Source organism: Amblyraja radiata, chromosome 2 (assembly GCF_010909765.2).
Source record: "Amblyraja radiata isolate CabotCenter1 chromosome 2, sAmbRad1.1.pri, whole genome shotgun sequence".
NCBI classification, from domain to species: domain Eukaryota; kingdom Metazoa; phylum Chordata; class Chondrichthyes; order Rajiformes; family Rajidae; genus Amblyraja; species Amblyraja radiata.
The window spans coordinates 125,201,254-125,340,954 of record NC_045957.1 but is presented as its reverse complement, the minus strand read 5'-3'; the positions used below and the strand labels follow the sequence as shown (position 1 = coordinate 125,340,954).

At 48.9% G+C, this 139,701-nt stretch overlaps 3 protein-coding genes and 1 long non-coding RNA gene across 6 annotated transcripts; 1 reads left to right on the top strand and 3 right to left on the bottom strand.

Moving 5' to 3' along the window:
• Window positions 1-34,819: 34,819 nt before the first annotated feature.
• On the bottom strand, window positions 34,820-46,732 carry LOC116968399 (zinc finger protein 239-like). 3 transcript variants are annotated; one of them, XR_004410466.1, is made up of 4 exons: window positions 46,648-46,732; window positions 41,475-42,611; window positions 35,616-35,807; window positions 34,822-35,126 (listed from the first exon to the last, which is right to left on the bottom strand). XR_004410466.1 is itself a non-coding variant. In XM_033015182.1 (3 exons), the coding sequence occupies exon 2, from the start codon at window positions 42,480-42,482 to the stop codon at window positions 41,514-41,516; it is 969 nt and encodes a 322-aa protein (XP_032871073.1). In that variant the 5' UTR covers window positions 42,483-42,611; window positions 46,648-46,732; the 3' UTR covers window positions 34,824-35,126; window positions 41,475-41,513. The 3 variants fall into 3 exon arrangements, 1 of the variants encoding a protein (XP_032871073.1); XM_033015182.1 differs by lacking the exon at window positions 35,616-35,807 and having other exon boundaries at window positions 34,824-35,126; XR_004410467.1 differs by lacking the exons at window positions 35,616-35,807; window positions 41,475-42,611 and having other exon boundaries at window positions 34,820-35,126; window positions 46,648-46,712.
• Window positions 46,733-48,116: 1,384 nt separating this feature from the next.
• LOC116968417 lies at window positions 48,117-53,740 on the top strand. The gene is made up of 2 exons (XR_004410468.1): window positions 48,117-48,178; window positions 53,445-53,740. It is a non-coding gene; the product is annotated as an uncharacterized LOC116968417 (long non-coding RNA).
• Window positions 53,741-61,447: 7,707 nt separating this feature from the next.
• Window positions 61,448-64,859, bottom strand: LOC116985363 (zinc finger protein 2). The gene is made up of 4 exons (XM_033040126.1): window positions 64,586-64,859; window positions 64,166-64,218; window positions 63,696-63,971; window positions 61,448-61,465 (listed from the first exon to the last, which is right to left on the bottom strand). The coding sequence occupies exons 1-4, from the start codon at window positions 64,857-64,859 to the stop codon at window positions 61,448-61,450; spliced, it is 621 nt and encodes a 206-aa protein (XP_032896017.1).
• Window positions 64,860-73,509: 8,650 nt separating this feature from the next.
• On the bottom strand, window positions 73,510-128,869 carry fbxl7 (F-box and leucine rich repeat protein 7). The gene is made up of 4 exons (XM_033015174.1): window positions 128,769-128,869; window positions 97,763-97,852; window positions 82,353-82,958; window positions 73,510-74,536 (listed from the first exon to the last, which is right to left on the bottom strand). Exons 1-4 carry the CDS (start codon window positions 128,803-128,805, stop codon window positions 73,800-73,802), a joined length of 1,470 nt encoding a protein of 489 aa, XP_032871065.1. The 5' UTR covers window positions 128,806-128,869; the 3' UTR covers window positions 73,510-73,799.
• Between the last annotated feature and the right edge of the window lie 10,832 nt (window positions 128,870-139,701).

The window sequence follows — 139,701 nt, the reverse complement described above, 5'->3', positions numbered from 1 at the left end:
AGAGAGCTAGATAGTGCTCTTAAAAATAGCGGAGTCAGGGGATATGGGGAGAAGGCAGGAATGGGGTACTGATTGGGGATGATCAGCCATGATCACATTGAATGGCGGTGCTGGCTCGAAGGGCCGAATGGCCTCCTCCTGTACCTATTGTCTAAAACCAACTGTTTAATGACAACATACACTGGGAACAAAGTGTCACACTGTCACTGTCAGGTAGTCATGGTCATCTTATTAACACTTCCCAGGCAATAACATTTTTTAAGGTCATGTTTTTGTTTGTTGTTTTTTTGTTTTTGTTTTTATTTTATTTTATTAATATAACAGTAAACTTACAATCTTATTTTCCTAAAAATTCCTGCTTATTCTACAAAATGTTTACAAAGCTCGGTTAAGTTTTTCACAGTGGTAATTTTAACATTTATGCTTTTTTTTCCCCAATCACTACGGTATTTAACAATAACATTTTATGTCCTTTAGAGAAGGAATTGAGAATTGCGGAATTTTAAACACCCGACATCATCCTTGGCTTTACTCAAATTATTTAAAATGCTCTTCCATCTTCCTCCAATCGTGCGGGTTGGGGATTGGGAAGGGCCTCACCAGTGGAATAGCCTAGAGCCTCTCTTCATCTAAATCCGGCACTGCCCACATCCCCTGACTCCGCTATCTTCTAGAGCTCTATCTAGCTCTCCCTTGAAAGTATCCAGAGAACCGGCCTCCACTGCCCTCTGAGGCAGAGAATTCCACAGACTCACAACTCTGTGTGAAAAAGTGGTTCCTCAGCTCCATTCTAAATGGCTCACCTCTTATTCTTAAACACTTGTGGACAACACTCCCACCATGTGGTGATCCACCACACTGCAGGCCCGTCTGATATGTGAACAAAGTACTGGTTTGACTTGTACTTCAATCCACAGCAGACAAATAGTCCGAAATAACTGAGTTCACACTAAAAATGCCCCTCAGGCCCCTTCAGCCCAATATTCTACATTACATCCGCATCTGTTTCACCTCCTTGTTCCACATAGTGCTTCAATCATTAATAATTATCACTGATCGACATTGTACCATAGATAGACACAGAGTGCTGGAGTAACTCAGCGGGTCAGGCAGCATCTGTGGAGAACATGGATAGGTGACGTTTCACAGAGTGCTGGAGTAACTCAGCGGGTCAGGCAGCATCTGTGGAGAATATAGATAGGTGACGTTTCACAGAGTGCTGGAGTAACTCAGCGGGTCAGGCAGCATCTGTGGAGAACATGGATAGGTGACGTTTCACAGAGTTCTGGAGTAACTCAGCGGGTCAGGCAGCATCTGTGGAGAATATAGATAGGTGACGTTTCACAGAGTGCTGGAGTAACTCAGCGGGACGGGCAGCATCTCTGGAGAGAAGGAATGGGCGACGTTTCAGGTCGAGACCCTCCTTCAGACTGAGAGTCAGAGGGGAGAGGGAAACTAGAGATGCAGATGGTGATGTCGAGTTTAGTTAGGGTTAGCAGGGAGAGATAGATCAGCCATGATTGAATGGCGGAGTAGACTTGATGGGCCGAATGACCTAATTCTGCTCCTGTCACTTAAGACCTTTAGTTTAGTTTAGAGACACAGGGTGGAAACAGGCCCTTCGGCCCACCGAGTCTGTGCCGACCAGCAATCCCTGCACACTAACACTATCCCACACACACTAGGGACAATTTACAACGTTAACAGAAGCCAATTAACCTACAAACCCGCACATTTTTGGAATGTGGGAGGAAACCAGAGCACCCGGAGAAAAACCCACGCAGGTCACGGGGAGAGCGTGGAAACTCCGTACAGGCAGCACCCATGGTCAGGATGGAACCCGGGTCTTCGGCGCTGTGAGGCAGCAACTCTACCGCTGCACCACCGTGCTGCCCTTCATGCATCATTGTCCATGCAGCGTTCTGCAGCGATGCATTACTCCCTGTAAGAATGCAAGACTCCCTCTGTTATCACACAATCTCTTTATTCAGCAATGACTCGTCACAGTTATATCGCTCCACAGATTAAAACATCTTTACCAGCTGGGAACTATTCATAAAAGCATAAGTATCAGTATGAACGCATCGTTCCACACCAACCTCATCTCCAATATCATGTTCAGTTCTAGACAGCATATGACATGAAGAATGAGGGCAGGGGGAGAGAAGGAGAACACAATACTACAAGTGTGGTCTCATCAACGTCTTATACAACTGCAACATGACCTCCCAAACCAGTATTGAGTATAGAAGGTACACATAGAAGTTGGGTGGTCACCTTGCAGTTGTACAAGACGTCGGTGAGACCGATTTCAGAGTATTGTGTTCAGTTCTGGGCACCGTGTTACAGGAAGGATGTTGTCGAGCTGGAAATAGCGCAGAGAATATTTACGACTATTTTTTACCAGGGCTGGAGGGTGTGAGCTATAGGGAGAGTTGGGGCAGGCTGGGACTCTATTCCTTGGAGCGCAGGAGGATGAGGGGAGATCTTGTAGATATTGTATAAAATCACGAGAGGAATAGATCGGGTAGACGCACAGTCTCTTGCCCGGAGCAGGCGAATCGAGAACCAGAGGACATAGGTTTGAAGTGAGGGGGGGATGATTGAATAGGAACCTGAGGGGCAACTTTTCCACACAGAGGGTGATGGGTGTAAGGAACGAGCTGCTGGAGGAGGTAGTTGAGGCAGGGACTATCACACTTTGAAAGGTACATGGATAGGACAGGTTTGGTGAGATATGGGCCAAACGCGGGCAGGTGGGACTAGTGTAGATGGGGCATGTTGGTCGGTGTGAGCAATATGGGCCGAAGGGCCTGTTTCCACACTGTGTGACTATCAATGCACCAATTAGTTTAGTTCAGAGATACAGCACGGAAACAGGCCCTTCGGCCCACTGTGTCCATGCCGACCGGCCGTCCCCGCACACTAACACTATCCTGCACACACTACAGACCATTTACAATTTATACCAAAGCCAATTAACCTACAAACTTGCACGTCTTTGGAGTGTGGGAGGAAACGGAGCATCCGGAGAAAACCCACGCAGGTCACGGGGAGAACGTACAAACTGTACAGACAGCACCCGTGGTCAGGAGGTGGCTGTGCCACCGCTAATCTGCCTGTTTCTGCAGCAGCATGTTTGTGTAGGTGCCAGTCAATGCGTGATTGCTGCACGCATTTCCTGCTTGGTTTCCCACTGTCCTTCAACCATTGATGGCCTCCTGCAGATCGCAGGCAGTCGTGCATGCATCCAGTTGCCTCTCGTCGCATTATTCCACCATTGCTGTGACTTTACTGCTGTGTCCATGCGAGTAAAACTGCGACATCTGTCCCATGCATTCTCCACAATAAACTCCAGCTGCACGCAAACTATAAACTTGCAACTGTGCAGCGTAGAAACAGGCCTTTGTACAAGCTCACCAATGCCTCTACTTCCCGAGACCATGGAAGTTAAACATGTCCCCTACAACTCCCACCAACTTCTACCGATGGAAATCAGTTTATCGGGATGCATCACAGCACGGTTTGGGAACAGCTCCGTCCAAGACCCACAAGAAATCACAGAGTTGTGGACACAGCCCAGACCGTCGCGCACACAAACCAACCTCCCTTCCATTGACTCCATCTACACCTCACGCTGCCTCGGCAAGGCCAGCAGCATCATCAACGACCAGTCTCACCCCCAGTCACTCCCTCTTCTCCCCACTCCTATCAGGCAAGAGGTACAGAAATGTGAAAACGCCCACCTCCACATTCAGGGACAGTTTCTTCCCGGCTGTTATCAGAGACGGGGAGAGGGGAGTAGGGGAGTAGGGGAGGGGGTCACAGGGCTGTAAGGTCGTCCCCTCCCATGTCGCTCCATCGGACCGTCCCAGAGAGGGGGAGGAGGTCACCTCTCACGTAACTGACACTCGAGGGTGAGGGGGAGACTCCATCCTCTCCCATCACCAGCCCCTCCCTCGCCCTCAGGTCCAGCCCCCCCCAGACTCGAGTAATCGCTGAGCGAGTCTCCCCCTCCCTCTTCTCCCTCATCTCCCTCCCTCCTCTCCCTCCCCTTCATCTCCCTCCTCTTCCTCCCACTCTCCCTCTCCTTCATCTCCCTCTCCCTCCTCCCCTTCATCTCCCTCCTCTTCCTCTCCCTCATCTCCATCTCCCTCCTCTTCCTCCTCCCCCTCCTCTTCCTCCCACTCTCCGTCCATCAGCCTGGTCCCTACGTCCCCCCTCCCCCTCAGGAACCCCCTCGCTCCGCGCCACCACCCCTCCACTCCCCCTCCGAGGGTCTTTAGTTGAGTCCAAGCTCCGATCAAGATGGCCACCAAGGTCAGGAAGACCAAGAGGAGCAGCAGTGGGGTCATGGTGCTGTCGGCGACCCCTGACCTTGCGATGGCCTGGGGTCGTCCTCCATCTTTGTCCGGGGTCGCTACCCCCCCGTGGCCGGGGTCAGAGGGCGGGGCCTGGATCAGGCCGAAGCCTGAGGTCAGAACGAGGAAGATGAGCGGCCACGAGACTCGGACAAACGACATCGTCCGCAACCTGTGGGGAGAGCAGGGTCAACACGGGGTCACAAAGGTCATCAGGGGTCTACAAGGGTCACTAGGGGTGAACAAGGGTCAATGGTGGTCAACAGCGGTCATTGAGGATCAATGGCGATGAATGGTGACTGCAGGGAGGCGATGGAGGGAAGAGGGGGAAGGGAGAGAGAGAAGAGAAAGGGAGATGGAGGGAGGGAGGGAGAGCGAGAGGAGAGGGAGGGGGAGAGAGAGATGGAGAGAGAGAGAGAGGGAGGGAGGGAGGGAGAGAGAGGGAGATAGAAAGAGAGGGAGGGAGGTAGGAAGGGAGGGAGAGACGGAGGGGGGATAGAGGAGGGAGGGGGGGAGCGATATATGAAGGAGGGAGGGAGGGAGGGAGGGAGGGAGAGAGAGAGGAGGGAGGGAGGGAGGGAGGGAGGGAGGGAGGGAGGGAGGGAGGGAGGGAGGGAGGGAGGGAGGGAGGAGGGAGGGAGGGAGGGAGGGAGGGAGGGAGGGAGTGGGGGAGAGAGATATGAAGGAGGGAGAAAGGGAGCAAGGGAGGGGGGAGAGAAGAGGGAGTGAGGGAGGTTGAAAAGGAGGGGGGGAGAGAGGAGGGAGGGAGTTATTCCCACACTCACCCTCGTTCTCTCCGTCTCTCTCTCTGTCTCGTAGCCGGGTGCAGACGGAGATGTAATGAGACGTCCGGGAACAGAGAGTAACCCCACCCCTCACATTTCCTGTCCCTCCCCCTCCCTCTCTCTATGGACCACAAACCACTCAAGACGTGCAAAAGTGAACAACAATGCAGGGGGGAGACAGTGTGTGGTGTGTGTGTGGGGTGCGTGTGTGTGGGGTGGTGTGTGTGTGGTGTGTGTGTCTGTGGTGTGTGTGTGTGTGTGTGTGTGTGTGTGTGTGGGGGGGGGACATGCGCCCCACACTCCACACACACACCCACCCCACACACACCCACCCCACACAAACCCCACACACGCATCAAACACGCACACACACACGCACCCAACACTACACATGCACCCCACACACGCACCGCACCACACTACACACACACCCCACACACACGCACCCCACACAAGCACACACATGCACCCCACACATGCACGCCACACTACACACAAACACCCCCCACACACACGCACCCCACTACACACACGCACATGCACCCCACACACACCCACGCACCCATGTAACATAGAACATAGAAAATAGGTGCAGAGAGACCCATTCGGCCCTTCAAGCCAGCACCGTCATTCATTGCGATCATGGCTGATCGTCCCCAATCAATAACCCGTGCCTGCCTTCTACCCATATCCCTTGATTCCACTAGCCCCTTGAGCTCTATCTAACTCTCTCTTAAATCCATCCAGTGATTTGGCCTCCACTGCCCTCTGTGGCAGGAAATTCCACCAATTCACAACTCTCTGGGTGAAAAAAATTCTCACCTCATTCTTAAATGACCTCCCCTTTATTCTAAGACTGTGGCCCCTGGTTCTAGACTCGCCCAACATTGGGAACATTTTTCCTGCATCTAGCTTGTCCAGTCCTTTTATAATTTTATATGTTTCTATAAGATCCCCCTCAACCTTCTAAACTCCAGTGATTACAAGCCTAGTTTTTTCAATCCTTCCTCATATGACAGTCCCGCCATCCCAGGGATCAATCTAGTGAACCTACGCTGCACTGCCTCAATCACAAGGATGTCCTTCCTCAAATTAGGAGACCAAAACTGTATGCAATACTCCAGATGTGGTCTTACCAGAGCCCTATACAACTGCAGAAGAACCTCTTTACTCCTATACTGAAATCCTCTTGTTATGAAGGCCAACATTCCATTAGCTTTCTTCACTGCCTGCTGTACCTGCACGCCAACTTTCAGTGACCGGTTTACAAGGACACCCAGGTCTCGCTGCGCCTCCCCCTTACCTAACCTAACCCCATTGAGATAGTAATCTGCCCCCTTGTTTTTGCCACCAAAGTGGATAACCTCACATTTATCTATATTACACAGCATCTGCACGCATCTGCCCACTCACTCAACCTGTCCAGGTCACCCTGCAACCTCCTAACATCCTCCTCACAGTTCACACTGCCATCCAGCTTTGTGTCATCCTCAAACTTGCTAATGTTGCTCCTAATTCCCTCTTCCAAATCATTAATATATATGGTAAACAGTTGCGGCCCCAACACCGAGCCTTGCGGCACTCCACTCGCCACTGCCTGCCATTCTGAAAAGGACCCGTTCACTCCTACTCTTTGCTTCCTGTCTGCCAACCAATTTTCTATCCATGTCAACACCCTACCCCCAATACCATGTGCTCTAATTTTAGTCACCAGTCTCCCGTGTGGGACCTTTTCAAAGGCTTTCTGAAAGTCTAGATACACTACATCCACTGGCTCCCCTTCATCCATTTTACTTGTCACATCCTCAAAAAATTCCAGAAGATTAGTCAAGCATGATTTTCCTTTCATAAAACCATGCTGACGGACTAATCCTTTTACTGCTATCCAAATGCCCCATTATTACCTCTTTAATAATTGACTCCAGCATCTTTCCCACCACCGAAGTCAGGCTAACTGGTCTGTAATTCCCCGTTTTCTCTCTCGCTCCTTTCTCTAGGAGCAGGGAGGTTCTACTGCAGTTGTACAGGGTCTTGGTGAGACCACACCTGGAGTATTGCATACAGTTTTGGTCTCCAAATCTTCTTGCCATAGAGGGAGTACAGAGAAGGTTCACCAGTGATTCCTGGGATGTCAGGACTTTCATATGAAGACTGGATAGACTCGGCTTGTACTCGCTAGAATCTAGAAGATTGAGGGGGGATCTTATAGAAACTTACAAAATTCTTAAGGGGTTGGACAGGCTAGATGCAGGAAGATTGTTCCCGATGTTGGGGAAGTCACAAGAGGTCACAGTTTAAGGATAAGGGGGAAATCTTTTAGGACCGAGATGAGAAAAACATTTTTCACACAGAGAGTGGTGAATCTCTGGAATTCTCTGCCACAGAAAGTAGTTGAGGCCAGTTCATTGTCTATATTTAAGAGGGAGTTAGATGAGGCCCTTGTGGCTAAAGGTATCAGGGGGTATGGAGAGAAGGCGGTACAGGATACTGAGTTGGATGATCAGCCATGATCATATTGAATGGCGGTGCAGGCTCGAAGGGCCGAATGGCCTACTCCTGCACCTATTTTCTATGTTTCTGTTTCTTGAAAAGTGGTTAGTTATCCTCCAATCCACAGGAACTGATCCTGAATCTATTGAAGATTGGAAAATGATCACCAATGCGTCCACTATTTCTAGAGCCACCTCCCTGAGGATCCTAGGATGCAGACCATCAGGCCCAGGGGATTTATCGTCCCTCAGTCCCATTAGCCAACCCAATACTATTTCACGCCTAATGAAAATTTCTTTCAGTTCCTCAACCCCCTTAGATCCTTTGTCCTCCAGTACATCTGGGAGATTGTTTGTATCTTCCTTAGTGAAGACAGATCCGAAGTACCTGTTCAACTCTTCTACCATTTCCTTGTTCCCCATAATAATTTCACCCATGTCTGCCTTCAAGGGACCCACATTTGACTTTGCTATTCTTTTTCCTTTAACATATCTAAAGAAGCTTTTACTGTCCTTCTTTATATTCCTGGCCAGCTTCCCTTCGTACTTCATCTTTTCAGCCCGCAATGCCTGTTTTGTTTCCTTCTGTTGACCCATGAAATTTCCCAATCCTCTGGCTTCCGGCTACTCTTTGCTGTGTTATACATCTTTTCTTTTAGTTTTATTCTATCCCTAACTTCTCGTCAGCCACGGTTGCTTCCTACTCACCTTAGAATCTTTCTTCCTTTTTGGAATGAAATGATCCTGCATATTCCGGATTATGCCCAGAAATTCCTGCCATTGCTGTTCCACCGTCATTCCTGCTAGGATCCCTTTCCAGTCTACCTTGGCCAGCTCCTCTCTCATGCCTTCATAGTCCCCTTTGTTCAGCTGCATCACTGCCACTGCCGATTTAACCTTCTCCTTCTCAAATTGCAGATTAAAACTAATCACATTATGATCACTACCTCCAAGCGGTTCCTTTACCTCAAATTCTCTTATCAAATTTGGTTCATTGGACAACACTAAATCCAGAATTGCCTTTTCTCTGGTCGGCTACAATACAAGCTGCTCTAAGAATCCATCTCGGAGGCACTCTACAAATTCTCTTTCTTGGGGTCCTGAACCAACCTGATTTTCCCAATCTACCTGCATATTGAAATCCCCCATCACCACAGTGGAATTACCTTTGTTACATGCCAGTTTTAACTCCTGCTGCAACTTACACCCTACATCCAGGCTACTATTTGGGGGTCTGTAGATAACACCAATTAGTGTCTTCTTCCCTTTGCAATTCCTCATCTCAATCCACAGTGACTCTGCCTCGTCAGTCCCTATGTCCTCGCAAGGGACTGAATTCCATCCCTCACCAGAAGAGCTACCCCCACTCCTCTGCCCACCTGCCTGTCCTTTCTATAGGATGTATAACCCTGAATATTAAGTTCCCGGACCCGATCCTCCTGCAGCCACGTCTCAGTAATCCCCACAATGTCATATCTACAAGCCTCTATCTGAGTCTTAAGCTCATCTACTTTGCTTCTTATACTCGCGCATTCAAGTACAGTACTTTTAATTCCTTACGCATCTCACCATTCACATCGATCCCTATTACACTTGGTCATACTCTCCTATCCCTTTGTGAGCTTTCTTTCCCATTAATTCTGCGGTCATTAACTATCCCTTTACTCTCTTTCCTTTTAACTCCGTCCTTGGCTATCCCATTTGACACCCTCCCCCCTTATTTAGTTTAAAGCCATCTGTCTCACAGTGGCAAACCTGCCTGCCAGAATGCTGGTCCCCCACCTGTTAAGGTGCAATCCGTCCCTTTTGTACAGTTCCCCCTTACTCCAAAACAGATCCCAGTGGTCTAAGAATCTAAATCCCTGCCCTCTGCACCAGTTCCCCAGCCACACATTCAGGTCCTGTATCTCCCTGCTCCTGCTCTCACCAGCACGAGGAACTGGAAGTAGACCGGAGATAACCACCCTGGAGGTCCTGCTTTTCAGCACTTTTCCGAGCTCTCTAAAGTCGCGCTTCAGAATATTCATCCCCTTTCCGACATCGTTTGTGCCAACATGCACTACAACGGCTGTTCACCTTCGCCCTCTGCACTCTGTCCGTGACATCCTGGATCCTGGTACCCGGGAGGCAGCACACCATCCTCGAATCCCGTCTGTTGCCGCAGAAACCCCTGTCCGTACCTCTCACAATGGCGTCTCCAACCACCACTGGTTGCCTGACGTCTTCTGTTTCCCGACAGCTTCTAAGTGGGTGAACCGGTTCACAAGAGCTACAACACCCGGGGACCTGTGCATTCCATGTTTACTTCCATTTCTCACCGTCATCCACCTTCTCTCTTCCAGTACCCTAGGTGTAACAATCTTGCTGTTGGACTCGTCGAGGAACGACTCAGTTTCTCGGACGAACCTGAGGTCATCCACTTGCTTCTCCAGTTCCCCAACACGGTCCTTCAGGAGCTGTACCTGGATGCACTTCTCACTTGTAGCAGCCAGAGGCACCAGCAGTGTCCTTGACCTCCCACATACTGCAAGCATCGCACTGAATCAGCTTACATCTTCTTTCGTCTCTCCCTCTCCAACGTTTTGCGTAGTCTCCTCGCCAAAGACTCTCAAGCCAAAGACTCACAAGGCCGCTCCCTCACTGCCGCTCCCTAAGAGCCGCCTTACTTATATTGACTGATAAATTGCCTAATTTACCAATTTACAAACCAAATTCCTTAGTTTTAAACAGTTTTCCCCCTCTGACTCACTTCTAACTCTCGTCCCACTCGGGCTAGAGCCAATCAGTGCTTTTTCCTGCTTCTCTTTGCTGCTGTTCTTCAAAATCCACGGGGGCTCTGAGAAGCTCTCAAAATCCACAGAGACCCCACACACACACGCACCCCACACACACCCCACATACACACTCCATATACACACCCCACACATGCAAGCACCCCACACACACGCACTGACACCCCACACTCACGCACTGACACCCCACACTCACGCACACACACCCCACACACACGCACCCCACACATACACACACGCACCCCACACACAGACATACACACCCACCCCACACACACACACATACTCACGCACACCTCACACACGCAGACACACACATTTCCTGCTGTTATTAGGCAACTGAACCGTCCTCTCACCATCTAGAGAGCGGTCCTGACCTCCCATCTACCCCATTGGAGACCCTCACACTATCTTTAATCGGACTTTAGCTTGTACGAAACGTTATTCCATTTATACTGTATCTGTATTCTGTGGACGGCTCGATTGTAATCATGTACAGTCTTTCCGCCGACTGGATAGCACGCAATAAAAAAGCTTTTCACTGTACCTCGGTACACGGGACAATAAACTAAACTAAACTCTCCCTCTCTCTCAAAGCAAGCTCAATGCTAGCATTTATATCAAGACGGCTTGTATACAAACGCAGGGATGTAATACTGAGGCTCTATAAGGCGCTGGTCAGGCCGCATTTGGAAAATTGTGAGCAGTTTTGGGCCCCGTATCTGAGGAAGGATGTGCTGGCTCTGGAGAGGGTCCAGAGGATGTTTACAAGAATGATCCCTGGAATGAGTGGGTTAACATATGATGAGCGTTTGTTGGTGCTGGGCCTGTACTCACTGGAGTTTAGAAGGATGAGGGGGATCTCATTGAAACTTCCCAAATAATGAAAGGCCTGGATAGAGTGGATGTGGAGAGGATGTTTCCATCAGCGGGAGAGTCTAGGACCAGAGGGCACAGCCTCAGAATTAAAGGACATTCCTTTAGGAAGGAGATGAGGAGGAATTTCTATAGCCAGAGGGTGGTGAATCTGTGGGATTCATTGCCAGACGACGGTGGAGGCCAAGCCAGTGGATATATTTAAGGCAGAGATAGATTGATGATTAGTGCGGGTGTCAGGGGTTATGGGGAGAAGGCAGGAGAATGGGGTTAGGAGGGAGAGACAGATCAGCCATGATTGAATGGTGGTGTAGACTCGATGGGCCGAATAGCCTAATTCTGCTCCTATCACTGATGACCTTCTGGAGAGTCAGAAAGTCACCATGCAGCTTTATAGGATTTTGGTCAGGCAACATTTGGGTATTGGGGTCAGATCTGGTCACCCCCATTACAGGATGTGGAGGCTTTGGAGGCGGTGCAGAGTAGCCTCGATGGACCGAATGGCCTAGTTCTGCTCCTGTGTTTAGTGAAGCTCTACATTCTACAACAAGGTGTTAAACTGCCACAGAGACAGAGAGCGCTGTGCGGTCAGAGTGAGAAATAACTTGTTCTGTATGAGTGTGTATGAGAGAGGGGGAGAGGGACGGGGAGGGGGGAGAGAGGGGGGAGGGGGAGGGGGAGAGGAAGAGGGAGAGGGAGGGTAGAGGGAGACAGCGAGAAAGGGAGAGAGGGGAGAGAGGGAACAGAGAGAGAGAGATAGAGAGGGAGAGAGAGAGAGAGAGAGAGAGAGAGAGAGAGAGAGAGAGAGAGAGAGAGAGAGAGAGAGAGAGAGGGGGAGAGAGGGAGCGAGAGAGAGAGAGAGGGAGGGAGAGGGGGAGAGAGGGGGGGGAGAGAGGGAGGGAGAGAGAGGCAGAGGGAGGGAGAGAGAGGCAGAGGGAGGGAGAGAGGTTGAGTGAGATACACAGAGAAACTCGATGATAAATAACTTGTGGTCAGGATGTGGTCAGTACAGGTTAGAGGGAGAGAGATTTTGTGTGAAGCTTTGCAACTACAGTGATGAGAGAGGGAGAAAGAGAGAGAGAAAGAGAGGGAGAGAGGGAGAGGGAGAGGGAGAGGGAGAGGGAGAGGGAGAGGGAGAGGGAGGGGGTAGGGGAGAGGGAGGGGGGAGAGGGAGAGGGAGGGGAAGGGGGAGGGGGAGGTGGAGGGGGAGAGGGAGAGGGAGAGGGAGAGGGAGAGAAAGAGAGATATGCAGAAGTGCAGTGTGGAGTTTCTTTCCGACTGTTATCAGGCAACTGAACCGTCCTCTCACCAACTAGAGCGGTTCTGACCTCCCATTTACGAAACTGAACGGAACTGAATGAGTCACAGTCACCCAGCACGGAAACAGGCCCTTCAGCCCAACTTGCCCACTCCGCCCAACATGCCCCATCTACACGTCACAGAAACAGGCCCTTCAGCCCAACTTGCCCACTCCGCCCAACATGCCCCATCTACACGTCACAGAAACAGGCCCTTCAGCCCAACTTGCCCACTCCGCCCAACATGCCCCATTTACACAAGTCACAGAAACAGGCCCTTCAGCCCAACCTGCCTACACCGGCCAACATGTCCCATCTACACTAGTCACCCAGCATAGAAACAGCCCCATCAGCCCAACTTGATATCTCTGGAGAGAAGGAATGGGTGCCGAGACTGAAGAGGGTCTCGAGCCGAAACGTTACCCATTCCATCCAACATTTTGTGTCTACCTAAACAGCGCCTGTCTATCCATGTCGCAATGAGCGCAGGCTGGAGGAGCAGGCAAAGGCCTTGCCACAGGACGGGCAGGTGAAGGGGTGCTGGCCGGTGTGGACTCGCCGGTGCTCCAGCAGGTGGTCAAGGTGGGTGAAGCCCTTATCACAGGACGGGCAGGGGAAGGGACTCTCACCGCTGTGGGTACGCCAGTGCTGCCACAGTCTTGCCACATTCAGCACACACTAAGGGTCTCTCTCCGATGTGTAGCCGCTGGTTCCCCCGCAGCCTCCGTGCGCATTTGAATCGCTTGCCGCAGTGGGAGCAGCCGCTCGCCAGCGTGGGTCCGCCAGTGCTGCCGCAACTCCCGCGAGCTGTCGAACGCCTCCCCGCAGTACAGGCAGTCGTAGGGCTGGCCACTGCTGTGCATGCGCTAGTGAGACAGGGTGTGGGAGGCCGTGGCAAAGCGCTCTCCACACACCGGGCTGGGGACGGGACGGTCGCCGGTGTGCATATGCTGGTGGGACAGCAGCCCGGAGGAGTTGATGAAGCCCTGGTTGCAGATGAAGGGGCGCTCGACGGTGTGGGTGCGCTGGTGCCTCAGTAGGTGGCTGGAGCGGGTGAAGCCCTTGCCACACTGGGTGCAGGTGTAGGGCCGCTCCCCGGTGTGGGTGTGCTGGTGCCTCAGCAGGTGACAGGACTGGGTGAAGCCGTTGCCGCATTGGGCGCAGATGAAGGGGCGCTCGTCGGTGTGGCTGCGCTGGTGCCTCAGCAAGTGGCTGGAGCAGGTGAAGCCCTTGCCACAGTCGCCGCAGGTGTAGGGCCGCTCCCCAGTGTGCAGGCGCTTGTGCACCTTCAGGTTAGTGGGCCACTTGAAGACTTTGCCGCAGTCAGAGCAGGTGAAGGGTCGCTCACAGCTGTGCACCCGCCGGTGCTCCCACAGGCCCGCCGGCTGGGCAAAGCTCTTGCCACAGATGGAGCAGCCATAGGGCTTCTCGCCCGTGTGCAAACGCTGGTGCTCCTTCAGGTCATTCGCCGTCTTGAAGCGCTTGCTGCAGTCAGAGCAGTCGAAGGGGCGTTCTCCCGTGTGCACCCGCCGGTGGGTCTCCAGCTGGCTCGGCTTCTGCCAGGCCTTGCCACACACGTCGCACTCATAACCCTTCTCCTTGTTGTGCCCCGTCATGTGGTCCTCCATCGAAGCTCAGCCCCTCGAAGCTCAGCCCGCACAGAGCAGATGGGGGGGGGGGGTGGGTCACAGGTACCCTGGCAGCCCTCAATGGCCGCTCACGTCCCCGTCTCTCCATCCACAGCAACGGCTCCTAAACCCTGCAGGAGGGGAACACAGAGGGTCAACAAGCTGGCAAACAGGACATTACTAACGCGTGAACATTACTAGTGTTTGGGAATCATACAGACGCCTCCTGGTGGCGATCCCTGGAAGCGACGAAACGATGCACTCTGTGACGCATCGGGCGACAATTCTGTCTACATGTTGGACGATGACCGAAGCCAAAAGCGAGCTCCATCGTCTGACACATGATCGAATTAGTGCTTGAGGGGGGGTGGGAGGGGAGTGGGTGAGGGGTTCAGGGGGATGGGGGTAGGAGGGGCTGGAGTGGGGGGGTTAGGGGGGTGGGGGGGAAATCGCCCGTTCACACGCAGCCGCCACAGCAAACAGTGTACATACGGTGATGACAAACGCAACAAATGCAATATCCAGTGCAGAGCTGTGGAAGATTGTGTTGCAGAAAGCCCGAGGTAGCACGGACGAGAAGGGCCAAATGGCCTGTCTCCGGGAAGAACGATCACCGACGCTGACCATGTGGAGTTTGCATGCTCCCCCACCCCCCCCCTCCCATGGTGTAGAGCCGACCGCGCCGTGACAATGTGCGGCTCCGATTGACGTAAGCGCTGTCTGCCCGAGGGGAGGGGCTACGGATCAACCAATAGGATGTAGCCACCTGCGGCGGGAGCGGCTCCGATTGGTCAGACATAAGGAAGGGGCGGTACCTGGTCTGTGACATCAACCCAGGAGAGGCAGGACCTGCTCCCATTGGCCGCTGGCGCTGCCCGTCAGTGGAGGTGAGGGAGGGGGCGGGACCCGCTCCCAATGCCCTTATTCTTAAACTGTGGCCCCTGGTTCTGGACTCCCCCAACATCGGTAACATGTTTCCTGCATCTAGCCTGTCAAATCCCTTAATAATTGTACATGTTTCTATAAGATTCCCTGTGATCCTTCTAAATTCTAGTGAATACAAGCCCAGAAACCCATTCTTTCATCATATGACAGTCCCGCCATAGCGGGAATTAACCTGGTGAACCTAAGCTGCACTCCCTCAATAGCAAGAATGTCCTTCCTCAAATTAGGAGACCAAAACTGCACACAATACTCCAGATTTGGTCTAACTAGGGCCCTGTACAACAGCAGTAGGACCTCCTTGCTCCTAAACTCAACACCTCTCGCTTTGAAGGCCAACATATCATTATTTTTCTTCACTTCCTGCTGTACCCGCATGCTTACTTTCAGTGACTGATGTACAAGGACCCCCAGTTCTCGTTGTACTTCCCTGACACCATTCAGATAATAGATTGCTGGAGTGCTCTAATTTTTCCCACTAATCTCCTATGTGGGACCTTATCAAAGGCTTTCTGAAAGTCCAGGTACACTTCATCCACTGGCTCTCCCATGTCCATTTTCCTAGTTACATCCTCAAAATTTCCAGAAGATTAATCAAGCATGATTTCACCATCGTAAATCCATCCTGTTGCTGTTATCCAAATGTGCCACTATTTCATCTTTTATAATGGACTCCAGCATCTTCCCCACCACTGATGTCAGGCTAACTGGTCTATATTTCCCTGTTTTCTCACTCCCTCCTTTCTTAAAAAGTGGGATAACATTAGCTACCCTACAATCCACAGGAACAGATTAGACAGATATAATCTATAGAACATTGGAAAATGATCACCAATGCATCCACAATTTCTATAGCCACTTCCTTAAGTACCCTGGGATGCAGACCATCAGGCCCTGGGGATTTACCAGCCTTCAGTCCCATCAGTCTACCCAACACCATTTCCTGCCTAATATGAATTTCCTTCAGTTCCTCCGTCACCCCAGATCCTCTGGCCACTAGTACATATGGGAGATTGTTTGTTTTCCTTAGTGAAGACGGATCCAAAGTACCTGTTCAACTCATCTGTCATTTCCTTGTTCCCAATAATAAATTCACGTATTTCTGTCTTCAAGGGATGCACATTTGTCTTAATTCATTTTTTCCTCTTCACATACCTAAAGAAGCTTTTACTATCCTCCTTTATATTCTTGGCTAGCTTACCTTCGTACCTCATCTTTTCTCCCCGTATTGCCTTTTTAGTTATTTTCTGTTGCTCTCTAAATGTTTCCCAATCCTCTGGATTCCCGCTCATCTTTGTTATGTGATAGTTCTTCTCTTTTACTGACCCCACTGTCAGCCATGGTCGCCCCTTACTCCCCTTGGAATCTTTGTTCCTCTTTGGAATGAACTAATCCTGCACCTTCTGTATATTTGCAGAAATACTTGGCCTTGTTGTTCCACTGTCATCCCTGCCAGAGTATCTTTCCAATCAACTTTGGCCAGCTCCTCTCTCATGGCCCCATCGTCCCCTTGCTGAACTGTAACACTGACACCTCCGATTTCCCCTTCTCCCTCTCCAATTGTAGATTAAAACTTATCAGCCATGTCTCTGTAATTCCCACAACATCATACTTGCCAGTTTCTAACTGAGCCTCAAGCTTGTCCACTTTATTTCTTATAATTCGTGCATTCATTACTCCTCTCCCCTTCCACATGATTCCTATTTCACTTGGCCATACTTGGTGTTTTTTATTAACTTTTCCTGAACCCTCTTTCCCTTTAACACCATCCTTGTATCCTTGCACCGCGGCCTCCCGGCGCCAGGGGGCGCTGCAGACAGAGTACCAGAGGCGATGCAACGAGCCCTTCAATTGACAGGGGGCGCTGCAGACAGAGAAACAAAGGCGGGGCGCAATAGCCGTGGAAACCGCTGCAGGATCTTTGGTGGAAACATAGACGCTGCACCGCGGCCTCCCGCCGCCAGGGGGCGCAATAGCCGGGGAGACAGAGACGCTGCACCGCGGCCTCCCGCCGCCAGGGGGCGCAATAGCCGGGGAAACAGAGACGCTGCACCGCGGCCTCCCGCCGCCAGGGGGCGCTGCAGCCAGAGGACCAGAGGGCGCCCAGACTTCCTTCCCTGCCTCACTCAAATACATCTCTCTCACTCTCTCTCTCCCCGTCCGCACGTCTCGGTCTCGGGCTCCTCGGGCCGCCGCCGCCGCCGCAGGATCGCCCTGGTGAAGGGAGCAGGGAGCGGGGAAAGGACGCGGGGCCGAGCGGCGGCGGCGACTGTTCCCACCTGAGCTCCCCCTGCTCCTCCCGTCCACAGATCTATGATCTTTGCCCATAACCAACTGTATCTTGCTCCCGGCGGCTGCGTACCGGCCCGCCTCACGTGATCAGATCCGCGTCACCGCCCGGCCCCACGTGAGCAGGTACTCGTCACCGGCCCGCCCCACGTGATCAGATCCGCGTCAACGGCCCGTCCCACGTGATCAGAACCGCGTCACCGGCCCGCCTCACGTGATCAGATACGCGTCACCGCGCCGCCCCACGTGATCACGATCGCGTCACCGCCCCGCCCCCACGTGATCAGATCCGCGTCACCGGCTCGCCCCACATTTTTGGTTTAGTTCTTGTAAATAAACTCCAAATACGGCCCAATACGTCTTTTATATTTGTGTTTTTTATATACGTATTTAGAAGTTCGCTGGATTTTGATTTTGTGTTATATCTCTTTTGTTGTGAGGATTTATCCAAATATTGATCCAAAACACAGTTGAAAACTCCCCCGATTATCAGGTTTTGCTGGGTGGAATCTGAGATTATATTAAAAATGTTGTTAAAAAATTGTGGATTATCAAAGTTGGGAGCGTTGATGTTCATCATAGTAAGTGGGGTAGAATATATCTCCCCAGATACTATGACGTACCTACCATATTTGTCTGCCATGGTGGTTTTATGTTTAAATGGTATACCCTTACGAATTATAATTGCAGTACCTCTGGTTTTGGAGAGAAAAGAGGAGTGATATATTTGACCAATCCAGTTAGCCTTCAGCCTGATATGAGCTCGATCTTTGAGATGCGTCTCCTGTAAAGGGCTAGTCTCCTTTGACCGGTCCATTCACAAGTTACTAATATCTGAGGACCCGATAAAAGGATACCCTGATCTATTCGATGGGAAGCTGGGCAAGCTGCCAGTTACTTATAAGATCGCCATTGACCTCAACGTCGACCTAGCCGTCCTTGCCCCCCACCATGTGTCACATGCCATGAAAGACAGAATTGTGGCTGATCTAAAAAACATGGTCTCCATGGGCGTACTAGCCGAAATCAGCGAACCCACTGCCTGGGTCTCCACCGTGGTTGTCACCTTTAAGAAAGACGAAGACGAGCTCCGCGTGTGCATTAATCCAAAAGATTTGAATGCTGCCATCAAGCGCCCGCACTATCCGATGAGAACTGTCGAGGACGTCGCTGCACAGATCGGGTAAGCAACAGTATTTTCCATCCTTGACGCTAAAAGCTCGTTTTGGCAGATGCCACTAGATGATGAATCATCATACCTGACCACGTTTGCCACACCGTTTGGCAGATTTAAATTTCTCAGGATGCCATTCGGCATCAACTCGGCCAGCGAACTCTTTCAAACAACCATGGAACAGCTGCTCCAAGGACTCACGTGTGCCATCATCGTGGATGACATCCTGGTATATGGCAAAGACACAGTGGAGCATGACAACAACCTAAAGCGTATTATGGACCGGGCACGTGAGATCAACCTGAAATTCAGCCCTAATAAATGTAAGTTCAGGGTTCCAGAGGTCACATATGTTGGACACGTTTTCACTCCTGACGGTCTTAAACCCAACCCGAAGAAAACCGCTTCCATCACAGAGATGCCAGCCCCCACCTACAACGATTCCTGGGTAGGGTGAACTATCTGGGAAAGTCCATACTGAACCTCAGCGAACTAAGTTCGCCTCTGAGACAACTCACTCGGAAGGACACTGCCTGGACCTGGTTCCAGCAACATCAACAATTTGATTCTTTAAAGTCCAAGCTGACCAGCGCTCCCACCTTGACATTCTTCGACCTAAAGCATCCTGTCATGGTAACCTGCGATGCCTCACGATACAGGCTGGGCGCAGCCTGCCTACAAACGCCTGCCGATGGGACTGTACTACCTGTATCTTATGCCTCCCGCACCATGACGGACACCGAACAGCACTATGCGCAGATCGAGAATGAGCTGCTAGCCGTGGTCTTCGCTTGTTCAAAATTCAAGGACTTCATCTTTTGGAAATACTTTCACAGTCGAAACAGACCACCAACCACCTGCAGCGTATGATTATGCAGCTCCAGCAGTTCAACTTCAAAATCATTTACAAGAATGGTAACGACATGCTCGTAGCTGACACTCTCTCGCGCACCACGTGCATCCAGTGAACGACACCCCTATGAACGGGACCAGTTTACGGTTCTCAGCAATGACTTCGTTCCCACGGAACAATTGCACCGTCTAGCCGAACACACAGCCGCCGACGGCACTCTCCAGCTACTCTCATCCATAATCAAGAGAGGCTGGCCAGACAGGCAATCCAGCCGGTGGTGCAGCCGTTCTTCCTAGTCCGCGATGAGCTGGTAATACAGGACGGTGTCATAGTTAAGGGCCACAAAGTCGTGATCCCTTCATCATTACAAGACGAATACTACAAAGAGGCACACAGCGGTCACCCAGGTACCGATGCCACGTTGGCCCATGCACAGAACATGTTCTACTGGCCTGGCATGGCCAAGTACATACGGGACAGGACAGCCTCCAGCCCCATCTGCAACAGTTTGGCACCACACCTACAGGAGCAGCCTCTGCTACAACAACCCCCACCGGCACTGCCTTGGGCGTCGCTGGCGGCAGACATTTTCGAATGGCACGGTAAACGTTATCTAGTCCTGGTCAACTCCTACTCTAACTGCTTCGAACTTGATTTACTGCCATCTATCACATCAGAAATGGTCATTCAAAAGCTACAGAGCCACTTTTCCACATTCGGCGCACCTGTCCGTCTGCAAACTGACAATGGAAGACAATTTACCAGCCGCACATTCAAACGCTTTGCCAACCGATGGAACTTCCACCATGTCACAAGCAACCCTCAATACCCTCAAAGTAACGGGCTCGCTGAACGGGCTATTAGGAGCGCAAAACAGCTAATGGAACGCGCCCACCTGCCCAAGTCGGATGTGTATCTCGACCTCTTAAACCTCCGAAACATCGCCAGAGATGGGGTCCTGGGCTCACCAGCCCAACGCCTGATGTCTAGAACGACGCAACCTCCGACACCAATTGCCCAGCAGAAGCTGGTGCCACAGGTGCTGAAGCCATCTGCGGTCCAAAAGCGCATCCAGGAGAAACACAACATCCAGAAACGATCATATGACAAGTCCAGCAAACCGCTGAAACCGCTGCTGTGGGGCCAAGTCGTCCGCTTGCAAACTACTTTGGGACATTCCCGTCTAGGTTGCGTTGTTGGCCCGTCCAAAGAACCCCGATCCTACCTGTCAACATCGATGGTGCCCTGTACCGATGGAGCCGCCAACACTTGCTTTCTGTAAAGGAACCACGTCCACCACTAGCCGATCCCTTTGCTCCACCTTTATTGTTCCAGCCGTCTGCTGCTGCTGCTATCACTAGTCCCAGCGTGTCCCGTTCTCCGCCGCGACCGACGGCTCTGTCTAACAACAACACCACCTCTCCCGCATGCTCTCCTTATCGGTCGCCTCAAGTGTCCCCAGTTGCTTTCTCACTTCCTGGTTCACTGCCTCCCTCCCCCACTAACTTTTCTGGCGCGGAGGGAGAGGAATTGGTCCGTACGTGTTCGGGTCGCATTAGTAGACTCGCCTGACAGATACGGCGAGTATGTTTAAATTCGAGAGTCGTATATGTGTTTAACTATATTCGCTCTTTACGGGGAAGGATGTAGATTGGTTATTGCATGCGAACCAATCATAATAGAAACGGAATCACTAACCCCACCTTACTGTATGCTTTATATTAACACCCACTTCCTACACTAGGCAGTCTTGGAAGCGGTGATGATGAACTAGCAACTAACAACCTGCTGTACCGCTATATTAAGTGTATCAATTAAAGATGACTTTAAACTGCAGACTGTGTAATATACTTACAGGTAGGATAAACATTTTAATAGCATTGATTTTGCCAATTAAAGATAAGAACATTGATGACCATTTAGTAGACTGTTGTCTGAAGTGGTCAATTAGGGGCGTAAAATTGGCTTTAAATAGATCCTTGTGTTTCTTGGTAATCTTAATGCCTAAATAAGTAAAACAGTCGGTAGTCAATCTAAATGGAAACTGGCCATAATTCGAAATTTGATTGTTTAATGGAAAAAGCTCACTCTCACTAAGATTTAGTTTATAACCAGAAAAACTACTAAATCAATTAAGTAATGCTACTATTGCAGGAATAGATTTCTCTGGGGTAGAGATAAATAATAACAGATCATCTGCATAAAGAGATAGCTTATGTGTCTTATTCTCGCGAACAATACCAAAAATATTAGGGGATTCCCTAATAGCAGTGGCCAAAGGTTCCAAAGCGATATCAAACAATAAAGGACTTAAAGGACAGCCCTGTCAAGTACCTCGAAAGAGCCTGAAAAGAGGGGATCTCTGATTATTGGTAAGTACAGAAGCTTGAGATATATGATATATCAGCTTGATCCAGGAGATAAATTTTGGGCCAATCTTAAATTTTTCAAGCGTATTGAATAAGTATTCCTAATCTATTCTATCAAATGCCTTCTCAGCATCAAGTGAAATGACACATTCTGGAGTTTTATTTGACGCTGTATATACAATGTTCATTAATCTCCTAACGTTATAGTATGAGTAGCGATTTTTAATAAAACCTGTCTGATCTTCAGAAATAATTTGCAGTAAAGTATTTTCCAATCTCACAGCTAATATTTTTGAAAGAATTTTGGAATCTACATTTAACAGTGATATAGGTCTATATGATGTCACTTCAGTAGGGTCTTTATCCTTTTTAAGAATTAAAGAAATAGATGCTTCATTAAAGGTAATTTATTCATTAAAAAGGCGTCTTTAAAAACCTTGCATAGCCAGGGGGACAGTAAACTTGAAAAAAATTCCATTGTAAACCCATCTAAACCGGGAGCTTTACCAGAATTCATTGAAAGGATTGCTTTCTGTATTTCTTCCTCCGTGATGGGTTCATCTAACAACAGAGACTCATTATGTGGTAAATTTGGCAAGTTCAGTTTCTTTAAGAAATCATGCATTATATTGGAATCAGTAGGAAATTCTGTTTGGTATAGGGAGGTATAAAATTCCTGGAAGGCTTTATTAATTTCATCATGATCTACTGCCAATGTACCATCCCGTTTACTCACTTTAATAATCTGACATTTGGCTGACACTGCTTTCAACTGATTGGCGAGTAATTTGCCAGATTTATCGCCATGTATATAAAATTGACTTTTGGTTTTAAGTAGCTGGTTCTCAATCAGTGATACTAATAACAAATCATGTCTCATTTGAAGTTCAACTCTATTCTTATAGAGCTCTAAACTAGGAGCTGTTGAATATTTTTTATCAATTTCTTTAATCTCATCAGCTAATATACGTATGTGTTCAAAAAGGAACTGCAGATGCTGGAATATCGAAGGTACACAAAATTGCTGGGGAAACTCAGCGGGTGCAGCAGCATCTATGGAGCGAAGGAAGAAGGGTAGTCTGAAGAAGGGTTTCGGCCCGAAACGTCGCCTATTTCCTTCGCTCCATAGATGCTGCTGCACCCGCTGAGTTTCCCCAGCAATTTTGTGTACCAGCTAATATACGTATTTCTTTTTGAGTTAGTTTTTTTAATCCCGCTTATAATAGCCGAGAATCTATTATAAAGTAGTCAATCCTAGAGTAACTATGATATACATGAGAGAAAAAAGAAAATTCTTTGTCATTTGGGTGTAGAATTGATAAAAAAGAATTGATAAAACTAGTGGATTTATTTAGAAGCACATGATCAGATGCAGATCTGTCCATCGAGGGGTTCAAACAGCAGTTAAAATCTCCACCCATTATCAAAAGATGTTTATTTAAATTAGGAAAGGATGTGATTAACTGTTTAAAAAACTCAGGGTGATCAATATTAGCTGCATAAACATTCACCATAACAACTTTTTGGTTATGAAGAGCACCAGTGATCATCAAAAATCTACCATATGGATCAGAAATTGTTTCATAATGAACAAACGAAATTGAGGAGTCAATAAAAATAAAGACTCATTTCACTTTCACCTGTGAATTTGAATGAAACTGCTGTCCTCTCCAAAACTTAAAGAATCGTTGATTGTCATCTTTCCTTACATGAGTTTCCTGAACAAAGATAATCTGAGCATTTAGTCTACGAAGAACTTTAAAAAAAAATGTTCCTCTTAATGGAATGGTTCAGACCATTAACATTCCATGAAGTTAATAACTTTATCCATATCGTTTGTAAAAATAATGTGGAATGTAAAGGGTTACTTTCGTAGACCATAGCAGTTCATGACACTGGAAGGAGAAAAATCTAAGGCCGGAGCCGGAAGTGACGACATTCCAGACATTTTTGTAGTTCAAATTTTGCCCAGATAGAAAAAAACTAAATCAAAAGCAAATCCCCCCCCCTCCCCTCACCCATGCAAAGCCGGAAACTGACTAGTAGACAGTCAATACGCTACCTAACCCCTCCCCTACCCTGTCTCTTCTAATGACAGCTCCAAACATTAAAAAAAGGTATTTTACCACTCAATAGCCAAAACAAATTAATATTATGGTTAAAAAGTACGTGCAAACTGTGAAAAACAAGAACTGCTTCACTTTGTTTGTCTAAAGACAGGGGGGGGGGGGGGGGAATAATTCGGAGGACATTTTAAAAGTGGAAGAGCTAACAAAGAAGATCTTAAAAGTTAATGTATAATACCATTATATTAAATTAACAGTATCTTAGAGAACGTAAAACTTATGGTTTGATACCATCAAACTGAAGTTCTAAAAAGTAATTAGAAAATAACTCATCCGATTAAATTCTTAATCATTTACAGCGATATATTGTCAAAATAGGATCAATAAATCTCCAATTGTAACTCAGTCGGCTATCAATAACTCCCCGTCACGACTTCACCCACATAAGCCTCCAGAAAGCTGGAAACATCTTGCAGATTGTTAAAAAATCGTCTGTTACCATTTGGGATTCGTATACGCAGTCTAGAGCAAGGCAGGACGTAGCTGTTTCTTAAACAACTCAGACATTACATTATGGAAAGGCATTCTCAGTCCCATAAGCTCATGACTGTAATCAGGAACAAACCAAAACTTGCATCCTTTAAATTCAACCATGCCCAACTTTTTTGCTGCTCAGAGGATATTCTCCTTCATCTGCAGAAAGTGAAACCGAACGATCAGATGTCTCGGTTTACAGTTTTCTTCCCGACGCTGGGTGGTTTATCCAAAATTGGAAGATTTTCATACTGCTCGATGTTGAAAGTCTCCTTTATCATTTTAGAGACATATTTTATAACATTATCCCCTTCCTGACCTTCAGGCAAACCAACAATTCGCAGATTCAGTCGACGGCTTCTGTTTTCCAGAGCCATGTTTTTGGTCTTGTATTGCTCGAGTGCCCGAGTATTTTCAGTCATTTTCCATTCCAGTATTTCAATCTTCAAATCTCTTTCCTGACCCAAGATCCGGTAGGCGGCGCGACTCTCGTCTGCAGCGGCCTCTGCAGTCCGTCTGCGTTTTTATTATTTTATGTCTATGTTTTTATGTAGTTTTTGTTATTTTTTGTTGGGGTATGTGTGTGGGGGTGGTGTGGGGGGGTTGGGGGTAACTTTTAAATCTCTCCCTGCACGGGAGACCCGACCTTTTCTTTGTCGGGTCTCCGTTGTCGTTGGGGCTGCAACGAGGAGCGGCCTCCAACAGGAAAACCGGGGGCTCTGGTGCTGACTCTGGTGCCGCGGGTCCCTGGAGGGAGACCGCTTTTCGGGGCTTCCGCAGCGGCGACTTCTCCCGCCCGAGTTGCGCAAGTTATCAATTTGTTCCTTCTGTTCACGAGATTCATCTTGTAACATAATCAGCTTGTCTTGAATTTGAATTTGAATTTTGAATTTGAATTTGATTCCTTTATTGTCATTCAGACCTTTCGGTCTGAACGAAATTACGTTGCCTGCAGTCATACACAGTAACAATAAATAACAAAACATACAATAAACACAAATTAACATCCACCACAGTGAGTTCACCAAGCACCTCCTCACTGTGATGGAGGCAAAAGTCTTAGTCTCTGTCTCTTCCTTCCTTGTTCTCCCTCTGCGCTGAGGCGATCGATCCAGGCCGAAGATGCCGCCCTCCAGTCCAGCGGACCTCCGTGGTGATGTCGCCGCTGCCGAAAGCCGGAACGCCGTCTCCGCTCCGCTCCGAGTCGGCCCGCCACAGCCTCAGCTCCGAGTCCCGCTGCATCAGCTCCAAGTCCCGCAGCCTCAGCTCTGAGTCCCGCAGCCCCAGCCCCGGGCTGCTGCATCAGCTCCGAGTCCCGCAGCCTCAGCTCCGAGTCCCGCAGTCTCAGCTCCGGGCCGCTGCATCAGCTCCGAGTCCTGCAGTCTCAGCTCCGGGCCTCTGCCGAAAGCTGGAACGCCGCATCAGCGAGTCGGGCCACCGCTGCCTCGGCCCCGAAGACGGCCAGCCTCGCGTTGGTAAATCCTGGCTGGCTCTGCCTCCAGAGCCTCGAGGTCAGTCGCAGTTGGAGACCGCCGGCTCCGCCATTAGGCCTCAGCGCAGACGGAGGCAGAGAAGGGTGATACGACTAGAAAAAGTCACATTCCCCCGAAGGAAGAGACAGAGAACATGTTTCACCCCCCTCCATAACACAACCCAACAAACTAAAACTTAGCCAAAACAAGACAAACAAAACAACAACAAAAAGTAAAGACAGACGGACTGCAGGCGGGCCGCAGCTGTTAACAGCGCCTTCAACAACTTCCTTCAATTTGCTCGAAATTCCTTTAATCATTTCTTCCAAACCGCAGAATCTTGTGTTCATTTCTCTGTTCATTTTCGATATTGCTTCTAAGTTACCGGAGTCAGAAGCTGCACCTTCACCACGCTCCTTCCTTGGAGAAGTTTTTTTTGCTCATCTCCATCCTTTACACGGTTGAAACGTATAAAAGTGTTATCAACACTTTAAAAAAGGTTAAACCGTGTCTTGAAATCAAGTAATAACAAGTAACATTGAAAGAGTGGCAAGCAAAGAGTTAAAAGTTAAGGGAGCAAACGATGTACAACCTCACAGCATGCTGCCATTAGAGAGAGACCCGCAATGTTTCGGGTCGAGACTCTTCTTCAGATTGATGTTGGGGAGGGGGTAAAAGAAAGGAAGAGGCGGAGACAGTGGGCTGTGGGAGAGCTGGGAAGGGGAGGGGATGGAGGGAGAAAGCAAGGACTACCTGAAATTGGAGAAGTCAATGTTCATACAGCTGGGGTGTAAACTGCCCAAGCGAAATATGAGGTGCTGCTCCTCCAATTTGCGGTGGGCCACACTCTGGCCATGGAGGAGGCCCAGGACAGAAAGGTCGGATTGGGAATGGGAGGGGGAGTTGAAGTGTTGAGTCACCGGGAGATCAGGTTGGTTATTGCGAACCGAGCGGAGGTGTTGGGCGAAGCAATCGCCAAGCCTGCACTTGGTCTCACTGATGTAGAGGTTGACACCTGGAAGAGCATACACAGCAGATGGGGTTGGAGAAGGTGCAGGTGAGCCTCTGCCGCACCTGGAAAGACTGCTTGGGTTCTTGGGGTGGAGTCGAGGGGGAAGGTAAAGCGACAAGTGTGGCATTTCCTGCAGTTGCAGGGGAAAGTGCCCGGGGGTGGTTTAGGTGGGAAGGGACAAATTGACTAGAGAGTTATCGAGGGAACAGTCTCTGCGGAAAGCAAAAAGAGATGGGAGGATGTGGCCAGTGGTGGGATCCCATTGGAGGTGGCAAAAATGTTGAAGGATTATCTGTGTATGTGACGGCTGGTGGGGTGGAAGGTGAGGACAAGGGGGACTCTGCCGTTGTTACGAGTGGGGGGATGGGGAATGAGAGCGGAGCTACGGGATATAGAAGAGACCTTGGTGAGAGCCTCATTTATAGGCGAAGAGGGGAACCCCCATTCCCTAAAGAATGAGGACATCTCCAATGCCCTGGTGTGGAGCACCTCATCCTGGGTGCAGATGTGGCGTAGACGGAGGAATTGGAGGTGGGGACAGAGTCCTTACAGGAAGCAGGGTGGGAAGAAGTGTAGTCCAGATAGCCATGGGAGTCAGTGGGTTTGTAGTAGATGTTGGTCAGTAGTCTGTTACCTGCAATAGACAATAGATGCAGGAGCAGGCCATTCTGTCCTTCGAGCCAGCACCGCCATTCATGGCTGATCATCCACAATCGGTACTCCGTTCCTGCCTTCTCCCCATATCCCCTGACTCCGCTATCTTTAAGAGCTCTATTTAGCGCTCTCTTGAAAGTACCCAGTGAACCGGCCTCCACCGCCCTCTGAGGCAGAGAATTCCACAGACTCACAACTTTCTGTGAGAAAAAATTGTTTCCTCATCTCAGGTCTAAATGGCTTACCCCTTATTCTTAAACACTTGTGGACAACACTCCCACCGTGTGGTGATCCACCACACTGCAGGCCCGTCTGATATGTGAACAAAGTACTGGTTTGACTTGTACTCCAATCCACAGCAGACAAATTGTCTGAAATAACTGGGTTCACACTAAAAATGCCCCTCAGGCCCCTTCAGCCCAATATTCTACATTGTCCCTAGATCTGTTCCACCTCCTTATGACTGTGCTTCAATCATTCATAATTATCACTGATCAACATTGTACCACAGATAGACACAGAGTGCTGGAGTAACTCAGCGGGTCAGGCAGCATCTGTGGGGAACATGGATAGGTGACGTTTCACAGAGTGCTGGAGTAACTCAGCAGATCAGGCAGCATCTGTGGGTCCACTGTTGTTTGTCATGTACATCAATGATCTGGACGATGGTGTGGTAAATTGGATTAGTAAGTATGCAGATGATACTAAGATAGGTGGGGTTGCGGGTAATGAAGTAGAGTTTCAAAGTCTACAGAGAGATTTATGCCAGTTGGAAGAGTGGGCTGAAAGATGGCAGATGGAGTTTAATGCTGATAAGTGTGAGGTGCTACATCTTGGCAGGACAAATCAAAATAGGACGTACATGGTAAATGGTAAGGAATTGAAGAATGTAGGTGAACAGAGGGATCTGGGAATAACTGTGCACAGTTCCCTGAAAGTGGAATCTCATGTAGATAGGGTGGTAAAGAAAGCTTTTGGTGTGCTGGCCTTTATAAATCAGAGCATTGAGTATAGAAGTTGGGATGTAATGTTAAAATTGTACAAGGCATTGGTGAGGCCAATTCTGGAGTATGGTGTACAATTTTGGTCGCCTAATTATAGGAAGGATGTCAACAAAATAGAGAGAGTACAGAGGAGATTTACTAGAATGTTGCCTGGGTTTCAGCAACTAAGTTACAGAGAAAGGTTGAACAAGTTAGGGCTTTATTCTTTGGAGCGCAGAAGGTTAAGGGGGGACTTGATAGAGGTTTTTTAAATGATGAGAGGGATAGACAGAGTTGACGTGGAAAAGCTTTTCCCACTGAGAGTAGGGAAGATTCAAACAAGGGGACATGACTTGAGAATTAAGGGACTGAAGTTTAGGGGTAACATGAGGGGGAACTTCTTTACTCAGAGAGTGGTTGCTGTGTGGAATGAGCTTTCAGTGAAGGTGGTGGAGGCAGGTTCGTTTTTATCATTTAAAAATAAATTGGATAGTTATATGGATGGGAAAGGAATGGAGGGTTATGGTCTGAGCGCAGGTATATGGGACTAGGGGAGATTATGTGTTCGGCACGGACTAGAAGGGTCGAGATGGCCTGTTTCCGTGCTGTAATTGTTATATGGTTATATGGTGGAGGAAAATATCTGATATTTTGGGTAAGAACCCTTCTGTTCCATCCCAAAATCTCTTGTTTGTCCTGAGATGCTGCCTGGCCTAGAGTCACTCCAGCAATGTGTCTATCTTTGGTAAAAAAACAACATCTGCAGTTCCTTGTTCCTACATTTTACATCAGCCAGATTCAATTTCAGTTGTGTTAAGGTTAGAGCATCACCGTTTTAATAAAGATACCGACACTGTGCCCTCTGGTCCAAGACTCTCCTTTTTAGTTCTGAGATACAGCACAATTCCAGTTGCACCAGAAAAAATAATCATTAAAAACCCTGGACACTTCAAATGACAACAATTGAAGGGAAAAGTCAGCACAAATAATCAAAGAAGCAAACACAATTCAGGAGAAAGCTGTAGTGTTCTCACCGACCTCCTGCCCTGGAGATGTAGCTCCACATCGGACACAAGGGCAGACTCCCTGTCTCGACCCTGAGCCCTGTGTAGTTTGGACCGGGACTCGTCCAATCTTACTACGTTCGGCACCCACTTCAGCCGTTACAAATTCCTGAGAATGCAAACCCTCCCACTACCACTGGCTGCTCCATTATCAGAGACTGTGTCCCCCGCAGCCTCCCCGCGATGTTCAGTGCCTAGCTCGCCTATTTCACCACCTCCACCCGGCGTGTCCCCGGTCACATCCCCGGTGAAAGGAGGAGATGCGGACTCGTACCGTACACGTGCCGGATGGTCAGCAGGACACCCATTAGATACGATGATTTTGTGTAACTATCTATACTGGCCCATATGCGTTATTAACATTCCGGCTACTGTATTGTTTAGGCCACCATGTTCACACGTATCTATGCTTCATTTTGTTTCTACAAGGAAAGATGTGGATTGGTTATTTCCTACTAACCAATTGTAGTGCATGTTAGTAGTTGCTCCACCTAATATGCGATTTATATCAAAGATCCGCAATAGGATCCTTGATTTATATTACCAAGCGCTTCCCTACCTAATTCAGTCTGAGTAGCTGCTGGTTACTGTAATGTCCTGCAGACCAATGCTGTAAGTGGACTTTAATAAACATGTGTTGTATCTTGATATGTGTTTGACTCGACTCATTACACCCTGATTACAAGGGTAGACTCCCTGACTCTACCCTGAACACTGGGGGGAGAAAGAAAGAGGGGGGGGGGTGGAGATAGAGGGGGGAGAGAGAGTGAGGGAGAGAAAGAGAGAAGGGGAGGTGACAGAGACCGTTCCTCAGCCTCCATCACTCCCTGCTGTCCCATGTGTGGGTGGGGTAGTCTCTCTGTGTGTGGGTGGGGGTGATCTCTCTGTGTGTGGGTGGGGGTGAGGGGTGAAGTGTCTCTGTAGGTGGGGGTGAGGGGTGGACTCTCTCTCTGTTTATAACGTGCGATGCCACCTGTTGCCTGACTTCCCGTTTCTGAAGTTAACGGTCTAGTTTGTGGTGACGTTGAGGTTGGGGCAGAGATTGTTGTTTTGGCTCCAGGTGTCTCATCTCCGTCTCCGCCACAAACCGTACTGTCTCTGTCTCCCCCACACTGCCCAATGTCTACCCCACCGTCCCATCTCTCTCTCCCCCATAAACTGTCCAATCTCTAACCCACACACTGCCCAATCCCCTCCCGTAACTTGGCAAAGTTAGGGATGAACGGAAGATAGACACAGAGTCTCAGCGGGTCAGGCAGCATCTGTGGAGAACGTGGATAGGTAACGTTTCACAGAGTGCTGGAGTAACTCAGCGGGACGGGCAGCATCTGTGGAGAACATGGATAGGTGACGTTTCACAGAGTGCTGGAGTAATTCAGCAGGTCAGGCAGCATCTGTGGAGAACGTGGATAGGTAACGATTCACAGAGTGCTGGAGTAACTCAGCGGGACGGGCAGCATCTCTGGAGAGAAGGAATTGGCGACGTTTCAAGTCGAGACCCTCCTTCAGACTGAGAGTCAGAGGGGAGAGGGAAACTAGAGATACAGACGGTGATGCCGAGTTTAGTTAGGGTTAGCAGGGAGAGATAGATCAGCCATGATTGAATGGCGGAGTAGATTTGATGGGTCAAATGACCTAATTCTGTTCCTGTCACTTAAGACCTTTAGTTTAGTTTAGAGACACAGGGTAGAAACAGGCCCTTTGGTTCACCGAGTCTGTGCCGACCAGCAATCCCTGCACACTAACACTATCCCACACACACTAGGGACAATTTACTATTTTACCTTTAGCCAATTAACCTACAAACCCGCACGTCTTTGGAATGTGGGAGGAAACCAGAGCACCCGGAGAAAAACCCACGCAGGTCAGGGGGAAAGCGTGGAAACTCCGTACAGACAGCACCCGTGGTCAGGATGGAACCCGGGTCTTCGGCGTTGTGAGGCAGCAACTCTACCGCTGCACCACGGTGCTGCCCTTCATGCATCATTGTCCATGCAGCGTTCTGCAGCGATGCATTACTCCCTGTAAGAATGCAAGACTCCCTCTGTTATCACACAATCTCTTTATTCAGCAATGACTCGTCACAGTTATATCGCTCCACAGATTAAAACATCTTTACCAGCTGGGAACTATTCATAAAAGCATAAGTATCAGTATGAACGCATCGTTCCACACCAACCTCATCTCCAATATCATGTTCCGTTCTAGTCAGCATATGACATGAAGGATGAGGGCAGGGGGAGAGAAGGAGAACACAATACTACAAGTGTGGTCTCGTCAACGTCTTATACAACTGCAACATGACCTCCCAAACCAGTATTGAGTATAGAAGTTGGGTGGTCACCTTGCAGTTGTACAAGATGTCGGTGAGACCGCATTCAGAGTATTGTGTTCAGTTCTGGTAACCGTGTTACAGAAAGGATGTTGTCGAGCTGGAAATAGTGCAGAGAAGATTTACGACTATTTCTTACCAGGGCTAGAGGGTATGAGCTATAGGGAGAGTTGGGGCAGGCTGGGACTCTATTCCTTGGAGCACAGGAGGATGAGGGGTGATCTTATAGAGGTGTACAAATTCACGAGAGGAATAGGTCAGGTAGACGCACAGTCTCTTGCCCAGAGTAGGGGAATCGGGAACCAGAGGACATAGGTTTAAAGTGAAGGGGGAATGATTGAATAGGAACCTGAGGGGCAACTTTTCCACACAGAGGGTGATGGGTGTATGGAACGAGCTGCTGGAGGAGGTAGTTGAGGCAGGGACTGTCATACCTTGACAGGTACATGGATAGTGTTCAAAAGGGAACTGCAGATGCTGGAATATCGAAGGTACACAAAATTGCTGGGGAAACTCAGCGGGTGCAGCAGCATCTATGGAGCGAAGGAAATAGGCGACGTTTCGGGCCGAACCCCTTCTTCAGACTGATGGGGGGTGGGGGGGGGAAGAAAGAAGGAAAAGGGGAGGAGGAGGAGGAGCCCGAGGGCGGGCGGATGGGAGGGTGGGAGGAGACAGCTAGAGGGTTAAGGAAGGGGAGGAGACAGCAAGGGCTAGCCAAATTGGGAGAATTCAATGTTAATGCCATAAGGACGCAAGGTCCCCAGACGGAATATGAGGTGCTGTTCCTCCAATTTCCGCTGTTGCTCACTCTGGCAATGGAGGAGACCCAGGACAGAGAGGTCGGATTGGGAATGGGAGGGGGAGTTGAAGTGCTGAGCCACCGGGAGGTCAGGTAGGTTATTGCGGACTGAGCGGAGGTGTTCGGCGAAACGATCGCCCAACCTACGCTTGGTCTCACCGATGTAAATCAGCTGACATCTAGAGCAGCAGATGCAGTAGTTGAGGTTGGAGGAGATACAGGTGAACCTTTGTCGCACCTGGAACGACTGCTTGGGACCTTGAATGGAGTCGAGGGGGGAGGTGAAGGGACAGGTGTTGCATTTCTTGCGGTTGCAACGGAAAGTGCCCGGGGAGGGGGTGGTGGCGGAGGGAAGGGAAGAGTTGACGAGGGAGTTGCGGAGGGAGCGGTCTTTGCGGAAGGCAGACATGGGGGGAGATGGGAAGATGTGGCGAGTGGTGGGGTCACGTTGGAGGTGGCGGAAATGGCGGAGGATTATGTGTTGTATTTGCCGGCTGGTGGGGTGAAAGGTGAGGACCAGAGGGACTCTGCCCTTGTTGCGGGGATGGGGAGAGAGAGCAGTGTGGATAGGACAGGTTTGGAGAGATATGGGCCAAACGCGGGTAGGTGGGACTAGTGTAGATGGGGCATGTTGGTCGGTGTGAGCAATATGGGCCGAAGGGCCTGTTTCCACACTGTGTGACAATTCACCAATTAGTTTAGTTTAGAGATACAACACGGAAACAGGCCCTTCGGCCCACTGTGTCCATGCCGACCGGCGAACCCCGCACACTAACACTATCCTGCACACACTACAGACCATTTACAATTTATATCGAAGCCAATTAACCTACAAACTCACACGTCTTTGGAGTGTGGAAGGAAACCGGAGCGGCCGGAGAAAACCCACGCAGGTCATGGGGAGAACGTGCAAACTCTGTACAGACAGCACCCGTAGTCAGGATGAGGAAGCAACGCTACCGCTGAGCCACCGTGGCCGCCCCTAAGCTCCTGCCTGTTTCTGCAGCTGCAAGTTTGTGTAGGTGCCAGTCAATGCGTGATTGCTGCACGCATTTCCTGCATGGTTTCCCGCTGTCCTTCAACCATTGCAACGCTGCGATGCGTCGCTGCAGATGGCTGCCTGCAGATCACAGGCAGTCGTGCATGCATCCAGTTGCCTCTCGTCGCATTATTCCACCATTGCTGCGACTTTACTGCTGTGTCCATGCGAGTAAAACTGCGACATCTGTCCCATGCATTCTCCACGATAAACTCCAGCTGCACGCAAACTATAAACTTGCAACTGTGCAGCATAGAAACAGGCCTTTGTACAAGCTCACCAATGCCTCTACTTCCCGAGACCATGGAAGTTAAACATGTCCACTACAACTCCCACCAACTTCTACAGATGCGCCGTGGAAATCAGTTTATCGGGATGCATCCCAGCACGGTTTGGGAACAGCTCCGTCCAAGACCCGCAAGAAATCGCAGAGTTGTGGACACAGCCCAGACCGTCACGCACACAAACCAACCTCCCTTCCATTGACTCCATCTACACCTCACGCTGCCTCGGCAAGGCCAGCAGCATCATCAAGGACCAGTCTCACCCCCAGTCATTCCCTCTTCTCCCCACTCCTATCAGGCAAGAGGTACAGAAATGTGAAAACGCACACCTCCACATTCAGGGACAGTTTATTCCCGGCTGTTATCAGACGGGGAGTAGGGGAGGGAGGGGAGGGGGTCACAGGGCTGTAAGGTCGTCCCCTTCCATGTCGCTCCATCGGACCGTCCCAGAGAGGGGGAGGAGGCCACCTCTCACGTAACTGACACTCGAGGGTGAGGGGGAGACTCCATCCTCTCCCATCACCAGCCCCTCCCTCGCCCTCAGGTCCAGCCCCCCCAGACTCGAGTAATCGCTGCCTCCCTCCTCATCTCCCTCTCCCTCCTCTTCATCTCCCTCATCTCCATCTCCCTCCTCTTCCTCCTCCCCCTCCTCTTCCTCCCACTCTCCATCCCTCAGCCTGGTCCCTCCGTCCCCCCTCCCCCTCAGGAACACCCTCGCTCCACAGCACCACCCCACCACTCCCCCTCCTCCCCCTCCCCCTCCGAGGGTCTTGAATTGAGTCCAAGCTCCGGCCAAGATAGCCGCCAAGGTCAGGAAGACCAAGAGGAGCATGAGTGGGATCACGGTGCGGTCGCCGACCCCTGACCTCGCGGCGGCCATCTTCTCCTGGGGCCCTACTCCATCTTTGTCCGGGGACGCGGCCCCCCGGTTGCCGGGGTCAGAGGGCGGGGCCTGGATCAGGCCGAAGCCTGAGGTCAGAACGAGGAAGATGAGCGGCCACGAGATTCGGACAAACGACATCGTCCGCAACCTGTGGGGAGAGCAGGGTCAGTGGAGGGTCAACACGGGGTCAATAAGGGTAATCAGGGGTCTACAGTCGTCACTAGGGGTGAACAAGGGTCAATGGTGGTCAACAGCGGTCATTGAGGATCAATGGCGATGAACGGTGACTGCAGGGAGGCGATGGAGGGAAGAGGGGGAGGGAGAGAGAGAAGAGAAAGGGAGATGGAGGGAGGGAGGGAGAACGAGAGGAGAGGGAGGGGGGAGAGAGAGATGAAGGAGAGAGAGAGGGAGGGAGGGAGATAGAAAGAGAGGGAGGGAGGTAGGAAGGGAGGGAGAGAGAGACGGAGGGGGGATAGAGGAGGGAGGGGGGGAGCGATATATGAAGGAGGGAGGGAGGGGGGGGAGAGAGATATGAAGCAGGGAGAAAGGGAGCAAGGGAGGGGGGAGAGAGGAGGGAGTGAGGGAGGGTGAAAAGGAGGGGGGGAGAGAGGAGGGAGGGAGTTATTCCCACACTCACCCTCGTTCTCTCCGTCTCTCTCTCTGTCTCGTAGCCGGGTGCAGATGGAGATGTAATGAGACGTCAGAGAACAGAGAGTAACCCCACCCCTCACATTTCCTGTCCCTCCCCCTCCCTCTCTCTCTCCCCCTCTCTCCATGGACCACAAACCACTCAAGACGTGCAAAAGTGAACGACAATGCAGGGGGGAGACTGTGTGTGTGTGTGTGTGTGTGTGTGCTTGTGTGGTGTGCACACTACCCACACACACTCACCCCACAGACACATACGCACCACATGCACACACACGCACCCCACACACACACGCACTCCACACCCCGCAACACACATGCAAACACCCCACAACACACACCCCACAACACACACGCAGACGCCCCACACACACATCCCACCCACACATCGCCACACCCACACATCACACACACCCCCCACTCACACACCCCCCACACCCCACACATACACCCCACACACACACACACATGCACACACACACCCCACACCCACCACACGCACACATACCCCCCACACACACACCCCACGCACATACACCCCTCATACATACACCAGATAAACCCCACACGCACACAACACACACGTAGACACCTACACACACTCACAGACATGTACACACACAAGTACACGCACATACATGTACACACACGTACACACACGCACCACATCCCCCGCACGTAGACACGTACACACAAACGTACAGACATACAAACACACACGTACACACACACATACGTGCATACACACGTACATACATACACGTAAACACACATACACACACGTACACTCGCACACACACGTACAGACAGGCGCACACACACACCCCACATACACACCTCACAGGCACGCAGAAACACACACCACAGGCACACACACCTCACACACACCCCACACACACGCACACAGCCCACACACACCCCCCCCACATACACACCCCAAACATGCACACACCCACATACAGCCCACACTCCCCACACATCACACGTACATACACACACACATCCCCCCCACACATACAGCCCACACAACCCACACCACACACACACACCACACACCCCTAACCACCCCACGCACAAATACAGCCCACACACACCCCACAGCCACACGCGCACCACACAGCCACACGCGCACCACACAGACACACTCACACCCCACACCCCCCCCCCCCCCCACACACAAATACAGCCCACACACACAGAGGGACACTGTACAAAGAGGTGGTGAGATGGACTGCTCCAGGAAAATGGACGGGTGATGAGTGGAACAATGTTTCACTTCAGATTAAAACCCTGTGACTAGTGTGTACGGACCCAGTAGTCCATTTCTCCATCTCACCAGCTTCTACACAAGCTCACCAACGTCTCTACTTACGTAGAAGGTTTAGGAAGTTCAACATGTCCCCAATGACTCTCTGCACCTTCTACAGATGCGCCGTGGAAATCATTTTATCGGGATGCATCCCAGCAGTTTGGGAAAAGCTCCGTCCAAGACCTACGAGAAATCGCAGAGTTGTGGACGCAGCCCAGACCATCACGCACACAAACCAACCTCCCTTCCATTGACTCCATCTACACCTCACGCTGCCTCGGCAAGGCCAGCAGCATCATCAAGGACCAGTCTCACCCAGTCACTCCCTCTTCTCCCCTCTCCCATCGGGCAAGAGGTACAGAAGTGTGAAAACGCACAACTCCACATTCAGGGACAATTTATTTCTGGCTGTTATCAGGCAAGTGAACTGTCCTCTCACCATCTAGAGAGCGGTCCTGACCTCCCATCTACCTCATTGGAGACCCTCGCACTATCTTTAATCGGACTTTACCTTGTACGAAACGTTATTCCATTTATACTGTATCTGTATTCTGTGGACGGCTCGATTGTAATCATGTAGTCTTTCCGCCGACTGGATAGCACGCAATAAAAAAGCTTTTCACTGTACCTCGGTACACGGGACAATAAACTAAACTAAACTCTCCCTCTCTCTCAAAGCAAGCTCAATGCTAGCATTTACAGTGGCTTGCAAAAATTTTCATACCCCTTGAACCTTTCCACATTTTGCCCATTCTTCTTTGCAAAATAGCTCAAGGTCAGTCAGATTGGATGGAGAGCATCTGTGAACAGCAATTTTCAAGTCTTGCCAGATTCTCAATTGGATTTAGGTCTGGACTTTGGCTGGGCCATTCTAACACATGAATATGCTTTGATCTAAACCATTCCATTGTAGCTCTGGCTGTATGTTTAGGGTCGTTGTCCTGCTGGAAGGTGAACCTCCGCCCCAGTCTCAAGTCTTTTGCAGACTCTAACAGGTTTTCTTCCAAGATTGCCCTGTATTTGGCTCCATCCATCTTCCCATCAACTCTGACCAGCTTCCCTGTCCCTGCTGAAGAAAAGCATCCCCACAGCATGATGCTGCCACCACCGTGTTTCACAGTGGGGATGGTGTGTTCAGGGTGATGTGCAGTGTTAGTTTTCCGCCACACATAGCATTTTGCATTTAGGCCAAAAACTTCCATTTTGGTCTCATCTGACCAGAGCACCTTCCTCCACATGTTTGCTGTGTCCCCCACATGGCTTGTGGCAAACTGCAAACGGGACTTCTTATGGCTTTTTTTCAACAATGGCTTTCATCAGAATCAGAATGCTTTATTGTCATTGCATGTGTCACATACGAGATTACTGTGTCTCTCCATTTAAAAGAACTTCAAACATTCACATACTCATACTTTTTTCACTCCCTCCCTCCCCAAACCCACCCATGGATTCACATTTACATAAATTAACACTGTCTCCCACCCACCCCCCCTCCTTCCCCATAACCCGCTCCCGAGACAGAGTTCAGTTCCAAGATTGCTGATGAGTAAAAGCTGTTGAGTCTGGCAGTGCGTGACTTTAGCGACCTGTACCTTTTTCCTGAGGGCAGCAGTGTGAAAAGGTGGTGACAAGGATGTGTAATGTCTTTCACGATATTACAGGTCCTGTTGCGGCATCTGGAGTGGTAAATGTCCTCCAGAGGGGGCAGGGGGAGTCCAATGATACCCTGGGCAGTTTTTATCACCCTCTGGAGAGCTGCTCTGTCAGGTGCTGGACAGTTCCCAAACCAGGCAGTTATGCAGTAAGTCAGTATGCTTTCTACCGAACAGCGGTAGAAAGACTCCAGCAGTTTAGCAAACGGATGGGCCTTCCTCAGTTCTGAGGAAGTAAAGTCTCTGTTGCGCCTTTTTTACAACTATAGCAGAGTTCACAGACCATTTAAGATCGTCACTGATGTTGATCCCCAGAAATTTGAAACTAGGCACCCTCTCCACCTCCTCGCCCCCTATCTCCAGTGGCCTGAGTTCCGCTCTATGTCGCCTGAAATCAGTGATGATCTCCTTTGTCTTTTTAGTGTTCAGAGAGAGATTGCTGTGAGCACACCACTCAGAAAGTCTGTGCACCTCCTCTCTATAGGCGACCTCGTTCCCATTTGAGATGAGCCCCACCACGGTTGTATCGTCCGCAGATTTTATGATCCTATTTGCGGGGTGATGGGGCAAGCAGTCATGTGTGTATAGGGCGTAGAGGAGCGGGCTGAGCACACAGCCCTGCGGTGCTCCTGTGCTGAGGGTCAGGGATGTCGAGGTGAAGGGTCCAAGTCTCACCGTCTGTGGGCGTTCACTGAGAAAGTCCAATATCCACCGACACAGTTGACTGCTGAGGCCAAGGTCTAGTATTTTTGTGATCAGCTTGCTGGGTATGATTGTATTAAAAGCTGAGCTGTAATCAACAAAAAGCATCCTGACATATGACCCCTTCTCCTCTAGGTGTTGTAGTGCAGCATGGAGGACAGTGTTTATGGCATCCTCTGTAGATCTATTAGCCCTATATGCATACTGGTGTGGGTCGAGTGAGGGGGGGAGAGGTAATTTAAGGTGACCTAGGACCAGCCTTTCAAAGCACTTGGAGACTACAGATGTAAGAGCAACGGGCCTGTAGTCATTGAGGGAGTTGATGATTGTCTGCTTGGGCACCGGGATGATAGTGGTGGTTCTTCTTGCCACTCTTCCATAAAGGCCCGATTTGAGGAGTGCACGACTAATAGTTGTCCTGTGGGCAGATTCTCTCACCTGAGCTGTGGATCTCTGCAGCTCCTCCAGTGTTACCTTGGCTGCTTCTCTGATCAATGCTCTCCTTGCCCGGCCTGTCAGTTTAGGTGGGCGGCCATGTCTTGGTAGGTTTGCAGTTGTGCCATACTCTTTCCATTTTCGGATGATGGATTGAACAGTGCTCCGTGAGATGTTCAAAGCTTGGGATATATTTTTATAACCTAACCCTGCTTTAAACTTCTCCACAACTTTATCCCTGCCCTGTCTGGTGTGTTCCTTGGGCTTCATGATGCTGTTTGTTCACTAATGTTCTCTAACAAACCTCTGAGGCCTTCACAGAACAGCTGTATTTATACTGAGATTAGATTACACACAAGTGGACTCTATTTACTAATTAGGTGACTTCTGAAGGCAATTGGTTGCACTGGATTTTATTTAGGGGTATCAGAGTAAAGGGGGCTGAATACTTTTGCAAGCCACACTTTTCAGTTTTTTATTTGTAAAAAAATGTGAAAACCATGTATCATTTTCCTTCCACTTCACAATTATGCGCCACTTTGTGTTGGTCTATCACATAAAATCCCAAATAAAATACATTTACGTTTGTGGTTGTAACGTGACAAAATGTGGAAAAGTTCAAGGGGTATGAATACTTTTGCAAGCCACTGTATATCAAGAGGGCTTGTATACAAACACAGGGATGTAATACTGAGGCTCTATAAGGCGCTGGTCAGGCCGCATTTGGATATTGTGAGCAGTTGAGGGGGAGGGAGAGAGGGGATAGAGGGGAGAGAGAGGGAAGAGAGAGGGAGAAAGAGGGAGAAAGAGGGAGGAGAGAGAGGGAGGGATAGGGCAGAGAAAGATGGAGGGAGTGGGGAGAGAGGGAGGGAGAGAGAGGCAGGGGGAGGGAGAGAGGTTGAGAGAGATATACAGACAGAGAAACAACTCGATGTGAGCAGGGACAGGATGTGGTCAGTACAGGTTAGAGGGTGAGAGAGATTTTGTGTGAAGCTTTGCAACTGCAGAGAGAGAGAGAGAGAGAGGGAGAGGAGAGAGAGGGGGAGAGAGAGAGAGGGGGAAAGAGAGGGAGGAGAGAGGGGGAGCGAGACAGAGACAGAGAGGGGGGAGAGACAGAGACAGAGAGAGAGGGGGAGAGAGGGGTAAGAGAGAGGGGGAGAGAGGGAGAGACAGAGAGAGGGAGAGGGAGAGAGACAGATATGCAGAAGTGCAGTGTGGAGTTTCTTCCCAGCTGTTATCAGGCAACTGAACCATCCTCTCACCAACTAGAGCGGTTCTGACCTCCCATTTATGAAACTGACCTCCCATTTATGAACCCAGCACGGAAACAGGCCCTTCAGCCCAACTTGCCCACTCCGCCCAACATGCCCCATCTATACAAGTCACAGAAACAGGCCCTTCAGCCCACCTTGCCCACACCGGCCAACATGCCCCATCTACACTAGTCACCCAGCATAGAAACAGCCCCATCAGCCCAACTTGCAACTCTGGTGAGAAGGAATGGGTGCCGAGACTGAAGAGGGTCTCGAGCCGAAACGTTACCCATTCCATCCAACATTTTGTGTCTACCTAAAGAGCGCCTTTCTAGCCATGTCGCAATGTGCCAGCAGGCTGGAGGAGCAGGCAAAGGCCTTGCCACAGGACGGGCAGGTGAAGGGGTGCTGGCCGGTGTGGACTCGCCGGTGCTCCAGCAGGTGGTCAAGGTGGGTGAAGCCCTTATCACAGGACGGGCAGGGGAAGGGACTCTCACCGCTGTGGGTACGTCGGTGCTGCCATAGCCTTGCCACACTCAGCACACACTAAGGGTCTCTCTCCGGTGTGTATCCGCTGGTTCCCCCGCAGCCTCCGTGCACTCTTGAAACGCTTGCCGCAATGGGAGCAGTCGCTCGCCGTCGTGATCCTGCCGGTGCTGCTGCAACTCATGCGAGCTGTCGAATGCCTCCCCGCAGTACGGGCAGTTGTAGGGCTGGCCACTGGTGTGCATGCGCTGGTGAGACAGGGCGTGGGAGGTCGTGGCAAAGCGCTCTTCACACACAGGGCTGGGGACCGGACGGTCGCCGGCGTGCACCTGCTGGTGGGACCGCAGATAGGTGGAGCGAGTGAAGCCCTTGCCGCACTGGGCGCAGATGAAGGGGCGCTTGCCAGTGTGGATGTACTGGTGCCTCAGCAGGTTGCTGTAGAAGGTGAAGCCCTTGCCGCACTGGGCACAGATGAAGAGGAGCTTGCCGGTGTGGATGCTCTGGTGCCTCAGCAGGTTGCTGGAGAGGGTGAAGCCCTTGCCGCACTGGGCGCAGATGTAGGGCCGCTCCCCGGTGTGGGTGCGCTGATGCAACAGCAGGTGGCAGGAGCGAGTAAAGCATTTGCCGCACTGGGCGCAGTTGAAGGGGCGCTCGCCGGTGTGGGTGCGCTGGTGCCTCAGGAGGTGGTTGGAGCAAGTGAAGCCCTTGCCGCACTGGGCGCAGGTGAAGGGGCGCTCGTCAGTGTGGGTGCGCTGGTGCCTCAGCATGTTGCTGGAGAGGGTGAAGCCCTTGCCACAGTGGCTGCAGGTGTAGGGCCGCTCCCCGGTGTGCAGGCGCATGTGCACCTTCAGTTCCGTGGACCACTTGAAGCCTTTGCCGCAGTCGGAGCAGGTGAAGGGGCGTTCTCCCGTGTGAACCCGCCAGTGGTTCTCCAGCTGGCTCGGGTGCTGCCAGGCCTTGCCACACACGTCACACTCATAACGCTTCTCCTTGTTGTGCCCTTTCATGTGGTGGTCCATCGATTCTCAGCCCCTCGAAGCTCAGCCCGCACACAGAGCAGATTGGGGGGGTGGCTCACCGGCACCCTGGCCGCCCTCAATGGCTGCTCACGTCCCCGTCTCTCCGTCCACAGCAACGGCTCCTAAACCCTGCAGGAGGAGAACACAGAAGGTCAACAAGCTGGCAAACAGGACATTACTAACGCGTGAACATTACTAGTGTTTGGGGATCATGACAGAAGCCTCCTGGTGGCGATCCCTGGAAGCGACGACACGATGCACTCTGTGACGCATCGGGCGACAATTCTGTCTACATGTTGGACGACGACAGAAGCCAACAGCGAGCTCCATCATCTGACACACGAACGAATTAGTGCTTGGGGGGGGGGGGGGGGGGGGGGGGGGAAGTGGGTGAGGGGTTCAGGGGGTGGGGGGGAGGGGGTAGGAGGGGCTGGAGTGAGGGGATCAGGGGGGTTGGGGGGGAAATCGCCCGTTCACACGCAGCCACCACAGCAAATAGTGTACATACGGTGATGACAAACGCAGCAAATGCAATATCCAGTGCAGAGCAGTGCAAGATTGTGTTGTAGAAAGCCCGGGGTAGCACGGACGAGAAGGGCCAAACGGCCTGTCTCCGGAAAGAACGACCACTGACGCTGACTGTGTGGAGCTTGCACGCTCCCCCCCATGGTGTAGAGCCGACCACGCAGTGGCAATATGCGGCTCCGATTGGCGGAGGGCGCTGTCTGCCTGAGGGGAGGGGCTACGGATCAACCAATAAGACATGGTCACCGGCGGCGGGAGCGGCTCTGATTGGTCGGACACAAGGAGGGGGCGGTACCTGGCCCGTGACATCAACCCAGGAGAGGCAGGACCTGCTCCCATTGGCCGCTGGCGCTGCCCGTCAGTCGGGGGTAGGGAGGGGACGGGACCTGGTCGTCGGTCACGTAAGGGAGTCCGACGGGACGAGGCCCCCTCTCAGCGCCGGGAGCTCAGGTGGGAACAGCCACTGCCGCTCGGCCCTGCGTCCTTTCCCCACTCCCTCCTCCCTTCCCGAAGGCGATCCTTTGGCCGGCGACCCGAGGCGTGGGGTGAATGTCAGGTCTGGGCACCCTCTAATCCTACCAGTGCAGCGCCCCCTGGTGGCGGGAGGCCGCGGTGCAGCGTCTCTGGTCCTCCGAGTGCAGTGCCACTGTGCAGCACCCCCCCTTTCATGCACTAGTAATGTCTTGTGTGCCACCTTGTTGACCCTCTGTGTTCCCCTCCTGCAGGGTTTAGGTGCCGTTGCTGTGGATGGCGAGAGGGGAGCGTGAGTGGCCATTGAGGGCGGCCAGGGTGCCGTGACCCCCCTCCCCCCATTTGCTCGAATGTGTGCGGGCTGAGTGTGCGGGCTGAGCTTCGAGGGGCTGAGTTTCGATGGAGGACCACATGGCGGGGCACTACAAGGAGAAGCGTTATGAGTGCGACGTGTGTGACAAAGCCTGGCAGCACCTGAGCCTGCTGGGGACCCACGGCGGATGCACACAGGCGAGAAGCCCTATGGCTGCTCCACCTGCAGCAAGAGCTTTGCCTGGTTGTCGGGGCAGCTGTATCACCGGCGGGTGCACAGCGGTGAGCGGCCCTTCACCTGCTCCGACTGCGGCAAGTGCTTCAGGTCGTCCACGCACCAGAAAGTGCACAGGCGCCTGCACACCGGGGAGTGGCCCTTCACCTGCAGCAACTGTGGCAAGTGCTTCCCCCTCTCCACCAGCTTACAGGAGCACCAGTGCACTCATATACCATATAACCATATAACAATTACAGCACGGAAACAGGCCATCTCGACCCTTCTAGTCCGTGCCGAACACGTTTTCTCTCCTAGTCCCATATACCTGCGCTCAGACCATAACCCTCCATTCCTTTCCCGTCCATATAACTATCCAATTTATTTTTAAATGATAAAAACGAACCTGCCTCCACCACCTTTACTGGAAGCTCATTCCACACAGCCACCACTCTCTGAGTAAAGAAGTTCCCCCTCATGTCACTCACACCGGCGAGCGAACCTACACCTGCGCCCAGTGCGGCAAGGCCTCACTCGCTCCACCTATCTGCTGTTCCACCAGCGGGTTCACACCGGCAACTGTCCCTTCCCCAGCCTGGTTTTTGGAGAGCGCTTTGCCATGGCGGATACACATTGGAGAGAGACCCTTTGTGTACGCTGAGTGTGGCAAGGATTTCACCCACGTGTCCAGCCTGTGGCAGCACCGGCGTACCCACAGCAGTGAGCGTCCCTTCCCCTGCCCGTCCTGTGGTAAGGGCTTCACCCGCCTTGACCACCTGCTGGAGCTCCGGCGAGTCTACACTGGCCAGCGCCCCTTCACCTGCTCGCTCTGTGGCAAGGCCTTTGCATTGGTGATAATTTTCCAATGTTCTATAGACTCAGGATCAGTTCCTGTGGATTGGAGGGTAGCTAATGTTTTATCCCACTTTTTAAGAAAGGCGGGAGAGAAAACAGGGAATTATAGACCAGTTAGCCTGACATCGGTGGTGGGGAAGATGCTGGAGTCAATTATAAGAGATGAGATAGCCGAACATTTGGATAGCAGTAACAGGATCAGTCCGAGTTAGCATGGATTTACGATGGGGAAATCATGCTTCTGGAATTTTTTGAAGATGTAACTAGGAAAATGGACAAGGGAGAGCCAGTGGATGTAGTGTACCTGGACTTTCAGAAAGCTTTTGATAACGTCCTACATAGGAGATTAGTGGGCAAAATTAGGGCACATGGTATTGGGGGTAGAGTGCTGACATGGATAGAGAAGTGGTTGGCAGACAGGAAACAAAGAGTAGGGATTAACGGGTCCCTTTCAGAATGGTAGGCAATGACTAGTGGGGTACCGCAAGGCTCGGTGCTGGGACCGCAGCTATTTACAATATACATCGATGAAGGGATTCAAAGCAACATTAGCAAATTTGCAGATGGCACAAAGCTGGGTGGCAGTGTGAACTGTGAGGAGGATCCCATGAGCATGCAGGGTGACTTGGACAGGTTGGGGGAGTGGGGAGATGCATGGCAGATGAAGTTTAATGCGGATAAATGTGAGGTTATCCACTTTGGTAGCAAAAACAGGAAGGCAGATTACTATCTAAATGGCATCAAGTTGGGAAAAGGGGAAGTACAACGGGATCTGGGCGTCCTTGTACATCAGTCTATGAAAGTAAGAAGGCAGTGAAGAAAGCGAATGGCATGTTTGCCATTAAAACTAGAGGAATCGAATATAGGAGCAAAGAGGTCCTTCTCTTGTTGTAGTTGTACAGAGCCCTAGTGAGACCACACCTGGAGTATTGTGTGCAGTTTTGGTCCCCTAATTTGAGGAAGGACATTCTTGCTATTGAGGTAGTGCAGCATAGGTTTACAAGATTAATTCCCGGGATGGCGGGACTGTCAAACCCTGAGAGAATGGAGCAGCTGGGCTTGTGCACTCTGGAGTTTAGAAGGATGAAACCTGTAAGATTGTTAAGGGTTTGGACACGTTAGAGGCAGGAAACATGTTCCCGATGTTGGGGGAGTCCAGAACCAGGGGCCACAGTTTAAGAATAAGGAGTAAGCCATTTAGAACGGAGACGAGGAAACACTTTTTCTCACAGAGAGTTGTGAGTCTGTGCAATTCTCTGCCTCAGAGGGCGGTGGAGGCAGGTTCTCTGGAAACTTTCATGAGGGCTAGATAGAGCTCTAGAAGATAGCGGAGTCAGGGGATATGGGGAGAAGGCAGGAACTGGGTACTGATTGGAGATGATCTGCCATGATCAAATTAAACGGCGGTGCTGGCTCGAAGGGCCGAAGGGCCGAATGGCCTACTCCTGCACCTATTGTTAATTCTGGTGTTTTTATTAACTTTTCCTTCCTTTTAACTCCATCCTTGTATCCTTGCACCGCGGCCTCCCGGCGCCAGGGGACGCTGCAGACAGAGGACCAGAGAAGCTGCACCCCGCCCTCTAGCACAAGGGGGCGCTATACTCGGAGGACCAGAGGGCGCCCAGACCTCCTTCCCTGCCTCACTCACAGACATCTCTCTCTCTCTCCCCGCCCGCACGTCTCGGTCTCCTCGGGCCGCCGCCGCCGCGGGATCGCCCTGGGGAAGGGAGGAGGGAGCGGGGAAAGGACGCGGGGCCGAGCGGCGGCGGCGGCAGCGACTGATCGCACCTGAGCTCCCGCTGCTCCTCCCGTCGGCCGCGGCGGCCCCGCCTCACGTCATCAGATGCACGTCACGGGCCCGCCTCACGTGGTCAGAGCCACGTCCCCGCCCACCGCCGCTGATCACCGCGTCCTATAGGTCGAGCCTTAGCCCCGCCCCTCGGACAGACAGCACCGTCCGCCAATCGGAGCCGCCCATCGCCACGGCCCCGCCCCCGCGGCTCCTACACCACGTGGTGGGGGGGAGGGGAAACTAATAATAATAATAATGGATGGGATTTATATAGCGCCTTTCTAATACACAATGACTGCAGATGCTGCAAACCTGAGATAAAACCTCAAGGGGGCAAGACTACAAAATGCTGCAGTAACTCAGCGGGACGGGCAGCATCTTTGGAGAGAAGGAATGGGCGACGTGTCGAGGTTGAGACCCTCAGACTGAGAGTCGCAGGAGAGATGTAGACGGTGATGTGGAATGAAAAGCTTCTGCATAGACAATAGGTGCAGGAGTAGGCCATTCGGCCCTTCGAGCCAGCACCGCCATTCAATATGATCATGGCTGATCATCCCCAATCAGAATAGAATAGAATAGAATAGTTTCTTTATTGTCATTGTAACATGAACCATGTACAACGAAATTGTAAAATGTCAGCCAGTCAGTGCACCATTCAAACATTTCTAAAAGCTAACGATACATACAAGGTAAAATATTTAAAAAAAGATAAACAACTAAAATAAATATCATGAAAATAGCACGCATAAACACCCAGCCCTACATCCTTCTGTCGATTTCACAGTCTCTTAGTATGTATCGCCCCTGCGTTCCTTGGCGGCTACATTTAGTGCCTTTATAGCAGTGGGGTAAAAACTGTTTTTAAGTCTGTTTGTCCTTGTCCTTGTAGATCTGTACCGTCTGCCTGACGGTAACAGTTCAAACAGGGAGTGTCCGGGGTGGGAAATGTCCTTTATAATACTCTGGGATTTTTTGATGCCCCCCATCAGTACCCCATTCCTGTCTGAAGAAGGGTTTCGGCCCGAAACGTCGCCTATTTCCTTCGCTCCATAGATGGTGCTGCACCCGCTGAGTTTCCCCAGCAATTTTGTGTACCCCCATTCCTGCCTTCTCCCCATATCCCTTGATTCCGTTAACCGTGGTGAATCTCTGGAATTCTCTGCCACAGAAGTTAGTTGAGGCCAGTTCATTGGCTATATTTAAGAGGGAGTTAGATGTGGCCCTTGTGGCTAAAGGGATCAGGGGGTATGGAGAGAAGGCAGGTACAGGATACTGAGTTGGATGATCAGCCATGATCATATTGAATGGCGGTGCAGGCTCGAAGGGCCGAATGGCCTACTCCTGCACCTATTTTCTCTGTAACCCTGTAGTGGCCATTTGGCTTATTTTATGTGTCATTAATTATGGTATGTGCCTTTAAATTTTAGACTGCCCGTTATAGGGAGGTTGCACGGCAGTCGGGTCACGACCCCTGAACCGGTACTGTTGCCACGCTACGCCAACTGGAGCACACGTGATGAACTGCAGGTAAGCACTGACAATTGTTTCCAGCATTGTTAAAACCTGCCAAAGTGGTCCATTTTTGCGCTGTAAATAATTATGGAAATCGGGATAAGTGTGAGAGACATTTATCCTACTTCAGAATTCCAAAAGTGAGGAGAAATTACGGGAAATAGAAGTGAGAGCTGAAGGGACAACGACAGCCAAAGTGCTTGGTGAACATTGGCCGTTTGTTAACTGCATTTCATCAACATTAAGGCATTATTTGTGTTTTTTCTTGATTCCTTTGGCATCTAAAAAGTTTCAGAAGTGATAAATCTGGCTGTAACATTTTAAAATCGCCCATGATTCTCGTGGGTTTTTACATACAAAAAGAAAACGCCTCTGAAGCAAAATTTATCATTAAAAAAATCACAAACCATACGTAGGTTTTGAATTACATTTTACTCAGCAAGCCAAGGAATGGCACAATTGTTAGCTGTTAATTGGGCATAATCAACCTCAGCAAATTGACAATATCCTATTGAAAGGGAGTGGGTGTTTAAGCTGTCAGGACATTTTATTATTTGCCAAAATATACATCTCAATAGCATAATGATAGAAAACTTACTTTTCCACACACCAATCGTAAGTCTGGAGATATTTTTTAATGATAAATTTAGCTTCAGAAGCGTTTTCTTTTTGCATGTAAAAACCTACTTCAGAACCATGGGCGATTTTAAAATTTTACAGCCAGATTTATCACTTCGGAAACTTTTTAGATATCAAAGGAATCAAGAAAAAACACAAATAATGCCTTACTGTTGATGAAATGCAGAGAGCCAACGCGATAATTCCCAATATTTTCAATTTCGATATCTGCATGGCCAATGTTCGCCAAGCACTTTAGCTGTTGTGGTCCCTTCAGCTCTCGCTTCTCTTTACCTTTATTTCACTTCACCTTTGTAATTCTGAAGTAGGATAGATGTCTCTCACGGTTACCCCGACTTCCACAATTTTTTACAGCGCAAAAATTCACCATTTTGGCGTTTATTAACAGGTAGGAAAGTACGCGTTTCGTGTATTAACAACATAATACCGGAAGCTGCGATGTCCTCCAGATGGATTGAGCGGTTCCGTGTGTCAAGCCCTATGACCCGGTGACCTTACTTGCAACCCCCCTATTATGTGGGTGGGATTTATGACATATTCTAGCAGGTGTTTGGAGCTAAGTTTCTTGCGCAGAAGCTTTGTTTTTAGTTTAGTTTTGGATTTACATGAGGAAGGCATACCCTTCGACCATGTGAAGTGTAACGGAGAAGCGAGGAGTTTCCTAACATTTAAAGCGATATGCTGAAGTTTGACGAAGATTGTGGTGTGTGAGTCGGAAGAAGGTTGATGTATACCTTATTGTTTTTCTTCAATAAAGAATCTATGAATCAAAAGACTGTGTTATGAAGATTTATCTGTGAAGAAGCTCTGAAGGTCTCAGGGAGAGCTCACATGCGTATTACGACAATCTCCTTAATCATGTCGTCTACTTTAGTGGCTAGAGGGAGTAATCTCTTGAACGATATAAAAATCTGCCGCTATAAGCCCTAAGAGCTAAATCTAACTCTCCCTTGAAAACATCCAGTGAATTGGCCTCCACTGCCTTCTGAGGCAGAGAATTCCATAGATTCACAACTCTCCGGGTGAAAAAGTGTTTCCTCATCATAGTTCTAAATGGCCGACCCCTTATTCTTGAACTGTGGCCCCTGGTTCTGGACTCCCCCAACATCGGGAACATGTATCTAACCTGTCCAATCCCTTAATAATTTTATTTGTTTCAATAAGATCCCCTCTTATCCTTCCAAATTCCAGTGGCCTGACATCAGGAACAAGCTGCCTTGCTCGAGACTAAAGATCATAGAGTGGAGCAAGATACTCCACTTGGCGATAAAAGCGTAGTGCGTCATGGGTGATTTTTCGCGCCATTTCGATGTGCTGCCTCGACTACAATCATGACAATAGACAATAGGTGCAGGAGTAGGCCATTCGGCCCTTCGAGCCTGCACCGCCATTCAATGTGATCATGGCTGATCATCCCCAATGAGTACCCTGTTCCTGCCTTCTCCCCATATCCCCTGACTCCTCTATTTTTAAGTGCCCTATCTAGCTTTCTCTTGAAAGCATCCAGAGAACCGGCCTCCACCGCCCTCTGAGGCACAGAATTCCACAGACTCACCACTCTCTGTGAGAAAAAGTGTTTCCTCGTCTCCGTTCTAAATGGCTTACTCCTTATTCTTAAACTGTGGCCCCTGGTTCTGGACTCCCCCAACATCGGGAACATGTTTCAGGCCCGTACGACGCTTTTCAAAAAGGAGGGGTGGCATGACAGGATTACAAATCTTTAATGTGAAGTAATGTGCCCACAGCGCACATCACGAGCGTGAAGCCCCTCGCGACCGGGGTTTTAGATGATCTCTGTTGCACTCTTAACCTTATTTTGGAGTATTTATGCACCAAATTTATGACCAATATTTCAGAAATAATTTTGGTGGAGTCAAGATTAATAATTGCAGAGCTGCCAAGTTTCACCGAGCATTTCCGTATTTTGATGGCTGAAAATCAATATTTTGTTGGGGAAATCGGTATTTCTCACTTAAATGCAATGGAACGTACTACACAGAAACTGGATTTTTGAAAATCAGTGTTTTACATGCAACCTCGTGTATTCTCAAATGTCATTATGGAATACTGAAAATCAGTACTACTGAATAGTGAAACCATTTTTGAAATGTGAATTTATAATTCTTGATTTTGATTCCATAACATAAAAATATATAATAATATACATAAATTTTGCAATTCATCATATAGTTTACCGAACAATCAAACATGCTGGCATGATGCTGCATCATCATTCAGGTGCTCCTGGATGTATATTGCCATTTACCCCTACTACTAATGCAAAGGCATCCGTTGGCCTTAGCTTATATGCCATTCCTGGTTCCATGAATATAGCACCTCAGAGCAGTTTATCTAGCATGGCAGTCCTCAGTTTGTTAATGCTGTCAAAGCATATGTCGTTCCGCAGTACACTGATGTAGGTGGGCCTACTTCTACCTTCATGTTTGGTCTCCCGAAATGTGACTCTATCTTTAATGGCAGTGTTCAGTTCGTTAACGCTGTCCAAGGCCTGTGTCAGGATGGATAGATGGCAGGTGGGGGGGGGGGTTGAGAAGGCAATCGGTGCGGAATGGATGGACTGAAGCAGGAGAATTAGTGCGTGTCAGATGGAGTAGATAAAATTGTGAGGGGAGACCGCGGGGGATTTCAGTGGCGATCGGTACGGGATGGATGGGGGGATCAGTGCAGGATGAATGGGTGGACCAGAACAGGATGGAAGGGGAGGGATCAGAACAGGATGAATGAGGGGGGGGATCAGAACAGGATGGATGGGGGGACAGTACAGGATGATTGGGGGGGACAGTACAGGATGGATGGGGGGAGCAGTACAGGATGAATGGGGGGACAGTACAGGATGAATGGGGGACAGTACAGGATGAATGGGGGTGTCAGTACAGGATGGATGGGGAGATCAGTGCAGGATGAATGGGGAGATCATTACAAGGATGGGAGGATCAGTGCAGGATAAATGGAGGGGTCAATTTAGGATTGTGAGATGCAAATGTGAGTGCTCACAATCACGATGCCAGAGACAAAGTCGTGGAAACAAGGAACTCCTTTATTTACGAGTCTGCAGCCCCCGGGTGTCTCTCCAACCGAGACACACCGAGACCAGGAAACCATCCTCTACTTATACAGCACCATTTGGCTGAATCAGCCTCCCCTTCTGGCTCCTTCCAATCAGAGCACTGAGGTTCACATTCTCACCAGAACGTCATGTAACGCCCTTCAACGTCCAGGTTACCTCCCACATCATACATCGCATGTGCATTTAAATGAGACATTTTGTCATGATGGGTGTTGTCGTAATATTCATGTATCTTATTAAGCATGTGCTGTACAGAGTAGTTCCTGCCCTTTCCCCCAGTTCTCGTAATGTTTCTGCTGGACTGCTTATCTTCTAATTCTCAACCTTGAAATGTCACTACCTGTTCTTCTGCTGTTACTATCCAGCCAAGCGCGGTCGGGTGTTCGTGCTGAAGCTCACTATTATCCTACCTCAGCCATTTCTCAGGATTTCTAGTCTAAATCAACTATCCCTATTAACCCTTTCCTCACAGGATGAATGGGGGAAGCAGTGCAGGATGGATGGGAAAGGGGGTCAGTGCAGGATGAACTGGGGGACCAGTGTAGGATGAATGGGGGATGGCAGGAGAATCAATGTGAGGTGGATAGGGATATCAGTGCAGGATGAATAGATCGGGGGAGGGGGGGGTAGATGGGGAGGGGAGCACAGGGGATGTCTGTGAGGATTGAATAGAGGCGGGAATGGGGATCAGCGGGTCAGGCAGCATCTCTGGAGAAAAGGAATAAGTGACCAGGATAAGGGGGGTGGGCGTACAAGAGAGAGAGAGGGGGGGGGAGGGGCAGAGGTGGTGGGGAGGAAGGAAGGTCAGCGCTCCTCGGACAACACTGGCATCATCGCCCCGCTGCCTTGGCCGTCCCCGTCCACCACTAAGTGCCGCCGCAAAGGGGGAGGCAGTTGGGATCTTTTCGCCACCGCCTCCCCTCCGGAGTGGCACACAGCGACCGCTATGAGGGCGGGCGAGGCCGCCGTCGCCGCTGCTGCTGCTGTGTGAGGCCCGACATTCACACCAACCCTCAGTCACCCCGCACTACAGCCTCCGCCGCCGCCGACCAAAGCAACGGCCCGCGGTGGTGAGGGGGACCGGTGGGGGGGGGGAGGGGTGGCATGGACCCGGCCGAAGCGGCGCCTGGTGTCGGGTCACAGCCGCTGCCAGCACTGTTCTCTGCCAGAGGTCTCTGCCCTCTCTCTCTCTCTGCCCTCTCTCTCTGCCCTCTCTCTCTCCCTGTCGCTGCCCTCTCTCTGTCTCTGCCCTCTCTGCCTCTCTCTCTCTCTCTGCGTCCCACTCTCTCTCTGCTTGAGAGTTGGCAGCCCTGTTAGTATCAGGGTCAAAAGAGGATAGAAAGATAATACTTAAAGGGTCCATGTAAGAAGATTTTAATAAGCTCTTCTATATTGAAGGTAAATTGACATATTAGAAGCAAAATGCATCTTCAATATACAAGTCTCTCACCACACCTGAAAACAATTGCACTTAAGTGATATATCATCCATTCTGCAGGTATGTAGATATAATCAAATTTTTCTTATGTTATTCCTATATGATATTTTCTGTAGTTTCAGATGTCGACAGTGGGTCCAGAATACTCGTCAACAAGATCTCCTTCACCGAACTCCGGTGTACTTGTCAAACAACTGCTGTCTTTGTTCTGAACACTTTGAACTTGACCAGTTTTCCAACAAGCAGACCAAGAACAGGCTATCACTGTTTGAAATATGTTGCATTTTACATCACTTTCATTGGTTAGCTGATATGCGAAACACTGCAACCCTGTATATCTCGCACATAAAATGATGTAAATTATGTAAATATTACCATGAATAACAGAAATAAAAAGTGTTATCCTTGTTTATGAAGTTCAATTTAGAATTATTTAAAATTGCGGATGTTGGTGCAATATACTGCTGACCCACAAATGTGTTGTTATGAGACATTCACATTTTAAAACTCCATGTCTCAAATTAAAGCAACTTATTGGCTGAATTTAAATATGTAGGTATGTATGCATGACATTGTATTACACTAATATAGAACGAAAGAATGGAAAAATATCTTGACATGTGTTCATGGATATTTCATTCAAAATATTAGGATTTCATATTTATAAATATATATACGTGTGTGTATATCTATCTATATATTGACTATCTATCTATATCTATCTATACTCTCATCGTGTCCTCTTCCGGTTTGCATTGTATTTACATTTGCGCAAAAACGCTACCCGATAGCGCTACAATGTTTTGCCACCTTACCTACCATTCTCATGTGATGCAAGCGCACCACGTTTTGTTCCGATCGGTGGAATATTACAAAAGTTATGAAGGTTTAAAAATCGTAAGATCAGCAGATTGGTCTTCTCTCCTGTCGGTCGCCAGGATGGCGACGCCCTATCCGGCACCCACTGTCAATCATCGGGTCGAGAAGAATAAAGCCCCGGAGGCCGGGCTGAGTCCGTGAGCCGCGCTGAGTCCAGAAGCCGGTGAGTCCCGAAACAGGTGAGCCCCGGAGCCGGCCCGAAGCGTCCCGGAGCCTGGCCGACTGCTGCCACCTCGAGATCCTGGGTAATTGAAGAGTGTGTGTGGGGGGATCGAGGGAGCCGGGCGCGGGCCGGGCACTGGCACTCTATACTCATGACTGTGTAGCTGGTCATAGTGCGAACTTCATCATCAAGTTTGCTGACAACACCACTGTTGTGGGACGTATCACTGATGGGGACGAGTCAGAGTACAGAAGTGAGATTGACCGACTGACCAAATGGTGCCAGCACAATAACCTGGCCCTCAACACCAGGAAAACCAAGGAACTGATTGTGGACTTTGGAAGGAGTACGATGGGGACACACAGTCCAGTTTATATCAACGGGTCGATGGTGGAAAGGGTCAAGAGCTTCAAATTCCTGGGCGTGCATATCTCTGCAGATCTCTCCTGGTCCGAGAACACTGATGCAATTATAAAGAAAGCACATCAGCACCTCTACTTCCTGAGAAGATTATGGAGAGTTGGTATGTCAAGGAGGACTCTCTCGAACTTCTACAGGGGCACAGTAGAGAGCATGCTGACCGGTTGCATCATAGCTTGGTTCGGCAACTCGAGCGCCCAGGAGCCGAAAAGACTGCATAAAGTTGTGAACACTGCCAGTCCATTATCGGCTCTGACCTCCTTACCATCAAGGGGATATATCGCAGTCGCTGCCACAAAAAGGCTGGCAGCATCATCAAGGACCCACACCATCCTGGCCACACACTCATCTCTCCGCTGCCTTCGGGTAGAAAGTGCAGGAGCCTGAAGACTGCAACATCCAGGTTCAGGAACAACTACTTCCCCACAGCCATCAGACTATTAAACTGAACTCAAACAAAAATCAAAACTTTAATAGCCAATTGCACTTTATCTGGTTATTTATGTGTGTATATATATATTCAATGGTATATGGACACACTGATCTGTTCTGTATTTATGCCTACAATATCCTGTTGTGCTGAAGCAAAGCAAGAATTTCATTGTCCTATCTGGGACATGACAATAAACTCTCTTGAATCTTGAATGCCCAAAGATTAGGATGGAGAGCTTTGAAGCGGTGGATAGAGCTCTTCAAGATGTATGCACCAACACTAAGCCTTTCGGCGGCATTCTTACCATTTGTTGTGGCTATTTTAGACAACTCCTTCCTGTAGTGAAAAGGGGAAATGCTGCTGATGTTGAAAATTCCTGCATCAAGAAAACCGACTTTCACCAAGTTTCAATTGCATACAAATATGCGATTGAGAGGGGGAGAAGGCGACTATTCCACACCGACCAACATGCCCCATCTACACTAGTCACAGAGTCACAGACACAGGCCCTTCAGCCCAACTTGCCCACATCGGCCAACATGCCCCATCTACACTAGTCACAGAGTCACAGACACAGGCCCTTCAGCCCAACTTGCCCACATCGGCCAACATGCCCCATCTACACTAGTCACCCAGCACGGAGACAGGCCCTACAGCCCAACTTGCCCACACCGGCCAACATGCCCCATCTACACTAGTCACAGAGTCACAGACACAGGCCCTTCAGCCCAACTTGCCTACACCGGCCAACATGCCCTGTAATTACCGGACTCATATACGTATAAAGATACAACATATCTTTAATAAACACTTACAGCATTGGATATGCAGTACATTACATGTCCGAGCTGCTACATCTACTGCCTGAAGTAGGCGAGTTCTTAATGTTATAAAGCATGTACTAGGCAGGGCTACTACTAACAAGCACTATGATTAGCTAGCATGCTATAGTCAATCTACATCTCTTGTAGAGAATAAAATAAACTACGGAGCCTTAAGCAATATACCGAAGGGATGCTAAGAATATGACAATAGACAATAGGTGCAGGAGTAGGCCATTTGGCCCCTCGAGCCAGCACCGCCATTCAATGTGATCATGGCTGATCATCCCCAATCAGTACCCCGTTCCTGCCTTCTCCCCATATCCCCTGACTCCGCTACTTTTAAGAGCCCTATCTAGCTCTCTCTTGAAAGCATCCAGAGAACCGGCCTCCACTGAGGCAGAGAATTCCACAGAATATGCTAGCAGGATTATACAAAATTCCCTTATCTAACAGGTGGCCTGCAAGCCCGTCCAGCCCTCGTGCGGTAGGAGACCGCCTCAACTTCTTTCGCGGGAGAAAAAATGGGGTATGGGAGTGGGGGCACGACCGGCGGCCTGGCGGAAATAGCCCCGTCCACTTCCACCAGGTACGAACGTGGCTCTTTGGACGGGCCGTAAATGTGCCTTTGTCGGTTTGCAGGCGAACCACTTGTCCACGTGCCAGTGGTTTAAGCGGCTTGCTGGACTTGTCGTAGAAAGGCTTTTGTGTGTCACGTTTAAATTGCAGTTGCTTCTACTGATAAAGGTGCCCTTGCTGCAGCATATACTTATTCGAAAAGGAAGTGTTACATTTGCGGGGGTAATATTCATAAGAGAGAGAGATGCCCTGCTCGAGGGGCAACATAATAATTGTGGCAAGAAGGGACATTATTCTAGAGTATGCAAGTCCAAAGCAACTACTAAAAGTGTGACTGCTGCCATGTACACGCCTTCTTTATGTGCAATTACAGCTGCATTTCCTCAGAGCTAGTCTCATGCAGCTACAACGGTATCCATCAATGGCCATACAGTTAATGTACTACTTGATTTTGGCAGTTCAGAAAGTTTTATAAGTGAACAAGTTGTGTCCCGACTAAATCTAACTATAATTCCTTCAAATAGAGAAATCTCGATGGCTCTGACAACTCTCAATACTCAAATGATTGGATCTTGTATTGTAGACTTTATTCTGAACAAAACTAGTTATAAATCTGTATGTTTTGGTATTTTGAAAAATTTGTGTAGCGACATAATTCTAGGTCACGATTGTCAGAAACTGCACAGATCACTTCAAATAATGTATGAAGGAACTATGCCTGATCTTGTATTGTCAAAGCCACCAGTATTGTGTGGTTTTTCTGCTGCATCTGTTGAATGTTCTTCATTGTTCACTAATTTATCCTCTAAGTGCAAGCCAAATGCTACAAAATCAAGACATTTTAGTAAAGATGATAGGAGCTTTATCAACACAGAACTAACTAATCTTTTACGAGAAGGTATCCTAGAACCCAGCTCTTCCCCTTGGAGGGCACACGTAGTCGTGGTTAAGGACCCCTTGGAGAGACATAGAAAGAGACTCTGCATTGATTACTCTCAAACTATAAACCAGTTCACGGAGCTTGATGCATATCCATTACCTCGTATAGAAGAGATTATCAATACATTAGCTAAGTATAAGATATTCTCTACTTTTGACCTAAAAAATGCTTACTACCAAATTCCTTTGAAGGAATCGGAGAAGAAATACACTGCGTTTGAAGCAAATGGGAAATTATATCACCACTGCAGTTCCTTTTGGTGTAACTAACGGCGTGGCTGTTTTTCAGAGAGAGATGGACAAACTTGTTGAACAAGAAAACCTTAAAGATACTTTCCCTTATCTTGATAATATAACTATTGCAGGAAAAGACCAAGCTGAACATGACGAAGATGTACAACGGTTTTTAGATGTTGTACATTCTAAAAATCTAACACTAAATGAGGCTAAGTCAATCACATCAGTGTCGTCAATTAATATTCTTGGTTATTGGGTTGGAAATGATATAATCAAGCCTGATCCAGTAAGACTCCGCCCACTCCAAGAGATACCTGTTCCAGCTGCATTAAACTCTCTACGAAGGGTTCTTGGGATGTTTGCATTTTATGCTAAATGGGTACCAAATTTTTCTGACAAAATTCAACCTTTGATTAGAGTAAAATCTTTCCCTCTTGACTCCACAGCAATTGGTGCCTTTACTTCTTTAAAGAAACAATTGGAATCTGCGACATTACACGCCATCGATGAGGATCTCCCCTTTGTTGTTGAACGTGATGCCTCTGATTTAGCAGTATCAGCAACATTAAATCAAGGAGGACGACCAGTGGCTTTCATGTCTCGTACTCTCCAAGGTAGTGAATTGCACCACCCACCCGTCGTAAAGGAAGCTACAGCAATTATTGAAGCAGTGAGGAAATTGAGTCATTTCCTTGCTCGCCTGCATTTCACTTTGATAACAGATCAGCGTTCAGTAGCTTTTATGCTGGATAATCGGAAACGAACGATGATTATAAACAGTAAAATTCATGAATGGAGGATTGAATTATCTGCATATAGTTATTCAATTGAGTACCGCCCTGGTAAGGATAATGTTGCTCCGGATACATTAAGAAGAGCATTTTGTGCCTCTGTTCATTCTTCTGCACTCACTGATCTTCACAATGGGCTGTGTCATCCTGGAGTCACTCGTTTGTTACACTATGTTCGTTCCAAAAACTTACCTTTCTCTACAGAAGATGTGAAGATGACATGTGCTTCATGTAGAATCTGTGCTGAATTAAAACCAAGGTTCTTCCGTCCTGAAGAAGGAAGATTGATCAAAGCTACTCAACCTATGGAACGTTTGAGTATTGACTTCAAAGGGCCTTTACCATCCTCCTCTCGAAATGTTTATATACTTACCTTAGTTGATGAATATTCGAGGTTTCCATTTGCCTTTCCTTGTCCAAATATGTCAGCTGCTATGGTTATCAAATGTTTAGATCAACTGTTTTCATTCTGTGGATTTCCAAGTTACATACATTCTGATAGGGGCATCTCATTCATGTCAAAAGATTTAAAAGACTATCTTTCTAATAGAGGAATTGCAACAAGTAAAACAACACCATATCATCCTATTGGAAATGGTCAGGTTGAGAGGTATAACGGAATCATTTGGAAAGCAGTGAAACTGGCTTTAAAGTCAAATGACATGCCAGATCAGCATTGGGAATGTGTTCGACCAGATTCATTACACTCCATCAGATCTCTACTGTCAACTGCTACCAATACTACTCCACACGAGCGGTTCTTTAACTTCAAACGCCGTTCTTCTACTGGTACTTCTCTGCCATCATGGTTGACTAGCCCTGTGCCTGTGTTGCTTCGTCGGTATGTCCGAATAAATAAGAATGAGCCTTTTGTTGATGAAGTTGAACTGACTGATGTCAACCGTTCTTATGCAACTATCAAGCATCAGGATGGACGTCAGTCAACTGTCTCACTTTGTGACCTTGCACCGTGTCCGTCTTCTCCATCAGCTCCGTCACTCCTTGATAACACTGATCGAGAACTTCCTCCAACACTCCCATCATCCCCTATGGAAACTTCTATAAGTAATTCTAATATTGTAAATCTAAATAACAATATGAGTGAAGTTGATGACCAAGCAATGTATGTACCACCAGCTATTGAAACACCATTATCTCCTGAAGCTCCAGTGCTGCAACAGTCATCAAGACGTACTAAACCTCCTGACCATCTCAACTAATAAATAGGAGGGGAGAATGAAGTGGGCGCATGTGCGATACTTTTCCAGAGTGTGCGTATGTTCGGGGTATTTTCGGGCGGGAAAGGCCTGCGGAATCAGCCACGTTTGCCAGACCCTTCTGAGTTTATGTATTAAAGAAATAAGTTGCTTAAAGCTTAAATAAAGTTAAGTAAATTACGAGTGGTGTAAAGTTTCATTTGCCTCACGACACCGGCCAACATGCCCCATCTACACTAGTCCCAGGGTCACGGAAACAGGCCCTTCAGCCCAATTCACCTACACTGGCCAACATGCCGCATTTATCTGTCCATCCATCCATCCATCTATCTATCCTGCCTTCTCATCCTTCTAAACTCCAGAGTGTACAAGCCCAGCTGCTCCATTCTCTCATCATATGACAGTCCCGCCATCCCGGGAATTAACATTGTAAACCTACGCTGCATTCCCTCAATAGCAAGAATGTCCTTCCTCAAATTAGGGGACCAAAACTGCACACAATACTCCAGTTGTGGTCTCACTAGGGCTCTGTACAACTGCAGAAGGACCTCTTTGCTGCTATACTCAACTCCTCTTGTTATGAAGGCCAACATGCCATTCGCTTTCTTCACTGTCTGCTGCACCTGCATGCTTAATTTCATAGACTGATGAACAAGGACCCCCATATCCCGTTGTACTTCCCCTTTTCCCAACTTGACGCCATTTAGTGATCTGCCTTCCTGTTTTTGCTACCAAAGTGGATTACCTCACATTTATCCGCATTAAACTTCATCTGCCATGCATCTGCCCACTCCCCCAACCTGTCCAAGTCACCCTGCATTCTCATAGCATCCTCCTCACAGTTCATACTGCCACCCAGCTTTGTGTCATCTGCAAATTTGCTAATGTTACTTTGAATCCCTTCATCCAAATCATTGATGTATATTGTAAATAGCTGCGGTCCCAGCACCGAGCCTTGCGGCACCCCACTAGTCACTGCCTGCCATTCTGAAAAGGACCAGTTAATCCCTACTCTTTGTTTCCTGTCTGCCAACCATTTCTCTATCCATGTCCGCACTCTACCCCCAATACCATGTGCCCTAATGTTGCCCACTAATCTCCTATGTGGGACCTTATCAAATGCTTTCTGAAAGTCCAGGTACACTACATCCACTGGCTTTCCCTTGTCCATTTTCCTAGTTACATCGTCAAAAAGTTCCAGAAGATTAGTCAAGCATGATTTCCCCTTCGTAAATCCATGCTGACTCAGACCGATCCTGTTATTGCTATCAAAATGTTCTGTTATTTCATCTTTTATAATCGACTCCAGCAGCTTCCCCACCACCCATATCAGAGGGAGAGAGAGAGGGGGAGGGAGGGGGAGGGAGGGAGAGGGAGAGACTCAGAGAGAGACAGAGAGGGAGAGACAGAGATGCAGAAGTGCAGAGTGTGGAGTTTCTTTAAAAAAACGTTAACTTATAATTAAACAAACAGGTTCACTTCTTAATAAACAGACAACTCACAAAGCGGTTTGTTATCCAATTCAAAACTTTACTAATTTTCGGCCGATGGAAGTGGCAAGGATAACCCCAGCCAAGTGAGCAACACAGACACTTGGCTGTCCGCTCTCCACTTCCCTGAACACAGAATTACATGGTATTTTACTGTTCTTTTGTCACCTAAGCACATTAAAAAGACATTCGTAATGGTCAGAGGTACAGTGAATACACATTACAACAGGATGCGTCTGAGTTTGTCTCTTGTCAATCATCAGTCGCATCAAAGGCATCTTGTCATGTGGTACAAGGCAGTTGCATATCAAAGGCATCGGACATTGGTACAAGGCACTTACATGTCAAAGGCATCGGACATTGTCTCAATACCCCTTACTGGGATTAATCTGGGTTTCCTCTCTCATCAATTGGTAGTCGCATTTCAGAGTCATCGGTCATTGTCTCAATACACAGCAACCTGAGGCAAGTCTGGACTTGCCTTTCTGTATCAATCTACTGGAGTAGCAAAGCAAGAATTTCATTGTCCTATCTGGGACACATGCCAATAAACTATCTTGAATCTTGAGTAAAGCCTGCTTTGAGTAAATATAAGTTGTAAGCTGGCCCAGGAATCCATTTAATATATTCTTATATTTTTAACATTATTCAGCCTTATCATTCCCTCCTTTTTATCAATTTTGATAACAATTACAGTCCTTGCCGAGTACATAAGAAAGACCATAAGCATTACAACAGACAAATTAATAGTACAATTAGTAATACAATCAATGCATAGTGGACAATAATTCCTCAAGTTCTTCCAAACATATTACATGGCCACCAACCTCCCCTGGAGCTATAATCATGGAATTCAGCTCCTACCTTCCTTATTTTAGCCACTTCCATTCTGATATGGGCAGCCAAGTTGGTAATGTTGGAGGAAGCATCGGGAATAAGAGTACAACATACCCGACCGATTATTGCGCGTCCCTCCTTTTTCTGCTAGGATAAAATCTAAGGCCATTCTGTTTTGTAATACTACAGTTCTCATAGCTACCATCTCAGCTGTTACCCCTTATACCTCCTCCTGTGTTGCACTCAAGGAGACAGCAGTGGCATTAGCAAATGTCTCTATAGTGGAGGTCATTTTAATTAGTTCGCGTGACATTATTATACTACCATAGGACGGGAAGAGGATCATAAAAATTGCTCAGCCTTCGCTTGGAACTCCCCGTGCGCTGGTGTAACTGGTTCATGCTTCTCATGTGTGTCACCACATATGCAGCACACCAACACCCTGTCACACACGTACTGTTTCCCAAAAATACACCAGTGCCTTGGTTGTGGCAAAAACAGGTAGTATTAACTGGCCTGTGCGGATCTCTTACTATCTGTAGTCGGGGTATATCTGCTGTGCTTGTCATGTTTGATTCCAATCTTGTTTAAAGGGAGGTGTGTACAATCCTATATTTAAGAGGGAGTTAGATGTGGCCCTTGTGGCTAAAGGGATCAGGGGGTATGGAGAGAAGGCAGGTACAGGATACCGAGTTGGATGATCTGCCATGATCATATCGAATGGCGGTGCAGGCCAGTAGGTAGCTTCCCCCCACACTTCAGGGGGTAGGTGGGTGCAGCAGCTTGTCCTGTACAGCAGGCAGTGAACAAAGCGAATGGCATGTTGGCCTTTATAATAAGAGTAGTCGAGTATAGGAGCAAAGAGGTCCTTCTGCAGTTGTACAGAGCCCTAGTGAGACCACACCTGGAGTATTGTGTGCAGTTTTGGTTCCCTAATTTGAGGAAGGACATTCTTGCTATTTAGGGAGTGCAGCGTGGGTTTACAAGGTTAAATCCCGGGGTGGCAGGACTGTCATATGCTGAGAGAATGGAGCGGCTGGGATTGTACACTCTGGGAGTTTAGAAGGATGAGAGGGCATCTCATTGAAACATAAGATTGTTAAGGGTTTGGACACGCTAGAAGCAGGAAACATGTTCCCGATGTTGAGGGAGTCATAGAACCAGGGGTCACAGTTTAAGAATAAGGAGTAAGCCATTTAGAACAGAGACGAGGAAACACTTTTTCCTCATAGAGAATGTTGAGTCTGTGGAATTCTCTGCCTCAGAGGGCGGTGGAGGCTGGTTCTCTGGATGCTTTCAAGAGAGCGCTGGATAGGGCTCTTAAAGATAGTGGAGTCAGGGGATATGGGGAGAAGGCAGGCACGGGGTACTGATTGGGGATGATCAGCCATGATCACATTGAATGGCGGTGCTGGCTCAAAGGGCCAAATGGCCTACTCCTGCACCTATAGTCTTGTCCATTGACTCTTGCCGCTGTGGGTACACCGGTGCTGCCACAGCCTTGCCACACTCAGCACACACTAAGGGTCTCTCTCCGGTGTGTATCCGCTGGTTCCCCCACAGTCTCCGTGCGCTCTTGAAACGCTTCCCGCAGTGGGAGCAGCCGATCGCCAGCATGGGTCCGCCTGTGCTGCCGCAACTCCCGCGAGCTGTCGAACGCCTCCCCGCAGTACGGGCAGTCGTAGGGCCGGCCACTGGTGTGCACGCGTTGGTGAGACAGGGCTTGGGAGGCCGTGGCAAAGTGCTCTTCACACACCGGACTGGGGACGGGACGGTCGCCGGCATGCATCTGCTGGTGGGACCGCAGCTTGGCGGATTGGGTGAAGCCCTTGCCGCACTGGGCGCAGATGAAGGGCCGCTCCCCGGTGTGGGTGAGCTGGTGAGACAGCAGGCTGGTGGGGCGGGTGAAGCTCTTGCCGCACTGGGCGCAAGTGTAGGGCCTTTCCCCGGTGTGCAGGCGTCTGTGTATTTCCAGGTCCTTGGAAGTCTTGAAGCCTTTGCTGCAGTCGCTGCAGGTGAAGGGCCGCTCACTGTTGTGCACCTGCCGGTGATCCAGTAGCTCCGACAAATAGGCAAAGCCCTTGCTGCAGTCAGAGCAGCAAAACGGCCTCTTGTCGGTGTGGGTGCGCTGATGGGACCGCAGGTGATGGGACTGGGTGAAGCTTTTGCCGCACTGGGCGCAGGTGTAGGGGCGCTCGCCGGTGTGGGTGCGCTGGTGCTCCAGCAGGTCGTTGGAGCGGGTGAAGCCCTTGCCGCAGTCGCTGCAGGGGAAGGGCCGCTCCCCGGTGTGCACGAACCTGTGCACCTTCAGGCCCATGGACGACTTGAAGCATTTTCCGCACTCGGAGCAGGTGAAGGGCCGCTCTTCGCTGTGCACCCGCCCGTGCTGCAGCAGCCCCGGCAACTGGGCAAAGCTCTTGCTGCAGGTGGAGCAGCCATAGGGCTTCTCACCCGTGTGCAAACGCCGGTGGGCCTTCAGGACATGCGCCGTTTTGAAGCTCTTCCCGCACTCCAAGCAGTCGAAGGGCCGTTCTCCCGTGTGCAACAGTCGGTGGTCCATCAGTTCCTTCGTCGACTTGAAGCGCTTGCTGCAGTCAAAGCATTCGAAGGGGCGTTCTCCCGTGTGAACCCGCCGGTGGACTTCCAGCTGGCTCGGGCTAGGACAGGCCTTGCCACACAAGTCACAATCATAACGCTTCTTGAGGCCCGTCATGTGGTCCTCCATCGAAGCTCTGCCCCTCGAAGCTCAGCCCGCACACCGAGCAGATGGGGGGGGGGGGCTCACCGGCACCCTGGCCGCCCACAATGGCCACTCACGTCCCCGTCTCTCCGTCCACAGCAACGGCTCCTAAACACTGCAGGAGGGGAACACAATGTCAGGTCTGGGCGCCCTCTGGTACTCCGACTGTAGCGCCCTCCACTACGACCCTGTATAACTGCAGTAGGACCTCCTTGCTCCTAAACTCAACTCCTCTCGCTTTGAGGCCAACATTCCATTCGTTTTCTTCACTGCCTGCTTACTTGCAGTGCTGGATTGCTCTAATTGTGCCCACTAATCTCCTATGTGGGACCTTATCAAAGGCTTTCTGAAAGTCCAGGTACACTTCATCCACTGGCTCTCCCTTGTCCATTTTTCTAGTTAGATCCTTGAAAAATTCCAGAAGATTAATCAAGCATGATTTCCCCTTCGTAAATCCATCCTGTTGCTGCTATCCAAATGTGCTGCTATTTCATCTTTTATAATTGAATTCAGCATCTTCCCCATCACCGATGTCAGGCTAACTGGTCTATAATTCCCTGTTTTCTATTTCCCTCCTTTCTTAAAAAGTGGGATAACATTAGCTACCCTCCAATCCACAAGAACTGATCATGAATCTTGGGAAAGCTCTTGGGAAATGATCACCAATGCATCCACGTTTTCTAGAGCCACTTCCTTAAGTACCCTGGGATGTAGATCATCCGGCCCTGGGGATTTATCAGCCTTCAGTCCCATCAGTCTACCCAACACCATTTCCTGCCTAATATCAAGTATCAAGTATCCTTTATTGTCATTCAGACTTTTCAGTCTGAACGAAATGTCATGCCTTGCAGTCATAACATAGAATAAAATAACAAAACACATCTTGTCCAATTCACGTCTCATATCCTCAAAGTTACCTTTCTTTAAGTTCAGAACCCTTGTTTCTGAATTAATTATGTCACTCTCCATCCTAATGAAGAACTCAACCATATTATGGTCACTCCTGCCCAAGGGGCCACGCACAACAAGACTGTTAACTAACCCTTCCTCATTACTCAATACCCAGTCTAGAATAGCCTGCTCTCTCGTTGGTTCCTCTACATGTTGGTTTAGTAAACTATCCCGCATACATTCCAAGAAATCCTCTTCCTCAGCACCCCTGCCAATTTGATTCACCCAATCTATATGTAGATTGAAGTCACCCATTATAACTGTTTTACCTTTGTTGCACGCATTTCTAATTTCCTGTTTGATGCCATCCCCAACTCCACTACTACTGTTAGGTGGCCTGTACACAACTCCCGCTAGCGTTTTCTGCCCCTTACTGTTTCGCAGCTCTACCCATATCGATTCCACATCCTCCAAGCTGATGTCCTTCCTGTCTATTGCGTTAATCACCTCTATCACCACTATTAATCACCATTATTGTGGGGCGTATCACTGATGGGGATGAGTCAGAATACAGAAGAGAGATCGAGCAACTGTCCATATGGTGCCAGCGCAATAACCTGGCCCTCAACACCAGCAAAACCAAGGAACTGATTGTGGACTTTGGAAGGAGTAGGAGGGGGACCCACAGCCCCATTTATATCAACGGGTCGATGGTTTAAAGGGTCAAGAACTTCAAATTCCTGGGCGTGCACATCTCTGAAGATCTTTCCTGGTCTGAGAACACTAACGCAATTATCAAAAAAAGCTCATAAGTGCCTCTACTTCCTGAGAAGATTACGGAGAGTTGGTTTGTCAAGGAAGACTCTCTCTAACTTCTACAGGTGCACAGTCGAGAGCATACTGACCGGTTGCATCGTGGCTTGGTTCGGCAATTTGAGCGCCCTGGAGAGGAAAAGACTACAAAAAGTAGTAAACACTGCCCAGTCCATCATCGGCTCTGACCTTCCTTCCATCGAGGGGATTTATCGCAGTCGCTGCCTCAAAAAGGCTGGCAGTATCATCAAAGACCCACACCATCCTGGCCGCACACTCATCTCCCTGCTACCTTCAGGTAGAAGGTACAGGAGCCTGAAGACTGCAACAACCAGGTTCAGGAATAGCTACTTCCCCACAGCCATCAGGCTATTAAACCTGGCTCGGACAAAACTCTGATTATTAGTAACCACTTTCTGTTATTTGCACTTTACCAGTTTATTTATTCATGTGTGTATATATTTATATCATGGTATATGGACACATTTATCTGTTTTGTAGTAAATGCCTACTATTTTCTGTGTGCTTAAGCAAAGCAAGAATTTCAATGTCCTATACAGGGACACATGACAATAAACTCACTTGAACTCTAACCAGCAATGTTACCCCACCTCCTTTTCCTTTCTGTCTATCCCTCCTGAATATTGAATATCCCTGGATGTTCAGCTCTCAGCCTTGGTCACCCTGGAGCCATGTCTCCGTGATCCCAACTATATCATATTCATTAATAACTATCTGCACATTCAACTCATCCACCTTATTACGAATGCTCCTTGCATTGAGACATAAAGCCTTCAGGCTTGTTTTTACAACACTCTTACCCCTTATTGTCTGTTTATTATATTTTTCTTCTTTCTCCTTTGCATGATGGGTCTGAGTGCTTCCCTTCTCTGCCTCCTGCCTCACACACTGTCTACTAGCTTTCTCTATTTGAGTCCCTCCCCCCAACCGTTCTAGTTTAAAGTCTCTGAGTTGGATGATCAGCCATGATCATATTGAATGGCGGTGCAGGCTCGAAGGGCCGAATGGCCTACTCCTGCACCTAATTTCTATGTTTCTTCCCAGTAGCCTTTGCAAATCTCCCCGCCAGGATATTGGTCCCCCTCGGGTTCAAGTGCAACCCGTCCTTTTTGTACAGGCCACACATTCCCCAAAAGAGGTCCCTTGAATCCCTGCCCTCTGCACCAGTCCTTCAGCCACGCATTTATCCTCCACCTCGCTCCATTCCTACTCTCACTGTCGCGTGGCACAGGTAGTAATCCTGATTGTTACCTTCGCGGTCCTTAACTCTCCTCCTAACTCCCTAAATTACTCCTCTCACCTTTCACATTGATTCCTATTTCACTTGGCCTTACTCTCCTATCCCTTCCTCAGCTTCCTGCCCCGTTAATTCTGGTGTTTTATATTAACTTTCCCTGTACTCTCTTTCCCTTTAACTCCATCCTTGTATCCTTGCACCGCGGCCTCCCGCCGCCAGGGGGCGCTGCAGCCAGGGGGACCAGATAAGCTGCACCGCGGCCTCCCACCGCCAGGGGGCGCTGCAGCGAGGACCAGATCAGCTGCACCGCGGCCTCCCGCCGCCAGGAGGCGCTACACTCGGAGGACCAGAGGGCGCCCAGACCTCCTTCCCAAAGATCTTACAGCGGAGCTACAAGATCTTTGCTCCTTCCCTGCCTCACTCACTCTCTCTCTCTCTCTCTCTCTCCCCGCCCGCACGTCTCGGGCCGCCGCCGCCGCGGGATCGCCCTGGGGAAGGGAGGAGGGAGCGGGGAGAGGACGCGGGGCCGACTGTTCGCACCTGAGCTCCCGCTGCTCCTCCCGGCCACAGATCTCCGCTATAACATCTTTGATCTTTGCTCCCGTCGGCCGCGGCGGCCCCGCCTCACGTAATCACGGGCCCGCCTCACGTGGTCAGGGCCACGTCCCCGCCCACCGCCGCTGATCACCGCGTCCTATAGGTCGAGCCATAGGAACGCCCCTTGGACAGACAGCACCGTCCGCCAATCGGAGCCGCCCGTCCCGCTCATCGCCACGGCTCCTACACCACGTGCGGGGGGGGGGGGGCAAACATCACAGCAACTGCAGATACTGCAAACCTGAGATAAAACCTCAAGGGGGGGCCAGACCAAAGATACTGGACCTGGACAGGTTGAGTGAGTGGGCAGATGCGTGGCAGATGCAGTCTAATATAGATAAATGTGAGGTTATCCACTTTGGTGGCAAAAACAAGGGGGCAGATTATTAAAGGTACACAAAATTGCTGGGGAAACTCAGCGGGTGCAGCAGCATCTATGGAGCGAAGGAAATAGGCGACGTTTCGGGCCGAAACCCTTCTTCAGACTGATGGGGGGTGGGAGAAAGAAGGAAAAGGGGAGGAGGGGGAGGAGCCCGAGGGCGGGCGGGTGGGAGGAGACAGCTAGAGGGTTAAGGAAGGGGAGGAGACAGCAAGGGCTAGCAAAATTGGGAGAATTCAATTATTATCTCAATGGGGTTAGGTTAGGCAAGGGGGAGGTGCAGCGAGACCTGGGTGTTCTTGTACACCGGTCACTGAAAGTCAGAGTGCAAGTACAGCAGGCAGTGAAGAAAGCTAATGGAATGTTGGCCATCATAACAAGATGATTTCAGTATAGGAGTAGAGAGGTTCTTCTGCAGTTGTATAGGGCTCTGGTGAGACCACATCTGGAGTATTGCGTAGTTTTGGTCTCCTAATTTGAGGAAGGACATCCTTGTGATTGAGGCAGTGCAGCGTAGGTTCACAAGATTGATCTCTGGGATGGCGGGACTGTCTTATGAGGAAAGATTGAAAAGACTAGGCTTGTATTCACTGGAGTTTAGAAAGATGAGAGGGGATCTTATAGAAACATATAAAATTATAAAAGGACTGGACAAGCTAGATGCAGGAAAAATGTTCAAAATGTTGGGCGATTTCAGAACCAGGGGCCACAGTCTTAGAATAAAGGGGAGGCCATTTAAGATTGAGGTGAGAAAAAACTTCTTCACCCAGAGAGTTGTGAATTTGTGGAATTCCCTGCCACAGAGGGCAGTGGAGGCCAAAAAACTGGATGGATTTAAGAGAGGGTTAGATAGAGCTCTAGGGGCTAGTGGAGTCAAGAGATATGGGGAGAAGGCAGGCACGGGTTATTGATTGGGGTCGATCAGCCATGATCACAATGAATGGCGGTCCTGTTCGAAGGGCCGAATGGCCTCCTGCACCTATTTTCTATGTTTCTAAGAAGACGACTTCCGGATGGCATCATGGTGAAAGGACACAGGGCATCTCTGCAAAACAAGTATTACGATGCCAGGCCCCGGGGTCATCCCGGAATCACCCGCAGGGGTCATCCCGGGGTCATCCACAGGGGTCATCCTGGATTCATCCACAGGGGTCATCCCAGGGCCATCCTCAGGGGTCATCCACAGAGATCATCCCCGGGTCATCCTCAGCGATAATCCACAGGGGTCATCCCGGGGTCATCCTCAGGGGTCATCCTGGTGTGGAGGCAACCGTTCTGAGGGCAAAGAGCATGTTCTTTTGGCCTGGAATGTCCGACTTTGTGCGTGGGAAAGTTGAGTCCTGTGCGGTGTGCAACAGCCTAGCACCGCACCAACCCAAACAGCCCCTTCTCTCACACCCCACACCTGACTTGCCGTGGTCTACAATTGCAACTGACATTTTCGAGTGGCATGGCAATCAGTACCTGGTCCTGGTCGACTCGTACTCCGGATGGTTCGAGATCGACCTACTCCGCAGTCCCACCTCAGCCATGGTTGTTGAAAACCTGGCACGACACTTTTCTGTCCACGGGTCTCCTGTTCATCTTCTCTCCGACAATGGCAGCCAATTCACCAGTCAGCATTTCAAGAATTTCGCTAAATGTTGGGATTTTCGCCACATCACCAACAGCCCCGAGTACCCGCAGTCCAATGGTTTGGCTGAACGTGCGGTGAGAAGTGGCAAACAAGTGATGGAACGGTCCCATCGTGCCGGTTCCGATGTCTATCTCGACTTGCCTAATTTACGGAACATTTCTCGTGATCCGATTCTGGGTTCTGCTGCCCAACGCCTTATGTCAAGGCAGACTCGCACTACGCTACCTATAGTGAAACAGATATTGCAACCATAAATTCGTGCCCCGTCTGTGATCCAGGCAAAACTCCAACAGCGAGGCGATACCCAGAAAGAATACTACAAGTCAAGCACACCGCTGCCGCCATTGACCAAGGGACAGTTTGTCCGCTTGCAAACGCCAAAAGGCTACGACCGGCTGGGCATCATTCGAGGCACTGTTCCTGCGCCACGCTCTTACCTGGTCAGTGTTGATGCCACCTGCAGACGTACTCGACGAAGCCTTCGCCCGGTCAAAGAGCCAGTGCCGCCTCGACATTATCCTGACCACACAGCTGTGTGGATGTAACTAGTAGCGTGGATAGGGGAGAACCAGTGGATGTGGTGTATCTGGACTTCCAGAAGGCTTTCGACAAGGTCCCACATAAGAGATTAGTATACAAACTTAAAGCACACGGCATTGGGGGTTCAGTATTGACTGGCAAACAGGAAGCAAAGAGTAGGAGTAAACGGGTCCTTTTCACAATGGCAGGCAGTGACTAGTGGGGTACCGCAAGGCTCAGTGCTGGGACCCCAGCTAATTTACAATATATATTAATGATCTGGATGAGGGAATTGAAGGCAATATCTCCAAGTTTGCGGATGACACTAAGCTGGGGGGCAGTGTTAGCTGTGAGGAGGATGCTAGGAGACTGCAAGGTGACTTGGATAGGCTGGGTGAGTGGGCAAATGTTTGGCAGATGCAGTATAATGTGGATAAATGTGAGGTTATCCATTTTGGTGGCAAAAACAGGAAAGCAGACTATTATCTAAATGGTGGCCGACTAGGAAAAGGGGAGATGCAGCGAGACCTGGGTGTCATGGTACACCAGTCATTGAAAGTAGGCATGCAGGTGCAGCAGGCAGTGAAGAAAGCGAATGGTATGTTAGCTTTCATAGCAAACGGATTTGAGTATAGGAGCAGGGAGGTTCTACTGCAGTTGTACAGGGTCTTGGTGAGACCACACCTGGAGTATTGCTTACAGTTTTGGTCTCCAAATCTGAGGAAGGACATTATTGCCATAGAGGGAGTGCAGAGAAGGTTCACCAGACTGATTCCTGGGATGTCAGGACTGTGTTATGAAGAAAGACTGGATAGACTTGGTTTATACTCTCTAGAATTTAGGAGATTGAGAGGGGATCTTATAGAAACTTATAAAATTCTTAAGGGGTTGGACAGGCTAGATGCAGGAAGATTGCTCCCGATGTTGGGGAAGTCCAGGACAAGGGGTCACAGCTTAAGGATAAGGGGGAAATCCTTTAAAACCGAGATGGGAAGAACTTTTTTCACACAGAGAGTGGTGAATCTCTGGAACTCTCTGCCACAGAGGGTAGTCGAGGCCAGTTCATTGGCTATATTTAAGAGGGAGTTAGATGTGGCCCTTGTGGCTAAGGGAATCAGAGGGTATGGAGAGAAGGCAGGTACGGGATACTGAGTTGGATGATCAGCCATGATCATATTGAATGGCGGTGCAGGCTCGAAGGGCCGAATGGCCTACTCCTGCACCTAATTTCTATGTTTCTATGTCTCCTCCACGGTCCAATGGTCCCACAACTGCCTTGCTGACCCAGGCCCAGATGCTTTACCTGCTGCTTCACCTCCCCGGCCATTGCCGAGGTCTCCATCCTCACCCTCACCCTGCGGTATCACTTCCTTCTCCTATTCAATCTCCGGTGAAGGGAGGAAACGGTGGGTACCGTAAGCACGCAGGTCGCGTCTGCAGGCCAAATCCAAAGTACATGAACTGTATTAAGTAAAGTGCACACCCCTCATATTGGTGTTTACTATATACTCCACCATATGCTTATTTAATGATGATTTGCTGCTTTAAGAGGAAGGATGTAGATCAACCATATTAATCTCTTGTCAATATAACCTTCACCATATATATTATGCATGATACACACTCCACCATGTAATCCAGTCTGGGATTTGAGTAGGAATGCAGACACAGATAACAACCTTCTTGTCTCTTAGCTCAGTAGTCTGTAAGATGATGCAACGAGTGTAACAGTATGTATCGTTCTCTCAGCATGGGTTTTAATAAAGGCTTTGGGGTTCACCTAATACTTTGTAATGGCTTGATTACAAAACACGGGGGTAGAGAGGGAGGGGGGTGAAGGGGGTAGGAGGGAAGGGGGGTTAGAGAGGGAGGGGGGGTAGAGAGGGAGGGGGTAGAGGGAGGGGGTAGAGAGGGACATGGTAGAGAGGGACGGGGTAGAGAGAGGGGGAGGGGGTAGAAAGGGAGAGGGGGTAGGGGAGGGGGCTAGAGAGGGAAACAGGTGAAGGTTGCAATCTCCCACCCCTGTCCCATTGTGATGTCATATGTAAATGAGATCCATTGTGATTGGGTGTCTGTGAGATGGCACTGTGACATCATCCATGGAAAGTGCTGCAAGAGTCTCCCACTGAAAAGCTGTTAATTTTTTTAAATAAACAATTAAAACTTGAAAATCTTTGGAAATATAGGTTATAATGTGACAGGAAGATGTTTATCCCGTTGAGGGAAAAATGTGAGTAGGATGTGTGAAAATGGGAAGGCTGTGGCCAAGCGTTGTAAGAAAATAAGAATTAACCAGATCGTGGCCAGATGACACATACACCCACATACGCATACACACGAGAAGAGCTTTAGTAATATATAGATATATGATTTGGACAAATATATGGATAAGAAGTGTTTAGAGGGTTATGAACCAAATAGAACTAGCCCAGTGTGCTAGCCCAGTGGCATTAGGGTTTCGGATGAGTGGCTTCAGGCTGTTACCATGACAACTCGATGACTCAATACTCTAATTATTTAAGAAAACTCAAGTCGAACAGTATTCAGATGATTGCCTTTATATATTCCACAGAGGAATGTAAGAACAAATGAAAAAGTTGTTTAATTTTTCCAGCAGTTTGTATTTATGTCTCTGGATAATGATTTCTATAGTGGTTTGACAGGTAAAAATGTACAAATGCATACTATAAAAAAACATTGTATTTGTCATTGACTTTGTCATAATATAATTATTATTGTACAGTGCAGAAATGAAGTAAATATTTGATTTGGAAAATAAGAGCAAATAAACTGTCAGGCGTTTGGAGGGCTGGTCTGGTGCTGTGAGGTCAGTCAGAAGAAGGCTGGGTTGGTGTGCTCTATAATACACCGCTTGCAATGGCGTTTCACAAACTGCAGGGCCTCCACAGAGATATCACAATCCTGCACGTTCAAAGCCTGCAGCTCAAAGCAGTTTGCTGCGACGATCTTCAACCCGCGGCCAGTGATGCTCTCGCACGATCTGAGACTTAGCCTCTTGAGGTTGTAGCAGTTCAGTGCCAGAACCTCCATGCCAGCATCAGAAACCAGCAGGCACTTGCCAATGTCCAGGGACTTGAGTTTTGTGCAGTTCTTGGCCAGGTACTCAATGCCGTGGTCAGTCAGCCCATCGCAACCTCGTGCATTCAGGTAGCGCAGTTTGCTGCAGTACTTGGCTATGTAGCGGACTCCAACATCCGTGATCCGCACGCAGTGAGCAATGCTGAGATACTTCAGGTGTGCTTCCAGCTTTGCCACCTCTCTCATCCCAAAGTCAGTCACCGCCCGGCAGTCACTGACGCTCAGCTCTTTGATTGTGGTGCAATAAAGCATGAGGAAGTGCAGGCCCTCGTCGGTGACACGGATACACCTGCGCAAGTACAGGTGTGTCAGCTGCGTGCAGTGGGCTGCTATCGTGTGCAGCCCCTGGTCCTCCAGGAGAAAGCAGTCGGTCATGTTCAGGTAACGGATGGAGGTTTGCTTCCCGTGAAGTGGGGAGAGTTTCACACAAGCCTCCTTCGTCAGACTGATGCAGGTTATCTTGGAGCAACCTAGACAACAAAGGATCATGTTACTCAACCCTGACAGTCTAGACAACAAGGAAAGTAGACAAAAATGCTGGAGAAACTCAGCGGGTGAGGCAGCATCTATGGAGCGAAGGAAATAGGCAACGTTTTGGGTCGAAACCCTTCTTCTAGACAGCAAGGATCATGTTACTCAACCCTTATCTGACGTACTAGCTGACTAATCTAGACAACAAGAATCATTGTTATCTGACCGTTATCTGACATACTAGCTGACCAATAGCCAAGGACACTGAGGAGAGGGAGGCTCTTTGGTTCACCTTGCCCATGCCTGCGAGTGATCCATTTTCCTTCATCCTACTGCTGTTTCTTTACTATTTTATTGTCCTTTTATCTACGATTTATCCACGTCAGTGGATGATGTGGATGAGAACGTACAGGGCAAGATTAGCAAGTTTGCTGATGGTATAAAAGTGGGCGGTTTTGCAGATAGTGAAGATGGTCCTTTGTTGTCACGAGTACAGAGGTACAGTGAAAGTTGATTTACCATACAGTCATACCAAAAAAAGCAAGACAGTGAAGATGGTTGTGAACGATTGCAGCAGGATCTGGATCGATTGGCCAGGTGGGCGGAGGAATGGTTGATGGAATTTAATACAAAGAAGTGTGAGGTGTTGCATTTTGGAAAGTCTAACATGGATAGGACCTACATAGTAAATGGTCGGCCTCTGGGTAGTGTTTGTAGAGCAGAGGGATCAAGGAATACATGCGCATGGTTCCTCGAAGGTCGAGTCACAGGTAGATAAGGTAATAAGGCAGAGTATTGAGTATAGAAATTGGGAGGTCATGTTGCAGCTGTATAAGACGTTGGTGAGGTTGCAGAGTATCGGGTTCAGTTTAGTTCAGTTCAGCCAGGGGTGCCGGGGAGATGGCTGCCCTGCCGGCAGTCTGTATGTTTTTTCTTTATTTTTGTTATTTTTTAGTGCGTTAAAAGTTTTTGTATTAATGTTCTTCGGTTTGTTTTATGTGGGGGGAGGGTCGGGGGAAACATTTTTTCAAGTTCTCAACTTCCCGGGGATGTGATCAATTTTCGGATGACATTCTCCGGGCTCTGCGGCCTACCATCGATGGAGCTGGAGGCCTCCTCGCACTGGTGTGAGCCCCACCGCAGGGCGCGGACTTAACATCGGAGCGAATCCCTTGCCTGGGATCGTGACCACCGCGACCACCGTGGAATCACCATCAAGGGCTCGCAGCCGGGAGAGGCTAGTCGGGAAGCTCCAACATCGCGGAAGGTTCGAACAGCCCCGACGCGAGGTTCGATCGCCCGGCGAGTGGGTGCTGATATTCCCCCCGATGCGGGAGCTGATCACCTCGACGCGGAGGGTCCGAACGCCGCCGGCTACGGGAGTCAAGATCATCCCGCCAACGAGGGCTCGAGGCCCACGACCGAGGAAGAACAAAAGGAAGGACTTGAACTTTATTTCGCCTTCCATCACAGTGAGGAATGTGTAGGAGTCACTGTGGTGGATGTTCATGTTAAAATGTGTTTTTGAGTGATCTGTTGCTTTTAATTGTATGACTGACCTGGCCAATGAAATTCCTCGTATGTTGCAAAAGTGTGATTCTGATTCTGATAGTGATACAGTGTTGAAGCAGGGCCTTCAGCCCAACTTGCCCACACCGACCAACATGTCCCAGCTACACTAGCTCCACCTGCCAGCATTTAATCCATATCCCTCCAAACCTGTCCTATCCATGTACCTGTCTAACTGCTTCTTAAATGTTGGGATAGTGCCAGCCTCAACTACCTCCTCTGGCAGCTTGTTCCATACACCCCCCCACCCTTTGTCTGAAAGAGTTAGCCCTCAGATTCTTATTAAATTTTTTCCCCTTTATATCTTGAACCTATGTCCTCTGGTCCTCGATTCCCCTACTCTGGGCAAGAGACTGTGCGTCTACCCGATCTATTCCTCTCATGATTTTGTACACCTCTATAAGATCACCCCTCATCCTCCTGCGCTCCATGGAATAGAGACCCAGCCTACTCAACCGCTCCCTTTAGCTCACACCCTCTAGTCCTGGCAACATCCTCGTAAATCTTTTCTGCGCCTGTTCCAGCTTGACTTAGCGCGTGACGTTGCCCGGGCCAAAACCCCTCAGCTGCCAGGGTAGTTGCGTTGTGTAGGAAAGAACTGCAAGATGCTGGTTTAAATCGAAGGTGGACACAACATTCTGGAGTAACTCAGGCAGCATTTCTGGAGGGAAGGAATGGGTGACGTTTCGGGTTGAGACCCTGGAGTTGTGTTTATGGATTTTGGGGAGAAGGTAAAACCGGGCTGTGCGGGGCTGGGAAACGCTAAGGTTGGAGGCTGTGGAAGGCAGACAGCCAGAAGCAATAAGATCTGAATTGGTCAGTGAGATTATAGGCTAGTCCTGGCCTGTGGGATCATTGTCCAAGGATTAGTAGGAGGAGGTGTCTGAGAGTTGTCGCCAGGCCCAAGTGCGGTTGAGGTCATCACGCCAGACTACCACGGCACCTCCCTTGTCGGCGAGTTTGATTATCCCAGGGTTGCTGCAGAGTGAGCGGAGGGAGGGCTGTACGTTCAGAGGGGGTGAGGTTGGAGTAGGTAAAGGGAGAGGAAAAGTTGAGATGGCTGGCAGTTAGAAATAAAAAGGTCTACAGAGGGTGGAAGGCCGTTTGAGGGAGTCCATCTCCACAGATTCTACCTGACCTGCAGAGTTACTCCAGCACTGTGTGAAACGTCACCTATCCATGTTCTCCAGAGATGCTGCCTGACCTGCAGAGTTACTCCAGCACTGTGTGAAACGTCACCTATCCATGTTCTCCAGAGATGCTGCCTGACCTGCAGAGTTACTCCAGCACTCTGTGAAACGTCACCTATCCATGTTCTCCAGAGATGCTGCCTGACCTGCAGAGTTACTCCAGCACTGTGTGAAACGTCACCTATCCATGTTCTCCAGAGATGCTGCCTGACCCGCTGAGTTACTCCAGTACTTTTCTTTTTTTTGTAAACCGGCATTTACATTTCCTTGTTCCAAAAAGTGGAAATGCCTGACAACTGAGGCAAATGGTTGATGAATATTTACTGGACTGATAAATGGAATTTGGCCGTGGGTGGTGAATCTGTGGAATTCTTTGTCAAAGAAGGCTGTGGAGGCCAAGTCAGTGGATATTTTTAAAGCAGAGATAGATAGATTCTTGATTAGTGTGGGTGTCAGGGGTTATGGGGAGAAGGCAGGAGAATGGGGTTAGAAGGAAGAGATAGAACAGCCAGGATTGAATGGCAGAGTAGATTTGATGCTCCTATGAATTATGAATGTATTTGAATTTACAAATTCACAAATAGCTTCATCCCCTCTATAAACAGACTGGTGAACGTTCCTCGCATACACTAGGGTGTGGTCCGATCTACCAACCTGTCTCATAGCTGACACTGGACCTTTTCTCTGGAACTATAACACTACAATGCTGTGACACAACAAGAGGATTTCAGTATAGGAGTAAAGAGGTTCTTCTGCAGTTGTATAGGGCTCTGGTGAGACCACATCTGGAGTATTGCGTACCGTTTTGGTCTCCTAATTTGAGGAAGGACATCCTTGTGATTGAGGCAGTGCAGCGTAGGTTCACGAGATTGATCCCTGGGATGGCGGGACTATCATATGAGGAAATATTGAAAAGACTAGGCTTGTATTCACTGGCGTTTAGAAGGATTAGGGGGGACCTCATAGAAACATATAAAATTATAAAAGGACTGGACAAGCTAGATGCAGGAAAAATGTTCTCAATGTTGGGTGAGTCCAGAACCAGGGGCCACAGTCATAGAATAAAGGGGAGGCAATTTAAGACTGAGGTGAGAAAAAAAATTTCACCCAGTGTTGTGAATTTGTGGAATTCCCTGCCACAGAGGGCAGTGGAGGCCACATCACTGGATGGATTTTATGAGTTATATATAGAGCTCTAGGGGCTAGTGGAATCAAGGGATATGGGGAGAAGGCAGGCACGGGTTATTGATTGAGGACGATCAGCCATGATCGTAATGAAAGGCGGTACTGGCTTGAAGGGCCGAATGGCCTCCTCCTGCACCTATTTTCTATGTTTCTGTGACACTATATTCTGCAGTCTGGTATGTTTGGCCATGCACTACATGTTTTCCCTGGCTGTGTATAGAATGACAGTGAAAAGCTTTCTTTCTGAACCTTGTAGTCAGCAGGGCAGTATTCTGCATAACGCCAACTTGGACAATTTTACATTTTTATCAAGTAAATAAAACAAGCCATTATAGACCGCTGGGATCTCTTCTGGGGTAGGGGTGACCTGTACAAAAGGGACGGGTTACACCTTAACTGGAGGGGGGCCGACATTCTGGCAGGCAGGTTTGCTAGGGCTACACGTGTGGGTTTAAACTAAATAGTGGGGGGGGGGGTGGGATTGACAAATTGGGAGTATAAAGATGGAGTTGAAGGGGAAGTGGCTACAGGAAAAATTACAAAAGATTCTCAAATTAATGGGAAGGAAAGCTTGAGAATGGACAACAGAGTAAGGTCGGGGCCAATTGCGAGGGGGGAAGTGAATACGGAGGTCAAACTGCTGTATATGAATGCGCGAAGTATAAGGAATAAAGTGGACGAGCTTGAGGCTCAGTTAGAAACTGGCAAGTATGATGTTGTGGGAATTACTGAGACATGGCTGCAAGAGGGCCAGGGCTGGGAACTGAATATTTAAGGGTATACCTCCTATCGAAAAGACAGACAGGTGGGCAGAGGGGGTGGGGTTGCCCTGTTGGTGAGGAATGAAATTCAGTCCCTTGCAAGGGGTGACATTGAAACAGGAGATGTGGAGTCAGTATGGATAGAACTAAGGAATTGTAAGGGTAAAAAGACCCTAATGGGACTAATCTACAGGCCCATAACAGTAGCCTGGACATAGGGCGCAAGTTGAATCAGGAGATAAAATTGGCATGTAGTAAAAGTGATGCTGTGGTTGTTATGGGAGATTTCAACATGCAGGTAGACTGGGAAAATCAGGTTGGTACTGGACCCCAAGAAAGGGACTTTGTAATAATAATAATAATAATAATGGATGGGATTTATATAGCGCCTTTCTAGATACTCAAGGCGCTTTACATCGCAAAGTGGTAGAGTGCCTTCGTGATGGATTCTTTGAATAGCTTATATTGGAGCCTACCAGGAAGAAGGCAATTCTGGATTTAGTGTTATATAATGAACCGGATTTGATAAAGGACCTCGAGGTTAATGAACCATTAGGAGGCAGTGACCATAATATGGTCAGGTTTAATCTACAATTGGAGAGGGAGAAGAGTAGATCGGAGGTGTCAGTGTTGCAGTTGAATAAAGGGGACTATGGGGCCATGAGGGGGGAGCTGGCCAAGGTTGACTGGAAAGATACACTAGCAGGGATAACAGTGGAACAACAATGTCTGGTGTTTCTAGGAATAATACAGAAGGTGCAGGATCAGTTCATTCCTAGGAGGAAGAAAGATTCCAAGGGGAATAAGGGGCGACCGTGGCTGTCAAGGGACGTCAGGGACAGTATAAAAATTAAAGCGAAGAAGTACATCGTAGCAAAGATGAGCGGGAAGCAAGAGGATTGGGTAATGTTTAAAGAACAACAGAAGATAACCAAAAAGACAATACGGGTAGAAAAGATGAGGTACGAAGGTAAGCTAGCCAAGAATATAAAGCAGGATAGTAAAAGCTTCTTTAGGTATGTGAAGAGGAAAAAATTAGTTAAGACCAAAGTTGGACCCTTGAAGACCGAAAAAGGTGAATTTATTATGGGGAACAAGGAAATGGCAGATGGGGAACAGGTACTTTGGATCTGTCTTCACTAAGGAGGACACAAACAATCTTCCTGATATAGTAGTGGCCAGAAGATCTGGGGTGACGGAGGAACTGAAGGAAATCCACATCAGGCATGAAATGGTGTTGGATAGACAGATGGGACTGAAGGCTGATAAATCCCCAGGGCCTGATGGTCTGCATCCCAGGGTACTTAAGGAAGTGGCTCTAGAAATCATGGATGCATTGGTGATAATTTTCCAATGTTCTATAGACTCAGGATCAGTTCCTGTGGATTGGAGGGTAGCTAATGTTATCCCACTTTTTAAGAAAGGTGGGAGAGAGAAAACGGGGAATTATAGACCAGTTAGCCTGACATCGGTGGTGGGAAAGATGCTGGAGTCAATTATAAAAGATGAGATAGCCACACATTGGGATAGCAGTAACAGGATTTACGAAGGGTAAATCATGCTTGACTAATTTTCTGGAATTTTTTGAAGATGTAACTAGGAAAATGGACAAGAGAGGGCCAGTGGATGTAGTGTACCTGGACTTTCAGAAAGCATTTGATAAGGTCCCACATAGGAGATTAGTGGGCAAGATTAGGGCACATGGTATTGGGGGTAGAGTGCTGACATGGATAGATAAGTGGTTGGCAGACAGGAAACAAAGAATAGGGATTAACGGGTCCCTTTCAGAATGGCAGGCAGTGACTAGTGTGATACCGCAAGGCTTGGTGCTGGATCCGCAGTTATTTACAATATACATCAATGATTTGGATGAAGGGATTCAAAGTAACATTAGCAAATTTGCAGATTACACAAAGCTGGGTGGCAGTGTGAACTGTGAGGAGGATGCTATGAGAATGCAGGATTACTTGGACAGGTTGGGGGAGTGGGCAGATGCATGGCAGTTTAATGTGGATAAACGTGAGATTATCCACTTTGGCAGCAAAAACAGGAAGGCAGATTACTATCTAAATAGCGTCAAGTTGCGAAAAGGGGAAGTGCAACGGGATCTAGGGGTCCTTGTATATCAGTCTATGAAAGTAAGCATGCAGGTACAACAGGCAGTGAAGAAAGCGAATGGCATGTTGGCCTTTATAACAAGAGGAATCGAATATAGGAGCAAAGAGGTCCTTCTGCAGTTGTACAGAGCCCTAGTGAGACCACAACTGGAGTATTGTGTGCAGTTTTGGTCCCCTAATTTGAGGAAGGATATTCTTGCTATTGAGGGAGTGCAGCGTAGGTTTACAAGGTTAATTCCCGGGATGGCGGGACTGTCATATGCTGAGAGAATGGAGCAGCTGGGCTTGTACACTCTGGAGTTTAGAAGGATGAGAGGAAATCTCATTGAAACATATAAGATTGTTAAGGGCTTAGACACGCTAGAAGCAGGAAACATGTTCCCGATGTTGGGGGAGTCCAGAACCAGGGGCCACAGTTTATGAATAAGGAGTTAGCCATTTAGAACGGAGACGAGGAAACACTTTTTCTCACAGAGAGTGGTGAGTCTGTGGAATTCTCTGCCTCGGAGGGCGGTGGAGGCCGGTTCTCTGGATGATTTCAAGAGAGAGCAGAATAGGGCTCTTAAAAATAGCGGAGTCAGGGGATATGGGGAGAAGGCAGGAACGGGGTACTGATTGTGGATGATCAGCCATGATCACATTGAATGGCGGTGCTGGCTCGAAGGGCCGAATGGCCTACTCCTGCACCTATTGTCTATTGTCATAAACCAATTAACCTACAAGGATGAGAGGAAACCTACTAACCTGTACGTCTTTGGAGTGATGGACGAAACCTAAGATCTCGGAGAAAACCCATTCAGATCACGGGGAGAACGTACAAACTCCATACAGACAGCACCCGTAGGCGGGATGGAACCCGGGTCTCTGGCGCTGCATTTTGCTGTAAGGCAGCAACTCTACCCGCTGCGTTGGTGTGACTGCCCTGTACCTGGGTACCTGTACATGTGGCCAGAATAAGGCTGGCATCTTTTTCTGTATTTGCCGTACAATTACCTGAAACGTCCAGCTGCTCCAGGTTGGGACACCGTGAGACCAGGTCATAGAGTGCTTCATTGGAGATGTTGTAGCAACCAGGTACTTCCAGCTGCCGCAGCTCGGGGCAGCACTGAGCAATTGTGTAGAGGCCCCTGTCAGACAGGCGTCGGCAGCTCAGGATGATGAGGTTCTCCAGCATGAGGCACACGTTGGGCGTGTCCTGACACAGTCGACGCGTCAGCACACGCAGTGCTTTGTCCACGTTGACTGTCTCGTCCGTTAGACGGATTGTCCTCCAGAGGCGTGGATCCCAGCACAGACTGTACCAGCGCCGACATACCCTGGTGCATCGACACAGCTGGTTGGTGGGGAGGTGTGAGAACATCTCGATCAGCGTGTGGTCTGGCAGTCTGTCGATGGGAGACTGTTCTCTCCGCAGCCTGGAGGCCGGCCTGATGCCACAAGGGGGGACGGGCACCAGGGTCGGCACCTTAGTGGTGGCCTCCCCGGTGACAGACGACGATGAAGTGGAGGATGTCTGGCCATTCTGTACGGGCGCTGTGGTCACACTGTAGATCAGCGCTGGGCTGGGAGTGTTCAATGTCCGCAAACTCAAGTCAGAATCTGCAGACAGACAGACAGACAGACACCTCACGTTAGCCAATCAGTCAACATTCACGGGCCATTTAGCAACAGCTTCATTTATGGTCCACACAAACTTCCATCCAACATCACAAACTGCCTCCATGATATGGCTGTGAAGATACTGCAGATGCAGGAATCTGGAGCAAAACACAAAGTGCTGGAGGAACTCAGTGGGTCAGGCAGCATCCAGAGGGAATGGCCAGAGGACGTTTCGTGTTGGGACCTTTCTTCGGAGTCATTGTGAAAGGGGACTATAGAGAGGGGACAGACAGGTTTGAAGAAGGGTCCCAATCCGCTCTAAAGAGTATGGATCTGTTTGGATCTTTTCCCTCACATTAAACCTTTGTTCTCTGGTTCATGGTTCCTCATCTCTGGGTAAAAGAGTCTACACAGTCTATTCCTCTCATGATCTTGCACACACCTCTATAAGATCACCCCTCATCCTCCTGTACTCTAAGTATTCAAGTCCTAGCCCGTTCAACCTCTCCCTATACCTCAGGCCCTCGAGTCCTGGCAACATTATCTTAAGTCCTGTCTACAACCTTTGCAACTTGACAACATCTTTCATAGAACATGGTGACCAAACATGGCATAACATGGTGGCAAACATGGCATAACATGGTGGCAAACATGGCATAACATGGTGGCAAACATGGCATAACATGGTGGCAAACATGGCATAACATGGTGGCAAACATGGCATAACATGGTGGCAAACATGGCATAACATGGTGGCAAACATGGCATAACATGGTGGCAAACATGGTATAACATGGTGGCAAACATGGCATAACATGGTGGCAAACATGGCATAACATGGTGGCAAACATGGTATAACATGGTGGCAAACATGGCATAACATGGTGGCAAACATGGCATAACATGGTGGCAAACATGGCATAACATGGTGGCAAACATGGCATAACATGGTGGCAAACATGGCATAACATGGTGGCAAACATGGTATAACATGGTGGCAAACATGGCATAACATGGTGGCAAACATGGCATAACATGGTGGCGAGAGAACATTGGAAAATGATCACCAATACATCCACAATTTCTCGGGCCACCTCCTTGAGTACTCTGGGATACAGACCATCAGGCCCTGGGAATTTATCTGCCTTCAGTCCCAACAGTTTACCTAACACCATTTCCTGACTAATATGGATCCCCTTCAGTTCCTCCCTCCCACTAGATCCTCGGTCCCCAAGTATGTCCGGGAGATTGTTTATGTCTTCCTTAGTGAAGACAGAACCAAAGTACTCGTTTAACTGTTCTACCATTTCCTTGTTTCCCCACTATAATTCACCTGTCTCTGACTGTAAGGGACCTACATTTGTCTTCACTAATCTTTTCCTTTTTACATATCTAAAGAAGCTTTAACAGTCAGTTTTTATATTCCCCACAAGCTTTCTTTCATGCTCTTTTTCCCCTCTTAACCAACCTCTTTGTCCTCCTCTGTTGAGTTCTAAATTTCTCCCAGTGCTTCGGTTTGCTGCTTCCTCTGGCCAATTTATATGCCTCTTCCTTGGATTTAACACTATCCTTGACTTCCCTCGTCAGCCACGGATGAGGCGCCTTCCCCGGTTTATTTTTTCTCCAGACAGGGATGAACAATTTCTGGAGTTCATCCATGCGGTCTTTAATTCTTCGCCATTGCATCTCCACCGTCAACCCTTTAAGCATAATTTGCCAGTCTAATCGAGCCAATTCCCATCTCATACCTTCAAAGCCTCCTTTATTCAAGTTCAGGACCCTAGTCTCTGAATTAACCGTGTCACTCTCCATCCTAATGCAGAATTCCACCATATTATGGTCACTGTTGCCCAAGGGGCCTTGCACAACAAGATCGCTAACTAATCCCACGTCGCCTATTTCCTTCGCTCCATAGATGCTGCTGCACCCGCTGAGTTTCCCCAGCAATTTTGTGTACCTGCTAACTAATCCTTCCTCATTACACAATACCCAGTCTAGGATGGCCTGCCCTCTAGTCAGTTCCTCTACATATTGGTTTAAAAGCCCATCCTGTATACATTCTAGGAAATCCTCCTCCTCAGCGCTGTTCCCAATTTGGTTGGCCCAATCTATATGTAGATTAAAGTCACCCATGATAACTGCTGTACCTTTGCTACACACATCCCTAATTTCCTGCTTGATTCTATCCCCAACCTCCCTACTGTTGTTTGGTGGTCTGTATACAACTCCAACAAACGTTTTCTACCCTTGGTTATTTCGCAGTTCTGCCCATACCGATTCTACAGTATCCAAGCTAATGTCTCTCCTTGCTTTTGCATTAATCTCCTCTTTAACCAGCAATGCCACCCCACCTCCTCTTCCTTTCTGTCTATCCTTCCTGAATATTGAATTCCCCTGCATGTTTAGCTCCCAGCCTTGGTCACCCTGGAGCCATGTCTCCGTAATCCCAACTATATCGAAGATACACACAAAAAGCTGGAGTAACTTAGCGGGACTGGCAGCATCTCTGGAGAGAAGGAATGGGTGATGTTTCGGATCAAGACCCCTCTTCAGACTATATCATAACCGTTAACAACAGGGATGTAATGCTGAGGCTCTATAAGGCGCTGGTCAGGCCGCACTTGGAGTATTGTGAGCGATTTTGGCCCCATATCTGAGGAAGGATGTGCTGGCTCTGGAGAGGGTCCAGAGGTTTACAAGAATGATCCCAGGAATGAGTGGGTTAACCTATGATGAGTGTTTGACGGCACTGGGCCTGTACTCGCTGGAGTTTAGAAGAATGAAGGGGGACCTAATTGAAACGTACAGAATAATGAAAGGCTTGGATAGAGTGGATGTGGGGAGGATGATTTCACTGGTGGGAGAGTCTTGGACCAGTGGTCACAGAGTCAGAATTAAAGGATGTTCCTTTAGGAAGATGATGAGGAGGAATTTCTTTAGTCAGAGGGTGGTGAATCTGTGGAATTCTTTGCCACAGACGGCTGTGGAGGCCAAGTCAGTGGATATTTCGAAGGTTGAGATAGATAGATTCTTAATTAGTACAGGTGTAAGAGGAGAAGGTAGGAGAAGGTAGGAGAACAGGGTTAGGAGGGAGAGATAGATCAGCCATGATTGCATTTTGGGGTAGACTTAATAGGCTGAATGGCCCAATTCATAGAAACATTGAAAATAGTCGCAGGAGTAGGCCATTCGGCCCTTCGACCAGCACCGCCATTCAATGTGATCATGGCTGATTGTTGTGAGGCAAATGAAAAATTCTAATTTACTTAAACTTTATTTAAGCTTTAAATAACTAATTTCTGTAATACACAACTTCAAAGCGCCTGGATATTATCGCCGATTCCACAGGCCTCGCCGACCCGAGGCCCCGCACATGCGCACACTTTGGAAAGGCCCCGAACATGCGCACACTCTAGAAGAGCCCCGCACATGCGCCCACTTCATTCTCCCCTCCTATTTATAAGTTGAGATGGTCAGGAGGTTTAGTACGTCTTGATGACTGTTGCAGCACTGGAGCTTCAGGAGATAATGGTGTTTCAATAGCTGGTGGTACATACATTGCTTGGTCATCAACTTCACTCATATTGTTATTTAGATTTACAATTTTTGAATTTCTGATAGAAGTTTCCATAGGGGATGATGGGAGTGTTGGAGGAAGTTCTCGATTAGTGTTATCAAGGAGTGACGGAGCTGATGGAGAAGACGGACATGGTGCAAGGTCACAAAGTGAGACAGTTGACTGACGTCCATCCTGATGCTTGATAGTTGCATAAGAACGGTTGACATCAGTCAGTTCAACTTTATCAACAAAAGGCTCATTCTTATTTAATCGGACATACCGACGAAGCAACACAGGCACAGGGCTAGTCAACCATGATGGCAGAGAAGTACCAGTAGAAGAACAGCGTTTGAAGTTAAAGAACCGCTCGTGTGGAGTAGTATTGGTAGCAGTTGACAGTAGAGATCTGATGGAGTGTAATGAATCTGGTAGAACACATTCCCACTGCTGATCTGGTATATCATTTGACTTTAAAGCCAGTTTCACTGCTTTCCAAATGATTCCGTTATACCTCTCAACCTGACCATTTCCAATAGGATGATATGGTGTTGTTTTACTTGTTGCAATTCCTCTATTAGAAAGGTAGTCCTTTAAATCTTTTGACATGAATGAGGTGCCCCTATCAGAATGTATGTAACTTGGAAATCCACAGAATGAAAACAGTTGATCTAAACATTTGATAACCATAGCAGCTGACATATTTGGACAAGGAAAGGCAAATGGAAACCTCGAATATTCATCAACTAAGGTAAGTATATAAACATTTCGAGAGGATGGTAAAGGCCCTTTGAAGTCAATACTCAAACGTTCCATAGGTTGAGTAGCTTTGATCAATCTTCCTTCTTCAGGACGGAAGAACCTTGGTTTTAATTCAGCACAGATTCTACATGAAGCACATGTCATCTTCACATCTTCTGTAGAGAAAGGCAAGTTTTTGGAACGAACATAGTGTAACAAACGAGTGACTCCAGGATGACACAGCCCATTGTGAAGATCAGTGAGTGCAGAAGAATGAACAGAAGCACAAAATGCTCTTCTTAATGTATCCGGAGCAACATTATCCTTACCAGGGCTGTACTCAATTGAATAACTATATGCAGATAACTCAATCCTCCATTCATGAATTTTACTGTTTATAATCATCGTTCGTTTCCGATTATCCAGCATAAAAGCTACTGAACGCTGATCTGTTATCAAAGTGAAATGCAGGCGAGCAAGGAAATGACTCTATTTCCTCACTGCTTCAATAATTGCTGTAGCTTCCTTTTCGACGGGTGGGTGGTGCAATTCACTACCTTGGAGAGTACGAGACATGAAAGCCACTGGTCGTCCTCCTTGATTTAATGTTGCTGATACTGCTAAATCAGAGGCATCACATTCAACAACAAAGGGGAGATCCTCATCGATGGCGTGTAATGTCGCAGATTCTAATTGTTTCTTTAAAGAAGTAAAGGCACCAATTGCTGTACAGTCAAGAGGGAAAGATTTTACTCTAATCAAAGGTTGAATTTTGTCAGAATAATTTGGTATCCATTTAGCATAATATGCAAACATCCCAAGAACCCTTCGTAGAGAGTTTAATGCAGCTGGAACAGGTATCTCTTGGAGTGGGCGGAGTCTTACTGGATCTGGCTTGATTATATCATTTCCAACCCAATAACCAAGAATATTAATTGACGACACTGATGTTATTGACTTAGCCTCATTTAATGTTAGATTTTTAGAATGTACAACATCTAAAAACCGTTGTACATCTTCGTCATGTTCAGCTTGGTCTTTTCCTGCAATAGTTATATTATCAAGATAAGGGAAAGTATCTTTAAGGTTTTCTTGTTCAACAAGTTTGTCCATCTCTCTCTGAAAAACAGCCACTCCATTATTTACACCAAAAGGAACTCTGCAGTAGTGATATAATTTCCCATTTGCTTCAAACGCAGTGTGAATTTTCTCCGATTCCTTCAAAGGAATTTGGTAGTAAACACTTTTTAGGTCAAAAGTAGAGAATATCTTATACTTAGCTAATGTATTGATAATCTCTTCTATACGAGGTAATGGATATGCATCAAGCTCCGTGAACTGGTTTATAGTTTGAGAGTAATCAATGCAGAGTCTCTTTCTATGTCTCTCCAAGGGGTCCTTAACCACGACTACTTGTGCCCTCCAAGGCGAAGAGCTGGGTTCTATGATACCTTCTCGTAAAAGATTAGTTACTTCTGTGTTGATAAAGTTCCTATCATCTTTACTAAAATGTCTTAATTCTGTGGCAATTGGCTTGCACTTAGAGGATAAATTAGTGAATAATGAAGGACATTCAACAGATGCAGCAGAAAAACCACACAATACTGGTGGCTTTGACAATACAAGATCAGGCATAGTTCCTTCATACATTATTTGAAGTGATCTGTGCAGTTTCTGAAAATCCTGACCTCAAATTAAATTGCTACACAAATTTTTCAAAATACCAAGACATAAAGATTTATAGCTAGTTTTGTTCAGAATAAAGTCTACAATACAAGATCCTATAATTTGAGTATTGAGAGTTGTCAGAGCCATCGAGATTTCTCTATTTGAAGGAATTATAGTTAGATTTAGTCGAGACACAACTTGTTCACTTATAAAACATTCTGAACTGCCAGAATCAAGTAGTACATTAAGTGTATGGCCATTGATGGATACCGTTGTAGCTGCATGAGACAAGCTCTGAGGAAATTGCTCCCAATGTTGGGGAAGTCCAGGACAAGGGGTCACAGCTTAAGGATAAGGGGGAAATCCTTTAAAACCGAGATGAGAAGAACTTTTTCCACACAGAGTGGTGAATCTCTGGAACTCTCTGCCACAGAGGGTAGTCGAGGCCAGTTCATTGGCTATATTTAAGAGGGAGTTAGATGTGGCCCTTGTGGCTAAGGGGATCAGAGGGTATGGAGAGAAGGCAGGTACAGGATACTGAGTTGGATGATCAGCCATGATCATATTGAATGGCGGTGCAGGCTCGAAGGGCCGAATGGCCTACTCCTGCACCTAATTTCTATGTTTCTATGTAAATGCAGCTGTAATTGCACATAAAGAAGGCATGTACATGGCAGCAGTCACACTTTTAGTAGTTGCTTTGGACTTGCATACTCTAGAGTTGCATACTCAAGTTGTCCCTTCTTGCCACAACTATTACAAGTTGCATCTCGAGCAGGGCATCTCTCTCTCTTATGAATATTACCCCGCAAAAGTAACACTTCCTTTTTGAATAATTATATGCAGCAGCAAGGGCACCTTTATCGGTAGAAATTGTTTCAGTTTGCTCCATATTAGTACGTGGGTGAAATTCTTTTGTAGTAGTTGCAGCAGAATACACATTAGATGAGCCATAAGCATCTGAATTTTTCTGAGCCAAGTCTAAAGAGTAAGTTTGATTGTAAGCTGACTATAAATCCAAGATTTTGTGTTCTAATAGTCTCTGTCGTATTAAAGGCGATGCCAAACCATTGATAAAAGAGTCTTGAATAAGTTCCTGTCGTTATTGATCAGCCGTAACTGCTTTGAAGGCACAGTCTTTACTAAGTCTTTGAAGTTCTTGTAAAAATTCATCAAATGACTCACCAGGTTTTTGTTTCCGAGTATCAAGGAGGTGTCGAGCAAATATTACGTTGGGTGTCTTAACGAAGAGTTTGCTTAGTACATCAATAGCAGAATCATAAGTTGTACATTCCTCTATGTAATCATATACATCAGAATAGACGGAGCTTATTAATGTCTTGAGTCTGCCTGGTGCATCATTGCCACACTCATCAAGGAAGTTATTTAGTTATTTAGTATACAAAGCCAATCCTTTGCAGCAGCAGGTGAGTTGGGATCCAGATCCAAGGTTGTGGTTTCAATAGTTTCTCCATCCCGATGTCGGACTGCTTGACTTCTGAAAATGAGTTGCTTAAATTGTTGTGAGGCAAATGAAAAATTCTAATTTACTTAAACTTTATTGAAGCTTCAAGTAACTAATTTCTGTAATACACAACTTCAAAGCGCCTGGAAATGATCGCTGATTCCGCAGGCCTCTGGCCCGAGGCCCCGCACATGCGCACACTTCACTGATCATTCGCTGAAATTATCGCTGATTGCGCACCTATTTTTTCTCTCTCTATTTTTTTACACCTTGGCAGACGGCCCCCTAGATTTTGAGGCCCTATGAAGCCTATTGGTAAATCCGGCTCTGATTTGCTGCCATCTTTGGTGAAATCCAGCATCCGAAGGGTTTCGGCCCGAAACGTTGCCTTTTTCCTTCGCTCCATAGGTGCTGCTGCACCCGCTGAGTTTCTCCAGCTTTTTTGTGTACCTCCTTCCTACACAGACTGACAAGACGGCAGCACAGCCTGTAGTGCTGAGCGGCACCCACCAGAGGGGGCACTCTCATCAGCTTTGCTGCTGAAATGTGGTTAAAGACTGATAAAGCTTCTCTAACTTCAAATAGCCCTTGCGTTCCCTCTCTCTCCATCCCCTCCCCCTACCCAGTTCTCCCACCAGTCTTACTGCCTCCGACAACATTCTATCTCTGTACCACCCCCTCCCCTGACATCAGTCTGAAGAAGGGTCTCGACCCGAAACATTGCCCATTCCTTCTCTCCACAGATGCTGCCTGACCCGCTGAGTTACTCCAGCACTCTGTGAAACGTCACCTATCCACGTTCTCCACAGATGCTGCCTGACCCGCTGAGTTACTCCACCACTCTGTGAAACGTCACCTATCCATGTTCTCCACAGATGCTGCCTGACCCGCTGAGTTACTCCAGCATTTTGTGTTTACAGCTAAACATCATTCAGGATCAACACAAAATGAGGGATAGGGAATGGGTGACATTTTTAGTCTCAATATTAGAAGAATGATGGGGGACTTCATTGAAATGTACAGAATAGTGAAAGGCTTGGATAACGTGGATGTTTCCACTAGTGGGAGAGTCTAGGACTAGAGGTCTCATCCTCAGAATTAAAGGACATTCCATTAGGAAGGAGCTGAAGAGAAATTTCTTTAATCAGAGGGTGGTGAATCTGTGGGATTCATTGCCACAGAAAGCTGTGGAAGCCAAGTCAGTGGATATTTTTAAGGCAGATATAGATTGATTCTTGATTAGTATGGGTGTCAGGGGTTATGGGGAGAAGGCAGGAGAATGGGGTTAGGAGGGAGAGATAGATCAGCCATGATTGAACGGCGGAGTAGACTTGATGGGCTAAAATACCTTATTCTACTCCTATCACTTATGATGTTATGATCTCTTGTCCCCTCTCCCATCAGGCAAGAGGTACAGAAGTGTGAAAACGCACACCTCCAGTTTCAGGGACAGTTTCTTCCCAGCTGTTATCAGGCAACTGAACCATCCCACCACAACCAGAGAGCGGTCCTGAACTACTATCTACCTCATTGGTGACTGTCGGACTATCCTTGATCAGACTTTGCTGGCTTAACCTTGCACTTATTCCCTTATCATGTATCTGTACACTGTGGACGGCTCGATTGTAATCATGTATTGTCTATCCGCTGACTGGTTAGCACGCAACAAAAGCTTTTCACTGTACCTCGGTACACGTGACAATAAACTAAAGTGCACTGTAAGTTCTCGTGTTGACCTGTCCACATATTGCCCGCCTGTGTCTTTGGTACCGAGCAATTACACTTCCAGTTGCCTGCTGTCTTATAGCTGGGCATCTGGAACTGCAAACATTGCTCCAAGTGTGGTCTCACGCCCACTCTCTCTCTCTCAATCCCCCCCAGTCCCTTCCCCTCCCCCATGTTCGCTCTCTCTCTCTCTCTCTCTCTCTCTCTCTCTCTCTCTCTCTCTCTCTCTCTCTCTCTCTCTCTCTCTCGCTCTCTCTCTCTCGCTCTCCCCCACTCCATCTCTTTCCCTCTCTCACCCCCACCTTCTCCCTCTCTCTTCCCCGCTCTCCCCTCCCCCCACTCTGTCTCTCCCCCGAAAATGTATCCCCAACATCTAGTAGACTCCACATGACATCCTAATGTCCTGTCCAGCACTGACAAACACACGGATCTGCTGCTCCCATGACTGTAACGTTGACCCAATATCCTGTCCAGTGACCAATGTCCAGTGTCCCATGTCCAGTGTCCAGTGTCCCGTGTCCAGTGTCCAATGTCCAGTTCAATGACCAATGTCCAGTGTCCAATGTCCAGTGTTCAATGACCAATGTCCAGTGTCCAATGACCAGTGTCCAATGACCAGTCCAATGACCAATGTCCTGTCCAATGACCAATGTCCTGTCCAGTGTCCTGTCCAGTGTCCAGTGTACAATGTCCAGTGTACAATGTCCAGTGTACAATGTCCAGTGTACAATGTCCAGTGTACAATGTCCAGTGTACACTGTCCAGTGTACACTGTCCAGTGTACAATGTCCAGTGTACAATGTCCAGTGTACAATGTCCAGTGTCCAGTGTACAATGTCCAATGTCCAGTGTACAATGTCCAGTGTACAATGTCCAGTGTACAGTGTACAATGTCCAGTGTACAATGTCCAGTGTACAATGTCCAGTGTAGTGTACAATGTCCAGTGTACAGTGTACAGTGTCCAGTGTCCAATGTCCAGCTGAAAAGGATCAACATCAGCAACTGCTCACATGCATTGAGTAAAAAATATATATTTTCTATAAAAATGTAATACAAATTCACAACTAAAATAAGCAGATAACTATTTTCAATTTCACCTACTGAACATTTTGCATTTATAATCACTGGATTATTTTACAGTTAACAGATACATTTTTCTGGCTTGGTATTTAGTCGTTAAATGTAAACTAAAACAGCCATTGGAGGAGACATTTGAGGTGTCCACAGGGACCGTGAGCATCCTGAGCTGGTGTTTCCTGCAGTTTCCAGCTTCCCTCTCCCTTCCTGCCAAAAGCTCTTGGCCGAGGTCAGAACATGGAATTCCTGAACTCTGTGGGAGGGTTGGAGTCGGCACTCAGCGGCCCGGATAGCTGTCGCCATCAGCTGATCAACACACTCCCATAAACTTCTCATGTTCTCCAGTCCCTGTCACCCTTCCAACTGAGACAGGCCTTACTGAGAGGGCAGGAGATGCTGCCTGACCCGCTGAGTTACTCCAGCACTTTGTATATTGAGCAAGAGCATCCAAAATCTTTATAAAAATCCTTACAATAGTCTGTCCAGACCAAAGCTCAATGAATGACTACTCCACACTCTGTGTCTAGGTTTGGTTTAAACCAACATCTGTAGTCCCTTCCAACAATGGCCTTACGTTCAGTCTATGCCGGGGAGGGGGGATACGAACAAGACGAAACGTTTGTAACATGAACATGTTCCCTGCTACATTACTGAGAGAGAGAGAGAGAGAGAGAGGAAAGAGAGAGAGAAAGAGAGAGAGAGAGAGAGAAGGAGATCCATCGAAGTGACGAGAGAGATGAGCGAGAGCGATCTCTCGAGAGATCTCGATATCTCTCTCTCGCGTCTCTCTCTATCTCGCTCTCTATACTCTCTCGCTCTTCTCTCTCTCGCTTCTCTCTCTCTCTCTCTCTCTCTCTCTCTCTCTCCTCCTCTCTCTCTCTCTCTTCTCTCTCTTCTTTCTCTTTTCTCTCTTCTCTCTTTCTCTCTTTTTCTCTCTTCTCTCTCTCTCTCTCTCTCTTCTCTTCTCTTTTTTTTCTTTCCCTCTTTCTCCTTCTTTCTCTTTTCCTTCCTTTTCTTTCTCTTTTTCCTTTTCTTTTCCTCTTTTCTCTTCCTTTTCTTTTGTTAGGGACCAGACGACAGATTTTGAGGGATTAAACCGATCATCCCTAAGCTGAGTGAAGCAGTGCGGGAGAGATAGTTGCAGCACCAACTACACCAGAGGTACAACAAAGCCACTGCTGTCTTTTCTCGCAGCATTTATGAATCTATTTGCTCCATCCTTGTAGTTTGAGATCTTGTCATGGTGTAACTTTGTTCCTCTTGTTATCAGTGGGGGAGAGAGTCAACAGCTCCAAGTTCTTGGGCGTGAATGTCTCTGCAGCTCTGTCCCGGACGACACACATTGATGCAATCGCGAAGAATCCCCATCAACAATGCACGGGGAGATTGAGTTTGTCGATGAATACTGTGGTGAACGTCTGCAGATGTACGGTCGAGAGCATATTGACCGGTTGTATCACGGCCTGGCTCACCAACACAAACGCCCAGGAATGATGGGGTCGACAGAGAGGGGTGGACACTGCCCCCTCCTTGTGTTCTCAGCCCCCTTCTTTACTCCTTGTACACCCACCACTGTGCAGACAGGTACAAATCTAATTCCATTTCAAATTCCCAGACAACACCACCACTGTGGGCCGGATATCAAGTAATGATGAGACGGAGATTGGACCTCGTGTCCTGGTGTCGAGACAACAACCTTCCTCTCAATGTCAGCAAGACGGAGATAGTGATCGGCTTCAGGAAGTGAAGCGGTTCACACACCCCAGTTTGCATTGACGGTGCTGAACTAGACGAGGGTGAAAACCTCAGATGCCTAGCAGTCAATATCACCGACAACTTCTCCTGGACCACCCATATTGAAGCAACGACCAAGAAAGCACACCAACGCCTTAGAACTCCTTAAAACACACCAACTTCCTTAGAAGGCTTAGGAAGTTTGGCATATCCCCAACAACTCTCACCAACTTCTACAGATGCAACATGGAGAGCATTTTATCAGGATGCATCACACCTGGAGTATTGTGTGCAGTTTTGGTCCCCTAATTTGAGGAAGGACATTCTCTATTGAGGGAGTGCAGCGTAGGTTCCGCAGGTTAATTCCCAGGATGGAAGGACTGTCATATGCTGAGAGAATGGAGCAGCTGGGCTTGTACACTCTGGAGTTTAGAAGGATGAGAGGATATCTCATTGAAACAAATAAGATTATTAAGGTAGACAAAAATGCTGGAGAAACTCAGCAGGTGAGGCAGCATCTATGGAGCGAAGGAAATAGGCAACGTTTCGGGTCGAGACCCTTCTTCAGACTATTAAGATTATTAAGACTATTAAGACCCTTAAGATTATTGAGGGTTTGGACACGCTAGAGGCAGGAAACATGTTCCCGATGTTGGGGGAGTCCAGAACCAGGGCCACAGTTTAAGAATAAGGAGTAAGCAATTTAGAACGGAGATGAGGAAACACTTTTTCACACAGAGAGTTGTGTGTCTGTGGAATTCTCTGCCTCAGACGGCGGTGGAGGCCGGTTCTCTGGATACTTTCAAGAGAGAGCTAGATAGGGCTCTTAAAAATAGCGGAGTCAGGGGATATGGGGAGAAAGCAGGAACGGGGTACTGATTGGGGATGATCAGTCATGATTACGTTGAATGGCGGTGTTGGCTATTTCCTTCGCTCGGTGTTGGCCTACTCCTGCACCTATTGTCTATTGTTTGGGAACAGCTCCATCCAAGACCGTAAGAAATTGCAGCAAATTGTGGACGCAGCCCAGACTATCACACAAACCAACCTCTCTTCCACTGACTCCATCTACACCTCACGCTGCCTCGGCAAGGCCAGCAGCATAATCAACGACCAGTCTCACCCCCGGCCACTCCCTCTTCTCCCCCCCTCCCATCAGGCAAAAGGTATAGAAGTGTGAAAACGCACACCTCCAGATTCAGGGGCAGTTTCTTCCCAGCTGTTATCAGGCAACTGAATCATCCTACCACAACCAGAGAGTGGTCCTGAACTACTATCTACCTCATTGGTGACCCTCGGACTATCCTTGATCGGACTTTGCTGCCTTTACCTTGCACTAGACGTATCTATACACTGTGAGTGGATCGATTGTAATCATGTATTATCTTTCTGCTGACTGGTTAGCACACAACAAAAGCTTTTCACTGTACCTCGGTACACGTGACAATCAACTGAACTGCAACTGAACACTGCCCCGGTCCATCACAGGTACTGACCTCCCCACCATCGCAGGGATCTACAGGAGGCGCTGCCTCAAAAAGGCAGCCAGCATCATCAGAGACCCACACCACCCTGGCCACGCTCTCATCTCGCTGCTACCATCGGGAAGAAGGTACAGGAGCCTGAAAACTGTGACCTCCAGGTTCAAGAACAGCCATTAGGCTTTAGAACACTGCACAACACTAACCTCAGCAATTTTGATCATCTGTGGACTGTGTGTGTGTGTGGATGCCCTACCCACTTTGGTATTTGTTTGCAACAGTATTACAGTTAACATAGAAACATAGAAAATAGTTGCAGGAGGAGGCCATTTGGCCTTTCGAGCCAGCGCCGCCATTCATTGCAATCTTGGCTGATCGTCCCCAATCAATAACCCGTGCCTGCCTTCTCCCCATATCCCTTGACTCCACTAGCCCCTAGAGCTCTATCTAACTCTCTCTTAAATCCAGCCAGTGATTTGGCCTCCACTGCCCTCTCTGGCAGGGAATTCCATAAATTCACAAGTTTTTTCCTCAGTCTTAAATGACCTCCCCTTTATTCTAAGACTGTGGCCCCTGGTTCTGGACTCGCCCAACATTGGGAACATTTTTCCTGCATCTAGCTTGTCCAGTCCTTTCATAATTGTATATGTTTCTATAAGATCCCCCCTCAACCTTCTAAACTCCAGTGAATACAAGCCTAGTCTTTTCAGTCTTTCCTCATATGACAGTCCCGCCATCCCAGGGATCAATCTCGTGAACCTACCCGGCTCTGCCTCAATCACAAGGATGTCCTTCCTCAAATTAGGAGACCAAGACTGTACACAATACTCCAGATGTGGTCTCACCAGAGCCCTATACAACTGCAGAACACTGGTTATTCATTGATTTAATTGTGGTGATTATTTATGTACCCGCGTGTTTTGCATTTATGGGCCTGTTAAGCTGCAACAAGTAACAATTTCATCGTTGCGATGTAGGTACATATGATCATTAAACACTTATATTTCTTGAAACCAAACTTGGTTTACTAAAGATCTTCACAGAGTGCTGGAGTAACTCAGTGGGTCAGGCAGCATCTGTGGAGAACATGGATAGGTGACGTTTTGGGTGGAGACCCTTGTCCACGGGAGCAGGGGGATTAGTGAATGATGTGGAGTTTCCGGTTTCAGTATTGAACTGTGTTTTCATTCACAAGAGGGGGCTGTTTGTTTCTGAGCGGCTTCATTTATTTATTTTAAAGAAAAACAAATGGTGCAATCGAGCAAGAGTAGTTGGTTTGAATGAAGGAGCATTTCTTTCCCATGGACAGCCGTGCGTGCTCAGAAGGACAGCGTTTAACCAGGACCAGATGCTTACCTTCACTGGCAGCTGCATTCCTTGCAGCTTTGGTCAGCGTGTGATCTGTGCTCGAACTGATGTCCGACGAAATGCTTGAGCTGCCTTTACCTAAACAAAGGGATCAGATGAGAAAACAGTATCAAGACCACGGGAAGTTAAATAAAGCACGAGCCAGTAGCAAGGCACAATCGGCCTAGGAAGCACACACTGAAACTCCACACTCTATAGCAACTCCCCAGCATTGAGGCAAAGCTGTTCCATACTCAACATACCCACAGCCATCTGGTCAGAGCTGTGATTCCAACAAAAATACATGTTGTTGGCAGCTTTCACAACTCACTGCGATATGCCACAAGCCTTCTTGCCACGGTTTCACGCCACGGTTCCATGCCAGCATTTGGAACATTTTGCAATTGCATGATTTAAAGTGTATGGTTAACAATGCCAGATGTGGGGAAGTTGTGGAGCAGTTGTTCAGACCAGCGCACAGATGGCAGCAGGACATCCAGCCTTGCAGTGTGCACCAACTGCATGTGAGAACAGAGCTGATGCCACACCCCACCCTTCCCTCCAGTAAAGGGCCTGTCCCACCAGCATGCGACTCCATGCGGCAAGCGTGACCTAACGTGGTCCCTTGAGCCGTACGGCCTCGCGGGGTAGGTCCCACTTCGATCGCCGGAGACGTATGGAGTTGTGCGGAGCTGGTCCCGACATCGCGCGGGGCCCGGAAAACTGACACTGTTCAAAAATTCCGCGCGGCAACGGCCTACCGGCCCGCAGCCGCCTCGACGCCGTACGCACCGCCTCGACGGACGTGTGCAGCGTCTCGACGGGCGTGTGCAGCGTCTCGACACCGTACGCAATGTATTGACGCCGTGTGCAGCGTCTTGACGGCGTACGCCTAGCGCGAACTTGCCGCGGACTTCGCTCGAACTTCACGTCAACTCGTACGGGATCACTCGACCTCCGCGCGGCCCCCGCTTTCGGTTTGGTCGCGCTTGCCGCATGCAGTCGCATGCTCGTGGGACAGGCCCTTAAGTTTAACCTCAGCAGGTAGAGCTTGGAGTAGAACTAAGCCGCATAGTTTGAAGGTGAGAGGAAAGGTTAAATAATGTTTCTGAGGCAAGTCATAAAACACATGACATATAACACACAGACCGAAGAATCTTGACCGGAAACGTCACCTATCCATGTTCTCCAGAGATGCTGCCTGACCCGCTGAGTTACTCCAGCACTCTGTGAAACGTCACCTATCCATGTTCTCCAGAGATGCTGCCTGACCCGCTGAGTTACTCCAGCACTCTGTGAAACGTCACCTATCCATGTTCTCCACAGATGCTGCCTGACCCGCTGAGTTACTCCAGCACTCTGTGAAACGTCACCTATCCATGTTCTCCATGTTCCTGGTGTTCACAATATTCGGCCCATGCCGACCCTTTGCCACCTCTACATGGAGACTCCATTCCATCTTCCTTGGTGGAGACTGATGTCAATACCGAAGGTAGACACAAATATTGGAGAAACTCAGCGGGTGAGGCAGCATCTGTGGAATAGGTGACATTTCAGGTCGAGACCTTTGTTCAGACTGACATCACCTCACGCCTGCCCCCTGGTGGGCTTACCTCACATTGCTTGGAGCGCAGGAGACTGAGGGGTGACCTTACAGAGGTGTGGAGAATTAACTGGGGAATGGATAGGGTGAATACGCAAGAGTCTTTTACCCAGAGTAGACAAATCAAGTACCAGAGAACATAGGTTTAAGGTTAAAGGGTGAAAGATTTATTAGCAATCTGACTGGTAACTTTTTCCACACAGAGGCAGGTGGATAAATGGTGTTAGAGGTGGTAGTTGAGGCAGGTACTACACCATTTGACACTTACACAAGTACATATATAGGAAATGGATATGTGCTAAATGCAGGCAAGCAGGACAAGCTCAGTGAACATCTTGGACAGCATAGAGCAGTTGGGCCGAATGGCCTGTTGTGTAGCTTCATGATGTGGCCTTCACCAGTCAATGGTCATCCCTTCATCACCCCTCACCTTCATGCTACTCAGATTCCCACCCATGCTTGCCGCCATCCCCTCTCCCTCTCCCTCCCACCTCCTCTCCCTCACTCTCCCTCTCTCTCTCCCTCTCCCTTTCTCTCTCTCCCTCCCCCTCTCTCATTGCTTTTGTACTTTCCCCCACAACGTTCTCCACCAACCTCCCTTCTGTCTCCGCTCCTCCTTACTCTGTCCTTTGGTCACCAGGAGTTCTGGTTTTCATTTCCCAACCTTCTCCCCTGTGAGATTGGAGTTTGTTGCTGGACCATGTCCAATGTAAAGACCCCCATAGTTCAGTCACTGTAAAGGCAGTGAAGAAAGCGAATGGCCTGTTGGCCTTTATAACAAGAGGAATCGAATATAGGAGCAAAGAGGTCCTTCTGCAGTTGTACAGAGCCCTAGTGAGACCACACTTGGAGTATTGTGTGCAGTTTTGGTCCCCTAATTTGAGGAAGGACAGTCTTGCTATTGAGGGAGTGCAGCGTAGGTTTACAAGGTTAATTCCCGGGATGGCGGGACTGTCATATGCTGAGAGAATGGAGCAGCTGGGCTTGTACACTCTGGAGTTTAGAAGGATGAGAGGATATCTCATTGAAACATATAAGATTGTTAAGGGTTTGGACACGCTAGAGGCAGGAAACATGTTCCCGATGTTGGGGGAGTCCAGAACCAGGGGCCACAGTTTAAGAATAAGGAGTAAGCCATTTGGAACGGAGTCGAGGAAACACAGAGTGGTGAGTCTGTGGAATTCTCTGCCTCAGAAGGCGGTGGAGGCAGGTTCTCTGGATGCGTTCAAGAGAGAGCTAGATAGGACTCTTAAAAATAGCGGAGTCAGGGGGTATGGGGAGAAGGCAGGAACAGGGTACTGATTGGGGAAGATCAGCCATGATCACATTGAATGGCGGTGCTGGCTCGAAGGGCCGAATGGACTACTCCTGCACCTATTGTCTATTGGCCCCATAGTTCACTGTAAAGACCCCATAGTTCAGTCACTGTAAAGACCCCCCATTGTTGCGGCACCAGCTTGGCCGGCTAACTGCGATTCCAACACTCTGGTCCCATCCACATCCATCCTTCTCCAGATGACTGTTGTAAACATGTAGTGATTGATATCCTTCCTTCCCTGCCCTACTCTTCACTCAGCCCAGTATGGGGATTATTCAGCAGCCACTGCCGCCCCAGTGTAGGCAGAGGTCAGAGTGTAACTCCCGCGGACAATCGCATCGCAGCTCACCAACACGGCCCAATGTGACCCTTGCAATGAAAAACTGCTCCGCTCAGCCGCCATCGGACAGTGATAGAGTGATAGTGATAGAGACAGAGATAGAGTGATAGAGATAGAGTGATAGTGATAGAGACAGATAGTGATAGAGATAGAGTGATAGTGGTGGAGATACAGATAGAGTGATAGTGATAATGTTTGAGAGAGTGATAGAGAGAGAATGATAGTGATAGAAATAGAGATAGAGATAGAGATCGAGTTAGAGATAGAGTGATAGTGATATAGAGTGATAGTGGTGGAGATAGATAGATGGTGATAATGTTTGAGAGAGTGATAGTGAGAGAATGATATAGTGATCGAGTTAGAGATAGAGTGATAGTGATAGAGATAAAGATAGAGTAATGGTGAGAGTGAGGAAACAAGCCCTCCTGTCTGCACCTGTATTGAGTCACCCACCACTATGGCTCTGCCTGACGTGTCCTCCACAAACATTATTTCTTGTTCCCCTGCTCTTTCTTTCTCAGATTCCACATCTGTGGAGAACATGGATAGGTGACGTTTCACAGAATGCTGGAGTAACTCAGCGGGTCAGGCAGCATCTGTGGAGAACATGGATAGGTGACGTTTCACAGAATGCTGGAGTAACTCAGCGGGTCAGGCAGCATCTGTGGAGAACATGGATAGGTGACGTTTTGGATCATGATCCTTGTAAAGGCTGTTGGAAAAGTCAGGCCAGCATACAGATGTGACCATGAAGACCTATTGTCTATGTGTCTCTGTGTCTATGTACAATACTCAGCGCTGCCGGTTACGTTCGATCTGTGTGCCTGATCCATGCTCGTTCCTTTGCTTCAGACGGGCTGTCTCCGTGCCCCGGGGCTCATCCTATAACCAACATGGGAACTGTGGAGATCCACCGCGGGAGGTGAGCCCCCACCCAGCCAGGCCGCTCACCAGCAACATCCCCCGCCACCTCCATCTTGAAGCACCACGCCCACCAGTGACTCCTACAGCTTGGGCTCAAGAGGTTTTTGAGGGTAGATGTCGAGCCTCTGGCTGAAGAGGAATCGGTGAGGAGGCTGAGCAGAGGACGACAATGTTAAGCTGCCATCTATTGTTTTTGTGTGTAATTCCACCTTACTGTTAGTGTGATAGAGACAGCAGGTAGGTGGGTAGAATGGTCCTGCAGCACGTGGGCTGTCAGGGAGACCCAGTGTCCATGAGGACTACATCTGTGGGATGCGTGGGTCACCTGCACCTACTTGCAGACCGCATTAGGGACTGGAGCAGCTGCTGGACCACCCCACGCCCATCCAGGGGTACAAACACCCCACGCCCATCCAGGGGGGTACAAACACCGTGGATAGCAGTTACAGTGAGGCTGTGACCATGGGACGGGGTGAGGGTAGATGGGTGACCATCAGAAATGGGAATAGGCAGAGAGAGCAGGAATCCCTTTCGGCAATTCCCATCGACAACGGGAATGCCGCTTTGGATACTGATGAGCAGGGTGAGAGGTCAGGGGTGGGCAGCCCTGGTCAGGGTGAGAGGTCAGGGGTGGGCAGCCCTGGTCGGGGGTGAGAGGTCAGGGGTGAGAGGTCAGGGTCTAGAGAGTTCAGGATCTGTGGTGACCGCATCTGGAACAGAGCCATAGTGAGTGATTGAGACCCAGCCTGCTTAACCTCTCCCTATAGCTCACCCCCTCTAGTCCTGGCAACATCCGTGTAAATCTTCTCTGAAACCTTTCAAGCTTGACAATATCTTTCCTATAACATGGTTCCCAGAACTGAACACAATACTCTAAATGTGGTCTCACCAACTTTTTTTGCAACTGCAACATAGAAACATAGAAAATAGGTGCAGTAGTAGGCCATTCGGCCCTTCGAGCCGGCACCACCATTCAATATGATCATGGCTAATCATCCAACTCAGTATCCTGTACCTGCCTTCTCTCCATACCCCCTGATCCCTTTAGCCACAAGGGCCACATCTCATCTTGGTCCTAAAAGACTTCCCCCTTATCCTCAAACTGTGACCCCTTGTTCTGGACTTCCCCAACATTGGGAACAATCTTCCTGCATCTAGCCTTCCTGCATCTAAGTTTCTATAAGATCCCCCCTCAATCGTCTAAATTCTAGCGAGTACAAGCCGAGTCTATCCAGTCTTTCTTCATATGAAAGTCCTGCCATCCCAGGAATCAGTCTGGTGAACCTTCTCTGTACTCCCTCTATGGCAAGAATGTCTTTCTTCAGATTAGGAGACCAAAACTGCACGCAATACTCCAGGTGTGGTCTCACCAAGGCCCTGTACAACTGCAGTAGAACCTCCATGCTCAAATCTTTTTGCTATGAATGCTAACATACCATTCGCTTTCTTCACTGCCTGCTGCACCTGCATGTCTACTTTTAATGACTGGTGTACCATGACACCCAGGTCTCGTTGCATCTCCCCTTTTCCTACTCGGCCACCATTCAGATAATAGTCTACTTTCCTGCTCTGGCCACCAAAGTGGACAACCTCACATTTATCCACATTATACTGCATCTGCCATGCATTTGCCCACTCACCCAGTCTATCCAAGTCACCTTTAGCCTCCTAGCATCCTCCTCACAGCTAACACTGCCCCCCAGCTTCGTGTCATCCGCAAACTTGGAGATGTTGCATTCAATTCCCTCGTCCAAATAATTAATATATATTGTAAATAGCTGGGGTCCCAGCACTGAGCCTTGCGGTACCCCACTAGTCACTGCCTGCCATTCTGAAAAGGACCCGTTTACTCCTATTCTTTGCTTCCTGTCTGCCAGCCAGTTCTCTATCCACATCAATACTGAACCCCCAATACCGTGTGCTTTAAGTTTGCATACTAATCTCTTATGTGGGTCCTTGTCGAAAGCCTTCTGAAAGTCCAGATATAACACATCCACTGGTTCTCCCTTATCCACTCGGCCACCATTCAGATAATAGTCTACTTTCCTGCTCTTGCCACCAAAGTGGACAACCTCACATTTATCCACATTATACTGCATCTGCAGTTACATCCTCGAAAAATTATTTAAGATTCGTCAGTCATGATTTACCTTTCATAAATCCATGCTGACTTTGTCCAATAATTTCACCACTTTCCAAATGTGCTGCTGTCCCATCTTTAATGTTTAAGAAGGAACTGCAGATGATGGAAAATCGAAGATGCCCTGGTGTGGAACGCCTCATCCGTGGAGCAGATGCGGAGTAGACGGAGGAATTAGGAGTAGGGGATGGAGTCCTTACAGGAAGCAAGGTGGGAAGAAGTGTAGTCCAGATAGCCATGGGAGTCAGTGAGTTTATAGTGGATGTCTATAGTGGATGTTTAACTTCCATCCGGCACTCAAATACACCTGGACCATTTCCGACACTTCCCTACCATTCCTTGACCTCACTATCTCCATTGCAGGTGATAGGCTTCTGACCGACATCCACAATAAACCCACTGACTCCCATGGCTATCTGGACTACACTTCTTCCCACCCTGCTTCCTGTAAGGACTCCATCCCCTACTCCCAATTCCTCCGTCTACGCCGCATCTGCTCCACGGATGAGGCGTTCCACACCAGGGCATCTGAAATGTCCTCATTATTCAGGGAACGTGGGTTCCCCTCCTCCACCATAGATGAGGCTCGCACCAGGGTCTCTTCCATACCCCGCAACACTGCTCTCTCTCCCCATCCCCGCACTCGCAACAAGGGCAGAGCCCCCCTAGTCCTCACCTTTCACCCCACCAGCCGTCACATACAAGTAATCCTCCGTCAGTTTCGCCACCTCCAACGTGACCCCACCACTCGCCACATCTTCCCATCTCCCCCCATATCTGCCTTCCGCAAAGACCGCTCCCTCCATAACTCCCTTGTCAATTCTTCCCTTCCCTCTCGTACCACACCCTCCCCGGGCACTTTCCCTTGCAATCGCAAGAGATGCAACACTTGTCCCTTTACCTCCCCCCTCGACTCCGTTCAAGGACCCAAGCAGTCGTTCCAGGTGCGACAGAGGTTTACCTGCATCCCCTCCAACCTCATCTATTGCATCCGCTGCTCTAGATGTCAGCAGATCTATATCGGTGAGACCAAGCGGAGGTTGGGCGATCGTTTCGCCGAACACCTCCGCTCGGTCCGCAATAACCAAACTGACCTCCCGGTGGCTCAGCACTTCAACTCGCCCTCCCACTCCGTCCTCTCTGTCCTGGGTCTCCTCCATGGCCACAGCGAGCAACACCGGAAATTGGAAGAACAGCACATATTCCGCTTGGGGAGTCTGCATCTTGGGGGCATGAACATCGAATTCTCCCAATTTTGTGAGTCCTTGCTGTCTCCTCCCCTTCCTCAGTCCCCCTGCTGTCTCCTCCCATCCCCCAGCCTTCGGGCTCCTCCTCCTTTTTCCTTTCTTGTCCCCGCCCCCCCCCCCCCCCACCCCCGATCAGTCTGAAGAAGGGTTTCGGCCCGAAACGTTGCCTATTTCCTTCGCTCCATAGATGCTGCTGCACCCGCTGAGTTTCTCCAGCTTTTTTGTGTACATCCCATCTTTAATAACTGACTCTAGCATTTTCCCCACTACCGATGTTTGACTAACTGGTCTGTAATTCCCCGTTTTCTCTCTCCCTCCCTTTTAAGATTTTATTCCTTGAAGCACAGGAGAGTGAGGTGTGATCTTACACAGACATATAAAATCTTCAGGGAAATAGATAAGGCAAATGCATAGAGCCTGTAACCCAGAGTAGGGGAATCAAGAACCAGAGGATGTAGGCTTCAGTTGAGAGGGGAAAGATTCAATACAAACTTGAGGGGCAAACAGTTTCCACATAGTGTGCTGGGTGTGTGCATTGGGCAGCCAGAGGAGGCAGTTGAGGCAAGTACTATAGAAACATACATAGAAAATAGGTGCAGGAGGTCATTTGGCCCTTCGAGCCAGCACAGCCATTCATTGTGACCGTGGCTGATCACATGTAAAAGACAGGTACAAGGATAGGAAACAAGGGCCATATGGAGGCAGTTGGGGCTAGTGTAGATGGGGCATGCAGCATGGACACATTGGGCTGAAGGGCTTCTTTCCATGCTGTGCCACTCGATGACAAAACAGTGACCGAGACTCCAGGAGGGTGCTCCCTGGTGCCAGGGTCCAGGCTTCCGAACACTGGCATAAGGTGAGCGGTTGAGCAGCTGAAAGTGGTTGTATGTTGGCACAAATAACATGTCGGAAAGGCAGGAGGTCTTGCAGAATAAATACAAGGAGTCAGGCAGGATCAGGAGTGCAGTAATCTCCAGTGTCAGGTGTTAGCGAGGGCAGGGAAAGGAAGATGGGATAGATGAATGCGTGGCTCCAGAGTTGGTGCAGGGAACAAGCATTCAGATCACTGGGAGAGGTAACCTGTATGAGGGGTGGGTTGTATCTGAACTGGAGGGGCACCCATATCGTTGCAGGAAGGTTCGCTAATGCTGCTCCAGAGTGTGTCAACTGGAGAGGCAGGGGGTGCAAACAAGATCATCAAATGGAAAGTCAGAGTCTGTAGAAGGGTCTCGACACGAAAACTGACATTCCTTTCCCCAGAGATGGTGCCTGACCCGCTGAGTTGCTCCAGCACTGTGAAACTTCACCTATCCATGTTCTCCACAGATGCTGCCTGACCCGCTGAGTTACTCCAGCACTGTGAAACTTCACCTATCCATGTTCTCCACAGATGCTGCCTGACCCGCTGAGTTACTCCAGTATTTGGAAAACAGTGACAGGATCGGTCAGTCAGCATGGATTCCTGAAGGGGAAATCATGCTTGACTAATTTTCTGAGAATTTTTTGAGGATGTAACAAGTAGAATGGATAAGGGAGAGCCAGTGGATGTGGTGTATCTGGACTTTCAAAATATCTTTGGCAAGGTCCCACGCAAGAGATTAGTGTGCAAAATTAGAGCACATGGTATTGGGGGTAGGGTATTGACATGGATAGAGAACTGGTTGGCAGACAGGAAGCAAAGAGTAGGGATTAACAGGTATTTTTCAGAATGGCAGGCAGTGACTAGTGGGGTGCCACAAGGCTCGTTGTTGGGACCCCAGTTATTTACAATATATATTAATAGATTCAGACGAGGGAATTAAATGTGACATCTCCAAGTTTGCAGATGACACAAAGCTGGGTGGCAGTGTGAGCTGCGAGGAGGATACTATGAGGCTGCATGGTGACTTGGACATGTTGGGTGAGTGGGCAGATGCATGGCAGATGCAGTTTAATGTGGATAAATGTGAGGTTATCCACTTTGGTGGCATGAAACAAGAAGGCAGATTATTATCAGATTTGTGTCAGATTAGGAGAAGGGGATGTGCAACGAGACCTGGGTGTGTGAAGCAGGCAGTGAAGAAAGCAGTGAAGATAGTTGGCCTTCATTGCGAGAGGATTTGAGTTTAGAAGCAAGGAGATCCTACTGCATTTGTAAAGGGCCCTGGTGAGACCACACCTGGAGTATGGTATGCAATTTTGGTCTCCTAATTTGAGGAAGGACATTATTGCTATTGAGGGGGTGCAGCGTAGGTTCACCAGGTTAATTCCCGGGATGGCGGGACTGACATATGATGAAAGAATGGGTCGACTGGGCTTGTATCACTGGAATTTAGAAGGATGAGAGGGTATCTTATAGAAACATTTTAAATTCTTAAAGGATTGGAACAGGCTCGATACAGGAAAAATTTTCCCGATGTTAGTGGAGTCCAGAACCACAGTTTAAGAATAAGGGGTCGGCCATTTAGGACTGAGATGAAGAAAAACTTTTTCACCCAGAGAGTTGTGAATCTGTGGAATTCTCTGCCATGAAAAGGCAGTGGAGGCCAATTCACTGGATATTTTCAAGAAGGAGTTAGATTTAGCTCTTAGGGGTAACGGAATCAAGGGATATGGGGGAAAAAGCAGGAACGGGCTACTGATTTTAAATGATCATATTGAATGGCAGTGCTGGTTCGAAGGGCCGAATGGCCTACCTCTGCACCTATTTTTCTATGTTTAGTCAGAGTCATAGAATGATATACTGGGGAAACAGGCCCTTCGGCCCAACTTGCCCACTCCGGTCAACATGTCCCACCTGCCTGCTCTTGGTCCATATCCCTCCAAACCTGTCCTATCCATGTACCTGTCTAACTGTTTCTTAAACGATGGGATAGTTCCAGCCACAACTACCTCTGGCAGCTCGTTCCATACACCCACCACCCTCTGTGTGAAAAAGTTACCCCTCAGATTCCTATTAAATCTTTTCCCCTTCACCTTGAACCTATGTCCTCTGGTCCTCGATTCTCCTACTCTGGGCAAGAGACTCTGTGCACCTACCCGATCTATTTTCTCTGTACCCTTTTCAGCTTGACAACACCTTTCCGATAACATGGTGCCTAGAACTGAACACAATACTCTAAATGTAGCCTCACCAACGTCTTATACAACTGCAACATGACCTCATAACCTCTATACTCAATAAGTAAAAAGGAACTGCAGATGCTGGTTTAAACCGAAGATAGACACAAAAAACTGGAGCAACTCAGCGGGCCAGGAGGCATTTCTGGAGAGAAGGAATGGGTGACGTTTTGGGTTGAGACCCTTCATCAGATTCTGTCCCACTGAATTAATCCAGCTTTTTGTGTCTAACTCAATACTTTGGCTGAAGAAGGCCAATGTGACAAAAGCCTTCTTGACCACCCAATCTACCTGCAACTCCACCTTCAGGGAGCTAGACACCTGTACTCCTAGATCCCTCTGCTCTACACTACCCAGAGCACCACCATTCACTGTGTAGGTCCTGCCCTTGTTAGACTTCCCATATTGTAACACCTCACATTTTATTGATCCTGCTGCAATCGTGCAAACATCTTCACTACCTGCAAAACCACCCACTTTTGTATCATCAGCAAACTTGCTAATCTTTCTCAATCTAATTCTCAACTAAGTCATTGATATAGATGACAAACAGTAACGGGCCCAGCACCGAACCGAAGAACACCTGCGTCTATAAATGAAAAGACTAATGGGATGGTGGAGGGTGGATCAGTGAATCTCAAAGGAAGGACAGGAAGGGATCAGTGAAGGAATAATGGTGGATCTGATGGGTTGGAGTGTGTTTATTTCAACCCTAGAAGTTTCATGAGGAAAGCAAGTGAACATCCAACCACGATCAGTGCTTGGATCCATGATGAGAGAGACACGACTGGCAGCTCAATGCTCCAGGGGTTCCGTGTATGAGAAGTGATAGCGGGAGGGGTGAAGAGGTGGGGCGGTTACTGTACTGAGCATGGAGACCGTCACAGTGACACTCGGAGAACATACTGCAGGGTTCATCCACTGAGCTTGGACATGAAAGGTGCAAGCACTCTAATGACATTGTACTCTCCCGCCCCACCCGCACCCCCCCAATACCAAGTGGGAGGAAAATAGATGTAGACAGATGAGCAACAGGATTGTTCAAGTGTTGGAAGCAACTGCAGATGCTGGTTTACACTGAAGGTAGACACAAAAAACTGGAGTAACTCAGCGGGTCAGGCAGCAACTCTGGAGAAAAGGAATAGGTGAGGTTTTGGGTCGACAACCCTTATTCAGACCGAGTCAGGGGAAAGGAAACGAGAGATATAGAAGTTAATAGAACAAATGAAATGTTCGAATGTTGGATTTTAACTTCCCCCATATTGACTGGGACTTAGTGCAAAGGGTTCAGACAGTTAAGTGTTTACAAGGAGGGTTCCGAAAACGTTATTAGACAATCCAACTGGAGGAGAGGTGTAGAACAGAAAAGTAGAGCACAGGAACAGGTGAGGTAAAGTTTATTATTATCACATGTACCAAAGGACAATGAAAAGCTTTGTTTTGCATGCTATCCAAACAGATAAAATTAGATAGTACTATACATAAATACAATAATTGAAGTACAACAGGTAGAGCAAAGGGGAAGATACAGAGTGCAGAATATAGTTCTCAGCATTGTAGCGCATCAGTTCAAGAGACAAAGTCCAATGTCCACAATGGGGTAGAGGTGAATCAGACAGTACCCTAGCTCATGGAAGGACTGTTCAGAAGCCTGATAACAGAGGGGAAGAAGCTGTTCCTGAGTCTGGTGGTGCGCGCTTTCAAGCTTCTGTACCGTCTGCCGGACAGGAGCAGGGAGAAGAAGGAATGACCGGGGTGGGACAAGTCTTTGATTAGACAGCGTGAAGTGTAGATGGAGTCAATGGTGGGGAGTGTGGTCTGTGTGACAGACTGGGCTACATCTACAATGGTGGGGAGTGTGGTGTGTGTGAAGGACTGGGCTACATCTACAATGGTGGGGAGTGTGGTCTGTGTGAAGGACTGGGCTACATCTACAATGGTGGGGAGTGTGGTGTGTGTGACGGACTGGGCTACATCTACAATGGTGGGGAGTGTGGTCTGTGTGAAGGACTGGGCTACATCTACAATGGTGGGGAGTGTGGTCTGTGTGAAGGACTGGGCTACATCTACAATGGTGGGGAGTGTGGTGTGTGCGATAGACTGGGCTACATCTACAACTCTCTACCATATCTTGCTGCGGTGAGCAGAGCTGTTCCCAAAGCAAGCTGTCAGTATGCTTTCTATGGTTGATCTGTAGGAGCTAGGAAGGATCATTGGAGTCATGCTGAATGTCCTCAGTCTACTAAGAGGCATTGGTGACTTCCTGGCTGTCGCATCAATGTGGTTGGTCCACCACGGACCATTGGCAACTTCAAGCTCTCGACCATTTCCACTTGGGCACCGGTGATGCCGATTGGGGCATGCACTCCACAATGCTTCCTGAAGTCAGGCCCTTCGGCCCACAATATCTCTGCCAAACATTATGCTAAGATAAACTAATCCCATCTGCCTGCACATAGAGTCATAGAGTGATACAGTGTGGAAACAGGCCCTTCAGCCCAACACGCCCAAACCGGCCAACAATGTCCCAGCTACACTCGTCCCACTTGCCTGCGCTTGGTCCATATCCCTCGATACCTGCCCTATCCATGTACCTGTCCAACTGTTTCTTAAACGATGGGATAGTCCCAGCCTCAACTACCTCCTCTGGCAGCTTGTTCCATAAACCCACCACCCTTTGCGTGAAAAAGTTACCTCTCAGATTCCTATTAAGTCTTTTCCCCTTCACCTTGAACCTATGTCCTCTGGTCAATAACAATAACAACATTTCAAAATGTGCATGCATAGTAAAGGTGTACATGGATATGGGTCAAACACAGGCAGGTGGGATTAGTGTAAATGGGGCATGTTGGTCGGTGGGGGACGAGTGTAAATGGGGCATGTTGGTCGGTGTGGGACTAGTGTAGATGGGGCATGTTGGTCGGGGTGGGACTAGTGTAGATGGGGCATGTTGGTCGGGGTGGGTCGAGTGTAAATGGGGCATGTTGGTCGGGGTGGGACTAGTGTAGATGGGGCATGTTGGTCGGGGTGGGACTAGTGTAGATGGGGCATGTTGGTCGGGTGGGCCTGGTGTAGATGGGGCATGTTGGTCGGGGTGGGACTAGTGTAGATGGGGCATGTTGGTTGGTGTGGGACTAGTGTAGATGGGGCATGTTGGTCGGGGTGGGACTAGTGTAGATGGGGCATGTTGGTCGGGGTGGGACTAGTGTAGATGGGGCATGTTGGTCGGGGTGGGACTAGTGTAGATGGGGCATGTTGGTCGGGGTGGGACTAGTGTAGATGGGGCATGTTGGTCGGGGTGGGCAGGTGGGACTAGTGTAAATGGGGCATGTTGGTCGGCATGGGCAAGTTGGGCTGAAGGGCCTGTATCACTCCATGATCTGCAAAAGTGCAACACCTCACAGCTGCTGAGATTAAACTCCATCTACCATTTTGCGCTCCTACTTTTCTTTTAATCCAACGATGTGCTGCCTCCCGGGTGCCAGGATCCAGGATATCACAGACAGAGTGCAGAAAATCCTCAAGGGCGAAGGTGAACATCCGGAAGTGGTGGTGCATGTTGGCACAACCGATGTCGGAAAGAAGGGGATGAATATTCTGCAGCGTGACTTTAGAGAGCTCAGAAAAATGCTGAAATGCAGTTCCTCCAGGGTGGTTATCTCCGGTTTGCTTCATGCTGGTGAGAGGAGGAACAGGGAGATACAGGACCTGAATGTGTGGCTAAGGAACTGGTGCAGGGGCAGTGATTAAAATTCTTAGACCACTGGGATCTGTTTTGGAGTAAGGGGGAATTATACAAAAGGGACAGATTGCACCTTAACAGGTGGGGGACCGGCATTCTGGCAGGCAGGTTTGCCACTGCGACACAGATGGTTTTAAACTAAATAAGGGGGGGGGGGTGTCAAATGGGATAGTCAAGGATGGAGTTAAAGGGAAAGAGAGTAAAGGGATAGTTAATGCCGCAGAATTAATGGGAAAGAAAGCTCATAAAGGGATAGGAGAGTATGGCCAAGTGTAATAGGGATCGATGTGAAAGGTGAGATGCGTAAGGAATTAAAAGTATTGTATATGAATGCGCGAAGTATAAGAAGTAAAGTGGATGAGCTTGAGGCTCAGTTAGAGGTTGGTAGATATGACATTGTGGGGATTACTGAGACGTGACTGCAGGAGGATCGGGCCTGGGAACTTAATATTCAGGGTTATACATCCTATAGAAAGGACGGGCAGGTGGGCAGAGGAGGGGGGGGTAGCTCTGCTGGTGAGGAATGGAATTCAGTCCCTTGCGAGGGAAGACATAGGGACTGACGAGGCAGAGTCACTGTGGATTGAGTTGAGGAATTGTAAAGCCAAGAAGACACCAATTGGTGTTATCTAGACCCCCAAATAGTAGCCGGGATGTAGGGTGTAAGTTGCAGCAGGAGTTAAAACTGGCATGTAACAAAAGTAATGCCACTGTGGTGATGGGGGATTTCAATATGCATATAGACTGGGAAAATCAGGTTGGTTCAGGACCCCAAGAAAGAGAGTTTGCAGTGTGCCTCCGAGATGGATTCTTAGAGCAGCTTGTAATGGAGCCGACCAGAGAAAAGGCAATTCTGGATTTAGTGTTGTCCAATGAACCAGATTTGATAAGAGAACTCGAGGTAAAGGAACCGCTTGGAGGTAGTGATCATAATGTGATTAGTTTTAATCTGCAATTTGAGAAGGAGAAGGTTAAATCGGAAGTGGCAGTGATGCAGTAGAACAAAGGGGACTATGAAGGCATGAGAGAGAAGCTGGCCAAGGTAGACTGGAAAGGGATCCTATTAGGAATGACGGTGGAACAGCAATGGCAGGAATTTCTGGGCATAATCCAGAAGACGCAGGATCATTTCATTCCAAAAAGGAAGAAAGATTCTAAGGTGAGTAGGAAGCAACCGTGGGTGACACGAGAAGTTAGGGATAGAATAAAACTAAAAGAAGATGTATAACACAGCAAAGAGTAGCCGGAAGCCAGAGGATTGGGAAACTTTCATAGGACAACAGAAGGAAACAAAACGGGCAATACGGGCTGAAAAGATGAAGTACGAAGGGAAGTTGGCCAGGAATATAAAGGACAGTAAAAGCTTATTTAAATATGTTAAGGGTAAAAGAGTAGCAAAGTTAAATGTGGGTCTCTTGAAGGCAGACACGGGTGAAATTATTATGGGTAACAAGGAAATGACAGAGGAGTTGAATAGGTATTCAAGAAGGAACTGCAGATGCTGGAAGATCGAAGGTACACAAAAATGCTGGAGAAACTCAGCGGGTGCAGCAGCATCTATGGAGCGAAGGAAATAGGCGACGTTTCGGGCCGATACCCTTCTTCAGACTGATGGGGGGTGGGGGGGAGAAGGAAGGAAAAAGGGAGGAGGAGGAGCCCGAGGTACTTGAATAGGTACTTCGGATCTGTCTTCACTATCTTCACATAAACCATCTCCCAGATGTACTGGAGGACAGAGGATCTAAAGGGGTAGCGGAACTGATAGAAATTTTCATTAGGCGAGAAATAGTATTGGGTCGGCTAATGGAACTGAAGGATGATAAATCCCCTGGGCCTGATGGTCTGCATCCCAGGGTCCTCAGGGAGTTGGCTCTAGAAATAGTGGACGCATTGGAATCATTTTCCAATGTTCAATAGATTCAGGATCAGTTCCTGTGGATTGGAGGATAGCTAATGTTATCCCACTTTTCAAGAAAGGAGCGAGAGAGAAAACGGGGAATTACAGACCAGTTCGCCTGACTTCGGTGGTGGGAAAGATGCTGGAGTCAATTATTAAAGAGGTAATAATGGGGCATTTGGATAGCAGTAAAAGGATTAGTCCAAGTCAACATGGATTAATGAAAGGGAAATTATGCTTGACCAATCTTCTGGAATTTTTTGAAGATGTGACAAGTAAAATGGATAAAGGGGAGCCATGGATGTAGTTATCTAGACTTTCAGAAAGCCTTTGATGAGGTCCCGCACGGGAGACTGGTGACTAAAATTAGAGCACATGGTATTGGGGTTAGGGTGTTGACGTGGATAGAAAATTGGTTGGCAGACAGGAAGCAAAGAGTAGGATTGAACGGGTCCATTTCAGAATGGCAGGCAGTGACGAGTGGAGTGCCGCAAGGCTTGGTGTTGGGGCCGCAACTGTCCAGAACCAGGGGCCACAGTCTTAGAATAAAGGGGAGGCCATTTAAGACTGAGGTGAGAAAAACTTTTTCACCCAGAGAGTTGTGAATTTGTGGAATTCCCTGCCACAGAGGGCAGCGGAGGCCAAGTCACCGGATGGATTTAAGAGAGAGTTAGATAGAGCTCTAGGGGCTGGTGGAGTCACGGGATTATGGGGAGAAGGCAGGCACGGGTTATTGATAGGGGATGATCAGCCATGATCACAATGAATGGCGGTGCTGGCTCGAAAGGCCTAATGGCCTCCTCCTGCACCTATTTTCTATGTTTCTATGTTTCTATGATTCAAAGTCACCTTTTACTTGCTTTTTGCCAAATGTAATTTATTTGTCATCGGCCACTTGAGGCATTATGGGTAGAGCTGAGAAGTAAGAAAGCTGCAAGTAATCCAATGGGATTGTGCTAGAGGCCCAATAGCCAGCGGGGGAGAGGGACAGTAACGTGGACATCTTACTAAAAGATGCCAAAGCCACGGGGGGTCTTTATGGGTGGCATTAACTTGCCCAATATTGACTGACACTTGCTCAGTGCCAATAGCAGCAGTTGTCAGGTGTATCTAAGAGGGCTCCCTGAAACATGATGTGGACAGTCCAATCCGAGCAGGAAACATAGTGGACCTTGTGTTGGGAAATGAGCCTGGCCAGGTGACAGGTGGTTCAGTGGAAGAGCTTGTTGGAATTGTTAAGATTTTAATTGTAAAAGTCTTGTGGGAAGGAGCGGAGTGAGACAAACTTTAACGTGGTTAAGCAGGAGCTCAGGAGGGTACACGGCGAGCAGTTAGTGGGTAAATCTGACACGTGGCAGTCGTTTCAAAGCCGCTTGAGCAAAGTTCACAACTGGCATGTAAGGAGGAGGGAGATAGGCGGCAAAGTTGGGCAATCTTGGGTGACCAAAGAGGTTGTGAATTTGGTCCAAACAACGAAGGCCGAAGTAGGGCGAATGGGATGGAATCAGTCAGAACTCTGAGGAATATCAAGAAAGGGGGAAAGATCTCAAGTGGGCAAATAGAAGGGCCAAGAGGGGCCACAAAATGTCTTTGCAGAGTTAGAATAAAGGAAATCCCAAATCTTTTTATACCAATATTAAACACAAAAGGGTAACCAGGGAGAAGGATAAAGCAGGGAGATAGATGATGCCTGGAGGATGTAATCACGGTGCTGGTTCGGACAATCTTAAAATTATTGAAGCAAGTCCATCTGGCATTATCACATTGCAGCGTCTGTGGAGAACATGGATAGGTGTCGTTTCACAGAGTGCTGGAGTAGTAACTCAGCGGGTCAGGCAGCATCTGTGGAGAACATGGATAGGTGGGACCCTTCAGACAGCAGAATGCCTTGATACAGTTACTGTGCACCAAGCTTGCGAATGAGAAAATTTATCAAAAACCCCTCCTCATCTGTATCAGGATTTAGAACTTACTCATCGAAGACCGGGGTAGTGGTGGAAGGACAATATGCAGGCTGGAGGTCTGTTAAGGGGAAAAGATTGAATAGGAATCTGATGGGTCACCTTTTCATACAAAGGGTGGTGGATGTATGGAACGAGCTGCTAGAGGAGGTAGTTGAGGCTGGGACTATCCCAACATTTAAGATACAGTTCGACAGGTACATGGATTGTACAGGTTTGGAGGGATATGGGCCAAACGCTAGTGCAGGTAGGACTAGTGCAGCTGGGACATGTTGGCCGGTGTGGGCAAGTTGGACCGAAGGGCCTATTTCCACGCTATTAGTGGAGGTCCCCAGGGATCTGTGCTGGGTCAGTCCACGTGTGTTTGTGATGTACAGGTCCACCACTGATTGTCCGGCACCCTTGGCTGGATTACCCGTATTTCCAGTCCCGTAGTAATCATATGATGATACACCTGCTAATTATACCCCTTCCGTGCCTCTAAAGCATTGTTAGAAACTTCAATAAAACAAATTAAATCATGTAAAACAATGTCAATTAAAATTACATGGGGCTGAGGATCCACATTTGCAGCAGGACTAGCGAGAGAGGAGTCCAAGGGTACCGGAACCTTTCGCCGCGGCCGCTGAGGGGCCGAGATCCTGGCCACATAGTCGGCCGCAGAAGTCGGCCATGGGAACGGATCTGCTGGCTCCGACCGGGCTGGCATTCCAGAGCAATGGCTGCAGAGGGCAGATTCGACACGCCGACTGGCGCAGCAGTCCCGATGGGGTTGAGATCGGCGGCCTTACCCCGCCGAAGCGACACATTTTCGGGGGGACTTCGGGTCAGGTTTCATGTGATTTTGTCCAGGTTAAAGGGGTCGTGGGCCACTGGGGTCGTGGGCCACTAGGGTCGTGGACTTTTGGGGTCTTGGACCGTTGGGGTCGGGGACTGTGAGGAAGGCTGTCAAAGTATAGAGTCGGATATGGATCATCAGCAAAAACGGGCAGAGAAATGGCAGCTGGGGGTTTAATCTGAGCAAGTGTGAGGCGTTGGTCTTTGGGAGGTTGAATGCAAGGGAAAATATAAAATCATTGCAAGCCCATTGACACCATTGGTGAACAGAGGGACTCTTCCACCAAGTAGAATGAGGGGAAGATGCTCCTGAAAACGCCACCAACAACAGGTTCACCTCCACCAACAGATTCACCTCCACCACCACCACCAGCATGTTCACCTCCACCAGCAGATTCACCTCCACCACCACCACCAGCTGGTTCACCTCCACCAACAGATTCACCTCCACCACCTCCAGCAGGTTCACCTCCACCAACAGATTCACCTCCACCACCACCACCAGCTGGTTCACCTCCACCACCACCAGCAGATTCACCTCCACCACCTCCAGCAGATTCACCTCCACCACCTCCAGCAGGTTCACCTCCACCAACAGATTCACCTCCACCACCACCACCTGCTGGTTCACCTCCACCAACAGATTCACCTCCACCACCACCAGCAGATTCACCTCCACCACCACCACCAGCTGGTTCACCTCCACCAACAGATTCACCTCCACCACCACCAGCAGATTCACCTCCACCACCACCACCAGCTGGTTCACCTCCACCAACAGATTCACCTCCACCACCACCAGCAGATTCACCTCCACCACCACCACCAGCTGGTTCACCTCCACCAACAGATTCACCTCCACCACCTCCAGCAGGTTCACCTCCACCACCACCAGCACGTTCACCTCCACCAACAGATTCACCTCCACCACCACCAGCAGATTCACCTCCACCACCACCACCACCACCACCACCACCAGCTGGTTCACCTCCACCACCACCAGCTGGTTCACCTCCACCAGGAGGTTCACCTTACCTCCACCACACACACACACACACCTCTACCTCCACACCACTCTCATTTGGAACTATATCACCGCCTCTTCAGTGATTGGGTGTACGTCTTGCATCTCCTTCCCAAAGGCACTGTGGGACCATGTACACCACATGGACTGCAGCAGGTACAGTAGATGACATGGGCACTGTGGGACCATGTACACCACATGGACTGCAGCAGGTACAGCAGGTCAAGTAGATGACATGGGCAATAACTGTTGGCCTCACCCAGAAATACCCAGATCCTGAAAAATTGGTAAATAAGAAAATTATGGAAGGAATTGTCATAAGGACATAAGTGATGGGAGCAGAATTAGGCCATTCAGCCCATCAAGTCTACTCTGCCATTCAATCATGGCTGATCTATCTTTCCCTCTTAACCTCATTCTCCTGCATTCTCCCCATAACTCCTGATACCTGTACTAATCAACAATCTATCTACCTCTGGCTTAAAAATATCAATTGACTGCCTTCTGCGGCAATGAACTCCACCGTTTAGCCACCCTCTGACTAAAGAAATTCCTCCTCATCTCCTTCCTCAAAGAATTCCTTTTATTTGGCAGCTCAATGAGATAGGGTAACTTCTACAATTAAAGTTCAGTGACTATCAGCGCTCTCCTTAAAGCTCACCCACTATTTTACTTTCAAACAATCTTTCTGATACATAAGGATATTGAAAAGTGTTCAATAACATTGTTTTTCCTGTGGTTCATCCTGAGTCTGTATGTGTGTGTGAGAGTGAGTCTGACTGTATGTGTGTGTGTCTGTATGCGTGTGCGAGTCTGTATGTGTGTGTGAGTCTGTGTGTGTGTGTGTGTATGTGTGTGACTATGTATGTGTGTGTGAGTCTGTGTGTGTGTGTGTGTGTGAGTCTGTGTGTGTGTGTCTGTATGTGTGTGTGAGTCTATGTGTGTGTGTGTGTCTGTATGTGTGTGTGAGTCTATATGTGTGTGTGAGAGTCTGTGTGCGTGTGTGTGTGAGAGAGTCTGTGTATGAGTCTATATGTGTGTGTCTGTATGTGTGTGTGTCTATATGTGTGTGAGCCAGTGAGCCTGTATGTGTGTGAGTCTGAGTCTGTATGTGTGTGTGTGTGAACCTGTAAGTGTGTGAGTCTGTAAGTCTGTATGTGTGTGAGTCCGTATGTGTGTGTGTATGTGAGCCTGTATGTGTGTGAACCAGTGTGTGTGTGTGTGAGCCAGTGTGTGTGTGTGTGAGAGCCAGTGTGTGTGTGTGTGAGCCAGTGTGTGTGTGTGTGTGTGTGAGCCAGTGTGTGTGTGTGTGTGTGTGAGCCAGTGTGTGTGTGTGTGTGTGTGTGTGTGTGTGTGTGACCTAGTGTGTGTGTGTGTGACCCAGTGTGTGTGTGTGTGTGAGACCCAGTGTGTGTGTGTGTGTGTGAGACCCAGTGTGTGTGTGTGTGTGTGAGCCAGTGTGTGTGTGTGAGCCAGTGTGTGTGTGTGTGTGTGTGAGCCAGTGTGTGTGTGTGTGTGTGTGAGCCAGTGTGTGTGTGTGTGTGTGTGACCCACTGTGTGTGTGTGTGTGTGTGTGTGTGTGTGTGACCCAGTGTGTGTGTGTGTGTGTGTGTGTGTGTGTGTGTGTGAGCCAGTGTGTGTGTGTGTGTGTGTGAGCCAGTGTGTGTGTGTGTGTGTGTGAGCCAGTGTGTGTGTGTGTGTGTGTGAGCCAGTGTGTGTGTGTGTGTGTGTGTGTGTGTGTGTGTGAGCCAGTGTGTGTGTGTGTGTGTGTGTGTGTGTGTGTGCGCGTGCGTGTCAGTGAGTCTACATACGTTGCTGGCCTTACCTGACTGGTTAGCACACAACAAAAGCTTTTCACTGTACCTCAGTACACGTGACAATAGACTAAACTAAACTGAACCGAGGTGGGTGGAGCTGATAAATAAAAAGGGGGTGCTCACCTTGCTGGGAATGTACTACAGGCCCCCAAATAGTCCACAGAAATGAGAAGAGTAAATATGCCATGAGATTGCAGGCAGCTACAAGACTAATAAAGTTGTGACAGTAGTGGATTAGTAGCTGGAACAGTCATGGTGCCTATTAGACAGTGTAGGAGTTGCAAGGACTTCGAGGTCCTGAGCTATGAGCAGACTAGGACTATTCCTGGGAGGGCAGGAGAATGAGTGGTGACCTTATAACGGTGTAGAAGATCATCTTCATCTTCTTGTCGTGTCGCTACACTATTCCAAGCCACGGCACAACGCAGGCTCTGGCATGTGGGTGGAAGACCTTGAGATCTTCTGGTTTGCAGGGCTCTGGGAGGAGGGGGCAGATGTATAACGGTGTATAAGATCATGAGAGGAATAGATTGGGAGAATACACAGTCCTTTACCATAGTAGGGCAATCAAGAACCAGAGGACATTGGTTTAAGGTGAGGGGGGGGAAAGATTTAATAGGAACCTGAGTGGCAGTTTTTTTTACACAAAGGGTGGTAGGGAAATGGAACGAACTGCCAGAGGTAGTTACGGTAAATTAACAACTTTAAAAAAACATGTGGACAGGAAGATGAATTGGATAGGTTTGAAAACACATAAAACAAATGCAGGCGCATGTCGGTCAGTGTGGGCTAGATGGGCTGAAGGGCTTGTTTTCACACTGTATGACCATGTAACTAAAAAGGTTGATGAGGGCAAAGCCATAGACGTTGTCGATATGGACCAGCAAGGCATTCGATAAGGTTGCTCTGGAAAGTTGGACTCAATGTGATCCAAGGAGAGCTAAACAAAACGAGATAAGAGATGTTTTGGCTTCATGTTCAGCACACACATTGTGGGCCGACAGGCATGATGTTGTACAATATAAGGTCATAAGTGATAGGAATCATTTTGTGGGGTACCGCAAGACTCAGTACTGGGACCCCAGCTATTTACAATATATATTAATTATTTGGACAAGGGAATTGAATGCAACATCTCCAAGTTTGCGGATGACACGAAGCTGGGGGGCAGTGTTGGCTGTGAGGAGGATGCTAGGAGGCTGCAAGGTGACTTGGATAGGCTGGGTGAGTGGGCAAATGCATGGCAGATGCAGTATAATGTGGATAAATGTGAGGTTATCCACTTTGGTGGCAAAAACAGGAAAGCAGACTATTATCTAAATGGTGGCCGATTAGGAAAAGGGGAGATGCAACGAGACCTGGGTGTCATGGTACACCAGTCATTGAAAGTAGGCATGCAGGTGCAGCAGCCAGTGAAGAAAGCGAATGGTATGTTAGCTTTCATAGCAAAAGGATTTGAGTATAGGAGCAGGGAGGTTCTACTGCAGTTGTACAGGGTCTTGGTGAGACCACACCTGGAGTATTGCGTACAGTTTTGGTCTCCAAATCTGAGGAAGGACATTATTGCCATAGAGGGAGTGCAGAGAAGGTTCACCAGACTGATTCCTGGGATGTCAGGACTTTCATATGAAGAAAGACTGGATAGACTCGGCTTGTACTCGCTAGAATTTAGGAGATTGAGGGGGGATCTTATAGAAACTTACAAAATTCTTAAGGGGTTGGACAGGCTAGATGCAGGAAGATTGTTCCCGATGTTAAAGAAGCCCAGGACAAGGGGTCACAGCTTAAGGATAGAGGGGAAATCCTTTAGGACCGAGATTGGAAAAACATTTTTCACACAGAGAGTGGTGAATCTCTGGAACACTCTGCCACAGAAGGTAATTGAGGCCAGTTCATTGGCTATATTTAAGAGGGAGTTAGATGTGGAACTTGTGGCTAAAGGGATCAGGGGGTATGGAGAGAAGGCATGTACGGGATACTGAGTTGGATGATCATATTGAATGGCGGTGCAGGCTCGAAGGGCCGAATGGCCTACTCCTGCACCTATTTTCTATGTTTCTATGAATAGAATTAGGCCATTCAGCCCATCTTCTACTCCGCCATTCAATCATGGCTGATCTATCTCTCCCTCCTAACCCCATTCACCGGCCTTCTTCTCATAACCCCTAACACCCGTACTAATGAAGAATCTATCTATCTCCGCCTTAAAAATATCCATTGACTTGGCCTCCACAGCCTTCTGTGGCAAAGAATTCCACAGATTCACCATCCTTTGACTAAAGGAATTACTCATCTTCCTAAAGAAACGTCCTTTAATTCTGAGGCTATAACCTCTAGTCCGAGACTCTCCCACTAGTGTAAACGTCCTCTCCACATCCACTCTATCCAAGCCTTTCACTATTCAGTATGTTTCAATTAGGTCCCTCATTCTTCAAAACTCCAGCGAGTACAGGCCCAGTGCCGTCAAATGCTCATCATATGTTAACCTACTCATTCCTGGGATCATTCTTGTAAACCTCCTCTGGCCCCTCTCCAGAGCCAGCACATCCTTCCTCAGATATGGGGCCCAAAATTGCTCATAGTATTCCAAATGCAGCCTGACCAGTGCCTTATAGAGCCTCAGCATTACATCCCTTCTCTGGTGTATGGTGTACTGTTCTCAGTTGTGTTTTATGACTCGATAATAACTATATTGTGGAGCACTTTAGACTATCACCACTGCAATAAAACCTGTTAAAGCAACTTCAGACTTTGAGTGAAGAAGGGTCTCGACCCGAAACGTCACCCATCCTTTTTCTCCAGAGATGCTGCCTGACCCGCTGAGTTACTCCTGCACTATGTGTCTATGTATTGCAACTAAACACCATTTGTTGGGTGACAAAACTTGTGTGACGTCCGCACCCAATGTTTGACATAATCCTGTTTTAAAGCGCGCTGTAATTGGAGGAATTCCAACACCGGGAACTGAAATGCAATGATGTCTGATTTCATATCTACTGCAAGATCATAGAGGCTTCGGGGATCATGACAGAAGCCTCCTGGTGGCGATCCCTGGAAGTGACGACACGATGCACTCTGTGACGCCTCGGGCGACAATTCTGTCAGCATGTTGGACGACGACAGAAGCCAAAAGCGAGCTCCATCGTCTGACACACGAGTGAACGATAGAGGCTTTAAACAGATTCCTGTCACAACATCAGAAACACATTGGTGCACTCCCTTTTTAAAATAGGAAGAAAGCTTTTTAACTCTTTCCACGTTGTTGGTTCAGATTACAGGCACTAGCAAATGTGGGAGCAGAGTTAGCACTGGGCCCACCTGCCTGTACCCCACAGACATGCCTTGTCCCTGCTGTATCCACACACAGTCTATAGTACTGGACCAACGGTGGAGCAGAGTTAGCACTGGGCCCACCTGCCTGTACCCCACAGACAGGCCCTGTCCCTGCTCGATCCACACACAGTCTAACGTACTGGTTCATTGTGCAAGTGGCCACCCCAAACGTCACCCATTCCTTCTCTCCAGACCTGTCCCAATAGAACTCAGATCACAGCTTGAGTCCAAATAATATTTCTTCATGAACAGTTCTGTTTCATCAACCTGTGTCTTCTATTTCAACAACCAGTTCTGATGAAAAGTTGGTGATCTGAGACGTTTATTTTGTTTCTCTCTTTAAAGAGGCTTTGTGTCCCATGGACCAGGTTCTTCAGATTTCTAGCATCGGGAGATTTATGACAGCCAATTGAACTGAACCATCCTAGCACTAACAGAGATCAGTGCTGGACTATCATCCACCTCATCGGGGAGCCTGGGGATATCCTTGATCGGACTGTACTGGCATTACCTTGCACTAAACGTTATTCCCTTGTCATGTATCTTTCCACTGCCAACTTCAGGGCAGCGTCCTTGCTCCGGTGCTGTTCAATGTATACACTAATGATCAGCCCGTGTTCCCAGGGAAGAGAAGCTTCATTAAGAATAAGGAGTAAGCCATTTAGAACGGAGACGAGGAAACACTTTTTCACACAGAGAGTGGTGAGTCTGTGGAATTCTCTGCCGCAGAGGACGGTGGAGGCAGGTTCTCTGGATGCTTTCAAGAGAGAGCTAGATAGGGCTCTTAAAAATAGCAGTCAGGGGATATGGGGAGAAGGCAGGAACGGGGTACTGATTGAGGATGATCAGACATGATCACATTGAATGGCGGTGCTGGCTCGAAAGGCCGAATGACCCGCTCCTGCACCTATTGTCTATTGTCTATTGCAAGACCAATATGAGCAAATGGGGCTATGCAGATGCGGCAGACACAGAATGTAAATGTGGAGCATGTGTACAATCCACGCCGCACCGACTAACATCTGTACAATCCACGCCACACCGACTAAGATGCCCAATTCTTGGTGAACAATGCTGCCTGGAAGATCTAGCGGTGGCAAACGACAAGGCTGTCCACTGTGAAGAGCCTGGCCCAACATCTGAAACATAGATGATGGACACGAAAGAAGAAGACACTGCGATTGTAATCATGAATTGTCTTTCCGCTAACTGGTTAGACTGTATCTCGGTACACGTGACAATAAACTAAACTGACTTTAATTTTCCTCCAAGGCAGACAAAAATGTTGGAGAAACTCAGCAGGTGAGGCAGCATCTATGGAGAGAAGAAATAGGCGACATTTCGGGTCAAGACCCTTCTTCAGACTGATATCAGGGGGGGGGGGGGCGGGAAGAAGAAAGGAAGAGGTAGAGACAGTGGGCTGTGGGCTGTGGGAGAACTGGGAAGGGAAGGGGAAAGAATGAGAAAGCAAGGACTACCTGAAATTGGAGAAGTCGATGTTTGTACCGCTGGGGTGTAAACTACCCGAGCGAAATGTGAGGTGCTGCTCCTCCAATTTGCGGTGGGACTCACTCTGGCCATGGAGGAGGCCCAGGACAGAAAGGTCGGATTGGGAATGGGAGGGGGAGTTGAAGTGCTGAGCCACCGGGAGATCAGGTTGGTTAATGCGAACAGTGTGGAGGTGTTGGGCGAAGCGATCGCCAAGCCTGCGCTTGGTCTTGCCGATGTACAGGAGTTGACACCTGGAACAGTGGATACAGTAGATAAGGTTGGAGGAGGTGCAGGTGAACCTCTGCCTCACCTGGAAATACTGCTTGGGTCCTTGGATGGAGTCGAGGAGAGAGGTAAAGCGACAAGTGTAGCATTTCCTGCCGTTGCAAGGGAGAGTGGGGATGGGGTGGGAAGGGGCGAGTTACAGAGTGAACGGTCTCTGGGGAAAGGAGAAAGGGGTGGAGATGGGAAGATGTGGCCAGTGGTGGGATCCCGTTGGAGGTGGCGAAAATGTCAGAGGATTATATGTTGTATACGATGGCTGATAAGGTGGAAGGTGAGGACAAGGGGGACTCTGTCCTTGTTACGAGTGGGGGGATGGGGAGTGAGAGCGGAGCTACGGGATATAGAAGAGACCCTGGTGAGCCTCATCTATAGTAGAGAGGGGAGCCCCCGTTCCCTAAAGAATGAGGACATCTCCTATGCCCTGGTTTGGAACACCTCATCCTGGGTGCAGATGCGGCATAGACGGAGGAATTGGGAGTGGAGGATAGAGTCTTTACAGGAAGCAGGGTGGGAAGAAGTGTAGTCCAGATAGCCATGGGAGTCAGTGGGTTTGTAGTAGATGTCAGTCAGTAGTCTGTTACCTGCGATGGCGATAGTGAGGTCTAGAAACGGTAGGGAGATGTCGGAAATGGTCCAGGTGAATTTGAGTGCATGATGGAAGTTAGTGGTGAAATGGATGAAGTCAGTAGAGATTGCAGAGAGTCTAAAAGCATGGATACGGGGCCCTTCAGCCCAACTTGCCCACACGGACCAACATGTCCCAGCTACATCAGTCCCACCTGCCTGCGTTTGGCCCATAACCCTCTAAATCTGTCCAGAAATACTAGGGGACTGAAGATCTAGCGTGACGGAGGAGCTGAAGGAAATCCACATTGGTCATGAAATGGTGTTAGGTAAATTATTGGGACTGAAGGCAGATAAATCCCCAGGGCCTGATGGTCTGCATCCCAAAATACTCAAGGATGTGACCCTATAAATTGTGAATGCATTGGTGATAATTTTCCAATGTTCTATAAACTCTGGATCATTTCCTGTCAACTGGAGGGTAGCCAATGTAACTCCACTTTTTAAGAAAGGAGGGAGAGATAAAACAAGGAATTATAGACCGGTTAGCCTTACATCGGTAGTGGCGCAGATCCTTGAGTTGATTATTAGAGATGTTATAGCAGCGCATTTGGAAAACAGTGACAGGATCGGTCAAAGTCAGCATGGATTTATAGAAACATAGAAAATAGGCGCAGGAGGAGGGCATTCGGCCCTTCGAGCCAGCACCGCCATTCATTGTGATCATGGCTGATCCTGCCCAATCAATAACCCATGCCTGTCTTCTCCCCGTATCCCTGATTCCACTAGCCGCTAGAGCTCTATCTAACTCTCTCTTAAATCCATCCAGTGATTTGGCCTCCACTGCCCTCTGTGGCAGGGAATTCCACAAATTCACAACTCTCTGGGTGAAAAAGTTTTTATTCACCTCAGTCTTAAATGGCCTCCCCTTTATTCTAAGACTGTGGCCCCTGGTTCTGGACTCGCCCAACATTGGGAACATTTTTCCTGCATCTAGCTTGTCCAGTCCTTTAATAATTTTATATGTTTCTATAAGGATGTTTCTATCCCCCTCATCCTTCTAAACTCCAGTGAATACAAGCCTAGTCTTTTCAATCTTTCCTCATATGACACTCCCGCCATCCCAGGGATCAATCTCGTGAACCTACGCTGCACTGCCTCACAAGGATGTCCTTCTTCAACTTAGGGGAAGGGGAAATCATGCTTGACTAATCTTCTGGAATCTTTTGAATATGTAACAAGTAGAATGGATAAGGGAGAGCCAGTGGATGTGTTGTATCTGGACTCTCAAGAAGACTTGTGCAAAATTAGAGCACATGATATTGGGGGTAGCGTATTGACATGGATAGAGAACTAGTTGGCAGACAGGAAGCAAAGAGTAGGGTCCTTTTCAGAATGGCAGCCAGTGACTAGTGGGGTGCTGCAAGGCTCAGTGCTGAGACCCCAGTTATTTACAATATATATTAACGATTTAGACGAAGGAATTAAATGTAACATCTCCAAGTTTGCGGATGACACAAAGCTGGGTGGCAGTGTGAACTGTGAGTAGGATGCTATGAGGCTGCAGGGTGACTTGGATAGGTTGGGTGAGTGGGCAGATGCAGTATAATATGGATAAATGTGAGGTTATCCACTTTGGTGACAAGAACAAGAAGGCAGATTATTATCTGAATGGTGTCAGATTAGAAGGGGAGGTACAACGAGACCTGGGTGTCCTTGATCATCAGTCACTGAAAGTAAGCATGCAGGTACAGCAGGCAATGAAGAAAGCAAATGGCATGTTGGCCTTCATAGCAAGAGGATTCGAGTTTAGGAGCAAGGAGGTCCTACTGCAGTTGTATATGGCCCTGGTGGGACCACACCTGGAGTATTGTGTGCAGTTTTGGTCTCCTAGTTTGAGGAAGGACATTCTTGCTATTGAGGGAGTGCAGCGTAGGTTCACCAGGTTAATTCTCGGGATGGCAGGACCGTCATATGATGAAAGAATGGATTGACTAGGCTTATAATCACTGGAATTTAGAAGGATGAGAGGGACTTGTTATAGTTATAGAAACATTTAATATTCTTAAGGGATTCAACTGGCTAGATGCAGGAAGATTGTTCCTGATGTTGGGGGAGTCCAAAGCCAGGGGTCACAGTTTAAGAATAAGGGGTAGGCCATTTAGGACTGAGATGAGGAAACACAGGCGTAGGCCGAATGATCTACGTCTGCACATATTTTCTATGTTTCTGTACCTGGCCAATTGTTTCTTAAACGTTGCAAAGCCCCAGCCTCAACTACCTCCTCTGGCAGCTTGTTCCATACACCCACCACCATCTATGTGAAAAAGTTGCCCCTCAGATTCCTATTAAATCTTTCCCCCCCACACCTTAAACCTATGTCCTCTGATACTCGATTCCCTTACTCTGGGCAAGAGACTCCCTGATCGATTCCTCTCATGATTTTATACACCTCTATAAGATCACCCCTCATTCTCCTGTGTTCCAAGGAATAGAGTCCCAGTCTGATCTACTCCGAGGATGTTGCCAGGGCTCGAGGGCCTGAGCTACAGGGAGAGGTCGAGCAGGCTAGGACTTTACTCCTTGGAGCGCAGGCGGATGAGTAGCAAGCAAACAAAAGTTTTTCACAGTAGCTCCATACCTGTGGCCATCACTAACCAGGGACTGGTGAATGAGATTAGTCTGACAAGTGCACAGGACATACAAGACACTGCGGGAGCTGCAGGCGAGGAAACGTGGAAACATGAAAACATGAACAATAGGTGCAGGAGGAGGCCATTCAGCCCTTCGAGCCAGCACCACCATTCAATGTGATCATGGCTGATCATCCACAATCAGTACCCCGTTCCTGCTTTTTCTCCATATCCCTTGACTCCATTAACCCTAAGAGCTCTTGAATATATCCAGTGAATTGGCCTCCACTGCCCTCTGTGGCAGAGAATTCCACAGATTCACAACTCTCTGGGTGGGGAAGTTGTTCCTGACCTCAGTCCTAAATGGCCGACCCCTTATTCTTAAAGCTGCTTTAGTCCGGCCCTTCGGCCCACCCGGTCCCTGCTAGCCCTCTTCCCCACCCACACTGAGAGAAGGGCCGGCGGTGAATGAAGCCGACACCTCGCCCTCTTATGTCTCCTGTCCGCCCCGGTCAGGCAGCCGGCTGGGGATGGGAGGGGAGGCGGGCCCAGGCCAGGCCAGGCCGAGCGGAGCGGACCCCGGGCCCAACCCTCACCCCGGTCCTGCAGCCCACTCCCCCGGCCCCCAACACCGACCCCCGTCTACCACAGCCCCCGGGCCCTGATCCCCGGCCTGGCCTCAATCCCGACCCCCGGCCCTGACTCCGGCCCAGCCCCCGACACCCGGGCCCCGTCTATCACAGCCCCCGGCTCCACTCACCGTTGCTGCCGCACTCCTTGCCGCTGTTCGCTCCCATCCCGCCGCCCCGACCCGCACCCGCGGCCCCAGGTCCAGGTCCCGGTCCCGGTCCGGCCCAGACCAGACCCCCGCCCGACTCGGCCCCGCCCCGCATAGACCGGCCCCGCCCCCCACAGCCCCGCCCTCACACTCGGCCCCGTCCCCCACAGCCCGGCCACAGCCCCGCCCACCCACGCCCCGCCCTTACACTCGGCCCCGCCCCCACAGTCCGGCCCCGCCCCGCATAGCCCGGCCCCGCCCCCCACAGCCCCGCCGGCCACAGCCCCGCCCCCACAGCACGCTCACAGCCCACCTACGCCCCGCCCTTACACTCGGCCCCGCCCCGCATAGACCGTCCCGCCCCCCACAGCCCCGCCCCCACACTCGGCCACACCCCCACACTCGGCCCCGCCCCCGCACTCGGCCCCGCCCTCACAGCCCGGCGGCTCCGCCCCCACATTCGGCCACGCCCCCACACTCGGCCATACACCCACACTCGGCCACGCCCCCACAATCGGCCACGCCCCCACAATCGGCCACGCCCCGCATAGCCCGGCCCCGCCCCCTCGGCCACGCCCCCACACTCGGCCACGCCCCGCATAGCCCGGCCCCGCCCCCTCACACTCGGCCCCGCCCCCACAGCCCGGCCCCGCCCCCACACTCGGCCACGCCCCCACACTCGGCCCCGCCCCGCATAGCCCGGCCCCGCCCCGCATAGCCCGGCCCCGCCCCCCCCACACTCGGCCACGCCCCCACCCCCGACCCCGCCCCGCATAGCCCGGCCCCGCCCCCATACATTCGGCCCCGCCCCCATAAGATTTACTCTCATTTGGAATGGGCTCATTAGAGACAGTCATAGGTTCATAATTGATAGCAGAATTAGGCCATTTGGCCCATCAAGTCTACTCCGCCATTCAATCATGCATGGCTGATCTATCCTCCCCACTTGACCCATTCTCCTGCCTTCTCCCCATAACCCCTGACACGTCTTATGAACTTCATTAAGATTGCTGAGGCTGCATTTAGAGTCTCCCTCTCCCCTGACTCAGTCTGAAGAAGGGTCCAGAGATGCTGCCTGTCCTGCAGAGTTACTCCAGCATTTTCTATCTTTGGTGTAAACCAGCATCTGCAGTTCCTTCCTACACATTTTACTGCATTTAGAATATAGTGTTCAGTTCTGGACACCGTGTTACAGGAAAGATGTTGTCAAGCTGGAAAGGGTGCAGAGAGGATTTATGAGGATGTTGTCAGGACTCAAAGGCCTGAGCTATAGGGAGAGGTTGAGCAGGGTGGGACATTATTCCTTGGAGGATGACCAGCAGTGATGAGGTCAAAGAGAAGTTCTACGCAGACCTTGACTGTATGGTGAAGTAAATTACTGCCAGCAACAAGCTCATCCTGCTAGGGGACTTAGCATCACTTAGTATAGCCATGACTGTGTAGCTGGTCATAGTGCCAACTCCATCATCAAGTTCGCTGACGACACCACTGTTGTTGACGAATCACAGATGGGAACGAGTCAAGAGTATAAAAGTGAGATCGACCGACTAACCAAATGGTGCCAGCACAACAACCTGGCTCTCAACATCAGTAAGACCAAGGAACGGATTGTGGACTTTGGTAGGGGAAGGGTGAGGACCCACAATCCTGTTCACATCAACGGGACAATGGTGGAGAAGGTCAAAAACTTCAAATCTCTGGGCGTGCATATATCAGAAGATCTTTCCTGGACCCAGCACACCGATGCAATTATAAAGAAGGCACATCAGTGACTCTACTTCCTGAGAAGATTACGGAGATTCGGCATGTCGAAGAGGATTCTCCTAAACATCTACAGGTGCACGGTAGAGAGCATTCTGACTGGTTGCATCGTGGCCTGGTTCGGCAACTTGAACGTCCAGGAACGGAAAAGAGTACAAAAAGTTGTGACCATTGCCCAGTCCATCACCGGCTTTGACCTCCCCACCGTCGAAGGGATCTATCGGAGTCGCTGCCTCGAAAAGGCAGCCAAAATCATCAAGGACCCACACCATCCTGGCCGCACACTCATCTCACCCCTGCCATCAGGAAGAAGGGGGGGGCCAAGGAAAGAGCGTTCACGTCGCGGCCCTGTTTCAACCAATCTTTCCACCACCACGCACAAGAAGCACAAGAAGCGCAAGACAGACACCATTGTGCAGATGCCGAGAAGTGTGTTCAGCTCTGGCTGAACAACTTCTAATCTTGTGTGTGGACTCGATAAGAAGAAGAAGGAGGAAGAAGGCACAGGAGCCTGAAAACTGCAACGTCCAGGTTCAGGAACAGCTTCTTCCCTACAGCCATCAGGCTATTAAACACGACAACGAATAAGATCTGAGCTATGAACTGCAAAAGACTATATTATTATTGCACTATATTTGTTATTTATTCAACTTTTTTTTCTCTTCCCCCGTTATGTACTATGTTTACATATTCACATATTGTGTTGTGCTGCAGCAAGTAAGAATTTCATTGTCCCATCCGGGACACATGACAATAAAATACTCTTGAATCTTGACTTCAATGCCACAGTCGGCGGTGCCAGCCAGTGCTGGGGACTAGTAATGGGACCTCACGGCTTTGGAAAGATGAACGGAAACGGTCTCCTCCTCCTGAGTATGTGTGCTCACCATCACCTACATCCTCGTCAGAATGGCCAACATACAAGACCACGTTGGCTGCATCCCAGGTCCAAGCAATGGCATCTCATCGACTATGTCATTGTCCGCGTAAGCAGGGCCATGTGGGGGGCTGGGTGTTGGATGGGTCAATAAACAATAGGTGCAGGAGTAGGCCACAGATCTTCAACCTACGCACACAAGACATCTAAGCTTCTCCGTGCATCATTCAACACCGAGATGCTCAAACGACCAGACGTCACTGAGAAATACCAGTCCCAGGTGGACAACAAGCTGACTGCTCGTGGACCACTGACTGGCGACCCAACTGGACAGTGGAACCAGTTCAAAGAGCTGATGACAGTCAGCTAAGGAAAGTAAACAAAAATGCTGGAGAAACTCAGCGGGTGAGGCAGCATCTATGGAGCGCAGGAATAGGCGATGTTTCGGGCCGTGCGGGGCTGGGGAACGGAGAGGTTGGAGGCTTGGGAGGGCAGGGAGCCGGAAGCGATGAAGCCAGTGATGGTGCTTGAGATAATAGCCTGGTGCTCGTCTGTGGGGTCATGGTCCAAGGATAAGTAGGAGGAGGTGTCTGAGAGTTGGCGCCTGGCTTCGGACACCGGGTTAGCACGCCAGACTACCACGGTTCTCAAACACGTGTCAGCTAAGGAAGTGCTTGGACACAAGCAGCGAGTGAGTGCACCAGGACTGGTTTGATGTCAACAATGACAAAATAACCAAAGTCCTCGAGGAGAAACACAAGGCGTTCATCGAGTGGCAGAACGACGTGTCCTCCATCTCTAAACAAAACCACTTTAAACACCTGCAGAGCAAGGCACAGAAGGAGCTACGAGATGCGAGACAGCTGGTGGGCGAGTATAGCTGATGAACTTCAACATTACGTAGACACCAACAACTCTAAGCAGTTTTTCAGCTTGATCAAGGCTGTGTCTGGTCCACCCAAGCTGACCCCTTTCCCCCACCTTGCAGCTGATGGCCAAACCCTGCTCAAGGATAAAAGCAGCATCTCAGACAGATGGAGAGAACACTTCGCCAACCTCCTCAATAGACCCTCTGCCGTTGACCCAGTTGTTCTCGACCAGATCCCACAAAAGCCAACAATAGAATCCCTATTGAACTCTGCAAGGCAGCAGGTCCTGAGACACTAGACCCCTTCCACATTATCTTGTCCAGCATCTGGGAGAGAGAAAGTATGTCCGATGAATTCAGGCACGCCACTGTTGTCTCCTTGTCCAAACATAAAGGTAGCAAAGCTGACTGTGGCAACTACCGAGGCATTTTACCAGCTCGGGAAATCATCTCTGACCCCTCTCACCCTGGCCACAAACTCTTTGAATCACTTCCCTCTGGAAGGCGACTCCAGACTGTCAAAGCCGCCACAGCCAGACATAAAAACCGCTTTTTTCCACGAGTAGTAGCTCTACTCAATAACCAAAAATATGTAGCCTCCTTTTGCTCTGGTATTTTATTCAATTCACATGTTTAATCAATAATATTTGATTATTAATGTTTTATGTGTCATTCCTAACTGTCACTGTATGTCATGCTGTCACTTGCGGGTCGAGCACCAAGGCAAATTCCTTGTATGTGAATACTTGGCCAATAAACTTATTCCTTCATTCATTCATCTCCTTGTTGTCCGTCGCTGGAAAGATACTGACCCGTGTGATCCTCAACCGCTGAATCAATAAGGTCGCGGAGGCAAGCTTGCCAGAGTCTCAGTGTGGTTTCAGACCTGGTCGCAACAATGCTGATATCATCTTCACGGTGAGACAGATACAGGGAAAATGCATCCAGCAGAAGATGGACGTCTACGCAGTCTTCATCGACTTGACAAAGGCCTTTGACAAGGTCACCCGGGAGGCTCTGTGGTTGATACTTCACAAGCTCGGCTGCCCAAGAAAATTCCTCAACATCATCCGCCTCTTCCATGATGGCATTGTTGTGTTTGACGGATAATAACTCAATATCGACTCACGTTGGACCGTGTCAGTAAGTGGGTTTATTCAAGCCAAGATGGCTGCGTGACTGATTCCGAGAAAAACATACGCAGAGGGGCAGAGCCCTCTTGTGGTGACCGTAAGGACCGTTCTGGTCAATGGCGAAACTTCTGCACCTTTCGACATCTCCAATGGAGTGAAGCAAGGGTGCGTTCTGGCCCCTGTACTCTTCAACCTCTTCTTCGGCTGTGTCCCGAGTCACGCACTCCAGGACCTCGACCGCGACGTGTACCTGAAGTAGCGTCTAGACGGATCTCTCCTTGACCTTAGACGACTGACACCAAAACCAAGCTGCACGAACCAAGCTCATTCTCGAAGCCCTTTTTGCCAATGACTGCGCTCTCGTGTCTCACGAGGAGTCTGACCTCCAGCTCATTGTCACCAACTTGCGGACGCAGCACAGGCGTCTGGTCTCACAATCAGCCTCAGCAAGACGGAAGTCACCCACTAGCCGGTTCCGGATTCTGCAACACAGGCCCCAAGTGTGCACGTTGACAGCATACAGCTGAAAGCCGTGACTCCCTCAAAATACTTGGGAAGTGTAATATCATCTGATGGCTCCCTGGACAAGGAAACCTCAACGAGAATCAGCAAAGCCAGTCAAGCACTTGGACGACTGCATATACGAGTGTTGAACCACCACAACATCAAGCTGTCAGCTAAATAAAGTCTGCAAAACAGTTGTGCTTTCCAGCCTGCTCTATGGCTGTGAAACGTGGACCTTGTATAGGAATCACATCCGTCAACTTGAGAAGTTCCATATGCGCTCCTTATGGTCGATCATGGCTATTCGCTGGCAGGACAAAGTGCACAGATCCAGCTTCACAAGCATCGAGGCAATGATCATCAAAGCACAGCTCCGATGGACTGGGCAGGTCATCAGGATGGATGAAACCCGCATGCCTCGTCAGGTCTTCTACAGCGTGCTCTCCCAGGGACAAAGGAACTGTAGGGGTCCCAGGAAGCGGTACAAAGATTGCGTCTAGGACCATCTCCACTATTGTGGTAACTGAAATACACGCTGGCGCGCAGCAGTGCGAACGGCAGCCAGCAGCTTCGAGGAGCGCCGCATAGAGCGACTTACCAAAGCCAGGGAGAGGGGGAGGTTCTGTCCAGTACCCACCAGCGATGACCTTCCTCTGCCCCCACTGCCCTCGAGTGTGCGGGTCACAAATTGAACTCGTGAGCCAGGTCAGAACTCACCGAGACTACACAACCTGCCATCGGGACGACAGATGGCACAATGGGTTAAGTGTTCGGCTGGCAACCGGAAGGTAGCCGGTTCGAATCCCGCTTGGAGTGCATACTGTCGTTGTGTCCTTGGGCAAGACACTTCACCCACCTTTGCCTGTGTGTGAATGTGTGTGAATGTGTGTTAGTGATTGGTGGTGGTCGGAAGGGCCGTAGGCGCAGATTGGCAGCCACGCTTCCGTCAGTCTGCCCCAGGGCAGCTGTGGCTACAGAAGTAGCTTACCACCACCGAGTGTGACTGAGGAGTGAATGAATAATGCGATGTAAAGCGCCTTGAGTATTAGAAAGGCGCTATATAAATCCCATCCATTATTATTATTATTATCGTGGTTACCGACGCGCCACCACTAGCTCCTATTATTAATGATCTATAAACAGCAGCTGGCTCAGGTATCCTTATCTAGGTGTTCCAGAGAGGAGGGTCCCAGTGCCAGGGAGATGGCGTCTGCTATCGACCTGTGGCCTTGGTCATCAAACTACCCTGGATCGAGGCTGTCTGGGAGACTGGAGTTAGTGTGTGATGTGACCATCCTCTCTTAGCACGTCTTGATGTTGCGTCAGTGTGAATGGACGCTAGTTATTACGACACACACACTACCTTGCTTAAGGTAAGAAGAGAGAGATTTAAGATAAAACGTTTGCACCTTTTACATACAGGGGATCCACTCAGAGCGGATATATTTATGACATCTTTTAACAGGAAGGACACACAAGGGACTGAAACTGCTGATTTACAAAAGACACCGAGTGCTGGAGTAACTCAGCGGGTCAGGCAGCATCTGTGGAGAACATGGATGGGTGACGTTTCCGGTCGGGAACCCTTTCTTCAGAAGGGTTTAGAGGGCTATGGGACATTCTTATTTATTTAGGGATCAATAGCGAACTCCCAGCAGAAGATTCTGTGCATTCACACTATTCCCCTCATGATTTTCTAAACTACTATAGAAACATTGAAAATAGGTGCAGGAGTAGCCATTCGGCCCATCGAGCCAGAACTGCTATTCAATATGATCATCCAAAATCAGTACCCCGTTCCTGCTTTCTCCCCATATCCCCTGATTCCATCAGCCCTAAGAGCTAAATCTAACTCTATCTTGAAAACACCCAGTGTGCTGCTCAAAAGCAAAAGCATATTTGGTGTCACCTGACTTCTAACTAACTCATTCCTACAGGTATCCTAGTTAAAGGCAATTTGTTTATATCATTGCAATTTAAAACTATATTTAAAAGAACTTATAGAAATAGTTGTTTCATTTTAAAGTGGATGCATTTCCCTGTTTGGCAGCTGGTTGTGCGGACAGAGTGGCCAAGGAGACAGTGGCCAATGAGACAGTAGCCAAGGAGACGGTGGTCAAGGAGAGTGTGGAGCAGCTGTAGTCAGTCTCAATACTTTGCAGCCAGAATGTTCGATGCCCTCTGCAAAAGTATAAATGTCCATCTGCTGTATTCAAAGAAATATAGAAACATAGAAAATAGGTGCAGGAGTAGGCCATTCGGCCCTTCGAGCCTGCACCGCCATTCAATATGATCATGGCTGATCATCCAACTCAGTATCCCATGTCTGAAGAAGGGTTTCGGCCCGAAACGTCACCTATTTCCTTCGCTCCATAGATGCTGCTGCACCCATTGAGTTTCTCCAGCATTTTTGTGTACCTTCAGTATCCCATCCCTGCTTTCTCTCCATACCCCCTGATCCCCTTAGCCACAAGGGCCACATCTAACTCCCTCTTAAATATAGCCAATGAACTGGCCTCAACTACCTTCTGTGGCAGAGAATTCCACAGATTCACCACTCTCTGTGTAAAAAATGATTTTCTCATCTTGGTCCTAAAAGACTTCCCTCTTATCCTTAAACTGTGATCCCTAGTTCTGGACTTCCCCAACATCGGGAATAATCTTCTTGCATCTAGCCTGTCCAACCCCTTAAGAATTTTGTAAGTTTCTATAAGATCCCCCCTCAATCTTCTAAATTCTAGCGTGTACAAGCCGAGTCTATCCAGTCTTTCTTCATATAAAAATCCTGCCATCCCAGGAATCAGTCTGGTGAACCTTCTCTGTACTCCCTCTATGGCAAGAATGTCTTTCCTAAGATTAGGAGACCAAAACTGTATGCAATACTCCAGGTGTGGTCTCACCAAGACCCTGTACAACTGCAGTAGAATCTCCCTGCTCTTATACTCAAATCCTTTTGCTATGAATGCTAACCTACCGTTTGCTTTCTTCACTGCCTGCTGCACCTGCATGCCTACTTTCAATGACTGGTGTACCATGACACCCAGGTCTCGTTGCATCTCCCCTTTTCCTAATCGGCCACCATTCAGATAATAGTCTACTTTCCTGTTTTTGCCACCAAAGTGGATAACCTCACATTTATCCACATTATACTGCATCTGCCATGCATTTGCCCACTCACCCAGCCTATCCTAGTCACCTTGCAGCCTCCTAGCATCCTCCTCACAGCTCCCTTGTTCTCTGTGAGTATCATCACCAATCCTCCCGCCTTGATCCAGAGACACGTACAAGCCGAGTAGATCACTGCCTTGTCCACCCTAGGGTACTTGTCCCCATCGCTACCCTCCCCAGAATCCCCTCCAGAACATGTGACCGGGGCCCAAACCAGAGAGCGGGAGCCTTCCTCCACCACAGTACTCCCCTCCCCCCTGGAGGATTCCCGTTCGTCCCCCTTCCGCTCCTCCCTAGAGAGATTCCTCCTTCTCTTTTTCCATGGGAAGGTGCTCACAGACTCTGGGGTCACCTGAGCAACCTTCGTCTGTGGCACCCCCTCCTCCCGCCCGATCCCCACCGCCCCTGGCTGGATTATGGGGCTTGCGGACTCCCTAACGGGAGGTGACGGGATGGGTGGAACGTTCTTGTCCTTGGGGGTTTTATTCTCCAGGTGCTTCACCTTTTTCGCCACCTTGTCCCCCTTCGTTTGACCCTCCCCACCCCCAACCCCAGGGTTCACTGCCTAAACTACAGGGGGGGGGGGGTGGGTGTGGGGGGGTTAGTGGCACTGGAGGCGGAGTCCCCCGCCCGGGATTTGGGGCAATTCTTCCGAATATGCCCCACTTCCTTACAGACATGGCACCTTGGTCGCTCCGATGTCCAGTAGACGGTGAAATCACGCCCATCCTGCTGGACACAGAAGCGCCCGTCAACTTCCTCCTCCCGGTCCAGCAACATCGCCAGCTGGCGCCGGAGGGAAAGAACGTGCCGCAGCTCCTTCCTGCGGAAACCCTGGGATATCGGGGTGATGTCTGTGAGTACCTTCCCCAGGGTGTGAAGGTGGGGAAGGAGGGCCTCGTTTGTAATGCAGGGCGGGAGGTTGGAAAGGACCACCCGCTGTGCGGTGGACCCTACGGGCTCAACCTGCAAAAACATTCCCCCCACTGTGACCCCTTTACTCACGGCCGCGTTCACCTCCTCAACGGACTCAAGGAAGAGCACGGCCTTCCCGGACATTTTACCCACGTACAGGACGCCTGTATTGATCATACCAGCCTCAACTACCTTCTCTGGCAGTCTGTTCCATATACCTGTGTAAGAAACTGCAGATGCTGGTTTAAACTGGAGATAGACACAGAAAGCTGGAGTAACTCAGCGGGAAAGGCAGCATCTCTGGAGAGAAGGAAGAAACGTCACCCATTCCTTCTCTCCAGAGGTACTGCCTGTCCCGCTGAGTTACTCCACTTTTTGTGTCTATTTTTGTGCCGTTTGTGTAAAGTAGTTTCTTATCGCTTTCCCCCCTTAAACCTACATCCTCTGGTTCTTGATTCTTAGAGTCATGGAATCTTGCAGCGTGGAAACAGGCCCTTCGGCCCAACTTGCCCACACCAGCAAACATGTCCCATCTACACTAGTCCTACCTGTCCTATCCACGTACCTGTCTGAATATTTCTTAAACGTTAGACATGCCTCAACTACCTCCTCTGGCAGCTCATTCCATACAACGACCACGATTTAAGAGAAAAAGTCACCTCTCAGGTTCCTATCAAATCTTTTCCCGTTTCACCTTAAACCTATGTCCTCTGGTCCTCGATTCCCCTACTCTGGGCAAGAGACTCTGTGCATCTACCCGATCTATTCCTCTCATGATTTTGTCCACCTCTATAAGATCACCCCTCATCCCCCTGTGCTCCATGGAATAGAGACCCAGCCTGCTCAACCTCTCCCTATAACTCACATCCTCTAGTCCTGGCAACATCCTTGTAAATCTTTTCTGAACCCTTTCAAGCTTGACAACATCTTTCCTGTAACATGGTGCCCAAAACTGAACACAATATTCTAAATGCGATCTCACCAACGTCTTATACAACTGCAACATGACCTCCCAACATCTATACTCAATACTCTGACTGATGAAGGCCAATGTGCCAAAAGCCTTTTTGACCACCTTATCTACCTGTGATGCCACTTCCAATGAACTATGCACCTGTACTCCTAGATCCCTCTGCTCTACAACACTCCCCAGAGCCCCGCCATTCACTGTGAATCTTCTCGCCTCTGGGTGGCTTTATCTCCTGTGTTATTGATGCCTCACTGACTCCATCTCTCCAATGATCCTTTTACACTTGTGGATCTTACGGTTTATTCATGTTGGGGATCACTTGGGCCATGTTGGTTGGTGTGGGCAAGGTGGGGCAAAGGGCCTGTTTCCATTCTGTATAACTCTATGAATTGACTTATTTGGCACCGTCTTCTCGACACACTTCTACAGGTGCACAGTCGAGAGCATGCTGACCGGTTGCATCGTGTCTTGGTTCGGCAATTTGAGCGTCCTGGAGAGGAAAAGACTACAAAAAGTAGTAAACACTGCCCAGTCCTCCATCGGCTCTGACCTTCCTTCCATCGAGGGGATTTATCGCAGTCGCTGCCTCAAAAAGGCTGGCAGTATCATCAAAGACCCACACCATCCTGGCCACACACTCATCTCCCTGCTACCTTCAGGTAGAAGGTACAGGAGCCTGAAGACTGCAACAACCAGGTTCAGGAATAGCTACTTCCCCA

What these genes read in the sequence shown, in the direction of transcription:
- LOC116968399 (XM_033015182.1), bottom strand. Translation starts at nt 42,482, where the DNA reads ATGGACCACCACATGAAAGGGCACAACAAGGAGAAGCGTTATGAGTGT.
- LOC116985363 (XM_033040126.1), bottom strand. Translation starts at nt 64,859, where the DNA reads ATGGAGGACCACATGACGGGCCTCAAGAAGCGTTATGATTGTGACTTG. An exon ending in CCACCGGCGTTTGCACACGG is followed by an intron (nt 64,219 to 64,585) that starts GTGAGAAGCCCT and finishes CTCTGACTGCAG; the next exon opens with CAAGGGCTTTGCCTATTTGT. An exon ending in TCACCGGCAGGTGCACAACA is followed by an intron (nt 63,972 to 64,165) that starts GTGAGCGGCCCT and finishes ATCTGCGCCCAG; the next exon opens with TGCGGCAAGGGCTTCACCCA.
- fbxl7 (XM_033015174.1), bottom strand. Translation starts at nt 128,805, where the DNA reads ATGGGAGCGAACAGCGGCAAGGAGTGCGGCAGCAACG. An exon ending in GAATGCAGCTGCCAGTGAAG is followed by an intron (nt 82,959 to 97,762) that starts GTAAGCATCTGG and finishes GTCTGTCTGCAG; the next exon opens with ATTCTGACTTGAGTTTGCGG. An exon ending in GGAGCAGCTGGACGTTTCAG is followed by an intron (nt 74,537 to 82,352) that starts GTAATTGTACGG and finishes TTTGTTGTCTAG; the next exon opens with GTTGCTCCAAGATAACCTGC.